General features: G+C 32.2%; 2 protein-coding genes and 1 pseudogene across 4 annotated transcripts; 2 read left to right on the forward strand and 1 right to left on the reverse strand.

Annotated features, from left to right (window-relative positions):
* The first annotated feature begins 7,574 nt into the window (after positions 1-7,574).
* LOC132937992 (uncharacterized) lies at positions 7,575-8,360 on the forward strand (annotated as a pseudogene).
* Positions 8,361-15,862: 7,502 nt separating this feature from the next.
* LOC132938070 (uncharacterized) lies at positions 15,863-21,136 on the forward strand. The gene has a single exon (XM_061004736.1). It carries the CDS (start codon positions 15,863-15,865, stop codon positions 21,134-21,136), a length of 5,274 nt encoding a protein of 1,757 aa, XP_060860719.1.
* Positions 21,137-35,949: 14,813 nt separating this feature from the next.
* Positions 35,950-89,663, reverse strand: LOC132939122 (insulin gene enhancer protein isl-1-like). Of its 3 annotated transcripts, none has more exons than XM_061006144.1 (8): positions 89,361-89,663; positions 83,184-83,432; positions 58,727-58,940; positions 49,814-50,202; positions 41,510-41,826; positions 39,026-39,232; positions 36,943-37,132; positions 35,950-36,671 (listed from the first exon to the last, which is right to left on the reverse strand). In XM_061006144.1, exons 1-7 carry the CDS (start codon positions 89,392-89,394, stop codon positions 36,977-36,979), a joined length of 1,566 nt encoding a protein of 521 aa, XP_060862127.1. In that variant the 5' UTR covers positions 89,395-89,663; the 3' UTR covers positions 35,950-36,671; positions 36,943-36,976. The 3 variants fall into 3 exon arrangements, with proteins under 3 accessions (XP_060862127.1, XP_060862128.1, XP_060862129.1); XM_061006145.1 differs by having other exon boundaries at positions 58,727-58,916; positions 89,361-89,662; XM_061006146.1 differs by lacking the exon at positions 89,361-89,663 and adding an exon at positions 83,606-83,925.
* Positions 89,664-144,179: the final 54,516 nt, after the last annotated feature.

Below are 144,179 nucleotides of genomic sequence, written 5' to 3' on the forward strand. Positions count from 1 at the left end.
CAATAAAATTTATAAATATTATTTAATATATAAATACGTGAAAATTATTTTCATTGTTCCTTACTCAGTACTCACTATATAAGCGAAACCTGCAATTTCGTAAGTTTGATTAAATATACCTAAATGCACCTACCGAACATATAGTAATATTTAAAGTTGGATTTGATGTCGTTACTCGACTTTTTCTCAACCCACACCCACCCCCATTTTGTATAAAATAATTTGTCAGGCGTTATTTTTTGGCTAAAAGAACATTACTTTTTTCAGCCACATTTATTTTTAAAAAGAGAGAGTAGGTTTTTGGTCTGTAACATTTTTCATTCAAATAGGTGGGTAGGTATACCTATCAATAAATAAATAGCTATGAGCCATTTAACCATCTGACTTTAAGAAACTAATGTGAATAACTAAATAATTAATTTTAGAGTATACTTACTGTGATTTTTTGCATTTCTATAAAATATTTAAATTTTATATGTATTTAATTCTAAATTTTATACGTAAACAAATATTTTCAATAATTATTATTACACATTACTTAATTTAGTTGAAATAAGACTGAAAATAACTTAAATTTGAAATTAATCTAAAATAATTATTTAACTTTAAAGTAACAGAAATAAAATTATTTTTAACTATAAACAGGGTAAAATTTGATTTATTTTTTCGATTGTGAAATATTATAAACAAGGCCAGTCGCCAGTGGTTGTTAATTCCACATTAATTTGGACATATCTAAATCCGGCTCAGGTCCGCTGTTATTGCATGTTTATGCTCTTAAAAGCTAAAATCAAAAACACTATACAAATATTTATATTAACTGTTGATTTTACTTTAAAAATATAATATGTGAATAATGGTATATGCATATTTAGACGTTATTGATAAACCTGTTCTTAAAATACCAAACCAAACATGTCTGTGCAAGATTATAAAAACAACAAACAAATCACCTACTCATGTATGTTTTTCTCTATATATTAGTTATTGTGTTTTATATAAAACGAAACTAAAACAAATTATTACGTTTAGTTTTTTTACAGATTTAACATTAAACTATACTATATATATTGGAGTTCAAGTAATATACGATTTTTATCATTATCGACTATTGTAGTATTAGTATAGCTTGTATAAAATTCAAACTGTTACTCCTGAAACATTGTTTTTTTGGTATACATCGAGGCGGCCAGAATCACAACTCTTCTCATTCTAGTTATTCTTATTCTCTTATAAAGCATTTTTCACTATTGTCGTGAAATCCCGGAGATTTCCTGATGCACAATTAATACACAATGGACAGATAACTAGGACAAATACACATGGAGTCGGGTTCTTTGTAAAATAATTGATTAAACTTTACTTATTCTACAAATACAAAGTAATAGATTACTTATATGACTATACTTAACAGTGATGAGATAGCTGCAATGATACAATGCATGTAGCAGTAGCAGTAATCCTCTCTTAAATATTTTAAAATATTTTATTTTTATTGTGTAACTTTTTACTGAACAATAGTATTAAGTATTAATTACTTGTATTTTTAAATAATCGCCTAAAATATTTCCTTATCCACCTATAATAGGCACCTGTGAATATAGTTGTATGCAAATGAAATATTTTTTGACAATAGTAATTTACCCACAGTAATAATAGTTTGAACTATTTAATTTACATTTTAGATTCTGAGCGGAGCGATATGAATGTATTGATTTTACAATGATGTGTTTTTTTGTGTCTGTCATCACCTTTTAGGACAGTAAAAATGCATAGATTTTCTTCAACAGTATCTTTTCTGATAGAAAAGTGAATCTAGTTGATGCATTCAGGAGGTCAAAATTTAAAATTTAAAAACAAAGAAAAATTAAGGAAAACGGGAATTTTTACGCAAAATCAATTTTGGTTTTTGGTGTAACTTTAAAAAATGACCGTATATTCATGAAATTTTCACTGGTAGTTTATATTTTCATTTTCTATACACAATAACATGTTCAAAATATTTTGATGTGTTTTACTGTTAAAGATCATTTTTAGTTTCCAATTTTTTTTATTTTTTTTTCCTATAAATATCAATAAAATTTTATTTGTTGGGTAAAAAAGCGTGAAAATTTAATGCAAGGCTCCTAATGTATTGTTACAATAGCAGTTGAAAAATACTAAAAATACATAGTTACGTTTTTTTATAAGCATTCAAAATTAGAATTTTGACAACATTTTTCAAATTTCAAATTTCAAAATGATTTTGTAGTTAAAAATTGATAAAATGTTTAAGAGCTGAGGATTGAAAATTTAAAACAAGGTACCACATAAGTAGTTTATTCTGTAACCAAAAAATCTTTAAAAATATAAACACACAGTTTTTTTTTCATAGTTATTTTATGTTCAAGTTCAGATATTACTAGCTGTTATCAAATAATCGGTACCTAAACAACAATCGAACGTCGATCAATGTTTCAATATTGATATCCTTCAGCTCTACTTTCCTCTGAGGCTTTTGATAGGTAATGTTTTTTTTTATAACATTTGAGCTTTGCGTGTTGGATTGTTATAGCCCAACAACAACGTTCATTAATGGAAGGCCCAACAAATAGGAGGAAGTGGTGCTTCTGCAGTGACACGATCTTAGTACCTACCTATTCAATTGCCTGAGACGGTAATAATACCTTCAGGTTATATTTCCTCCTTAAGACTATATAGTCTATATAGGCTATAGCCACTATAGTGTCCGCCATTACACCTATTATCCAAAGAAGGGTAGACACACCATGCGGTGAAATCAAAATGTATAAATTCTACTTTATACTACTTTTATCCTATACATTTTTTAATTAATTTTTATACAACGTTAAGTAGGTCAGTTATAAACTATTGAAGAGTATATTATTATGATTTATAACTGATAATAATTTTATTGATTTTATGCTAATATTCTTCACTTATAAGAAAAAAATTCAGAACGTTTATATATAATATCATACATCAGTGATCACTGATCGCTGACAAATTCCGATATAATAATTTAATCTTATATTTAAATATTATGATGATTATACGAATATACAATTAATATTTGGTATTTGAAGGCCGGATTGATAATATCTATTTTAATTAAAATTTTTAAAATAATAAATATAAGCAGTGGATATCTATGGTGCCTGGTAATACAAATGGTAATGGTAATCATAAAATCAATCACATTGTTATAATATCTGAACATACATTTAAAGTAGTTTGTAATTTATTTACCCAAGTGTTCTTTTGGTAGTTATAAACTGTTGTCCTCTTTAGATCGTTATTCATTATACACCGTACAATTTTCTAATATTAAAAAAATATTATTGTAGTAAAGTATTTCGTAAATAAATACTATAAGAAAATATATAGGTAGGTACTCATTATATACTAATTAAATATAGTAAAATAATTAATTAATTTTTACAAACATTTTATCGAAAATGTTGATTAACCCTACACTGTAGGACGTATAGGTACTAACATTCATGGTAATTGATTTAATTTTACTACTGACTTTAACACTTGATAGCTCCATAATTTCCTTTAATATCAATTGTAATGTTCTAATTTAATTAAATATATATATAGAAAGTATAGACGTGTAGTAGACATTTTAAATTCTATAGGTAGTGATAATAGTAAATCATCACACGGAATCATTAGTCACGGGTGTTGTTAATAATAACAATTAATTTAAAATTATTTTAATTAGTATATTAATGTTTATACTTCAAGTTATATCATAACTAGCTGATCCCGTGCACTTCGTTACCCGTTAAATTTACAACTGTATATGACTCAAACTTTGTTCAATGCGTTATTTAATATTCGGTGTATGATGTTCTAGATTTTTCTTAACTTTTCTATTGCCCGGAATAAAAATTCTGATTCGCAGCAGTATATTATCGGGCGGGTTACCAAAAACGTACCCTTCCCTTTTCGGCCGATTCACTTTTCGACCAAATTTAAAAAACGTCGATTCCCTTTTCGACCAAAATCGTACCCTTCCCTTTTCGGCCGATTCACTTTTCGACCAAAACAAAAAGTTTTGTAATATGATATGTAGAATAAATAATTGATATATAATTTTTGTAAAATAGAATACCCATATATTAACATTTTTTTTTTTATTACGATTATTACAATTTATTATATACGATCGGTGATCGTTGACTGTGATGGTTACTACCATAATATAGGTATAGTTATATCAGTATAATATGTAGTATGTACCTGCAAGACTGATCGTTACACGTATTGTAGAGAGTCACTATCTTTTATTTTACAAACTGAAATTTATATAAAACTTAGAAGTGTTCACTTGCCAAACCTTACTCAAGATCGATCAATCCGAGAGAGAAAATCCAAAAATGAAAAATATATATCAGATTATCAAAACGGACAACTAGACAGGTACCTACAGTAAATAATTTATTAAAATAGCTAGGCGTTTTTATTACTTAATAGTAAATATATCACTAAAATATTTTTTGGTATGATTTTGTTAAGTTGGTTTCAAACAATTATTTCAAACAAATGTAATGAAAAGCGCTAACAAAACTCAGACGACGACAGAACACAATTATATTGACCTTATATCATTTTTTTTTATATAATATATCTTATATTTTTAATAATATTTGCCATTATTTTACAACAATTAAATACCTATTAGTTTATTTCTTAATATTATATTATACACATTACTATTAGACTTAATAGTTATTGACAAAAATTGTATATTATTATGTTATTCTTTTTATAAAATATTATACACAGTGTGCACAGGTCTAATCTACACACAAACACTCATTTATATATATATATTATATTATATATTATATATATATATTGACAAAAAATAATAATACAAATTAACAAACATGCCCGATTAACTAATAGCAACCAATATATATATATATAATACACTATTATTATTTTTATTTTTATTTTCTTCTGGACAACCCTTATAACTTAGGGGTATGAAAAATAGATAGTTTATAGATAGATAGATTATCTATAGATAGATTCTCGGACCTATTGAATATGCATATAAAATTCCATAAAAATCGGTCAAGCCATTTCAGAGAAGTATGGTAACTAACATTGTGACACGAGAATTTTATATATTAGATATATAGCTGTACTAGTATAGCTAGTGGATACTGGGTTTTTATTTTTTATTAGTTGCTGATATAAGATTTGGTTCTACATTTTTATTTTTATAAAAAATTATTTAATTTTAAAATTTTAAAAATATATGTAAAAACGTAAATTGAACTACTAAGAACTATTATTATTTGTTACACCATGTATATATATATATATATATATATATAGGTACACGTACAGTACATACTTCAATATAATATTCTTAAATAACTTACGGTAACTATAATTACAAATTTGCATTTTCGATTATTGACTTATTTCTATTTTAGTTTATATTTCTACATTCTATTCCGATTTATTGTAGGTATACTAGGTACCCTATTTTTCTATTGGTGTTATTGAATTACTGATACTAGGGAAGTAGAGAATATTTCATGTAGTGGTTTGCCGTTGACTTCCATAAAGTGTTGGATATAGCGGTTTTCCTGCACATATTACAATTTAAGGAGACAAAAATAAATCATGATGCTCGTTATTTTAAAATTATTTTACCAATTCGATAAAATATACAAAAAGATCAATCCCATACTATATTTACCTACAACAGCTATACTAACTATTTAAAATACTTATAAATTATAACACCATACATCTATCATAGCAGTACAATTAGGTTTAATAACCGGACGTAATTTACAGTGGTCGATAATATCCTGTACAAGAATAACTGCAGCGTAAAAAGTGCTAAACACAGTTGACCTTATATTATAACAGTTTGAAAATATTTTATTAATTTTATAGACTTTTTAATTTTTCGAATTTATTTTGACCGTATATTTAGCATATACGGCCGTCGCGTGTATTGTGATATTATATTATAATATTATTATATTATGTGTGCGCGTGTAATAATAATTATTTTCTCGTCATACACAATATATATATATATGCGTACATGTATAGAACCTTTATATTATTATATAATAATATAAAGACGGAACGATGATTTTTGTACACGAACACCAAACCATAAAAAGAAAAAAAACCATATAATATAATATATTATACAAGTATATGTATTATATTTGTTTATTATTTCTTCCGCCGTGACGCGTTTGGTTGTTAGTTTTCGCTGTACACACATAATATTATACTCTGTGAATTTCAACTTAGGTATAAGCTACTGCCGATGCCGCTGCCGGTTCATGAGCATTGTAGAATAGTATTTTTTATATGGAACCGCCGCCCGCGGTATAATAGGTATAGGTACGCGTTGCGTTCGACTTTTATTGGTATATTATTATTATTATTATCATTACTATTACGATTTTGTTTTTTTTTTCTCGGCCGCTACACACACACACACATCTTTATACAATGCTAGGTCGTACTACTACTATTACTACTGCGTGTGTGTGTAGACAAGTATTCGTAATTTGAGAAACCATAAAATGTAATAATATAGGTAATATAGTAGCCGCGGCAATATTATATACATATAGACGTATATTATTATTTAAATGAAATCTGAAACGGAAGGGAAAATGGAAGGGTATTATTTTATTTTATTTTATTGTTTAATTGTGTGCGGAGCGCGCGTTCATTACGGACTGGCGTGCTACAGGTCGCAATTTTTACGATTTTATTATATACGACGACTTACATGTAGAGAGGCGTAAATATACACTGTATACGTATATTAACTATAGTAGTATAGTGTATACATGAGAGTATATTATATTAGCATTATGTTTGTCTTCTGTAAAACTATTCGTGCGTGTCTTGTCTTCCCCGTGAGTACTTTTAGTGCGGTTCATCGCGTTCTTTGCACTGCGACGATGTGAACTTGGTTATTATTTAAAAAAGTGTACAATATGGAGAGAGGTTTGAAATTTCTAGGGGTATCTACGGCTTCGACATAAATACAATTTTTTATTGTTCTTTAGTTTAGAAGATTAAAAAAAGGTGGAGAACTGCAATGGATGGTGTTTATTTTAATTTAATTTAATGTTATAATATCATTTTATACGAAAAACGATTCTAAGCGAAGACGGCCAGTCGGCCTATGATATATTACAAATTTACAAAGTATATTTTATGATACTATTGTGAATGAAGTAATTTATTTACCTATATATAGGTACGTATGGAACCTTGTTTTAAATTTTCAATCCTTAGCTATAAAAGTTGAACACTTTATACATTTATAAAATCATTTTTAAATTTTAAATTTGATAGATATTGTCAAAATTGGAACTTTAAATGCTCAAAAAAAGTGTGCAAATGTATTTTTAATATTTTATTTTTCAACTGCTATTGTAACAATATATCAGGAACATCATTAGTCAATAACAAGAAAAAAAGTATACAACATCAACTTCCTATAAACAACTATTTTATGAACTAATTGAAGAACTTCTCAATTTTAAAGATATTTATATTGATGCGTCAAAAACTGAAAATGGTACTAGTATAGCCATTATCACTCCTAGTTTTCAAAAAAAAAAAAACAATAATTGCAGCACATTTTCTGCTGAAATGTTAGCAATATACTCTGCTATAGAATACATAAAAAACTCCCAACTACCCAATAACTATGTCATATTCATCGGCTCATTAAGCTATGTAAATTGCTTAAGTAGTCATGAAAACAACAACAGTCTTAAATCCAAAATAACAGAAGCAGCAAATAACTACGAAAACGAAATAACCATTGTCTGGATACCTGGACACAGTAACATAGAAGAAAATGAAAGAGCAGATTGCCTAGCAAAAGAAGCAGCTAATAATGAGATTGCAAAAATAAACGAAAAACTCTGCATTTATGAAGACACGCTAAGATGCATTAATACAGCAATTGGAAAAAAAAATGGTCATTCAAATGGAGAAAAAAAGTAACTAAACTCAGTGAAATAAAGCGTACAACAGAACGTTGGAAAAACACAACAAATCTTAATTGAAAAGACAAAGTAATATTAACAAGACTAAGAATAGGCCACACTTAAGTGTGCAGTCGCTACACACACGGCTACCTAATGAACCGAGAAGAACAAACAGTATGCACATCATGTGGAGTACACCTGCAGACAATCAAGCACATATTCGTCGAATGTAGACAAACTGAAGCCGCCAGAAGTAAACATCTATACCAATCACTAGGTCCGAACGTAGAAACCATCATGAAGACTCTAAGCTCCATCAAAGATATACAAATCGAAAATTTATTGTAAACAATTTATCATAATATGTCACGTAAAAACAAAATCATTGTAATAACTAATCTTAAGTAAATCATTGTCAATTATCAAATGGCAGCCAGTGGCCATCGCTGCCGAGGCTTATTTCTAATAATAAAATAAAAAAAAAATATAGGTAAGAGCCTTGTATTTCACGCTTTTTGACCCAGCAAATAAAAATGAATTAAGATTTATATAAAAAAAAAAATTAAAAATTGGAAACTGAAAATATTCGTAAACAGTTCAAAACAAATAAAAATATTTTGAAAATGTTATCGAGTGTTGAAAATGCTAATATAAACAACCAGTAAAAATTGCATGTGTTCACGGTAATTTTTTTTAGAGTTACCAAAAACACCAAAAACCAAAATCGATATTGCGTACAAATTATCGTTTTTACTTATTTGGTATTTTGTTATTTCCTGCGCTGTTTAAAACTATTGGGAACTTTGAATTTTGACCTCCTCAATACACACCAACCATAGATTGTCTTTCTCACCAAACAAGATACTGAAGTTGAAAATCGAAGCATTATTTCGACTACTTACCGTGTGCACAGATACAAAAAAAAACCACACATCATTGTAAAATCAATTTATTCATCGCTCCGCTAAGAATTTAAAACAACATTATGGTAAGATGATTTAAATTTATCTGGGCTACCATTTGAGGCTTTAGAATTTTTTTCGGATCCGTGTACCTGAATTTATTTCGTTGTAACCATATTTCGATAAGATAATAATTTTAAAGTATCATTATAGTGAAATTGAAAATAATTTAACTGTTTTATAGACACATATAGTGACCGTTAACTATTTATAGAGTGTCCACTTTATAATAGTAACAGGTTTTAATGTATTTTCCACATAACACTCGATAGAACCGATTACAATGACTGTTACATAGAGGTTACCGATAGCAGAAGTTTTACTGTATTTATATTTATATATATTATACAGTAGGTATATTATTATTTATTGCATTATGCATATATACGGTTAACGTGTATATGTCTATCCCGTCAGTATTATATATTGTATAATAAACGGAAGACAGACAATTTTGTTTGTTTATATGTATCGTGTATGTGTACACTTGCAAACAAAACTTATCCACTATAGAGCGTTTAAACATCGTCTGTAGACCGTAACCAATATAATAAGCAATAAAATATAATTTAGAATATATTTTATTTTTGTTTAGTAAATAGTAATAGGTACAACGTATGCAATAGGAATGCGCTATACTGATATTGAAAATATATAGATAAAATAGAGATAGTATATATATACATATGTGCTAAAAATAAAAGTATTCTATATTGTTATTAAAAATAATAATTTTAAGTGTCTGCTAAAAATGTGTCTTGATCTGAACGAGGCCGACAGTACCTCGAGTTCGAATAATATATTCTGAATGTTTTTGTTTTTTTACCAAACAAACTTTTGTATGTACAAAATAAACTTTTGAAATAAATTCCTTGCGATAGTGACATATTAAAATATTATGTTAATATATTTTAGTACCAGAAACGACGTGTTAGAAATTCTGATCTGTATCTACGAATAATTCTATTTTTAAAAATAATTGAGTGACTTCCGTCCCCGACTAATATCCACTTTAATACCCCACATTCCTCCATAGCTGCAATATACAAAAAAAAACAAACAACTAATATAGGTATATACTTAAATCACAATTTTTGTTTTCCTCTACTCAGAGGAATAATATGGAATTTTCGGTTCGGTGACGAATTTCAAACAAATCAGTCTGGTCAGTGGTGAGGAAATTCCAACGAGTTGGTACGACATCTGCTCCTATAATATTTTCAAAATGATGTTATTTGTCTTTGTATAAATCATATCGTTAAACATTATTCATAAATCATTACTATGACGGATGATTGACACCTGTCAGATTCTCATCATAATATTATTGGTATCAAACCTTTAATGACACGATTCAATTGCAGGATTATGGTTTATAAAGATTAGTCCCGTCCACCTCAGAATCTATTTTAATACGTATAGTTCATGTATTTACGACAGTTGGTTCAAGTTTAAACGTTCACAAGATTGTATACTTAAACAAAAAATAACGATATTTGTTTTTTTTTTGTAATTCAACAAATCGTTATTCTTAGGGCTTTAAATGTTTATTTCCACTACGTACCTATATTATTATTTACTATACGTAATAACATCTAAAAAAAAAATTTATAAATATTAAGGTATTTATGCCCTGAACCTATATTCACACCATTAAACTGTATAATATTGAACGCATATTGGGAAAACCACCTAATAGGCTTCCATTTTGAGTCTTCTCATTCAATAAACTTATCTTCACGATATGCGATTTGTTATCATAAAAAGTAATGATACCACAATCGGTTAAAATATATTATCCATGGATATCAATGACATATTACTGATATTTGGTAAAAGGCACGATTTAAGATATACCTACAGGTTACTCAACGCTGTATAGAAACTAATCTCCAGAGTGATGTTCGCAGTTTATCCTCATATGTAATACATGCAGATAAAAAAACCACCAGAAGAAGGAGGCAGGTAAAATGCACCAACGGTAAATTAGTGATCTTATTATTAGTAGATCAGCAGTTTGATGGATGAGATATTATCCTCGAAAACCGAAGTAATTCACTTCACCATATCAGTGAATGACGCCCTGTAGTGTTCATTAATGTTTTGTTGGGGGGGGGGGGATGATGGATACAAATCTCATATAAATTCTGTTGATCATGTTCTTAATCTTACCCTAATTATATGTACATATTTTGTGGTGATTACAACTTACCTGGAGTTTTATGGGATAATGATGACTCTGGTTTAACCTTATCATCGTTCTCCCATTGTCGTGCTCCGTGCACCAACGAGTTTTTTGCCTCTAATTTTTTGCAGGGCATGGTACGAGCCCAAAAAACTATCCTGGGTATGTTGATCGAACTGAGCTATCAGTTTTTGGAAATGTATAAAGAAGCAACGCTCTAATTCTGGTATTCTAAAAACACTAACGCTTAATGGTGCTTTCTGGTCAAACGAAGGGTGAAGCTGACATGTTCGCCTCATACTTCAAGTCTGTCTACTCATATGAAGTCATTAATGATCATGTGAGTAATTTAATGATTCCATTTTTCAACCTACATAATAATGTATACTTCACTGTTGATGACGTTTTTCAAGGTCTTACTACTTTGTAGTTTGTGTGGTGTTAAAATCAGGGCTTAAAACCGTTTTCAAAACCGAAACCGGAAAAAATTGGATACCGGTATTATAATTTAAAACCGAAACCGAAAAAATGTTCTTGTATTAAAAAAATGTGCAGTTATACTCTCAATGTTCTAATTCTTGTTTACCGGTATTAAATTCAAAATCAAAACCGTAAAAAATTGGAAACCGGTATTAAATTCAAAACCGAAATTTGAAAAAAATTGGAAATCGTTATTTTTTTTTTTAATTGACGTATTTTTAAATACGTAAATTCCATTAATACGCATAATTAATACTCATAATAAAATTGAGATCATGATTAAAATGTTGATAACCATTTCATTATTCGCAAAAGAAAATTGGAAACCGGTATACAAAACCGAAACCGAAATTTCTTAATACCGGTATTGCTATGTTGAAACCGAAATCGTAAAATTTCAAAACCGGTATAATAAATCGAAACCAAAACTGAAATTTCCTATTTCAGTATTGAAAATTGAAACCAAAATCGAAATATTAAAAACCGGTATACAAAATCGAAACTGAATCCGAAATTATTTCAATCGGTTTCAAGCCCTGGTTAAAACTATAGGTTCTGTCGGCTCTGATAGTCTTCCGCCGTTTTCTTTTATCAATTGTGTTCCATTAAAGCTTATCCATTTTTTTTTTGCTTTTCAGACGTTATTTAGATGAGGGTAATTTCCCTTCAGTTTTAAGACTCAGTTGTGTCACTCCCAACCATAAATCTGGTAATAATATATCATATATTACTAATTATGGACCTATCTCCGTTCAAACTGTTTGAATATTTAGTTTTAAGCAGTATTAAACCATTATTATTTTTTTTTTTTTAGTAAATAATATTCTTATTGAAGAACAACACGGGTTTCAACTGGATAGATCAACAATTACCTGCAACGTTTTTTTTTTCCAATTTTTTGTTTGTGTCTTTAAAAATAACGGTCACAAGCTTATGTTGTTAACGTAACCTCACTTTGTGACAGACCAAGACTGACTAATATTGTCCTGATGAGGTACGCCATACGTTTAGTCCGCTTCAATAGCCTGGCTATCGTGTTAGTGTATCCACGTTCCATATATTTGTAAACACCTATTTATCCAACAAAGAAATAAACACGCAACTGATACTGAAAACTTGGAGTGATAGTTTCACAAGGTGGGAAACCTTAAACGCGAGGCTACCATTTCAATATCTGAAAAGTACGAGCTGAGCACGAATTCTCGAGTGTTTAAGTGATTTGCAGCTTCAACATGTAACTTTGGGCAAGTCTCTCTTCCCGCGGATATCCAATGATTTTGCCGGTGGCTTGGTTGGTTCCCCTGTTACCGGTTGATGATTCACAGTCGAATTCGGTTAATTTGTTTAATTTGTCATTCGAAACCGCGGTCGAAACCGAATATTACGCATTTACTCGCACTATTTATGGTATCGCATGCACGTAAATCAGACAAAAGTTTGTTCTCGCTCAAGTGGTCAAGTGCCAATAAATAATTACAAAGATCACGGGAATACAGACCTTCGACAATCTGACATTTCTCTTCACGAAACAATAATCCGATGTCACTACAAAAATATTCATTTTTTATTCAAACACAATTAAACATGATATGAACTATTGATAAACAGCGTCAAGCGCGTATGCCCAATAAAAGTATTCTTAAATTGGTCGACAAAACTACTCCAAGACGTAAAGTTGTAAACGTACAGCTGATATACCAATTACGTGACGGGCCAACCAGTTTAGTCCGAACAATTTCCAATTTGAAACTTTTCGGCTACTCATGTAACTTGGCAAAACTTTCATTACAATTTATTCAAAACTGAGCTTTTTAACTAAGTTCTCGCCCAGAAAATTGTAAATCGATGATGCAGTTATCACAAAACAAAAATTAAGGGAAAACGGTAATTTTTAAATTTAAAAATCGGTTTTCAACAAAATTGATTTTGGTTTTTAGTATAACTATAAAGCAAATAACCATAGATACATGAAGTGTTCACTTAATGTTTATATTAACATTTGCTATACATGATACCTACAATATTCAAAATATTTTGACTGGTTTTGAGTGGTTATTACGGACATTTTCAGTTTCAAATTTTTTTTAGTTTTGTTCCTGTAAATGTCAATAAAATTTGTTGGGCCAAAACGCGTGAAAAATTTTATACATGGTTCCTGATATATTGTTACAATAGTAGTTGAAAAATAGTTAAGAAGATAATTCGCGGAATGAAAAATAATTTTTTTAATCAAAGTCTCCTTAATAAAACGTTTAAGTGCCTATTACAAATAGAATTTGTATGGCTGGGAACTGGAATATATTTGCATAGGTATAATGAAATAAATAAAAAAAAAACTAATGTAACACAATTGTTTTAATTTATTATATTGTGCAATGTGCATTATTATAAATAACAATGTTGATGTATGGATTGTTCAATATTATCGTCTTAAGTGTAAAATGTAAAACAACTAAATAAATATTACAGCACAATTGACTACTTAAGAGTTTGAATAGAATAAAATCAAGTTTAGAAGTTGTTGTTAATTCATTGCTGTTTTACAGATTGGTGGACGACCAATTTGCAGGATAACTCTATGGCTCTATGCTACTTAACAACTAGTTGTAGGCACCTAAGTTTTAAATACGTATAACTAATTAACTTGTTCAAAATTGGATTTTTATACATTGACATGGAAAATGATAAATAGAATGTAGTTGTTTTGAATGAATTTAAATTATGGAGAAAAATATTTCGAGAAACATAAATACTTGTCGAGATAATAATTATATTATCTGTTAGTGTTGGGTACACAATCGGCGGTTCGTATTTCCGCGCGGTTGTATGCGATATGACTAGGTCATAATGTTGTCACCCTGCCGCCCAGCCGCCGAAAAGTGTGCGAGCGAACTTTGCACCTCCAGAGTGGGGACGGTCTCGCCACAGTCGTGCCTCCAGCGATCCGCACCCGCCGCCATGCAAAAGTCGTCGTCGCTTCTAAGCCGTCTAGGCAACATGTTGTTTTTCCGCCGTCTTGGCACTTTTATTGGTAAAACCACATTTTTAATCAACGCGATCCGGTGAGCCTTCGCTGCTCACGAACTCATCGTGTATGTACGTTTTGTTGTTTTCTTCGCGTTGCGAGTTCTGGCCGTCCGCGCCGACACCGCGACTTGATTTATTGTCCGCCGCCCGTCCGAGCTTCGCAGTGGGACCCCGGGCCGTGGTTGCCCACGTGTTTGCAGATTGAGCCGCCCGTGTTCTTCTCATGTCGCGCCGTGCGTAGTGCCGACAACGTGTATCGCTCGACCGCCTGTGTCGTGATACAACACCGTTTATTAGTTTTTCCGTCGCTCGCCCGACTCGCTGTGCGTTTCGAGCCCTGCTCGCTTCGCACCCACGTGTTCCGCCCGCCCGTCCTACGCAGTGCGAACCGTGGTCAAGCCATTTTTTTGTTGTCGTTTGTGCCGCGTCCCTACGCCGCGACAATTAATGTTTTCGCGTGACCGTTTCGCGATCTCCCTCTAACGGAAATACGAGTTCGTGTCCGCGTCGTCCAACACCTCGTCTTTACGTTTTGTACGCAGTGTCGTCGACCCATTCGTCGAAAGCGACGGGAGTGCAAGTGACGCCAGCCCCGATTGCCGCCCGCAGCTGTTGCAACGCTCCACTGGGTCAACTGCCGCGCCATCGTCGTGGTATCATCTTCCGTCCTTATCAGGTCGTACACACGCGATTTATTTGTCAACAAACACTATTTTCTTTTGCATTTGTATTATTTTTTTTGTTTCTTGATTTATTGATTCACGCGATCGTATGTGATCGCGCTTATAATACTAACCCTAGTCAGTAAGAGAGTCTTTTGCAGAACACCACAATAAATTGTTCTGCACCATATTTATCAACCCATTGTTGTTATTGTAATTAGGTACCTCTCATTCATCACCTTAGCACTCATACATCCTAAAGATTTGAACCTAGCTTTAATACAGTCCACTTTCGATCTCTCACTCTCCCCTCCTTACAGGGCTATCGACAGGTACCTACGACTTAAGTAACTACACGCCCGACACATAACATGTTGGTCGCCGTCCGTGCGCGCACGTATCCGTCACCGGCTTTACAGGTGCAGCCGTCATCCGCACATTGTTTGGTCCTTCGAGCCGGATTTATTTTCGTGTAATTACTTCGTCACAATCGTACCTCATCACGTAATCATTTAATTTCGTATTCGTATCGTCATGGCACCACTAAAGAAAGAAGAGGATCCGGTAAAGGTTCTACTGCGAGGTCGCGTCAAACGCGATAACATATTAAATTCGGTTAAAAATATTCACGCCACAGCATTAGAGGCACGCGCTGATATTGGGAAAATACCGTCGTTAATTATTCACGCTGAAGAACTAAATAAGTTCGTCGAACAATTTCAACATCAACAAGACATCATTATTAACGCATTAATCGACGCCGACCGTATTGCTGAGTTTGAACAGGTTGATCGTCCGTTGATTACTTCCATGGAATCCATGCGTCTTGAAATAAAAACAATTGTCGCGAGTGCCGTTCCTGTGTCTACTTCCGAAAGTAAATCGTCGTCTTCGTCGTTCACCAATTCCGTGCCACAACAACAATTCGTCGCGTTACCTAAAATTAAATTACCTATGTTCGACGGCAACTTACTATCGTGGCGATCGTTTCGCGATATATATATATCACTCGTACATGATAACCAACACATAGATGACGCACAGCGTTTTCATCACTTACTGTCGTGTCTATCTGGTTCAGCGTTGGCTATTATTAAATCTATACCGTTGTCCGCGGCTAACTACCCGATCGCGTGGGACGCGTTGTCCGAGCGTTACAACAATAAACGTTTGTTAGCTTCCGCTCACATGGACAAATTATTCGCCTTTAAACCAATCGCTCATGAATCACTACCAGCTTTAATTGAGTTCGTCAATACATTTAAGGAAAATGTATCAATAATTAAATCGCTGGGGGTCGATGACCTTTCGAGTTTTTTGCTGTTCCATATGTGCTCTCGCGTTCTCGACCCGACCACGTTACAACTGTTCGAATCTAGTACGTCACAGTCAACTATTCCGACTTTTGACGAATTAGTAAATTTTGTGCAACATCGATGTAAGATTTTGGAAAATCTTACAAAATCTAATAAAGTCGGTCGCAACGAAAAACCGTTCGAAAAACCGGATGTTCGCGGTAAACATACCAAATCGACTAAATCAGTGTTCGCTGCTACTACGTCCGCTTCGACTAAATTTAAGACTAGGAATTGTTTATATTGTGATAAGCCCGATCATAGAATATATCAATGTCCGAAACTCACCGGAATGACTGTTGATAAACGACGAGACGTTGTATTAGCTCGTAAATTGTGTTTCGCGTGTTTGAGTTCGAGTCATATGGTCAATACGTGTCCGTCGACCAAGGGTTGTTTTTCGTGCAACAGTAAGCGTCATCACACCCTACTACATCGTGAACAAAATCAAACGTCAACTGTAGATAATACGACTTCGAATAGTACCCCGGTACCCCAACCCACCACGTCGAGTGGTAATTCTAGCTCGTTTGTCGGTGCCGCCTGCACCAATTCTACCGTCGTACTAGGTACAGCGATTGTTCACATTAAAGATGCGTGGGAACAAGTACATTGCGTACGCGTACTGCTCGATAGTGGCTCGCAGATTTCCGCCATGACTAGTGATTGTGCAGCGCGGCTTGGACTTTCGAAACGTCGTTACAAGTCTGACATCGTAGGTTTCGCACAAAGTCCTGTGTCCCACGTTCAAGGTATAACCCGCTGTCAATTTTCGTCACACGTTAAACCAGATTATTTATTCCCGTCTGTTGACTTAGTTGTTCTAAAACAAATTACCACTGCCATGCCAGCTACTCGGTTACCAGCGACCGTGCGTCAACAATATCAACACCTTCGACTCGCCGATGACAAATTCGACACTCCGTCTCGCATCGACGTTTTATTCGGTGCGGATATCCTACCAAGTCTGATCCGCCCACACGCGGGTGTGGAACATCATTCGGGTTTACCATCGGCCCTTGACACTCAGCTTGGCTGGATAATTTTCGGTTCATTTTCTACTCCGAACAAGTCACCTCCAGTCACGCTGACCACCGCAGTCGCTCCGCCCTCAATCGAAGATTTAATTAAAAAATTCTGGTTGATCGAAGAACCCGCCGCACCGTCGTCACCTACCACGGAAGACCAGTGGTGTGAAGAGTATTTTACTAAGTCTACCTCGCGTGATACGACAGGTCGATTTTGTGTCGCCCTACCATTTCGCCATTTGTTCACCGGCCCAACTCAACAGCATGGTACATCGCATCACGGTCTCGGTGATTCGCGTTCTATAGCGCTGAAAAGATTCTATAATCTAGAAAAGCGATTAGCCAAGGATCCCGTGCTGTATGCGGCGTATCGTCAGTTCATGTCCACCTACCGTTCGCTGGGACACATGGTGCCAGCCCCGTCACCGGGCATCTATTTTATTCCGCATCATGCCGTATTCAAAGCCGACGGTGACATGTCCAAAATACGTGTCGTGTTCGACGCATCATCCGCCTCGTCATCCGGTCGCTCCTTGAACGATATATTGTGCACCGGACCGAAGCTGCAAGTCGATCTACGCGATATTCTACTCCGCTGCCGTATGCATCGATATATTCTGTCCGCCGACATTGTCAAAATGTACCGACAAATGTTAATTCGTCCAGAAGACAGGGCATTTCAACATATTTTTTGGCGTGACGCGCCTAGCGACGACGTCGTTGAATTTCAATTGTGTACCATCACGTACGGCCTCAACTGTGCGCCGTATCTAGCCATACGTTGTCTACACGAGCTCGACAGCCAAGACGGTAATCGGTTTCCGTTAGCCAAAGACGTTCTCACCAGAACCGCCTACGTCGATGATATCGTCATCGGCGCCGACACTGAAGAGCTATTGTTACGTCGAAAAACGGACATCGTCGGTCTACTGCGCAGCTGTGCCTGCGAGTTGAGTAAGTGGACCAGCAATAGCACCGCCGTACTCGAGTCTGTTCCTTCCGGGGACCGAGTACAGGCCATATCATTCGACCCTCAAGAAGAACACGCCGTGAAAGTTCTCGGCCTGCACTGGGACACGAACACCGACAAATTTGTTTATCATACCAGCCTTCAACAGACTTCGTCTACGAAACGAGAAGTGTTGTCCGTCATTGCCCGCCTATTCGACCCCATCGGCGCCCTGGGACCAATGCTACTGTGGGCAAAGTGTTTTATGCAGCTTTTGTGGAGCAAGAAACTCGGGTGGGACGATCCGATGCCTGACGAGTTGCAATCCATGTGGCAACAGTTCTGCACAGAATTACCACTTGTGTTCGATTTAAGCCTACCACGTCACATCGAAGCCACTTGTCAACAGGACATCCAGCTGCTAGGCTTCGCAGACGCGTCGATCAAAGGATATGCGGCTACCATTTACCTTCGTCTCGTCGATGCCGCCGGCAATATTTCTGTAAAATTCATTACCTGTAAAACTAAGGTTGCGCCTTTGAAGAGCTCGACCGCCGACGAGTCGCTATCGATACCACGCCTAGAACTGTGCGGTGCTCTGTTATTGGCCCGTACCCTTCACCATGTGCATTCTGTTCTGTCCAGCGAAGTTCCCGTATCTCGTTTGCGAGCATGGTCAGACTCATCGGTCGTCTTGTCATGGTTGACGTCGGACCAAAAACATTTCAAGATCTTTGTAACAAATCGAGTTGCAAAAATAAGTCAATTGCTACCTGGTTGTATGTGGAGTTACGTCTCGACCAACGACAACCCCGCGGATCCAGCTTCTCGTGGACTGTTGCCGAAATCAATGTTGTCCTCGTCCATCTATTGGAACGGTCCTGACTTTCTACGACTTCCCGAAGACCAGTGGCCCCAATCGAGATTTATTCCGCTCACACCAGACCAGCTGCCGGAGACCCGACCGAATGTCATCACGACGTTGGCCGTCAATGTTCATCCGCCTTCACTCGAATTTATTGACCGATTTTCGTCGCTCGGTAAAATGCTGCGTGTATTGTCATACATATTGCGCTACCTGTGTCACCGTCTACGTCGACAACCTGTCCGCGTCGGTCCAATCACGTTTACCGAACGGGAAAGATCGTTATCGATCGCCGTGCAACGCACACAACAAGTTTATTTTTCAGACTTGAGAAAAATGTTAAAAAATGAATCCATGATTTCGCCGCCGTCCCTGGCACAACTAGCACCTTACGTCGACGAAAAGGGTATCATTCGAGTCGGAGGCCGTCTTCGCTTCGCTAGTGCCAGTCAGGACGCGAAGCACCCGATTTTGCTGCCGCGATCCTCACACCTCACCGAGCTGATTATTCGCCACTACCACCTGTCATTTCTGCACGGCGGCTCAAAATTAGTACTGTCAATGTTAAGCCAAAAATTTTGGATTTTGTCGGGTCGCGCTGCGGTTCGACGTGTCATATTTTCGTGCGTTCCGTGCACCCGTCACAAGGCTGTCCGCCCTCAGCCGATGATGGCAGATTTACCGTCCTACCGGGTCCAACCGCATCGACCTTTTTCGCACGTCGGGATGGATTACGGAGGCCCGTTCTTCGTGAAAGAACATCGCCGTCGGAATGCGCAATCAGTCAAGGTCTACTTAGCATTATTCATCTGTATGTCCGTTAAGGCAGTCCACCTCGAAATCGTGTCGGATTTGAGCACGGAGGCCTTCCTTGCAGCCTTAGACCGTTTCGTCGCCCGTCGCGGCATCCCGTCCAACATTTATTCGGACTGTGGGACAAATTACGTCGGCGCCGCGCGCCAGCTGAAAACGTTGTTCCGTGATGCCAAAGTTCAAGATCGTCTGTCATCACATCTGACCTGTGCGTGGCACTTCAATCCGCCCGCCGCCCCACATTTCGGTGGAATTTGGGAGGCTGGCATCAAAAGCACCAAATATCATTTCAAGCACGCCATCGGTCAACAGGTGTTGACATATGAGGAGTTCCTCACCTTGACCACCCGCATTGAGGGTATTTTAAACTCGAGACCAATCACGCCAACATCATCCGATCCGCACGACTTGAGTGCGCTAACGCCCGGGCACTTTCTGATAGGACAGCCGCTTCAAGCTTTACCCGAACCTGACCTCACCGACGTCCAAATCAACAGGCTGAATCGTTGGCAACTCATTCGACAGTGTCATCAATCCTACTGGAAACGGTGGTCACGTGAATATTTATCTACACTACAAGGACGACACAAATGGTTCAAGTCATCTCCGAATTTGACGATCGGTGACATGGTCATCGTTGAGGCCCCCTCTCGACCACCAACTGAGTGGCGTCTCGGTCGTGTCACCGAGGTCCACCCGGGATCAGACGAGGTTGTTCGCGTCGTGTCCGTGCGCACGCAGGACGGTGTCTACAAACGTCCGGTAGTGAAACTTGTGCGTTTACCAGTCGAACCCTGATCTTATCCTCATCTCCCAAGGTCCTCATTGTTTATTATTCTTTATTTTTTTTGTGTGTGCAACAGTCACATTCTCGTTCATGTTATTTATTTATTTGTTTATTGATGAGTGTCAGGTACAATGTAATTTTTTTTAATTATTATTTATTTCCATGTTATCATGTATTTTTTTTTTTTTTCGCACCGTATTTGTTGTAATGTGTATGATCTGAACTTCAACGTCCATATTCATGTTTGATGATCTCTTGAAAGACGCCCTGGTCTTTCAACGCGGGGAGGAAATGTTGGGTACACAATCGGCGGTTCGTATTTCCGCGCGGTTGTATGCGATATGACTAGGTCATAATGTTGTCACCCTGCCGCCCAGCCGCCGAAAAGTGTGCGAGCGAACTTTGCACCTCCAGAGTGGGGACGGTCTCGCCACAGTCGTGCCTCCAGCGATCCGCACCCGCCGCCATGCAAAAGTCGTCGTCGCTTCTAAGCCGTCTAGGCAACATGTTGTTTTTCCGCCGTCTTGGCACTTTTATTGGTAAAACCACATTTTTAATCAACGCGATCCGGTGAGCCTTCGCTGCTCACGAACTCATCGTGTATGTACGTTTTGTTGTTTTCTTCGCGTTGCGAGTTCTGGCCGTCCGCGCCGACACCGCGACTTGATTTATTGTCCGCCGCCCGTCCGAGCTTCGCAGTGGGACCCCGGGCCGTGGTTGCCCACGTGTTTGCAGATTGAGCCGCCCGTGTTCTTCTCATGTCGCGCCGTGCGTAGTGCCGACAACGTGTATCGCTCGACCGCCTGTGTCGTGATACAACACCGTTTATTAGTTTTTCCGTCGCTCGCCCGACTCGCTGTGCGTTTCGAGCCCTGCTCGCTTCGCACCCACGTGTTCCGCCCGCCCGTCCTACGCAGTGCGAACCGTGGTCAAGCCATTTTTTTGTTGTCGTTTGTGCCGCGTCCCTACGCCGCGACAATTAATGTTTTCGCGTGACCGTTTCGCGATCTCCCTCTAACGGAAATACGAGTTCGTGTCCGCGTCGTCCAACACCTCGTCTTTACGTTTTGTACGCAGTGTCGTCGACCCATTCGTCGAAAGCGACGGGAGTGCAAGTGACGCCAGCCCCGATTGCCGCCCGCAGCTGTTGCAACGCTCCACTGGGTCAACTGCCGCGCCATCGTCGTGGTATCATCTTCCGTCCTTATCAGGTCGTACACACGCGATTTATTTGTCAACAAACACTATTTTCTTTTGCATTTGTATTATTTTTTTTGTTTCTTGATTTATTGATTCACGCGATCGTATGTGATCGCGCTTATAATACTAACCCTAGTCAGTAAGAGAGTCTTTTGCAGAACACCACAATAAATTGTTCTGCACCATATTTATCAACCCATTGTTGTTATTGTAATTAGGTACCTCTCATTCATCACCTTAGCACTCATACATCCTAAAGATTTGAACCTAGCTTTAATACAGTCCACTTTCGATCTCTCACTCTCCCCTCCTTACAGGGCTATCGACAGGTACCTACGACTTAAGTAACTACACGCCCGACACATAACATGTTGGTCGCCGTCCGTGCGCGCACGTATCCGTCACCGGCTTTACAGGTGCAGCCGTCATCCGCACAGTTAGGTTAGGTTAGTATTCAGTGCTCCTATAGGTATACCGGAATTCCGTACACTCATTAGGTCACGCATTAAAAGTTATTATACTATACATTCAAATGCTCAGCCAAAATTAATAAACTCTCTTCAATAATAAACGACCTATATTCTGTATGAAAAACGTCAAAGTAAAATATCAATACATGTTAATATTATATGTGTGCCTTGTGCGATAAACAATGAAAAGCGCAAAAAAAATAATGTTAATTATATTTAATTAAAATAGATTTTTATAGGTTTTATTATTTTGTGTTTGGAAAATGTTGTTTAAATTAATATTATTATGTAACTTATGTGTTTTGTTGACATTTGCATGCGATTGTACGATAATAAATTATGTAGGTAAAGTCCACGCGAGCCTGATGTATTTAGCGTCGGGCAAAAAACCATTATTTTTCATAATATTATTATATCAACATTTAAGGAACAAACAACGTTTACAAAACAATACACGTTGATCGACGGTAGTGTTATTATAATATATTATAAACAATTCAAATCATTTATTTTACAATTATACACCCAATAATGGTCCATGCTGCCACAGGTTTTTTAATAAAAAAAAAAATTGAAAAAATATTATTTATGGTTATCCTTGTTTGATAGTTGAAGGTTAGGTATATGTGACTAAACCATTTTTCTAAGTACATTATTATAATGGTTACGAGTTATAACGTAGATATCGCTGAATCGTCAAAGACGTCGACCAAAATATATACTATATAATATTATATATACCGTATACCAGGTATAATATAGGAAGACTTGGCAAAATTAAAAGATGCTATTTAAACGTATATGTAAAAAATTGTGAACATGCGATATGGTTAATAAATAATTTAAGAAATATACTCAAGTCAGGAAATTCCCAAAGTTAATATTTTCATAAAAATGATTATATCCAAAATAAATTTACTCAAAAAATATTAATATTTATATTTTACAAAATTCTAAAAAATAAAGTGCTTGACTTAGATAAATGTTTTTACCATCAAAATTATTCTTGAATTTTTCCAAAAAAATATAAATAAAATTTAAAATTTAAAATTGTCAGTATTAAAAAGTGGGTAAGTGGATATCGCTCTGCTGTACAGTAGGTTACAAATGGGTCACTGTAATGAATGGTTTTCAATTTGAATTCAATGATATAATATCATTGCATACGAAAAACGATTCTGAGCAAGTCAGCCTATGTCAGCCTAATATATTCCTAAATATATTTGATGATATCATTGTGAATATAGTTATTCATTTACGCGGAAGCTTGTTTTAAATTTTCAATCCTTAGTTATAAAAGTTGAATATTTTATAAATTTTTAACTACAAAATCATTTTTAAATTTTAAATTTGATAAATATTATCAAAATTCGAACTTTAAATGCTTATAAAAATATTGTGAATATGTATTTTTTATATTTTTCAATTACTATTGTAACAATATATCAGGAACCTTGTATACAATTTTTCACGCGTTTTGGCCCAACAAATAAAATTTTATTAACATTTATAGAAAAAAAAAACTAAAAAAAATTTGAAACTGAAAATGTTCGTAAATCACTCTAAACAAGTCAAAATATTTTGAATATTGTATCATGTATAGCAAATGCTAATATAAACATTAAGTAAACACTTCATGTATCTATGGTTATTTGTTTTATAGTTATGCTAAAAACCAAAATCAATTTTGTTGAAAAGCGATTTTTAAATTTAAAAATTACTGTTTTTCCTTAATTTTTGTTTTGTGATAACTGCATCATTGATTTACAATTTTCTGGGCGAGAACCTAGTTAAAAAGCTCAGTTTTGAAAAAATTGTGAATATGTATTTTTTATATTTTACAACTACTATTGTAACAATATATCAGGAGCCTTGCATTAAATTTTCACGCTTTTTTACTCAACAAATAAAATTTTATTGATACTTATAGAAAAAAAAAAATTGAAAACTGACAATGTACGTAAACAGCTCAAAAAGAGTCACACTATTTTCAACATTTTATGGTGTATAGAAAATGAAAATATAAACACGCAGTAAAAGTTCATGTATCTACAGTTATTCGTTTTTGAATAACAATAAAATAACAAAACCGCTATATGAGAAATCGAGTGAATATCCAATATTGTAAAAATATAAACTTCAAACGCTCATAAACATTTAATTTGAAATGATTGTAGACGTTTTTTTTTTGATAAAGGTAGACAAACTTATAAGGAATCTTGTATTACATTTTCAAAACTTAAATTTAAAATGAAAAATTTTTATGAATTTTCAACTCAAAATAATTTGCTAATTTTCGTGATTTTTCAGTATTTTGTCAAGATTAGAACTTTAAATGCTTATAAATTAAAACTGTGTCTAAGGATTTTTAATATTTTTCAAATGTTAATTTTTAAGTGAGACATGAGCATCATTAATTTACACAATATATTATATACGCATAACTTACTAAAAAATTAAACTATCATAAAAAAACCACATACAAACACAGATATTGTACTTACCATAAAGTTTCATAATAGATCGATTCGATTTAATTTTTAAACTAACGGAGCTAAACGCGCTTTCCTGAGCGTAAATTTGATGTTACTTACTTGTAAGACGAAGACAACAAATGGCCGTGTAGCGTCCTCTTAAAAACAATATGTGGACCCGTATGTATCCAATTGCTGGCAAAGAAGGAATAATTTAGAGATAAGGTAAATTACAAAAATATCCGTAATAACAAGTTACCTATATGAAAGGTCAATAAAGGCTTAAATGGTAAGGAAATGTTAAACGGAGAGTGGCAACATACAAAACTAGACCAATATTATGGAATGGCAACCTGCAGAAGCGGTGTTTGGGAAGTTCCTTATAAAAAGGAATTCGTTCCGTTTCTTGTTCTTTTTTTAAAAAAAAGAAATTCGTTTCGTTTCTTGTTCTTTTTTAAAAAAAAAGAAATTCGTTCCTATAATATGTAGGTACAAGTAATAGATACATATTTTTTAATTCTATTTTGAGATTTTCTTCAAAATTAAATTGTTGGCCAACGGTATGTCGACTGTCTTTATCGGTTATTCTTATATATAATTATATTTTATATAGGTACTCATTTCTATATACATTATAAATGTATAACTTTTAACTTATGAGAAATATTAATAAAATGACTAATGACTAATGAACGATTAACGTCGATACTCTATAACAATGACTCGTTTACAATATACATTATAAGTATACACATTAAAAAAAATATATATTAAGTTCAATTATTTACATATCTGTATTTTTCCTTGAAAAAAAGAACTCATTAATTTACTCGTTTTTTTATATATATAATAAGGAATTCGTTCCAGGAATCCATTCTTTTTGGAATTCGTTTCTTCCGAGGACTGGCCAGAAGGGAAGAAACCTAGAGGGAGACCAAAAAAACGTTGGATAGATGGCATAAAACGAGACCTATAGAGATTGGATAAAGCAAACTGGGATGAATTGGTCCAAGATCATGGAAGTTTAAGAGAAGTAATGACAGTGGCGACGAAAACTCTTACAGAGCCATGGCCCATAAAACCATAAGATGATGATGACATAGGTGCCATGTATTATGGTATACAGATACAACATTTATAATGACATTTAATAGTATTAATATAGTTTTCGAATTATTCTGTTACGTTATTAATTATTCGTTTTGCGAATATTAGATTCTATTCGTATAACCACCTGCAAGCTAAGATTATGTGCTGGCATTTTCGTCTATAATAATACATACTTATCATTAATTTATTTTTGTTGCGTATTGTACTTTTATGGGTCGTAAATCGCTTGTAAATAACAGGTCACAGGATATAATATTATGTTTATGCCAATATTTATATACTTATGTAAGTAAGTAGTAACTATATGGCTATTTGTACCTATATGTACTCAAGGATAAAATGATTTGTTTAACACAGTAGGTATTCATTTATATTTTATAGCTGATTTGTTGGACACGTATATATATATATATATATAATTATATTATTTTGAAAATAATTCAAGCTGAACAAATATACTTTCATTTAGTTCAACCTAACCCAATCTAAGTTTATGATTTTGTATATTACATTATATTTTAGATTACAATCACTTCTCAAGAATGATAAAATCTTTAATATTTAATTCAACTGTTTCAAAAATAATGTTACATCCGTTTGTTGGTCCACGGAGTGTACGAAATATCGTATACATCCTAATATCCTATACACTTTTAAATATAGGCCGTGATCGTTTAATAAAATATGTACGTACAATATCATTTCATTTGAAACTGAACTTAATATAGATGTATACATTCTTTAATCTACGGTGTGTGACTGTGGACAAATAAGTTAAACATCGTAAAGTAGTCACATTTGAAACTTAGTGGATAACAAGTCTTTAAAATGCAGTCGCGTATACATTATTTATGGCCAATTCAATTTTCTGTTTAACCACGAACAACTCACTTTATAACGTATCCAAACTCTTAAGTGTAGCCATATGTTTTGGATCACTGCCATTTGTGGAACCACTATGTATTGTATAATATTATAATATACAACCCAAAAACGGCAACTGGCCCTTTTGTCGCAATGATTACTCTAATTAGTACATTGCGTTCAGTTAAGTAATCGTACAACAATCGGAGAGAATATAATATTGTGGAATGCGAGATATTAGTATTGAACGATTTACGAGTTGTCGGTACCTCACGCGATGACTGCGCAGTGACATCGACCGCGGTAGTAGCTGACATGCCTACCGCGGGGTATATAGTATTAGAGGTATAAGCTAACTGCTAAGCCAATAATAAGTTGGCAATTGGCGTAATAATATAATATTATGACAAGTCGGTCGGTAAGGTCGCGCGACTTCGAGTGTGTCCTAGAAATACTGGTTTTGAACGTAGTTACGTAGGTAAGTAATCGTGTGGTGCAATGAGTAATATATGACAAATGTGGACAAACAGTGTCGAACGCGATGGAAGAAATAAATGGAAAGAAAACATGGGAAATAACTCATTAGTATATTACATGAGCGCACTGTATAGGGTATATTTTCTCGGACAAATCGTCCTGTACTAAATTATAATATTTAATATTATTAATTATAATACTGACGCATCGGTTGTTCTTGTTCGACTGCATCTTAAATCGCCCGGAAATTCTTGGGTGACACGTCATAATATATGACGATATTGTATGCTGTACCTACCTACATCACACATCGACTAGGTAAATAATAGTATTATAATATTGAATATCAATATTATAATAGTATTATAATATTGAATATCAATATGATAGGTATAATGATTGTAGGAATAGCTCGACAGTGCGCCGTACTATATTTTTATAATTTTGAAATTGTAGGTACCTATATATTCGACATTAACGCAAGGCAATAACGTATTAATAAATAGGTTATTATAAGCGACATCGACCGGACGAAATAATAATTATAACTTACTTATACGTGTCTATGTAAATACGAATCGAATGTAAACATTAACAAATCACCAAAAATAAACGATTGGTGTATTTATGCGGACGAATATATTATATAGTATATAATATTACTATTTACTTAATATTTATATTTATACTATGATTTTATTGATAATTAGATTTAGATCCGAATACATCATGTCATCTATATTCCATAATATACATCCTACCCATATATTTTATGGACACTGATCTGTATACATTCACATCGAACACGTATAATATATTTTATAATTATATATTTAAATACACTCTGATCTTGCAGTATACCGTATTTTGGCGAACTTCTGAGGGGTATAACCAATTTTTATATTAAAATATATTTTAATTTTTAATCATCAATAGAAATCCTATATAATATATATATATATATAGGTCGAGCGGTCTAACGCGGCGGATTCGGCACAGCCGGTCCGAGTTCGATCCTCGACCACCGGGCGGCATTTTTTTCCGTGCAAGTCACGGTACCCGGAGAACAAGTGCCGCCATCCCCCACCCGGGCATGGCAGATACCTACGTGTGCCCAAATTAAAAATTCTGCCTAAACAAATCACGAGTAAACAAATATACAGTACCCCCCCCCCCCCCTACAGTACCACAGGCTAATGACCTGAGTAGTCGAAGCCTTAACCCAAATAAAAAAAAAACATATATAGGTACTACAGTACGGAAACAAATAATTAAGCTGTGTGGAGTTTTAAAGTAAAAAAACAAAAAATTCTAAAAATTCACAAATTTAAAAACTTTATTATAAACTATCATTAGGTAGTACAATAATTTTAACAATGTTATCATACACTGCAGTCTTCGTGAACAAGGTTAATGGGGTTCATTCATAATCTCGCATGCGTCGTGTTTTTTTTATTTAGGTAGGTATATTATATTTCCGCGTAAGACCCAATTTTATATTTTAATTGTCTGCATTTTTTTTTTCGTTTTTATAAACGTCTGCAGTTATTGCATTTTTGGTGACAAAAATCCACGTATGTGAATTGACGAAATCGTATACCTATATAATTTAGGTATTATAATAATCGAACGTCATGAAAATGTGTCGTAACTTTTTCCGTAATCATTGCATTAAGCATGCAGTGCATGCATGCTAAGACAATAACGACAATTGAACGTTTGCAAATATTTAGGTACAATGGATGATGTTACGTACTTAATGTTAACATTCTGTTACCATCAATAATATTGCCATTTACCTACACAATACGCCCAATGGTCTTAATTATACGCGTCAAAATATCGAATTTTGGTTCTATGTATTGATACATACCTTTAGATAATGCGTGTTATATAGATACAGCCTGCTGGGTGCAGAGTGCAACTGGTGTCTATATACCTCTATAATCAGGTTACTATTACCACGAGTCTCCGATCACGTCCACACAATAATCCTCTATAGTAATCCGTCCGAGACAAGTCTCTGTCCACATGGTTATATAATGTTATAATTTAAAATAATTAATAATAATTGTTATTAGATAGTCACTATCGGGAGTTGGGAGGTGATAGAATTATGTAAATACTAAATAAGTCGAAACACGACCGAACAGTGCCGGATTAAACATTTGTGGTCCCCTATAAAAGCAGTGAAACAATCGAGCCTCCCTAGTAAATGATTTCCAAAATAAAAGAATTTTACCGTCCAATAATTTATTAAATAACCGATATTGATTATAACCAACTAATAAAAAAAAAACAGTTATTTAATTATTTTAAAAGAGACTTAGTTTTTCAATAAAATTATGGAAAGTGAATTACGCACAATGTTCTACCATACTCACTAAAATGAATCGTGTTGTGAAATCGAACCTAATATATGCACTAAATATTGATACTTAATAAATATAATTTACTACATTTTTTCACTTCAAATATTAATTCTTCTTAATTTTTTATGAAAAATTCGTTAAGAATATATTTGAATATCTATTTTTTTTTCAATTTATCAGTAGGAAACAAGCTGTAAACAGTAAAAGAAATATTTAATATATAATATATATTTATTTTAACTTTCCTACCTATAAAAACTTAAAACTAAATAGAAACCACAAGAGTTGACATACATACAATAAATGACAAAAAAAAAAACGACGAAGACGTCACTGAAAGTGGTGAATGTTAAATATCGGAATATTTCAAATTAAAATCAGCTCTAAAGAGTCTAAGAATAGATGAAAACATAAAGGTATTTGTTTCGGTTTTAGATAAAAAAAAAAGTATTATTGATATACATATAGCATGATAGACAGTCCCTTCTAAGAACCGAATGTTTAAGCCTTTAAGGGAAATTTATAGATCACTATTATATTAATTTGCAAAATAATGCTTAGTGATTGGCGATTGTTTATGCAACCAGGCATTATAGTACTATATTCTACTTGTATAGTTGTATCGTATATAATATGCATACTATATTATAGGTTTGATGTCGATGAAGTTTATTTATTATTTTTATGTTAACGTTCAATGCGATGATTTTCCTTCTATACTCAAGTCGCGTTTGTTCCAGTATTGTGTTTGATAAAAATTCCATGGTAGAGGCCTTAGATCATAAACAATGATATACATATTATTATCTGGTATATGATCAAAGAGACAAATAAAAAAAATGTTTTCATCTTCTCGTCAAAAACTTCCACATTAATATCTACGCTGTTGATAATGATTACCATAATTATTATTTTGAATATGTTTAAAATTATTATAAAAAATAATCAACGAATTCCATAGAGTTGGGGGAGCACCCATCGCTCTTTCTAATCCACTAGTATTAGTCGATTTTATTGCACACAAGAATCATACAATAAATTGTTTTGTATCTATAGATAGTTAACTTTAGATAACTTTGGATTGTAACTGTATAAAGTTTTTCAAAATTTTAGTTTCCATTGCCATCCATTATAATAATATATTATTACATTATTATATTATTGGTACATGCATTTTCTTGCTGATTTTATAGGGTTCACAGTTTTTCGATTCACGAGTGGAAGGTCGCTTATCATTTTTTTATCATACCATACTATTATTGCATTTCTGTTTCGGACTCATATACGCATATTCCCTGTTTTATGTATTTTCATTGTATAATACCTACCTATTTCGTTACATATTATTTTTATTATCTCTATAGTGATCATCGTGACATACATTCTGGATAAGAACTTGAATATATTTTATTTTGTATGGTTATCATTTATCCTTCCAGGGGCGTTTGTATTATTATGAATAAAAAAATAAATACTTATTCGCGTGTTAATATACAATTGTTTTTCGACGAGCGTATTCGTTTCCGGATACAACGGAACTTGGTCAAAAAGCATAATATACCCTATACACAACCTCGCGCAGCGTATAAATAAAAGTGTACACTAGAGTACATTTACAAATACACAGCAAGGCGGTCGCTTATCGATCGGGAGGAAGTGTTGTGGATGTCGGTCGCGGGTGAGTTGCAGTGTGGTGTGTGCGGGGTGTATGAGGCCGCGGAACTACGCCTAAACCACCTACACTAAACGACTTGACGCGCGCGAAACTTTTGACTTGCGGTTTCGACGCCTTTATATAAATATATACAAATATACAAACTGAGAGTTGGCAGTGCCGGTGTGCACTACAGTACCGCTCGACAGATATAATATAATGTTTACCTACACATTTTATAATGTATTATATTTTATAAAATTATATACATATTATACATTTTGTCCGAGTAGGTGCCTAGAAAACGTGCTTGAAAATGTGAGATATATTATATTTTAATGTAAACACGCAATACTAATTTTCTCAATACATTTTTTTGTTTTCACCAAGTTTAAGTATATATACCTTTATGTATACCTTAGGTATTATTATACCGTTCGATTCTATAAAGATCTAAAAAGTCACCGCGTTATAAAAACAAATCCAACCTAACCTTTAGCCCGCCATCGTACAAATAACGACGTATAAACACAGATAAAATATTATACTGTAACGCACTAGCGTTGTTGCAGTATAAAACTTTCTGGATTGCATTCTGCTGCAGTACACGTGTGTATATATATATATTATACATTCGGTTTTGTCAGGCATACACAATACATTATAATATATTGAACATACACGTACCCATATATGTATATATAAAGTCGTATACTGTGTGTGTGTGTGTGTGTATGTGGGTGTGTGTGTGTGTGTGAATAGGTATAGTCGGTACCATCGAGGGGCGCGAGTGAACGGGGGAAAACCCAAGCGATGTCCATCAATCATATAATATACCGGGCGGCGTCCCCAGCCGGAGGGTGAGGAGCGCAGTGGTCGTGGGCGGACGCGGTGGGGTGGAGTTTTTCCGAGTACGCCCTCGGAAAATACATTTTTCATGACCCTTTTAGGGGGTAATCGGGCGCGGTACCACACCACACCACACGCACACTGTATACGTCATATACATCCGAGTATAAATACTCACTCACACACGCACATCACGTGCGTGTTATATATATACACACACACACACACAAACGCGTATATTATTCGTTCGCATTTGGACCCTCTATATTACCACGGTGTATATATATATACCGCGTACGGCGAAATCAAGACCCATAACCGCTATAGAGCAGCAGCAGCAGCAGCAGCAGGAGAGGGCGTCGGCGTTTTAAAAACTTTTCTTGCCCACCGTATACATATTATATACCGTACATCGTCCGCCGCACAGCCACGGTCCTCTCTCGCCGACACTATTTCCTCATACACGTTTTACGACGCACTATATAGGTACTCTATCCGGGTCGTTTATTTCTTCAAGGTATATATACACATAAAATATACAACTATATTATGTACGCTGCTGCAGTATTATATACTCACCGTACGCGCTTCACACACACCCTCTCGGATAGATGTCCGGAATGTGCGCCGCACACGTCCCGCCGCACCCAACCCGGGAGGAACGACCGAGTGAGATATTATTATATTATTATTATTATTATTATTATTATGATATCGTCGGGTGGAAAAACGAGAGTGTCTAAAAAAAGAGTCGTGACCGTTCGCCGCCACGGCGTGGCAGTGCCGTCTTCGCGACGACAAATTTTATTTCTGGTCTGCAGCATCGTATACCTACACCAAAACGAATTTATTTATGACAGTAATTATACCTACGTCTCGATAGTGATAATGACGTCATGTGTGAAAGTCGTTCGTACGACTATTTATCACGTGGAGCCAATTTTCTCGGTGACGACAATAACACTTTGCGTGCTGTCACCAACTCACAACGAGCGATTTCAATTTTCATTCTAAGAACACACACATTGCGCAGGTACGGCGTTAATTTAGTCATATTATATACGCGACACGCGTTTGTACGAGTTTTGACACGATTCGAGCAGTGTGTGGAAAACGATAAAATGTCTGTAATTTATTTACTTTATTAATTATTTCAGTTTACCTATATACTTATACTACCTACGTAATATGGGTACCGAAAAAGAATTACAGAAATCCGTGTGCCCAGCGTATTATAGTGTGTATTGTTTTATTACTGCTGATGCTTGTCGTTGTATACCATGTTCGGATCATCGACCGACCGTCAATCGTGAGCGCCTTGGAGCCTATAGGAACATATTAATATTATTTTGAAATATTATTATTATTGCATTTCGCAAGATCGCCAAAAACTATACGTACACCGATAATCGTAGCTATATATAGGCAATATATTAATATTGATCGCCCGAGGACAAAGTACGACGATGCCGCGGTGTAGTTATTTGCATTCTGTACACGACGTCGAAATTATAAGCGTAGGCACATAATATTATTATAGTCAAATAAAGGAATTGTCGGGAAATCTGCTAAATTTTTTTTTGCGACCGAGTTATAAGAAACCGTGCGAAATTCACATTTTAACTATTGCTATTAATGTGAAATCGACGCCAAGCTCTCCTACCGGCTTAAAATCCACACTCAACAGTAAACTGTGCATGTTGACACCAACGCGCGTATAGAATAACTACAGATTTCTAACTGTGTGTAGTTGTGGGTCATCATCGTACATTGCGGTGGCCATCATCATTATGGCGGGGGGAGGTCCCGAGTGTGTCCCGTTTTTAATTTGCACCTTTTTCATAGCCCGAGTTCGTAACATAACCTTTAGTCTTATCCACAAATTATATTGAATAGCCCGGAGTCCTCCGGTCCGGAGCCAAAGACTGAACTGACGATCGACTATAATAATATTATATAAATGTGCAATTATAATTGTATCACCACTACCTTGGCCTAAATGTATTATTACTATTACTACCTATATTATTAAATACAACGACTATGATCGAAATAGTGAGGAAATGGAATTTTATTTTAACTCCGAATAATAACAGAGCACGACTACGGCCCATTTAGGTCAGTAGGTGTAAGTAGTGAACTGATGCGCAAATTAGTGCCGTAATGGACAGGTATAAATAGTTACGCGTGTTTTTAGTTTTCAATATTTTCAAATAATGTATAGGTAATTAAATTATAGAAACATAAAAATTAGTAGGTACATCCAACCAAACTTAAAATGTGCAAAAGAATGTGGGTATAGACCAAAATAATAATAACCATTTTGTGGGATACCTCGGGCAACTCAAGCGAACAGGGGCGCTTCCGGGCTTCGTCAAAAATATGATATTATTTTCTAGGGGCGTCTTGTGCCGATGGTCACACTGATGATATTCGTCTCGGTTGGCCCACAAATTTCGTTCGCGGTGAGTTTAGACTTTAGATAGAATTTATACGGGCACGTCCTATCCATTTGACGTGTCGTCGGCAACGTTATCATTCGGCGTGTCCCACATATTCTGTGGTCTGACTGCGAACAAACCGACTGTTTACCTGTCCGCCGAATAATACGACCCACAATCGAGGAAAATATAATACGTGTGTGTGTGGACGCGCACGCTGGTTGAAACGTTGGTACATGTCTTGGTTTATTACTATAATATGTGCAATAAAACGTGTTTACACCTACAAAACGATGAACCAAACTACTATAATATTATAATAACGTTGGCCGTATTTTTTTTTATCGATATAGTAAACGGTTTGATTGAGTTAGAGGTACTCGGCCGGCGGGCGTATAATGCGAATAATACGAACGTTATGATGATCGAAAATTAATACGTTACATAATAATATGACAATTATTATTTAAAGGTCAATCGCCGGCAATAATACCATAAATACCGTAACATAATATTATATAATGTGTACCGATGACAAAATATGTTAAACGCACGTGACGTGTAATGAACTTACTGTAACAACACATAGTTTTTTGATATATGATATTAATATTATTATTATGTACATAATATTATATCATATCATTATGTCGGTAACGGTCAACGGGTAATTACTTAATATTATTATTATTGCTTGCGCACCTATTCAAATAAAACGAATTTGTCCAACAAATATGAGAACGATCGTGCGATTGTTATAATATATGTATTGTACCTAAATGTGCATGTGCCGCATTTGTCAGGCGAGTCGACAGTTCTCGTTCGTTTCATATAAGTTTTCTGATGGTGTTAATAATATTAATGAATAATAGCGTTTATTTGGCGGGTAAAAAATTACTAACAACGCAATGGATTTATGCATGATATATATATATATATATATATACGAACATATATAATTATATACGAATACTGAATCGACACCAAAGGAAAATAATTCATGTTCATAATATGTTTTTAATCGGTTTAAGTATAAACAAATTAGCCAATCGCACTAACAAGATTAGTGACATTAAAAAAAAACGAACAAAAACAAAAAAAAAACAAATAAACATTTTGATTAATAAAAATCTAATGAATTTCTTTCATTATAATATTATATTTACACGAAACGTACAACAAATATTACACACAATAATGAAGCGCGCGACAGCAACACAGACAGCCCTCCCGCAACGACCGCTGCTGATATCCGGAGATTTCTCGGCTGCTCGTCGTTTTCTTAGATTATTTGGTTTACAAAGATATATAATACAATATATAATATATAAATATATATATATATATATACACTCCATTCTTATATTTTTATAATATAATATATATTATAATTACAATATTATAATTATCATTATTATTATTATTGTTCATTAATCATTATATCATTATTATTATAATTATTATGACGGTGAAGGGTTCACCACGCGTTTATACATAACGTCGTTATTGGGGAGCGGGGTAGGTAAACATGACAAGAGGATGAAGAAAATACGTATAACAAATATAGAAACAAATTAAAGATAATAATATATAATAGGTGTGCCAAGAAAAGTAGGTACGGGTAGTCATGCGGACCTGAAACACAAAATGAAACGAGACAACATTAGTAAAACAATGGTTATAGGTTATATGAAATACGCATTCGTGGTTTTATTGCCATGGCGCGAAGGCAAACGCCGTCGAAATTATACAAGCGCAAAAGTGCAACTTTAAATAGGATTTTCCAGGAAAAATCGTAAGTCGAAATATTTTACTGTAGATATTATGCACTACAAATGTGTGTGCGGTATAAGGATTAAAAATATAACAAATTATTTTAATATTATACGATATATATTGCACTCACCCGTGACAGTGGCGAAGACGTGTCGGCGATGGCATTAGGGACTCGACGTGTCATTGTGAAGGCTGTCGTCGCTCTCTAGGTACGTGACGAACGAGTCGGTTGAATCCGGATGCATCATGTCCACGGGACCCGGGTCTATGTCCAACCTGGTCATGGGTGGCGGAGGACCGTGAATGTCGTAACCGTGCATCTGCAAACACAACCGCGGTAATGGTCAAGTAAATATAATGCAGGTAGAGGCATAATGGTGTAACCAAGTCGTATTAATGATATTTCAATCGTAAAAAATGTTTATAGGCGTGAAACTAAAATATAAAAAAACGTGTTTACACGACGTATATTACAATATTGGTTTTATATTCGTCATGATATCGTAATAGACGGATATCCGCACGCGCTATTATGAAAAATCGAACGTGTGTTATAATATATCTATAGGTAGGTATTATAGGTGCATACCTAATATTATCATCCCATGTGTAATTAATTATATTAGAATATTTTAATACAGTTGCGTATATTGATGAGCGTGCACATGTTGTTTAAAGGACCAAATTGAATTTAAATAATAATCATCGATAAGAAATGCACGAATTATTACGTTCGGTCGAATAAAATATGTACGTCGCACTACTCCTGTACATATACGTAGGTACATATATATACATATATACATACACACATGACACCTGTAAATATTTAGGTGCGTATTATACACATAACTATTTATTATGCGTGTACGATAGAAAAAAATATAATATTATACGACGGGACAAGGTTGTCTGTACGCGCGCGCACACACACACGACAACAACACACGAGTCGTATATATATATAGGTACGGATGGCGGCGGTGACCGGGCCGGACCACTCGCTATATTTTATTTTATTATTACTTATATTATATAGGTACAACTGCACCGGTGCTGCGGACACATCACGCCCGGTAATTACACATTCAGGGGCAGTGTAATCCCGTGGCTAAGTCGACAGCGCAGTCGTGTGTGTACCTACACACACGCTGCTGCTATATATGTTACTTTCCAATAATATCACCGGGATTATCCTTGTCAAGGCATCACGCATACAGCCGTAGTAGTATTACTACCAATACAACGTGCACGCGTGTGTGGGTACCTACGCTACAGCAATTATGGTAAAATTATAAAAATTTAATAAACACACGATTCCTTGACAGCGGCGGGTCTCGGCCGAAAAAAAACCTTCGACTGACGCGCGGTCGTAAAATAATAATGACAATAATTATTTTAAAACACGGTTGCTATAATATGCAGTGTGCGTGGCGGCTACACTGCAGCTATATACGATCAAATAGTTTAGGTATTGTGGTGACTGGTGGCCGCGGGTCGATTGTTGGTTAATGGAGATGATGAATACATATTTATAAACATTGATAACCGTAGTGGCGTATAAATACATTTCGAGTTTTGTGAGAATGAGTGGAAAAAATCTGACTTTTGTCCAAAAAGTAGGCATTTTAAAGTTTTTATCCCCGGAAATAAGGTCATAAATATGTGAAAAAGCTAATATTAAGCGAGGCACGATCTCCCCTAATTCAAAGGCTTATACATGTCCAACGCCTATATGTTTATACAATATATTATACTATCACGATTGAAAGCTAACGTCGAAAATACGTTTTTAAAGGATATGTTTCACAAAAACGAAAAGATATTGAAAATGAGTTATCGAGTAAAAACATTTATTGTGAAATTCATAGAGAATAATATTTAGTGACAACCTCAACCGAGTATCAACAGAGTATCTCTAGCGTATCCCACACTCCCATCCTTCTTATACACGCCACTGGGCCCGGGCTATAATATTATATTATAGCATATTATTACGCGTTAGTCTACCTAAACTCCTGCAATACCCCAGAATAAGACAATACCTAGGCATTGTTTATTACCCCCGCGTTTTGAAAAAAAATTTGTCACAAAAATATAATATAAAATGTTTTAAATATAATATTATATACTGCTCTTTTATGTATGGCGTTAAATTTAGTTATCAACTGGATTTAAACCGACAATGATTATATAATATAATACGTATATACCTGATTGACGAGCTGCTGGAAATGAGGTTGACTTGTGTCCACCCGGTCGAGGTCCGAATGTAACGCAAACTCGGACAGCGCCTTCCATGGTGGCTGGAAACTCTGCACATCGATCTGGTTCATGCCCAGCGGACTGTCGTGCCGCACCGGGCTCGACGCTACCATTGGTATACCCTGCATGCTACCGTAGCCCATTTTTCTACCATCCTGAAACAACATGCATCAATCCCGAAGTGTTAGTAACGATCGACAATAATATAATTTGTGACACGCAGATGTATGAATAATAATTAATAATATAGGTATAGTATAAGATGAATGGTTGATACCTGTCTTCACACACGTTTAAATTTAACCTATTGTTTTCGTGCCTATATATAAAAATGTGTCTATCGTCTCTAAAAGTTCCCTGCACAATCGTCTCAAGCGAATCAAACATTAATTTATCGCCTACAAAAAAAATATTTTGTAACCAACAAAACTCGATTCGGTTAAAAAATATTGAGAAAAAACCATTGGTATATTATTGTGCAGTGTGTGTGTTTTGGCTTTCTTGCATGTATATATTGACGTTTATTTAGGAGTCCGGAGGCGGTGTCGTCGACGTTTTTTGAACCACAGGCCGCAAGAGATGGGGAGGGGGAAAGAAAAAAGTTATAATAACACGACAGCCGAGCGGCAATGATTGAAGAGAAAAAACCACCGCCCAAGTCGTTGGCAGTCCGTCAACAAACCGACTATCCAAATTTGACGGTTCGAAAAATAATACTCGGTTCGATCTGACTGAGCGCGCACGCGCTTGTGTGTAGGTATTTTAAGAAATATCCGTCAATGTCGATTTGAAGTGTGCACGGATTTAATATTAATGCGCGTGCGGTGTGTAAAAATACCCATTTGGATTTTGAACGAAGGCTTTGCAAAAACGAATAGGTTTAATTTTTATACAGCTGCATATCATTATATTGGTATACGAGAAAACGCATAATATTGTATACTAAATATATTTAGCATATTATTATATAGACAGTGAGTACCGGGGACTATAGATTTATCGATTAAATTATAAAGAAGGATCTCGATAATTGTGATAATGCATACACTTTGAAGTTTGAATACAATAGTACCTGCAATGTACGCGCTAGGGTCCAGAACACCAATATAGTATGTGACTCTATTATACACCACTTTATTATACACGATTGGAAAATGCATTGGGCGTCATCGTTGAAAACGAGCGTGTCACTGCGTCTAATATAAAAGTGCTTTTTTGTCGCTCTATATTGTTTGTAATACGAAATCGTTTCAAGCCATTGGTGGTCGTTCTGTAGGCTAACGTAGTCACAGTCGCTTACAATGGGTTGTAGATAAAATATTATAATGTATATGACCGTGTAAATATATATTGGTTATTGAATATATTATAATATAGGTTTACGTGTTTGTGTCTAATGGTCTTGCGTTCCATAATAACCGTATTTAATTAACCCTGTCGCGTTCTCTTCTGCGGTGTAGGTATACCCGCACATAACCACTTCTAGCCAGACTGTATTATTATAATAATGTACAGCGACTGCAGTGTCGGGATCCGGAGAAGTGACGATCGGGGAGGTATATTATCGTTCGCGTCGTATGGAGATAACGGAAAAAAAGAAATAATATTATGTAAAAAAACAACAACACACGACTCCGGACCAAAGGCGGCGTCGTCGTCACCGTCTATGGGAAATACCGTCACGTCGAGCGTGGAAACACACATTTATCTATCGACTTCGGCGATATCTTCCGCGGCGGCTGATGCGGCTGCGGTGGCGGCGCCAAACGGGCGACACGACGGCGACATTGTAATCGGAAGGCAGCCGTCACGGAACGCACATAACCGGTTTTAAGCCCGCTAAATGGAAACTCGAGAATATTATATTATGTGTGTGTATACGTATTATAATATATTATTATTCTCTTTTTATTATACACACACACACACGTTTATTTGTGTTCACAATAGTCTTAAAATTTTAATAAACCCTTAAATACGGTCACCGATTTTGTCCATTCGAAGTTTAATCCGCTCAAAAATAGAAAGCTTATAACACTCGTGTATAAAATATATTATTGTCAAACGACCATTCGGGTCTTTTTACGCGCTCGGCTCTGATCGCCGCATAATATAATATAATACATCTACATACATCGACTACGAAATGTACGTCGTCGAGGGGCGATTCATTATTATGCGCGCGAAAATACGATTAATTCTACCTAGATTATGTTTAATATTACTTTAAATAAACACACACTGTACGATTTTCCTTATTAGTTATTATATTATATACGTTTTAATTTCACATTTTTATTAGTCCTCGAATAATAATAATGTAATATAATATTTGTGATAAAAAATAATCATCTTCAAACATTATTATAGTTATTATTAAACGCAGAGAACAGCACCAATCACGAAATACGTAAAATTGTATGTATACGTACTTTGTCTTGTTGTATTTGCTGTTTGAGTGCGATGGCGCGTTTCTTGTCCTTGCACCGTTTATTTTGGAACCACACACGTATGACCCGCGGGCTAAGTCCGGTCATCTCGACCAGTTGTTCCTTCATGAGGGCGTCCGGTCGCGGGTTGGCCGAGTAGCACGTCCGCAACGTGTGCAGCTGCTTCTCGTTGAGCACCGTCCGGACGCGGGTCGGTTTGCCATCCGAAGAGCCTTTGCCCGCCGACCCCAGCCGGCTGTTGCCCGGACCATCCGATCCGGTCCGGCCCGAACACTTGTTCGAACCCGATTCTGACGAGTCTGAAACCAATAAACGGCCGTTATAATCGAGTTTACAGCAAACGGTGGTGTAGTAGCGTACGTCTATAATATTATTTCATACACGATCGATTAAAATAAGGCGCGTTCCCGATCCGTCGCTGTAATGTTATATTGCAGTGTTTAGATTAGGCTATATTATAGTAAACGCGCGGTACCTAAGATATTCTCTCTATGTTACCATTGACACGGGTTGTTCGATGCAACTAAACGTGCCGCTGGTCAAAATCAAACACTATATTTTATAGTATATATACCTACACCTAATAATTATTAAAATAAATAATAATATTATATAGTATGATATAGCGTATATGGTGTAGACTGTAGATGGCAATGCTGTTAATGGATGGTTTTTTTGCAGCCGGCCTTACGTATATATCATTATTCATTATGTATACACGACGACGGGCGCCGAGATTTCGGTTAGCGGGATTTTCGGGAGTGAATAAAAATCCTGCAGGGTGCTGCCGAAGAGTAAACACAGCTCGGGGTAGACCACACAAGTGGTCCAGTTCCCATGGCCCCTTGCTTTCAGTGCATTTATTATATATATACATATGTGTGTCCTGCCTGCTCCTTATATATGATAACCCTATCCGTTCCCCGCCGCCGCTGCCGTCGTCGTTATCGTTGTAGAGCCTATTCAGGACTCCGGTGTTGGAAAAAAAATCGCCCACGACAGCTGCGAAAATAATATTCGTTTTGGATTTCCACCGCTTCGCCGTCGTACATACACCACTCTACAGCAGTCGTACGTGTACACTCACTATGTATATAATATATATAGGTGTATATCGTTTACAGTATACGTCATATTATGTCGCAACACGCGTACGACTGCGTGAACCGTCGACGAAGAGGGAATAACGGTGCGTGTGTATATAATATTATGCGGCGTTAGCATATACGCAAATAAAAAAAAACTATTTGTTCGACGAAATTTGAATATAAGGGTTTTGATTTGAATATTTATCACACTGCGAAATTCAATTGTAATCTGAAACGGTCATTGCACCGAACATACTTGATGTGTTATTGTTTCTCATAACTAGGACAATTGAGTTATAACGTCATATACGTGTTAAAATTGACGTAACATGCACAAAAAACTTATAATATGTACGAAAAACTATAGATGATTTTACAAAAACGAAAAAATTCAGTGTACATATTTGATTTGTTGGTACTTACAATAATAGGCACTACAAAACATATTTTAAAGTAACAAAAAAATATGTTATTACTGCTTATTAGTGACATATTTAATAATTACAGTTTATATTTTAGATGAATTATAATATTTATAAACCTTTCATTTAAATAACTTGAAAATGTGGAAAAATATGCATTGAAAAATATTGTAGGTGTACCTGCTTAAATTCGTTGGATCATGATAATGATACTGATATAATATTATATATTACATAAATAATAATATACCTTTTGGTTCTATCTTCAATATATTCTGATTCTCCCATGTATTTTTCAGCAAAAACTTATAGTAGGTACAGAAGAGTTCTTAAAAGCTTCCCTTCCTATTGTTTGTTCACGCACATCCTTAAAATGTCGAAGATAAAAAAATCCAAAGGATTAGCCTACGGGGAGAAAAAGTGTATAGGTATACACGCACGCGAATATGTGTATATGAATATATTTATAAAGGTTTACCTGAAACATGTAGGTATGTACGCATATACAACACGCACTTGTCGCAAAGGCGTAGGTATTATTCTTTAAGAGACTGCGTTCTGCGGGAACTTTTGTTTTTTAAACCTTCAAATGTATGGGTACGCGGCTTAATGTTTCCTATATCATTATTTTTTCGTTTTTTTGGCACGTCAAGTAAAATAAATATCTTACACACAATCCCCTCGCCCGGTGTTTTATCTTAATATTTTATGGCTTATTTATATACTTATTTGAAGACGCAACGACACGACGGCAACGCTGCAGCGTCTAGACGATCTCCGGGGACTTAAAATTTTTTTCCCGCGTTTTAGAACTTTCTCTATAAAAAAAAAAAAAAAACATGTACATATTATATACCTGCGGACGATTTTCCCGCGTTTTCTTATGAGCTACGCGTAGTTTACCTGTACGGCCATATATATCCTATACTTCTATACGTCACATACGACTTTTCAATATTTGATGTTTGCTCGCAAACATAATATTTGTTCGGAGCGGTAAGATAAAAAAACAGTGCGGGCCCACCGCTACCTGAAGCACTGGCAGGTGTGTTTGTGGCGTAACTCAAATAATAATATGTACCTATATAATGATATATAAGTACCTATATACTACTGACGAAAAACCGATTGTCTCGATGATGCACGAGTGAGCGTGCACTAACGCGACCTCGATATTAACGTAAACCGCTTATAATGTGCCTAGCTATATACTACTGTAATATACATGTGAGTGTGCGCTTTCGAAATGTATTGGATATTATTTAAATCTATGTACACACGGGCGTCTTCGTGCGCATATTCAGGATTCGGTTTCATGGTCGTGGAACTCAAATCAGACGAATCAATAAATAATAAATATTTATAATAATACTATACATTATCATACGACGAATTAGTAATTGTAATAATATTATACTGCGACGACTGACGACAGAGTGATATGTATATATTATATACAGTTGCCCACTCTCGCACTTAAACCTGCAGCGATATGTGCTCCGAAAAAATGTAGAATAGAATTTCGCTGTGTACGCGCAGTCGCTGTTTGCGTGCAGGAGTCGATGACCGCTACCGCGATATTATTATTATAATATTATATAATAATATTACTACCTACATAATGTAGTAAAGTCAATGTAATACAATATAACGATGACGATGAAGATATACGATACGGCCAGCGCCGTCGGTAGCACGTGTTGCAGGCAGGGATGATTGAAACGTCAACCGACCGCGCCCTGTATATAGTATACACCGCATATGTATAAATATTACATGTATTGTCGTCGGCGCAAACTGAAAATTATCGCGTTTTAACCACATTATAAGCCACGCGCGTGCTACGGTGCGTCGGAGACGTTAATTTTTTGTATCGCGTCCCCAGAGACGGCGTCGGTGGAGGTTCGTTCCCCACTACCCTCCACCACCGCCGTTATGCGCGGGAGTGAAAAAAATTCTTCCCCGGGGACTCGCCCGAGTAATATATTATTATTATTATTATTATTATACGTGTATCTATATAATACGGTTGTGGTGCGTTTTTCAATTTCTTCCGTGGGTCCGAGTGCGGTTTTCGAGCCGCGTGTGAGGACGTGGCGGCGGGGGTCGGACATAACGGAGGAAGAAAAAAAAAAAAGGCAAATTGAGGGTTGTATCGAGTGTGCGCGGTGTGCCGGGTCCGGAACCGTTTGTGTTCGAAAACCGACGTTCCGGGACCGTTGGCATCGGCGGACACGTGACGGTTTTATTATTGTTATTATTGCCTTGCGTGCGTTCACCCCCTACCGCCACTGCCGCCACCGCACACTACTAGATACGTGCATTATATAATAATGATATGGTATGAAAACGACGAACGTGTTCGGGTCTTAAATATTACGACCGAGTATAAGTAGGCAAAATCGAGAAAACAAACTGCAAAAAAAAATAAAATCAACATCCGAATCATCCCACTCGCTCATAATACATATATACTTATAGATACAGATAAAGTTTTGGAATGAAATCAAGAGCGTCGTCGTATACTTTTATACCTGCCTCGAAAAAACAACAATTAAACGGTGAGGGGGAAGTGGGCGAAAAAAGTTTCAGAATGTAGTTGTGCAAAATCAATAGTGGCACGGGCCGTGTTCAGCCCCCCCCCCCCCTCTTTCGCATTTAGTTTCTCTCGTAAACAACCCTGTAATTAACATTATTCTAATGGCTTCGCCGCCGTTAATGGGCCGGACTTTAATGAGCACACCAGCAAAAGGGGCCTAATATTCTTTCTCGTTAATTCTGATGCTCGCCTCTCGGCTTTGAATACATCTACCTATACTATGAACAGTGGTATATTATTATTATTATGTATTATGTATAACGTATATTATATTTACAACGTTTCGTGTACTTAAAGTCACCCACCTCCGAGCTTACAAGAAAAATAATTAACTGCCAAGATTTATTACGATGGCTACAAGAATAGTTTGAACTATAATAAACCACAATCAAAATGCTTAAAATGATGTAGAGTGTGTTTTTATAATATAAAATACATTTGGTGTCTAAAAGAAATCAGAATACCTTCGATTTTATTTTATATACTTATACCTACGGCTTTACTTTTTTTACGGAAGCGTTAATAAATATTTAATGAGGATTACCGAATTCACAATAAATAATAATCTATACAGGTACTGCAATAGGTAGGTACCTACATATTTATAATATGTTAACGTCGTATTTGACGTTTTTTTTTCTATTTAACTGTGCGTTGTCGATTTTTTACAGTGAACGGGTATAGTATATTATGTCATAAGCAGCGATTATCATATCAAATTGCATTAAGTGTCATAAGAGATTAAATAAACATGCAAGCGCACTCGAATCTAACCCAGTTTCGTTGCTTTTGCTTATTAATAAATATGAACATATTATACAGGATGGATTGTCATTCGTCGCGTCATAAAAACAGAGAAAAACGTAAAACACCGCGGACCGCACTGTATATATTATATATTATCATTATGCACCTATATAATATTATCACAATATTGTTGTCGAAGGTTCACGCGTTTACACTTCACGGTCGTTTATATCAGATAAACAGTATTTATACATATATAATAATATATTGGTATGTTCTGGGAAATTGTAATGGTTATAAGAAATCTACGCACTTCATCGGGTATGTTTGGGGATATTGTTGCAGTAACAGTGATAACGTAAATAATAATATCGTAAATATAATATAATGCGAATGTATGTTGTATAGACATCGCTGGTTGCGGAGTATTATAATAATCGGTCTTAAAACGTCCCAAAACGTATAAATGTATTAGTTGATTACGGTGCACAGGTATGATTTATGTAGTATACTGCAGAAGGTGGTATATCAAACGCATTTTTATTATTATTATTATGTAGGGTTTAATTTTTCGATGAAAGAGATTAAACGACAGTATAATGCAATATTTTAAACGAACACAATTGTAATATATTTTTTTTGTGTATTTATACAACAAAATTCGTAAGCGGAAATTACACGAAAACGATTCAAATAATTCAAATATTACTGCCGTGTTATAAATATATTGCAGTGATTATATTACGGTCCCATCAGATATTTCATAAATCGATCGATTATCGACGCGCCACGCAGTGGTAATAATGCTGCAGTAGCATGATGTACACCCGAACATTTATATAATACAATAATATACGGACGCTGCATCTAGCGCGTCGTTCCGAAAGTGATTTTAATAACATTTTTTTTCCGCGTTTGATCGTTTATCTTTGCACCCCGTTGCGCGTCCAAGTCACAACCCGAAAACGCTTATTACCAAGCTCGAAAAATACTATACACGCCGCGTCGACGTTAACTCGATTTACCAAACTGTGTATGTAGTATATATAATAATATAGTGTATATATATATATATATATAATTTCATTACATGCAGCACACATCGGAACCTATACACCATCGAGTCTCGCACTAGTGTGTGTGTGTGTGTGTGTGTGCGTGCTTGTGTGGCGTAGAAAAGCGAAGTTAACGGCCATAAACGCATCGTGGTGAATATTGTCCCGGACACGGAGTTGAATAGGGTTTGTTTGGCGTAAATAGGGTTCGTTTAGCGGGCCTACGCGTGTGTTGGCCGACACAGGACCGGAGAAACATACGGGGATCATGGGGATGGGTGTGAGGGAGGTTGTTGGCGTGGCGGTAGATACAAAAACGACTTCTGTCCGCCACCCCTTAAGAACCATCCGAAAACGCTTTTAACGTGATTAAACTTACCTCCCCCGCGAGCAGCTCGACGTATTTCCCCCCGCTTTCTACAGAGCGCATATATGTATACACTATATAGTGTTTGTTTTTTTCGTCAAGTTCTCGTTGACGCGTAATCGATAGTGCTGTACATGTATACTTGAATGTGCACCCGTACATAAAAAATACATACGAATACTACTAATATTGTAATATTATTACTATGCCACAACGACTGATCTCCCATATAAACCGTCGCAATACCTATACCTAAGGCTATAAATTTCAGTTGCAGTACATTGTGCTAAAGTCAGAACCTATATGTATGGTTATCCCACCATCTAAGTATGAAAGCTTAGACCATATATCTTTGGTAGGATGGGAAAATTTGAAAATACCAATATTAAAACTAAAATTAATAAATATACCCAAAAGTTACAACAAATTACATGATATATCATATTATGCTATCCTACTACAGATATACGGTGTATATAACGTGTTACAATAAAAAGACTAAGTGAAATAAGTAAGTTCTTATGTACGTCTAATAGGTCATCCTATAAAGACTACAGCCTATATGTATGTATACTCAATACTGTTGCCTTAGGTACATATTATATGTATAAATATATAATCATAATGTGATGTACCTATATATAATTAAATTATTATTATTATTATGTAGTGGTATATAGTCAACTTAAAAACTGTCAAGGACGAGCACTATATATTGTCTATAGTCTGACGCGTCTACTCAATTAAAAATTAAAAATTGCTAAAATAGAATTTAGCGAATTATTCCATATTTTTAAGACCTCTGCAAAGGAACGAATGCCTCACAAGTCACAAAATAATACCTTCTCTGTATATAACCGTTACAGTGTATACTACATTAATATACCTCAAGATACATATTATGAACAGTATCCATGCGCGGATTCGTCTCTCTATCTACAAATAAAATACAGTATAATATTTTACTGTGTGCATGGCGTTCACTTATTTCGAATAAACATGCTAAAAAAGTACGGTGCGTATTCGGGTCTGCTGCAGTTTGCGTGGTTCCGACGAGAGTGAAAAGAAAGACATTTCGATCGTTGGACTGTACGCACGTTGTATAAAAATAATATCGTATACATAAAAGTGTAGACCGATACGGAAGGAGCTGCAGGGAACGAGGCGGATATGTGTTTATTGCGCCAACGGCACATGAAACGGTATATTATATACATTCATATAAAAGCGCTGTGATTGGGGTGGACGATGTCCTGCAGTGACGCACGTATACGGTGTTTCCATTAGGCTAATGACTCGTCATAGCATATACATTTATATACATTTATATACATTTATATACATTTATATATATATATGTATACACACTGTCCCCGCGATCAACACTCGCCACCGCTCGTCGGTATTCCACCCTTTACACTTTCGCCAAAGTATATATATTATGTTTGCGCCACGTAGGTTACCGGTATACATCCATATACCTATATATACATTTAGCCGAGCAGCACATATACATGTGTATAGTGTATTACATAGTGTGTTAGATAAATTTATATATATATATATATTATGACACAATATAAAACACAAGGGCGTCGTTTCATAAAGACGTAACTCTGATGCCTCGGCGTTGAGCGCACACGCTTGCGGCGTCATGTAATTGAAAATACATATACGTACGCGTAACGCGGTTTTAATGTGTATATGTGTTATTGAACTATATTGTTTTTAGACGGAACGAGAACGGAACAGCCTTGTGGAAAATCAAGTTTAGGATTTCGATTTGGATACATATATATCCGATACCGCTAGTACCCATATATGTATATTATGTCCTATTACAGTTTACGTCTTTCCGCAAAATACCTATAGATCTCTCCTCTTTCCGACACTCCATTGAAATGTTTCACGATTTCGAACTCCTCGAAAATATAACTTAAATATTGCGGCGATGCGAAGTGGCGAAGTCGCGGTACGGACGCGCGTGCAAATATAGGTAGGTACTTACCGGAATTCGACCCTTCGTTGTGGTGCAACGAGTTGGTGCTGCTAGTGTTGTGGTCGGCCAGCGCAGTGTTGTTGTTGTTATTCTCGTTACTCTGCTGTAGCTGAGCGGCTATTTTACTCTTGGCGCCACCACCGCCGCCGCCGCCGCCGCCGCCACCGCCGCCACCGCCGCCTCCGCCTCCGCCACCGTTCACGCCCGGATGATGGTCGTGGTCCTGTTTGCACAGCAGCGTGTCGTCGCGCAACGCGAACTCGTCGCCGGGTATGAGCTGCCTGCTGCACGCGTTGCACCTGAAGCACTCCATGTGATAAACTTTAGTCTTGGCCCTCATTACGAGTTCGGTTCGGTCGAAGCTCAGGTTGCACTTATCACATTTGGTGCCAAATAATCTGAAACAACAAAACCGTTATTACGGCGATGAGACGAGAGAAATTCAATAAGAATTTAATTTTAACCGTCTGCAAAAGGTACATAAAAATACGGGCATATAATATCCATGTATGGCAGTATACATGCAATAAATTATATGCACGCTCGTCCTGTCGCGTAACATTATTATGTATTTGTTTCGACAAAGTTCGCACTCGCCGAAACTTTTCCCAGTGCAGAATAATAATTACCATGCCAGCCGATCGTGATTGACGAATTTGAAATTAACTCGATTAACGAACAAACCGGCATCTTGAAACATCCGTCGTCAAACCAAGTCAGAAAATCGTCAAAAGAGTTCCGTGACTAGTTATATAATTGAACATGGTAAGACATGATCGATACCGCCAAAAACATCAAATTTTTAGAAACCCGATATAACTGTGTATACTATTAAATCTTATACGTATAACACGAGGCTTATAATATCATATTATAACCGGGTTTATTATAAAACAAATATCGCTGTTCATTGACTGCAGCAGCGTTGTATACTCTATTTCTACAATCTACACTGCCATGTGCAATATTATAATATATGTTTTAGATATTTATTAAAATTATTGCACTGTACCACTACACCCACCCACGAATCTAAAATTTGACATTTCGATTCAATGTTGTACAACACCTGCAGAAATGAAAACATATAGGTATACTGCAAAATTTAACTAAGTGTAGGTATGCGCTGCGACATTGCAATAAACATGAATATTAATCTTCTTGTTTAACATTGTTGTCTGTGACGAGTTCTCTGCAAGATCTCCTGCAGCGAGTTATTATAATTTAGTTGATGTAAACGTTTGACAACTAAATACGACCTAAAGATATAGCGCGCGTATTTCAGACGGACTTATTATAATAATCTTTTGCACGACTTGCCAGTTGCCGTCGTCGCTTCGTGCGAGAGAGATATTTTTTTCGAAAAATAGCTGACAGGTTTGATAAAAAAAAAAATTTTAAAAAGGTTTAACCGCTGTCGCGCTGCGCTCGTTGTATTGACAAGTGCGACGAGCATACGTACGACAAGAAACACGCGGAAGCCGAGACACATCGGATCTCTTTTCGGCCACCCAACGAGATTTATATAATATTTTTAAAATATTACATAAACAACATGTCAATCCACAATTAGCGTTTTCGAATTATACACGTGCATATATAGATCGTCGAGGACAAAAAAAACTACAAACACTAAACGTACATATTTTAATAAGTACCGTTTCGGAAACCGAAAACACGTGTGCCACACTGCCACTGCCGCAGTCGGGTTTAAGTAAAACCAACGCGATCCGGATCATCTAAAGGTGTGTTGTATTGAGTATTATACGTATACCGTGATCGCGACTACTGTATTCACGGTCGACTTGGTAAACAAACACGCGCGTACGAGTGCGAAAAAAATAAATCGTTTTACACGATCCTATATATTATACACTTACTATGTCAGGATTAATGGATTCCTTATTATACTGTACACAAATACACAGTATAATAATGCACTCCGTCACATAATATACATAATCTGATAAAGTGTAACACAGAAGCGCAGTTCGGTTTTGTTCGTATAAAAATATTTAATTACCTATGCACAGTGTACACTGCGTATTATACACGTACACACAAAGACCTAGAAAAAATAAACACCGAGACGGACCGCAGTATACCTAAGTTTCGTTAACGTGCATCTTTTTAGCGCCGCATAGTCGTCATCACTTGTCTTTAATTATATAAAATACCCATGCATACTAATAATATCGGTCAAATATTTAGTAATTAGTAATATAGTAATGTATACCTAGATACAATTATTTGCAGTGACCAGATCAGAAAAAGAAATTCGAAAACCACGTTTGCGTCGCAATATGATGCACCTGCAGTGCTGCAATTATTTATATACGAAACGGGTTATTCAAAGATCTATCAACGGAACGGTGAGACGCCGAATGCCGAGCACCAACATTTATAATTGTGGCAAAAAATGTGTTGCATTCAATAATTTATTTTAGTGTCTAACGCGTCTCATTGAAATTATAAAGGTACTGTAGCAGGTGTAGAATAATTTTCATCCAGGCGGCGCAGAAAATAACAAAATATACTGTACCAGCGTTAGAAAATTGTAACCTCGCGTTCCGTAATATAAACGGTTAGTAGCTCACAACGAATACGTGTTTAAGGACCTTTGTTATATGTATAAACAGTTCATAGAAATCCCTTAAATGTGATTATTTATTATACGTCAATATATTCTATATAAAAATATATAGAAATATAGAATTCATATTATGATATATTCTGTGTCCTGTACAATCAGTTTTGGTACAAAAAACTATAGTATTCGGTGTGTCAATTATGATATAATATAATTGATACCCATGTTTATACAAAGTTAACTATATGTTTACTTTATATTAAGAAATAAATACTATAACCTATGATATAATAATTGTGTATTACTTGTTTACTTACTGTACGCAATTAATGGCGGCTATTGGCTATAATCATTATTCTTGATTATTTCTGACGTAATAAATGATTTAATTTTCAGAAATTTTTATGACAAAGTTATTATGTAATATTGTAATATTGTAATAATGAATTATAATAATATTGATTATTGTTAAATTATAAACAGCACAAGGAACAATTAAAATTTAAAAAATACCTAACCTAACCAATTTATAGTGATACCATACTAATAATAAGCTGAAGCAGGCATATAATATAAGTATTCCCTTAAATCAGAAAAGGTTGTTCTATTAGTATATGTTGTATTTGTATACCTAGTGTATGATGGAAAAAAAATAATTTATACAATCACCCCCCTACCCTAAACACATTTTTCTAACCATGCCAAAAATTCTATTAGACCAATATATTTTTATTTACCCATAAATTTATAAATTAAAATATTTTAGGATCACACTGAATAAACGTCATTATTACAAATAAATTAAAAAATAGATATACTGTTGTGGTATATCAAGTTATATAACCGTGCTTTAATGCTTATAATTTAGAGATGTGTATCGTTTTCATGTATTGTAGGTATCTAATTGCAGCCGACTTTATTGAGATTAGTGGATGTCCTAAAAATTTACTACAAACTGAGGTTCTATGGGGAAAATGACTTTTTAGTCCCGCTCTTAAAACGGCCCCCTGCAGTTAAATATTGATAGAGATTTCATAGCGTTTAATGTGAGTCGGTTAATCATTAAAATCTATATCTTAAAAATTTCTAAATACTAACTTTTAACACTATATAAAATACATTAAGAGGACGTGTTGATAAAAGACTTAAATTATTAGGAATATTTATATATTATATAACTTGAATTTTTGAAGTATGCTGTGTACAATGTACAATGCAGTATGCCTATATTAATATAATAAACTTATATATTATATATAATATGTTTAGTATTTTATGCTGTTTAAGAGGACGTCACACACCCGCAAGTGTGCTAAACAGTTTTGTGCTGGACAATTTTATTTTACTCCCTCTGTATTTATAGTAGAATTACCAAACACCTTATCTGTGTCGTACCGTTTTTATTATTTGGATAACATAAATATATTTAAAGTTATTAGTTTGAGAACATCAGTTTTTTTTTTGTTTTTTTAATTTAATTATTAAAAACTATTGGTTGGTGCTATACTGCTATTCAAAAAAATTAAAACACTACGACACAGATAAAGTTCTTCCCTATGCGTTGTGGAATTTTGGTTATTCTACTATATAAATACAGAGGGAGTACAATTGTCCCGTGCAAAACTTTTTTTGCTATTTTGTTCATTTATAAGACGGAGACAACACGCATGCGAGTGTGACGTTCTCTTGAACAGCATAAAATACTAAACATACTATGATATAATATAATATTATTATATTATAGGTATGTGCATTGTACATTGTACCTACACATCATACTGAAAGTTATATAATATATAAATATTCCTAATTATTGAAGTTTTATATCAATAGTAATCTAGATTTACAATGAAATAAATGGTAACTATACTATAGAAGTACAAAGTTATATTTTTAACTTAAATCAAATAATTACATAACTACATAATTTATAACTAATCACTGTTTTCAAATGATAAACGTAAAGACAATATTGGGATATAAATGATATAATATAATAATATTTTTTATATTATGATATTGTATGTAAATACTGGATAGTCAGATATAGGTTTAACAGGCTGTCAAGTATTAGCCACGTCCTGTACTCTGTACCTACTATGTACTTATTATAACAATGAATTTACGGTATCTTGCAAAATGCTTTATAAATAATTTCGATAAGTACTTTATTTTGTTTTTATGTGAGAAATCAGTCAGCAAACTGCGTACAAACGGTCGTTAACAATTAAAATTAAATCGTTACATATAGAGTAGACAAATTAGTTTTTTTATTATGATGAAAAAAAAGATTATATATTACCCGAGTGAAAAAAATCGACATAATATAAAATTAAAAAAATTCACTGATCATTATAGTGGTATTTCAATTTGATTATTACAAGCCAATTATACAATTCATAGATCACAATTTAGTAATGTAGAGAAATAGAAATACCTAAGTATAATTTTATTAGTATGCAAAGTTTGAAAATAAAATAAAAACTACAGTTGTAGGTACCTTTTTTTTTTTTTTTGTGGTATCGAGAGCCAGAGGGGGAACCGCGTTAGCATTACTTCCCCTCTGGCCCCATACTTCCCCTCTGGCCCCATACTTCCCCTCTGGCCCCAAAAGTTGTAGGTACCTATATAAATGTATCATTTCCACTATTTCAACAAATTTTTATATAATATTAATAAGAACATACCTCCTATAAAATTATGTACCTAAATTATATTATTATATTATACTCCTCGTTAGTAGTGATTACTGTTTCAAACATAAAATACGACTGCTTGCTGATGACTGGTGATGGGATAAACACAATATTTTAGATTTGAATATGTGGGTACCTACATTATATTATTACGCGTAAAATTATAATAGTGCAACTTTACACTGTAAAGCGTAATGATCGATATTAAGCAGATTATTTAAAATGATTTATCGATATATAAATATGAGCAGGACTATAGCGGAATATGTCTGTATGAGGTTTTTCGATTGTCGTATATTATATTATTATTATTATTATTATTATTATTATTACCATTATGTCGAGTGTCGACGTTACCCTATATACGGCTCTATACACATCATACGTATAAAAAAAACATGCACCGCATATATACACATAACTTTGGCGGCATTCGTATGACCCTAGCTGCAGGAAATAATAGAATGTGTGTGCCTATATTGACACAATGTCATCTGTCATGGAAGGCCCCAGAGCCGATTTATTTACTCAAAGGGAGAATTGGGTATGAGTACCGTGTAAACATCGGCAGACATTCGAAAACAAGAGGCGTGCAGATGCATTTGACGTCCGTCACAAAATGCACATAAAGTAATCATTAAAAAAAATATGACACATATATATATAAATATATTATTATATATGTCATATTATATCAAAAATATCAAATGACTATGTTCACAGAAATTAGCAAAAAAATATGCGGGCTTGTTTTATATATAACGGACTATACGTATTCGGTTTGTCGTAAGATAAAACATGCACCGCTGTCCAGCTATATATATACACCTACATATTATTATATATCATATTTGTAAGATGTTTAGCCGTATAGGTAAAAATAGTGCTTCACGCCTGTACGTAAGTGTTATAGGTATATGTTTTTTATGTTTTTTTTATACTGTAACGTTTCAATATCTAATATACATTAACAAAACCAGACTTTATGTTATCGATTGAAATTTAACAATTTCTGAAAACTTTGATTGTAATACGTTCACGAATGTTAGCTATATAATTTACGCTAATATCGGTGTATTTTGGTTTTAGCGTACCTCAGCTCACGGACAGATCGCCATCGGTGTACCTATATCGATTTGTGAACTAATCTGACTGTGGTGGTGAGATGGGCAATACGCCTGTAATATATGGAAGTATTATTGGTATATTTTCAAACGTGGTTCGAATTACTCTCTAAATTTTCCTACCTCTAAGAACAATCACTGATACTTTCGTAAAAACTGGCCTAGTAGTTTTTGAGTCTATATGCTACACATAAAACAATGCTTTTTGTTGTGCCTTTGCACAAATAATTAATTTAATATAATTTAAATTAATTTAAAAAAAATTCCTATAGCAACGCATGGCAGGTCAGCTATATGTTTTATTTCTATAACTAACGACAACCCTTTATAATTAGGTATATACCTAAATGAAAAAAAATTCTATTGTTGCTAGCCAAAACGTAATACCTGTGTGAGCCACCCCTTAGCAACCTATATAGGCTAGTTCAAATAAAATATAATATAGGGGTTGAAAAACGAAGCAAAGAACACTCCCAGCGAGTCCTAAGGAAATTTGTGCATATTTTTTAATTACATTTAAAATCTCGTACATGGTCTATGTATCTGTGTATAAGATATAAGGTGATTCATTGTGTTATCTATAGTACTTAATAAATTCAATACAATATTATTACGAAATTCTAATATATTAATATTATAGGGACCTACCTAAGTAATTATTTTAATTTTAAAATTATCATACAGTTCCCATATAGTTTAAGCCTCTAATCATGGACAATAGTCATTAGTACTTATGCCTATATACATTTTCAAAAATCTGCCATCTAACTACTCGTTAAAATGTATCTGTTTAACAATTAAAAGTAAAAAGTGAGTGCACGGGTCATTTATTAATTGTTACAAAAATCAAAGTAGGTTTTTGAAATTAGGATATATAGAAGGAGGTTCTTTAAATTTTTAAAAATCAGAATTTAATTAAATGCATATTTATAGAAAAACACGAGAGTAGAGACTAAGAGGATGAGTAACATTGGTAAATCATCCTGTATATATTATATTTACAGTATTAATTTACCTATTACAACAAATAACATTATAATATAGTTGTTATAGTAGGCTAAAAAATTAAATATGTATCGACGTTGACCTATACAGCTATACACATTATATTATAGTCTGCAGTCATCGTGACGACTGATTGTTATTGACAACTGACAAGTTATTGGGTTATATAAATTATAAACCAACCAAAAAATATTAAATACAATACGGACGTTGTCATAGAACATGGTTTACTAGTTTGTATATAACGAGTGACGCACACATAATTTATTATTATTATAATACTTTTGTTTATTTTTCGAACCAAAATATAAAAATTCTTTCGTTTTCATACTGTCTGCACCGCATACTAACGACGAGTTTACGCGCTATAAACATTCTGCCAAAAGAGGCACGTGATATACGAAAAATATTAAAATTTATGTTTCCGAAAGCAAATATAATATAAACTCGTGATACAAAATAACTCCCAGCATTAGATGTAAAAATAATAGTCATAATAAAATAATAATAATATAAAAAAATACAACAGTTGAAAATTTAACTGCGTGCGTAATGCGTTTTATACTCCGTAAAAATAGTATCCGAAACGCGTTTAATATAATATATATATAATCAACGGATAAAGGCGATATAATATATTACCATGACGCAAATATATATATTATAATATAGTATGCTAGTTACAAACGTCATACGAACAAGCAGTATATACTAAAATGTATTAGGTACCTATAAATATAATAAAGCATATTTCATCCGGGAATGGATCCAAGGAAAAGCTGAGGATCCCAGTACACCTCACCCTCCCAGACAAGATTTATTTTTAAACGATTTTTCAGCATTAGATATACATCAAACGTAATATACCTACGTGATAATCGTTAATTTATATATATATATATATATAGTTATGTGTTTTAACTTTTATTAATATATTATTATTCATATATACCTACTCGTCAATTATTTTAAGTATACCTATATATAAGTCAACCAACTTATGAGTTACTAAATTAATGGGAATCGCATACAATTTTAATGTAATCGCTTATGTCCACCAGATATGTAAAGATTCCGCGTATTATAATATATTGCACGCCAGTCACCATTCATGTATATACCTTTAATCTACTCGTATATATATTAAATGTATGATGTGTTGGTCATTTAATCGATATTTATAACCACCGCAGTAATAATATAATATAATTTATAGGTATGTAATAACACAATATATAAGATAATATATTTTGGACACAGCCGTTAACTCTTTTATAGGCTTTTAGCAAACTTGTGATTCAACCTAACATTGAATTGATTGTGTATATATTATATACAGCTCATATTCTCGTATAATACATTCGCTTTATTTGAAAAACTTACTAATTACTATTATTTATCATTTGTAAATTAAAATATGATGTGTGCATGGTAAATGGTAATAGTATACGTATAATATATTATATAAGCATATAACTATAATATTATATATTGAGATTATTATTACCTGACATAATCTAATTTACAATAGGTTTTCCCGTCCCTCACGAAACAGGTACAATGTTCATCCAAAAATTGATGGCACTCGGCACACTTGAGGCAAGCCGCGTGCCACTCCAAGTCCGGAGCGACCTTCAGTATGTATTGGTCGTTGATCGCACCGCCGCAGCCCACGCACAGACTCAGCCGCCGCCGTTCTGAAAAATTTAACAACAAGACACCTGATTTTAAATAAAATCTATACGCGGCTTATGTCAATTTGCGCAATCAAATATATATATATAAATACGGTATAGGTATAATGAGACTCGCGAGCGTGTATAATATATTATGTATATCCGCCACATTGCAGTGCAATTCCAAATAAATCGGCTCCTGTCGTCGGCCATAAAATGCATATTATTATATATAGACGCGTATTATACATGTATATAGGAAGTATTATATAGGTATGCAGCCTGCGATATTTCGTGTATTTTTTTACTGTTTTCAACATAATATAGGTATTCACGATTGCCAAAAAACGTTAACATATAATAAGACCGGGTAGACTTTATGTAGGTACATATTATATATAATTTGTACCAATATAATCTATATATACATTATAATCTGTACTATTATAATCTGTACTAATATAATCTATACCTATAATTTATTTGGTAGACATATATATATACAGTATAATTGCACGTGCTATACCTATATTATTAGGTACATAATATATAGTTACTTACAATTTATTTTAAGTTTATAATAATATGCTGTGTTATATCAATACGTCTATGTACAAATGTTGGAAATGTATATTTAGCTGGTGATTCTTTTAACAAAAATTTACACGTATCTTAAATTTTCCAAAAATAAAATGTTGACAAAAAATTAATGATTTTGAATTTTTGAGTTAACTAAAGTGAGCACGCTGTTAAAAGAATCACATTGCATCAATTAAATATAAATGTATATATATAGGAACATATAATATTTCTATCAATGACCTAAACGATCGTGAGACATGATGGGCATGTATTCGTAATTCTTAGATAAACTAGTAACAACTATAGTTTTATAATATAATATATTATATTATACATAGTATTAAGTACAATAATACGAATGCAGAACGAGGTATTCGCTGCTGTTACGTCGATGAATCCAGATCCGTTTATTATGTTTATATATATTATATCGTATTATATGATAGCTCGTTCCAGCTGTCTACAGCATAATATATTGTACTTAATATATTATGTACATTTTCGCATGGTGCAGGAAATTCAAAGATTAATAGCTGGTAATTAATATTAAAGCTTAACATTGTATAGAATTATTTAATTATACATAGATATTATATAGGTATTATCTGATATTTAAATATTTTTAAATAAATATTATTTACATTTTACTTTTATAGTTATAGGTATACCTATATAAGATACTAAGATAGGTTAAATGATACGTATTGGCGTGTGTGTCTATATTAGTTTATCAGTAATATATCACGTACATACTATATAATATACAAATGCGTTGACCGTGTTGTCTTTTACGCGCAAACACGACGCGTAGAGTAATGGGGGGAAACTAGGATTCTGAGTTCTGACTCAATGTTTTATTGTTTTAAAAAAAAAAAGTTAATACAGACTTACACCTACATATTTTATAGGAACCTATGTGAAAACGAAAACGTATTGTTATCACAATATTGGTCTATATTCCAATAAACAGCCTACATATAATATGTATATAGATGATCATATCCGTGAACACATACATTCCTATAATGATTAAGTACATTTTTATGTATATTATAATACCTACCTATAGAACATACATTACAATATTATTGAACACTAGCAGTTATATAATATAGGTAGGTACTCATATTCCTATATATAGTACCTATATAGAAATAAATGATAGATCTATATAATATACCTATAATTTAACATTTACATTTGATAACCGCTGCATTTCTATAATAAAATATGTAGGTATTATGTATTCTGTGCAGAGGTATTTCAATAGGTTGTTTAACCTGTAGTGACGTAGAAAGGATGACTCGGGGGCCAAGTTAGTTAGAGGCCATTAGTTGAGGTATTTGCTTTTTCTGGCATAAGCCTACAGTGAACTAAAAATATTAAGAATATATAGCGATATTCAAACTACATTTTTTATACGCCTTATTGTTCAAAAAGAAACAAAATTCAATTTATTCATTGTTATAAAAAAATCCGGGTACTCACATTTAATACATGTTGAAGTAAAAAATAAACCAATCGATTAAAATTATATATTATACTGAAATTGGGTATAGGTATAATATTATATTGACATCCAATGATTGTTAATTAATTCATACAATGGTTATTATATTTTTAAATTTAATTCTACGATAGTATAATAAATGATCGACATCTTATTCGTCTTTGTATGCAAATGGTATGAACCAATTTAAAAAGATTTAGTCGTTTAGATATAGGACAATTAAATAAGGAAAAATCACACACGCGTCAATCCTCCAAAAAATAATCATTTCAAACCAGTTATATATTTCGTATGTTCAAAATATACTGTTGTATTTTTATTTAAAAATAATAAATAAATGATCCAAAAAAGTGGTGAACTATTTTGCAGTTTACATTGACACTATTGAAGATTATATTATATAGTATACAGCGGCACCTACCTATTACACTACACTTTGTGTGTACATACAGATTTGAATGCACGGAAATCGTGTATAATTTATTTTACATTCAATCGAACTTTTTGTAAAATCGCTTTTTTAACCTGATAAAGTCGATATGCCGAGCCCATATATTATTATTATAATGCGTGCCTATAACGCCTATACGCAGTGCACCTATATCGGTGGTTATGACTTAATAATATCATGTATATACATTTATTTAACACTATATATTATTTTTTTCGGCCTATATCAGAGATGAATGTAGACACTATAGCAAGTATATCAAAATAATATATACTCTCTTATAATAATACAGTCTCGTCGTCATTGTCCTCGCTACGCAAAATATAACCACACTGCGCGGTACACGTCACGTTATTAAATATAACACACGTGCACTACATTATACGCCGTACACTGTCGCACACACAAACGTATATGTATGTATAGTGCGCTGCGGTTGTCGTTCTATTGGTTGCGTATTGGTACAGCCCTCCGGGGCGGAGTCGAAACGTTGTACGTCCGTTCGGAACCCGTTCGGTAACAGATAACGTCTCTTTGATGTGCCGCCGCCATGTTTGTACTTACACGAGATCGACGTGTTTCCAACAGAATAATAATAATAATAATAAAAAAAAGTATAGGTACACACGTATAATAGGTATACGGGTATATAGCCCCCCCCCCCCCCACTGATGATGATGATGATGATAATAATAAATATATATGTATATCGGTATACCTAGGTATATGTAGGTATATTATGTAGATGCATGTAGGTAATCACGGCCCGGACGGACGGACGCCGAGACATATTATAATATTATTCGATAAAAATAATAATAATTATGATAATGTATGGCCAATAGGCGTAATGTGTAGTAAATGGTAATTTATTAGACGTATACAAATGCATTCAATCCGATAAAATTCCACGTACAAAATGTGTATATACTAAATATATTCCTGTATTTACGTATTATGTAATACACCTAAATAAGCTTTACCTATAGATAGGTACACAACGACTTAACGTATAGGCGTATACCTAATGTTACCTAATTATAAAATTCATTTTTTTTTTTCATTTATATATATTGTGGTATAAATAAGGGCCTGCAGGGTCTAGAGTTGCGCAGATGTTACGCTGATGCAGACCACGACGCGCACGGTCATCTTTCGTTCGATTCGTGGACCAGAGCAAAAATAATATGCAGCGGTTCCACGGCCACCACCATTCCCTAGCTAGCTGTGCTGTCATGCGAATGCGTCATCTGGTTTTCAAATTTACGAATATATATAGGACCCTCTTCTGGTTGTGTAGTCCACTCATATGTCTCCTTTTGGAGAAGTGGGGTAATATCGCATGCATATATTGCAATATATAAACATATATAGATCACATAATATCTTTATACTACTAATATCCACTTGTGATAATCATTGACAAAGATACCATCTTGAGGACGCACTTTTGATGAACAAATTGGAGGTGCTGAAGGACACTACTTATTTTATTCGCAGTATTTATATAGCTATATAGATAGTCTTTTGATCATGATGGATAACACAATTATCAACTTCATCCTCCCACACTTAACCCATTCAAAAATATCACATATTTAAAAATGGCTTTGTAAACCTACTGTAGGTATTACTGATACTTGTAAATATAAAATATAAAATAATGATAAATTATTACAACCATAATCCACTCATATTATACCTGAATGTAATATATATATATACAGCCATATAGGTATTAAATACTGTATAAAATATACGTATTATGTACCTATATACTATTATATCATATAAAGGTCAATTAATTTATATGTTATCGGTTTATTTAAAAAAACTCTAAAGAATTAGAATATATTAAATGCTAAATAATTTTGTGTTGTGGGAAACAAACAATCTGGATAAATGGGATATTTATAATTATAATATTATATACCTATTACCTTTATTAAAACTGCGTATTTGAAATTATAATTTTTTCTTTTTGAAGGCACATGTAGGCACATATACCCGCTATAGACTATTAGGACTACTTTAGGTCTTATATATTTATATGTCAGTGGAATTCAGCGTATAAAGACATACCGTCTTTGATCCTATAAGTAATGTACTATACCATCACGGCTGGTTTGAGAAAATTGGATGTGAGTACGAGGCTTATCGAGGGTGGTGGATTCCGGTCGGCTCGCGAAGCTCCCAGTCCCTATTGTCTCGTCTACCATCACCCGACCTTCAAATGTATCTAATAATAGTAGTTACTATGTGTAAATAATATATGTATATGATTCGTAAATTTGTAATTACAGTAGGTACGGTTATAAACGTTGCGGACGAGGTGGAAGCAAGCTAACGCAGTCCCCTGCACCTCTCTGTGGCGATAATACTGGGGAAAAAAGGTACCTTATACTGTACACCCCCTATACAACCAGCTATCTATAATCTAAATAAATATAACATTACATATAGTATTATAGTATAATACATATTAAATAATATATTATTATATTACATTTATAGTAATAATTTACGTTACTGTACATTATAATTTATAATATTTATTTATATACTTATACTTGCATAATACTAAATTGTTTGCGTACGGACACCGGACACATCACATATATAGGCAAATAATAATATCCATGCGCCAGCGTAATAAAATATGTTAAAATTAATTATATGCAATAGGTACGTGCTTCAAGTAAAGTCATGATATGCGTACTATAAGGAAACGAAGTTTGTATATTATTATGTACCTACACCTATATAGGTACTAGTCAATAATACATATAATAGTATAATATAAAAATAAACTATAAAATCTACACGTATTATCATGTGCATCATTAGGTAGGTACATGCTTCAGTGTTCAGTGAACGTATTTCGTCAAATGTATAACTTAGTTATGTACTAAAATGTTATTTTTGTATGAAAGTTTCTGCAAAAGTTTAAAACGTTATATAATATTACACACAGTGTCAGCATACTAAACCTATGATAGAGATCATACAAAGAATAATAAATTATACCAGTGTCCCGAAGAAATCTTGGCTATACACTATAGTACTATTATACCTACTGCATTACAAAATATTATAATTTATTGTATTCACTTTTAATTAAAAACGAATAATTAATTGTTTTCCAAACAACTGTTTATACCAACCATCGGACGACTTGGCTTTATAGGTACACAATGTGTGATTTAGCAATCGCTATGATAATAATACATAATATATTAACAAAAATTAATGTAACATAATTTCCATTTCTATATAATATAATAATATACCTTATAGTACTATTATATTATATCTTATTTTTAATTATGGGTATTCGTTTATTATTATTATTACTTTGACATAATAAACATATTATTATACGATATTTTTTTAATGTTTAATATGCCGGAATCCTGAAAGGTCTCGTTGTACAGCTGGGTCATAAACAGCCTATGCGTGATGATATCTATGAATGATAATACTGCACTACTGCAGTACCTATCTATAATATTAATTATAATAAAAGGCAATGTTTGTGTACCTACGTGTGTGAAACTGTAAAAGCGTTTCACAGAACACAGCCAAGTCGATCGCGCTTGTGGTTCTGAAATTTGGCACCACTAAATTCTAAGAAGCCCTATACCCAAAGATGTGTACATCGAAGCCAATTATTTTAATTTTGCATTTTAAAAGGAGGCTCATATAATATAGGGGATTTGTTGGATCTCGAAAAATGAATTATTTTTTGTTTGTTCCTACGGAGTTGCCATTGTTTAAAGAAAATAAAGTGGTTAATACGATTGGATATAATTTTAAACCTATATTTTAAATTTGGTATAAACTACCCAAATAACAGTGCTAAAAATCTGTGGATATAGGTTATATTTAACGGAGTTTAAGGCGTAGATCTACGGGCAACTAGCATAAAATATTATTGTCATCGTTCGAAAATAAAATGTGTATTATAGGTAATTACATAACAACGATAAGTTCTGTCAACAGTAGTATGCGGTTACCAAAACAATATACCTATTATATATTCCTATATTATACGTATAGTTTATACATAGGTATGATAAAATATATTGGCACGTACATTACCTATATTAAAATATATAGGTATTAGGTGGGTTATACATTAAATATGTCCGTAATTTTTCCGCAGATAGAAAATAAATAGTATTAGTTTGATTTCATGTGTAAACTTTTCGTCGTCATAGTAGCCCGTTATAAATGATCCGAGAAAGTTTGTTCCGAGTTTTATTGATTAGGTAGCATGTATTTATAAACTGTTTTTGTTGGAATTTTGACGTTTCCGCCACCTCGATCACAATATAACGTGATAATATATTATATACTACATATTATATTAGGTATTTATAAAGGTATACCTATTATAACATATTTTTTTTTTATTTGCATGAAATATTATAGGCGGAAGTGACGCTTGCGTTGTGTATAAAAAGTGATTATTATAGGGTAAATGCAAAAATATATGACAATACACTATACATTTCGTTACGCGTATGCATGTAATATTTATTAGTTGTTATAATACCATTTTATGCTTTTTTAAGCCCTCAGTGAAACAAGAAATTCTGTTCGACGTTTTTTTTTTTCAGTATACTTCCTAACTATGTTACTTATTATAATATACCGCAGTATAAGTATATTATTTTGTGTGACGGCAATGCTGTACAATATTATTGATAAAACCCATTAAATATAATTATTATTGAGAATAATAAGATACCTAGGTAAATATCATAGGCAATTATTTTTAAACCAATGTGTTTCATTTATACGCATAAATGAGTGACGCCGCGCTTATACAAACATTTTACGTTTTTCTCATAGTTTTCCGTCTGCCAGCAATAGCGGTGTATTATGTTTCTTAAAAATAATTCGTGCTACTGCTACATATTATGTACCTATGACTGTGTAATTGTATAAAGTGATACAGATATTATAAAACTCATGCAGAAAAAAAAATAACAGTAGCCGACCATCGAGACGAATCGCACGATTTGCTTGCACCTAATAGGTACATATGACTATTATAGTATCACCTTAGCGACTTTATACTTATTTTATGATACTATGCTAATATTAGGTATACATATGCCTCCGAATTTATTATAGTAAACTAATTACTTGTAATATTGTAATATTGTATATAATATATAGATACGTGATACATACATATAGTTATATAGTTTTCAATCGTAGGTATTAAGAATAAAAGTATTTTGCACATATAGGTATAAGTTACAGTACTTATAATATTATAATATTATTTGTACGTAGAATACACAATATTAATTGTTAAAACATTTATAAGCTAAGTACTACTCAAGCTATAGAAAATAGAAATTATAACAATATCTATACAGTAAAAACTTCAAGAGGTATTATTTTAGTGTATAATATAATACTATATTGGATTGACAAAAAATAATAATATGATGAATCGCAGTCAAACTCTAGGAATTTTATAGGTATAAACCTATAATAGTATATATATGAAATATAGTATAATATGGAACCTTTTAAAAAATATTCATAATAATTATAAAATTTAATTTTTAATTAATAAAACCTACATGTGTAATGTGTATACAATTTGCGTATACGTACCTATATATTTATAAACATAGAATTTAACATAAGTTTGATAAATTGGTAAGTAGGTATATAATGTTGTATGTTCTACGTAATTTTAGAATTAAATGTAAAATAATAGGTATTATAGGTAGGTACTATTCGGAATACGCGGCAAATAAAAATATTTTTACGCATTTTCACACGTTAGCGACCTATATAAAATATAAGTACAAAAAATAATAATATAAATTTATGAAAATTAATAGATAAATATCTATAGCCGATTCAAAGAACCGACCTATGTATTGATACTATATTATTGTCTATGCATTCAATAAAAAATATAAACAGCAAACTATCTCATGCACATAAAAACATAATGTAGGTACCTATTATTATATACCTATACCTATTACCCAAACTGTATATAGGTAGGTACATATATAATATGTTATATTCTTATATAATCTATATTCTACACCATCACGCAGCATCGTGGCTTATCATCGCTATTCGCTGCAACATGGTAAAAGTATAGGTGCCTACACCGGAAGTATACAGTTCATAATTTATTTAGTGTATTTATATGTACGATAGTATATTTTATATAATATTATACCTATATATTACAGGCATATATAATCAAACGTCACTGACGTACCTACGATATTGTGTACATCGCGGTGAGTCGCGGTGGATATTTGTCATCGTGTAGGTACCCGTATTAAGTACCTATTTCGTGTATAAAGTATAAAATATGTTTAGGATATAGTGTAAGGTGTATATGAGTATAGACAATCGTGAAACAGAAAAAAAACTGTATGAAATAAATAGGGGCGGCAAATCACGAAACGGACCGGAATAGTATTATTACACTATATGTTACGGGTACATATATCGTATATCAAATACATATTATAATAACGCGTACCGGTACACAGGTATACATTTATATACACGAGTATAGGTTAACCATACTTCCTAAACCAGACCGACGTACGTATAAAATATTATCGTTTTATATGCGTATATGCGCACGACCACGAGACGACCACAAGACCCGTTTCCTATCTCGAATATAATATATTATACCTATATAGTGTATAATGTATATGCATACTCACACACACAATGGACACACAGATACACACATATGTATTAGTGCGGGGGACGTAGGTGGACTTGTGGCGCCTGCAGCAGCAGCGTGCCGCGGCGGTGACGACGACACCCGACCAAAAACATTTTTCACCCGATCTGTATAGATATACATATTATTTATTTATATTATTATACGCGCACGCGACACAAAAACCGGGTCTCTTGTCCATTCATAACACTGAGTCGCGCATGTGTTGAGGTGTGCGCGTATAATAATCGTAAAATCGTGACGATCACTGCGGCTATATAGTATATAATATTATAAAATCGGTTTGTGACGCACCTATCGAAATAGATGTAATATAGATTTTCACGCAAATAAAAGCGTACCTTTTATAATTTTATTTTGTTTATATTATGATGTGTAGACTGCAATACTACATGTGTATTGTGTACCTACATTTTTTTCAGGGTGACGATTGCCGCGGGTTTTTGGCCGGCGTACAGAAAAAAATGTATACCTGTATACGCTTGGAGACGATTATTGTAATATAAACGTGATTTCAATAATATACAACGACTGTCGTCGTCGATGGTGTGTGTAATAATATAATATGGGAAGAATACATACACGTACAATGTTTCCTGAGCGCAACCGTCGCCGACAACAGACGAAATATCCAGTTTCCGATAACGCCGGCGCCGGCAATCGAATTAATTCCCACTCCTACCCCCACCGACGCAGCCGCCGCCACAACCACTACCACCACCCCCGTCACCGAAGCAGTGCTTAATTAGACATCGTCGCCGTTGCGTCCTAAACCGCTGTCGCCACCACCGCCGCTGAGACGAGTTCGTCGTTCTTATAACACGTTTAGATCACCAGTTGTACGACGTCGTGTATATAATATGCATATTATGTAGGTACGCGAAACGAAGAGAACAAGAAGGATGATATGTAATAAAAAACAAAATAAAACTTCTAATAATAAAATAAATTAAAATAGGTAAATGTTTGATGGGTAGAGGGGTATAGAGTTTCAGGGGAAAGGGGGGAGATAATAAATATTCGCACTAAAACTCCGGTCGACGATGATAACATCGATTAATATTGTAATTTTTTTTTTTCGATAAGAATCATTCGTCGACGCACACACTTTTTTTTTATACATGCATGCGCGTACACACAACCTATATTATGTACGAACCAACCATAATAATGACTATCAAAAAGTCAACTCGCATGGTACATATAATATATTTTATTGTGCGTTTGTATACACCTATATAACTAATGGTTTGTCCAGGATCAATATTATATTATTCCGGTGAAGCAGGGGGTTTCCGTTTGATGTATGTATACTACAGTAAATCCCTCCCCCTCGAGATTCTGCGTACAACTGCACGGACTGTTCCCCGTGTACATGCAAAGGGTGGCTATTTGGCCAACCCTTTTAGTCCGCGGCTTGGGTGTATATATAAATATATAAATTAAATAATTATTTATTGAGATTTTCTTTATGTAGGTATATAGATATTTGGAGGTACCTATACAGCTTGTACACCGTTATATTCCATCATGTGTGTGTAGGTAGGTACATATATAATAAGATTTATTTTGAAATAGTTAAAGAATAATAATTACCTAATAATCAATACATATTTTCATTATAATTCAAAACATGGTATACGTATGGCCATGCTTTGAATAATACGGATATATTATTATACAAAACATTTTTTATTTTTTAAAGTCTTAATTTCGTCATTGTGTTTATCCTGTTGTATGAGTATACCTAGTATACTAAAGTAAATATTATATAAGCAAATATGAATATAGGTATTATCATTTAGACATTAGAAAATAGAAACTTAATACTATACCTAACTATAATTTTCCTGATAAATGTCAATAAACATCAATATTGTAACTATATTTGTACCTAAGTGTTTAATGTTATACGAAAAAAAAAACCAAAATTATAATATAATCAACATTTTTGAGATATATCTTTTTCCTTTAATATATTACTGTTACTTAATAATAATAATATTTGTATTGTTATTATTAAATAATATTAAAAAAAGAAAAATTTATTTATTTAATGCATTACATTTGAATAAATGGTTTTAAAATTTATATTTTAAACTAAAAAAAAATTAATTTCTAACTTCTAACTTAAGTTACTATTTTATATTAAAGTAACGTAACTTTAACCAGTTGAAAAAAGTGACTTATTTGCCCAGCTTTGAAATCGGATAAAATAAATATAATTTATAATTAATTGTATAATATTTGAATAATTTAACGCTAATAATTCTCTGATTATATTATAACTTTGGTTTTTTTCTTTTGGTTTTTCTTCCTATGGGTTTTTCCCCTTGGTTTTTTTTCCGGGATTTGTGTTTAATGTATTTATACAATAAATAAAAACAAAGACTTTAAGCTTGAATGTCATTTAATCACCTATATAATAAGAAATTAATTGTGCCTATTTGTTAAGAATATGGACGTGTGTACCTCAGCAATGATCCGTGATGGGACAACAATTAATTTTTATGCTTAGTAAAATATAATATACCTAGGCACCCATAATATTTTGTCGAGTTAGCAAAAGTACCCCTCGATACTCCTTAGTGACGACCATTGCCTATGATAGGTATATATAGCGTTATTGCACTTGGTACCTAATTATAAGTACCTATACGAAAACCGGTTGAAAGCGCCCATACTTAACAATAACATAGGTATATTATCATGGCTAAATATTTAGGTATGATCGCATCTTTGTGATACGCAGGTTTCATGGCCGCCACTGGCAGTGAATATTAGCTACACTTCGATTTATTTGATAACAAAACCATACAAATTATTAATTTCTTGGCTAAATAAATCCAAAAATCACTGCCAGCTGAGATTCCTTTCCATGCTAATAAGACATGCAATGTACGTGCGCAGCCCATAACGAAAATGCGTCTCAATGCGATCATACCTATATATTTAGTCATGGGTAAATATGAAATGAGTACTAACACGCGGATGACGACGCGGCAACTCGCTGATTGTCAACACAAACGATAACTGCTACACACATGGCATATTATTCAACGTAGACGTCATGTTCTATACATTATATAGGTATCTGGATGCCTATACTTGTGAGGTATATAACATGTACCTATTCCGTACGCTTTATACGAAGAAACGACGGATAACGCGTGACGTGGTTTTTGCAGCCACCGTCGGTGCTCATAATACTATGATATAAATTATAAACGGATTAATAAAATTGACGTGCCTTTTTAATTCACAAACACCGTCAATATAATATTATTATATTACACCTGCGATGGTGAGCCTATAACAATATTACGATGATCACTATATATATTATATTGATCTATTTTAAAGTGAGGGTGTGAGAGTGTTACCCGACGGTATATAAATGGGCAAACGATAAATTATACAATTATAAAATATGTATAATGTATTGTCGAGCTGCGATCGAGCGCCACGCGCTATATCTATATTCAACGGGCGGCTCATTAACGCCGACACAACACGCGTCCGTCGCGAGAAAATTCATCGCACTGCGCGGCCACCGTGTGCGCGGCACTGCCGCAAAGAACGGCACTTTTTTTTACAACTACACCGTATACATATTATATGCAGTGAGCGCACATGTGCGTTTTACATAGTACCGTGTTTCATTAAATATGCGCTTGAATAATAATTTAACAACAACAAAAAATAAAATAACCAAGAAATTTATACACAATATATTATAATTTATAATATGTATAGGTATACATACTATATAAACTACAAAGTCAAATATAATATGATATGACCTCGATATTTGTTTCCTTCTATTTGTTCCCTATTATATACAATAGGCACATATTAAATTATAAGCTTTTTGAATTATCATCCGAGAAAAATTTGTCCTAAACATAAGCTGTAAAATAGGTATCAACCTGTATGACGTCGTTATGGTTATTTAAAAACAAGGACTTCTCCGATTTTTTTTTCAAATATATTGACTTTGTTCTTATTAACGTTTATTAAAATATTTAAAATTATAATGGAAATTAGGAAAAAGCGGGTAAGTGGATATCATTCTGCTGTACAGTAGGTTACAAGTGGGTCACTGCATAATGGATTTTATTTATTTAAATTCAATGATACAATATCATTGTATACATAAAACGATTCTGAGCGGAGATGGTTTGTCAGTCTGGACGTTTGATATTGTTATTATTTATTTTAGCCTGTAAGCTGAATTAATATTTTTAAATTCGTCACAATTTTTTATTCGTTTCTATGATGATGAACAAGCGTTAGAAATTAAAATCCCGTTCTTAGCGGTTTTTCGTAATTTGTCGGTGGTTTTTCCCGTGGCATTAAATAACTATTGAGAAAATCCAAATATTACCTCTTTAAAGTACCATCTTGATCCAATTTTCTAAAACATAATACACTATATGTTGAAATCAAAGCACTTCTTCTGGTAGAAATTTTGGATACAGGATAAAAAAAAAAAAATAAATAAACATGCCATTGTAAAGCCACTATAGTTTCCTCGCTCCGCACGCAAAATCTAAAATACAGTTGAAGGATTTTATACCTTTTTAGTACTACTTAATATATAGTAGCATAAACATATAAACATTTCAATATCTATAACGTACGAACGGATGTTTTATTTTGATCCAGCTTGCGTCCTTGCTACACAGCCATGCAGGTGAATAGAAATGTATAATATGAATCCCCGTAATGGATACGAATGTTATCCCTATACAATTGGCCGTCGGGAGTTGAGCGAAGTAAAGTGTATAATTATGAATATAATATAATGTCGGACTTGCTTTTGTTTACATAAAACAGTTTGCTGTGCTTGTGTGAAGTATATATAGGTGTAGGTTCTGTACTGCATCACATCTAATGGCTTTCAGTCAAAATAGAGGACGAAAAATAATATCATAAATATATAGATCGGACATTATGTATATATAAGTTGGTAGAGAGTAGGTAATTCTACCTACCGAGTACCTATGGAATCATTCAAAATCAATCATGATGTATTGTTTAAATAATATGTTAATATAAATATGAATGTGCGTTATTACAAACATATAATTACACGATGTATAGTATATGATTTTAGGAAAAAGTTCGGTAAAACCTATAGGATAAATAATATTATATTATACCTATTATGTCAAAGTTATAAATAAAAAAAAGTCCGTCGTTTAAATTGTAAAACTTTCATATTTTTTTAAATCTCAGTCTTGTACTCTGATCTCTAATTTATTTATCCTCAAATTGCTCAGTTCTCGTTTTTAAAAGCCCAAACTACAATATTCCTTCGGAGCAGTTTGCCTTAACCATTTTGTATATCAAAGAATATACCAATTTCAATCAGTAAAAGTGCGAAACTCTGATTCATTTATCGGCAGTAATTTAGGTTTTACCGGTATTCATACTTTAACCGAAAATATAATAATATGTCGTTGAATAATATAAGTACCTATTAATAAAATTATCAGATAACAATATACGCTGATCTAATCGTATCTATCTATCAGCTGATATAATAACTACAGTAATTACAAGGATATATAGGATCTACTACTATATACATTATACATGTTTTATGTTGTGAATAATTTCTTAAAATGAAATGGGAACCAATGTTCAGATCATTGGTGAATGAAAGTAGATGCGACAGCATGGGAACTAATTCAGCATGTAGTGCGAGGTTTAGCTCGGAAACCAATTCGGTATCAGCCGCACATATAAATAAATAGGTACAAGTAACTATATATGACATATGTAAATACTATCATGTACACTACAGTATTGAAAATTGAGAGTGAATAGGCTATAAACATTTAAATTTCAAAACCGAATCGTCATTGATGTTTGCAGGAAGGTATTAGAAGGACGACAACGCAACGAAAGAGTATAATGTAGGATCTGTACGTGGCATCTTTGCCGCCACCGCCGCCGGCAAATGGGTGCAGTCTTATTTTTATGGGTTTTTATTATTTCGGTTTTTTCTTTTTATACTCGGGTATATTATATTATAAAAATACTGCGGGTATATAATATTATGTATAATACCTCTATACCTTGGACGGCAGCGGTGGTGGTGGTGGTGTTGTTGTTTTTTTCTCGAATATATAATAATATAAAACGTGTTGACGGTCCACGCGGCCGACAGACGATAAAACAATGAGACGGTCATTAAAAAAAAAAGACAAGACTACGGCGGCGGCGGCGGCGGCGGCAGTGCATGGCGTAGCAACGACGGCGGCGGCGGCTACGGCTACGATGGTTTTAATGTGTGCCCCGGCGCACATAATTAATCCAATAAACGATCGATGCCGCGCTAATTTCAATATACACAGAGTATTCTGTTGGTGGTGTTGTGTGTGTGCGTGTGTGTGTGTGTGTGTGTGTGTGTGTGTGCGTGCATATGTATAATATATAGGGAAACAGCGAGACGAAAAACAATTTTATACGTACGCAATCTATACCTATATATTATATTATATATTATGTGTAAAGAAGAGGAGACTCGGACAGTTGGTCGTGCTATAGGGAGAGAGAAAAGCCGAGAATAAGAGAGAGTGAGAGATCGACGGAGACTGCAGAAGAATCACAAAGACGGCGCCGAAACTAGTTTTTCTTTATACTTTTTTATTCATCGTATTAAAAAAAAAAAAAAAAAAATAACACCACGCACAGGAGAATACAAGACCATTCGTCCCACACTGTCCTATAATGTGGAGTAATATACATATATATACATACATATAATATACAGGAATTGAAAATAACGCGATGACGTTAAACTTGTAATATTATTTTATTGCCCCTTGTTTTTTTTCTTCGTATTCTTATTTTATGAGACGATTTTATTATTATTATCATTCAATGGGACTTTGACGGAAATGTCAACTGTCAGTCATTATATTTATATTGTTTACGTTCCATAAACGACTACATAAAAGCTTATATTATTCTGTCGTTTAACTATATATACAATCTAATTATTGTATTTTCTTTAGGACCCGCGTAACATTTACATCTATATCTATATCTATAAAATATATGGCTATAACGCTATGTACCTGCGTCCAATACAGTATATTATATAAAAGGATACATATATTAATTTTAAATCGAAATTATGTATATTATAGGTACAGGTATTATGTATGGACGTATGGTAATCATAAAATATAATAGTACATTAGTACCTATCTAATATATATGTTTATGACAATTCTAACAATTTGTATGCAATAGGTATAGAATAAATAAATGTATGACGTACAGAAAATGTGCGATATGCCAATATCTATATTCATCTACATGGCATAATTATTAAATTTAATGAAAAATGTAAACAGTATATCTAGCTATTTGTTTAGAAAAAGAATAGTTTTTATTCAATATTTGAATATAATATATTACAATGAAAGTAAACAAATTTTAGTGAGGACTTTGTAGTTTGTTTGAATTAAAATAACTAATGAGAAAAAATTTGAAAAATAGTTTTAAATGATGCAAAAAACGTACCAGAAATATATCCTTTACTCACAGTTCACCAATGTGATATTGTAGACTATGAATAATAATGAGTATATTTGGTATATTTAGTTACAATATTTCATTCATTATATAATGTATAGGTACATTCAATTGAGAAAACAATTATAGGAAAAGTTATAATTATAGTAGGTTTATAAGCATATATTTTGTCTGCTATTAACACGAAATATATAAAATAGAAAATATTATTGCCTAAATAGTTTATTTGATATATATGTATGCTACATGATATTATAAAGTAATAAATAATGAGAAAAACAAGTTAATTTATGTTTTTAGAGGTTTTTTTCACAAAACAGATTTTAAATACATATTATATTTATCTTTTTAAAGAATCTATATTATATGGACCACTTAATGATGGTTCATATAGATTGTACAAGTTAAATGTAATATGCAGTGTATATTAAATTATATCGCAGTCAACATTAAAGTTAACGATATTATATAGCTGACAAATTAAATATAAACCTAATGTTAGCTATCTTGTATATTACATATCCATAATACCTATATAATGTACAGTTTAAATTATAATTATAAACGCCATTTACAATTCAATTAAATGTAATTATAGGTACGTTTAAAATCTATCAATATCATTATCCCTGATAAATGAAGTAGGTACTTAATTGTCAATCTAAATAATTAAACACTTTTACCACTGAACTATACTATATGCCATATTGCCATGTAATCCATGTATGGGATTACTTATTAATTATTTAAGTAGGTACAAGGGACATTTTTACATATTTATAATTTGATATACATTTCATTATCACTCCTATTTGCATATTTGGTATTTGCGTATTTGGTGGACACTGTTTATAGGTAGCTGATAGATAGAGCTGCCATAGAGTTCTAATGTTTGTATGATAACAACACGTCACAAAATAATCATAAATTAATATACTGAGATCTTGAATTTTTTCACCGATTTAATATGTTATTAGCCACAGATAAATTTCGTAGCATGTGTTGAAACAAAATAAATTTGGAAATTGCAGTAAAAATACTATTTAGCTTAATATTGGTAAATAATTACCTACCCAACTAATAAAAGTAAAATAGAAGAATTAAATTCTTGGAGCAAACGAGATTGCAAAAAGTTTTAGATTTTTCAGTAGCTGATGTTTATAGTATATATAGGTTCCATAATAGGTATGTATAATATATAAAATATAACTATATAATATTATATAATATACTCGGAGACCAGTTCTAAAACGAAATAAATGATGTATTTTTCCTTATAAGTAAAATAAAAAAAAATATTTTTAAATTTTAAAGATCACAATTAACCGGAATGAACAAAGTGATAATTCAATGTATAGATGTATTGTCGAACAAGTACAATGCGTTCAATGAATTTATGCGCGTGCGTTATAATTTATTTATAACTAATATACCTAGGTATAATAAGTAAACCTCAGTCCACACCTCTGATCTCAAAGAGCGAGTGCTTACATAAAAAATATTATCCGTAGCATAAACATTGAAGTCATCGATAAAGTAAAAATAGTATGCGCAATAAATACAAAATATATAATAATAATTTATTGTAACCGCTGTATATTTTATGAGCATATTTAGAGGTCTGAGTAAGTCAATAAAATCCAGTTGATCATTATCTATCTTAAAATTTCAATGGGTAAGAAAAATATTAAATGTTAAAAATATATATTTTAAGGATTAAATCACTATATAGAAAATGCTGTAAAACTCTCCAAGTATTTTTCTGTTATGTTTATAAAAACATTCCTCATAAAAAAAAAAATAGTCATAAAATTAACTCAAATACCTATATAGTATACCTATATTAGATACAAACATTTAAAACTGATGATAATTAAATAATAATAAATAATAAACAAAAACAATGATTCTGTTGATTATTACATAATTATTATACCGAAACCTAACCAGGTAACTTTTTATAAATTTTTATGCTACAACACGTCAATAAATATTTAATAACTATTAACTATAAGATTATTATCGAATTTAGGGTTGAATTTTTAAATGTGCCTAATATACCTATGTAATATTAATATATTTTATTAAAATTAACCAATTTAACTTAAAATTCATTATTTGAAACATTAATCAATAATCAGAAATCAGAAATAATATAATAAGTAATAAAGTTGTAAAAGTATATTGTCAGCTATTTAAAGCGTTTATAATATAATCTAATACATTCATCATTCATCAACCAAACATTCCTGTAAAGCATGTGTAGTTGAAACATTTTGTATAGGTAGGTATAGGTACGTTTCTATTATGTTAACATTTTTCTATATTTAAACTTTACCTATTATGTCATCAAATTATCTTTAGATGCATTAAAATTTTTTTTTTAGGTGTAGCACGCACTGTAAACATAATATTATATAGTTACTTAATAGTTAATAGTTTTTAATTTCATAACAACCGAAAATACCGAAAATTATATCGAATAAACAATAATAAATATCTACGAATTTTAAATCTCTAAATATTTAATTCTGTGTTTATTATTATAACACCTAAATTCTATATTAATAGAAGTAAATAAAGATAGATACCTACCCACTAAGAATAATAATGTCACAAATTAAACTAATTTTGATTACATTATATCACTATATTACTATATCTATACTCTATGATTTTAATTCTAATAATTTACCGATAGTAATACAACTAGGGACATCAATTTAAATGGGGCTTGTATAAATTATATAAACTTATATATATATATTAATGTTGATTTAAGAGGGTACCTACCTAAATATATATATTATATACCTATGCACAGAACAATGTACCTATACCTATAGGTAGAAATGATACTCGGCCAGTTTATCGGTCGGACCACTCTATAGGTTATGAATTGTGGGACTCCAAAAGATAGATACGTATTTGTAACTTGATAGTATGCTGGCAATGAATATCCCTTTTAGCATTATGAAATAATTAAAACTAAATAGAACTTCATATTGGCGAGTGTCAACAACTAGGAAGTATTATAATCTTGGTTCATATAATTTAATTACAGCAATTACTTACAAGTCATTTATTTTATGCTTCAATATTAAATAATGCATTATTCTATGGTAATATTATTATATTAATAATTTAATTGATAACGTTATCATATATGTAGTAACAATGGCTGCAGGCCTCCTGGATAACGGCTAATTATTCCGTTATCAAGGCCACAATCACGCGATTTTGGCCAAAACACACAATGTTTTTAATATTTACCTACCTACCTACCTACCTAATGTAAAATATATATAATTACATTAAAATTATTTAGTTTACAAGCTGTTATGTATATTATGTGTACCTACATCGTATATACCTATATATAATCATATTATATTTGTATATATATACCTACTAAATATGCGTTAGTTTTAAAATTTAACTTAATACTTCGATATCATTTGAATATTAGAATAAAATAAAGAGTGTAGGTACATATTATTATAATCAGTTATATGAACATAAATTATTTCAATTTGACATTTAAACACATTTTACATTACTTTTGTTTTTAAATTTTAAACAGATTTAAAAAAAAACATTATTATTTATGGTATAACCTTAGAAAAAGCATATTATAATAAAACAGGCGAATGAATAAAGAATATTGTTAAAATAATGTCATGTATTTAGGTGGTAGGTTATAGGTGTTTACGTCCTAAATTAAAACATTATAAATATTTTCAAATAGGTAAACAGTGGTTAATTGATGTTAATAAGGTAGGCCCTAAAACATATAGGTTATGGGTATGTATATAATTATATACATTTGTATACATATATAATAAGTGATTTTTTTTTTAAATTTGAAATTAAAGCTTCGACATCTGAGGGCATTATAGTCTGCTACTGTGAGGGAGGGTACTGTTGGTTTGAACACGTGTGTATATGTGTGGCAAGGATTTGTCACTAAAAATCCCGGGTGGTCACCCATCTGAGAACTAGTGACATCAGCCTGTGCGTACACTCAAAGCATATTCGTGACTGAATGCTAACACCGCACCACACAGTCACACATTTGTGTTTTGTTTGTGTCTATTTTTTGCATTTACACTTTAAAAATATATGTAGTTATGGGTACACTATTCCTGGGTTAGTATAGTAGCTCAGATTTCAATGCGTGTATATGTATATATATATTTCATATTTTCAAATTTTTCTTGGTTTTTGAAGTTTTAGGATAAGTTCTACCGAAATTGTTGGGGCATTTCTCATTTTTATGAGTTTTTTACTTATAGGCTATATAGGTTTAAGGAATATGATAAAAATAAATAAAACTCTCTTTTGATATCGGTAGGTACCTACAAAATATATATTATCTTCATTTTTATACTATGGCATGCATACATTTTATCTGCTTTTAAAATAACACAATAGTCATGGATTTATCGTAATCAATCTGCACGATGAAACGTGGTCATCGATCACAAATTATTCTACGTATACCAACGTCTATAGCTATAATAGTTTTTGTTAAATATTTCACTAATTAGTATCCGTCGTGTAAATGATAATTATTATATAGGTATAACCTACTTGATGTACCTATATATTATGTTCATCATATACAATATACATGGCACATGTATGTTTTTAAACCCAAATTCATGTAAAATATTATTTTGGTTCATAACTGCGGCAAGTTGAAAGTTAAATATAGCGATAATATAGGTATTATAGGTTTATGTAGGTAGGTATACCCTATACTATTATAGTAAATAAACCTAAAATTAAAATCAAATTCTTATTTGATATACATATTTATATTAATATATAAGTATATTCAAGCTACCCTTGTTATATTTAATGAGAATAAGGTAGGTAGGTTAATATAATATATTATTATTAATAAGGATTAAATCCATTAAAATTAAAAAAAAAAAAATTCAGTAAAATGTACCTATTTATTTCAATAAAATTACTCAAAAAACAATTATGTGCAGTTTTGTATATCATCTATAAACCCTCATAGTAAAAATGTACCTACATATATAAAAAAAAATTATAGGTACTTAAAAATATTGCACAATATCGAGGATATTATCGAAACTTTGAAAATTAAACAGGTATATAATAATATATAGTATAACTAGTATAAAGGTACAATAGCCAACTAGCCGGTCGTAAAAGTAATGACTAATTTACCAAAAAATATAATTATGTATACATTAAAATATTTAAAGATGTACCTATATAAAATTAGCAATTTATTTATATGGTTATAGTCTTTGAGTGAATGAATAATAGTATAATATATTTTATTTAGACGTTAAGTATCCAAATATATAAAAAATGTCCTCAAAACATATTTAAAAAAAAAATAATCTAAAAGTAAAAATATTAAAAAATATAAAATAAATGTTTCATATTTAAATCTTTTGATGTACTTACTTATATACATTTTGTGATATTCAGAAAAAACATTTTTTAATTGAAACCTACCCACAATAGTTTTACCAACGAACTCCTAAAAGTTATGCAGTATATATATGTATATTATATATATGCTTCATAAAAATAAATATTGTAACCAAGGTATTACAGTATATATATAGTAAAAACTATAAATGGTAATTTAGGAACATTTATTGAAATATTTTTGTGCAAAACCCACACATGCACGCGCATGCAATTTGTAATTTCTTTTTAAGTTTTAAATGTTTTATACCATTCGTTATACTGTCGTATTACAGTATTTCACATTTCCATACTTTTTGAATTGTGTACTGTAGAATACAAATTAAAATATCTTCATATGGCACAATAACAGTTTATTTTCTTAATTTTTTTAAATTTAAATGGCTGTAACATACCTAATTTTGTGGTTAAAAAGTTAGTTAATAAATACTTAAATTTATAGAAAAACATGACATCAAATATGTGTTTCAGTGTGTGGTAATGTAATTAAATATAACTTATTAATTATAAGATTGATTAAACAGTATAGCATATTTTTTTAGCGCAAACCATGCATAGTTTTGCTTTACATATGGGTCACTATTGTGTTTTTAAACATTAATAATAGGTATGCGCGGTAGACGCATATAGAATAGAATACATATAAAATATTTTTGCATATTATATAAAATATCGTCTACACTTGTGTACTGAAATTTGTTATCAATAATATTACAAATACAAATATTATAATATTCTATGTACCCATTACCGCGAGACTATATATTATTATTGATCAAAACACTTCTTTTTTGAATTGATGTTTAGGTATACAATATATAGACTATATTTGCCATTTTATGCAATGATTTATATAAAAAATTAAAGTATGGATAAATGGATTAATTTGCAATAATATTACTATATAATAATCTATATGTATACATATGTTTATAGATATACTATACATCATAGTTTTTAGTTTTTTTGAGAACAGTATAGACATTTGAGTGCTCAGTTTCTGCCTAGATATAGGTACATATATATTTTAATATATTATTATTTATTAATAACATTTTCTACATGGAATAAATGGATATCTGCATTAATAATATTATTTCTGTGAACCATAAATATAATGCAGTAGATATTTATACCTACATTTTACGTGATATGATTTTGTCTTTTTACTGCTATTAAAATTTAGTAAACGAGCAGTAGAGTTGCAGCCCAAAGCTCATATTATATAAATATGATAATAAAATTCCTTTGTGTTACTAACTAAAATATATAATTGTATTTTATACATTATGTAGGAATATATATTATTATATATAGGTAATACTGTATACCTAAGATATTATACCATATATAAAACCGCAAAGTTTAAGTACACACAACTTTTCATCAAAATACTTATTAGTATATATTATATAATATATATAATATATTATACATCTATAGATGTAGGTACTAAGGTATTATCTATATTCTATATATAGTATAATATAGTATAAGTACCTATATATATGGGTATGCGAGCCTATATAATATTGCCTATATACATGTTTCTCATTGTTAATATTTGTCTGCTGAATCGCACCTAATTATATGTATATAATAATATATACCTACCTATATATACTATACCTATACGAACATAAATATAAAACAAATATATATATATATATATAGGTATATAATATATGTACATCATTTCAGTTTATTTATTACGCATTTATAAATACAATTTTTCGCGCCGTATCTAATAATATCTAAATGGGATATCCATATCTATAACCTATTTGGGATTTTTATACCATACTAAAATGTAACGTGCATATATCTACGCTATACACGTAACTATATGACGTATATATGAATTACCTACGTAGTATAGTTACGAATAAATTTCTAAATGTATATATGCGCGCGTGTATAGCTATAATATATAAAAAATAATTATGAAATGCATTTTTGACTTACTTATAGACGGCGGTATGTCGGCGGCCATGTCGTACGGCTCAGACTTGACGGGCGATATTCGCAGGGGGCCCCTGTGCAGGGCGGACGGCATCAGGGCGGCCAGCGTGGAACCAGCAGACGGGCCGCAATACTGGGACCACGCGTGTCCCGGCGCCCACGCGCTCGACGTTGTCGAACTCACGGTGGTGGATGCTCGTTCAACCATAAAACAATCGCCGCCGTCGGCAACGAACTTGGGCCGTGTGCAAACTACAAACGAATTTTAAATTTTTTTTTTATCGGTGAAACAATACATGTTTTATCTATAACAGATATCGTATTATAATGCTGCAGATGGTCGCGCGTACTGCAGTATAAGAAGCAGCTAGTATGTTGTATTGTACATTTAGATAGTATATATATTTATCATGTATTATATATACCTATGGTTGAGTATTCGTGTAATGATTACTGCAGCTATAAACTGCTGCAGCGGTATTGACTAGGTATATTTCATAATGACGCGTATTACGAAACGGAAAAATATTATACAGCCAGTCAAATCGGTGAGCGGCACTATACACACGATGTGCTATTATACACGCGGGTAGTATTCGCAATTCGAAAAATTCAAATTGTTCGTCGTTTTAATAGGCACAATGATTTATTTAATTTATAATTTATGTTTTACGTTAACTCGGGGACGGACGCGCGTCCCGGCGGCACCGCACTACACACTGTACTGTCGGACTGACCGGTGTCGCCGGCCGCCTCCGTCTGGCCGCCGGTCGAGGCCGCGCCCACCGACGCCGACTATTGGTGACGAGCGCCGTAAAATGGCCGGTCTGGCTCCGGTCTTTGGCGGCGGTGGTGGTGGTGCGTGCGTGTGCGCGCGCGCACCTCCGTCCATCCGTCCGTGTGCAGTTATCGATTCGACCGTCGCCGTCGCTGTGCGTCGGCCGTCGTACGCGGCGTCGCTGTCGTATCAGGTACACCACGGCGGTGGTAGCACCCGAATGAAATTTCGCCATCGAGTCACGACACGCTCGTGTTACCGACAAAATATTAATATGATATAATTGATATTATATTACACTTAACTATCTACCGTTGTTTCTTGTGTGAAATAATTTTTAGTGGAAAACATAACAACAAAAATTGCCAACGAATATATATAATAGTTGAATAAAAATAATAATATTAATAAAACGTTTTATTGGATAAAACAGTTTTACGGTGGATGCACCAAATAAGAACGAGAGCTGCGCTCAAAATCCTTTAAATTTATATATGAAAATCTTGCCAAATAATACATAAAATTACACGTTTCAGATAATATTTTGGATTTTTTTAACAATATAGGTACCTACCATATATTATACGATATACCTAATGTTTCATCATTATGATGTATAATAAATAATAATGCAATATACTAATATGTAGGTATATTATAAAAATGTATGAAAACTATATAATATGGACTATCAATATAGTTCCTTATTATGTATGTCATGCTTACCTATAAGTATATGTGTATATAGGTACCTAAGCACCTATTAAATGTACAATCAGCAATAATTTTACTTTATTTTTATTTTATATAATATATAGTCAGGTATATTTTTCTTCCAAATAATTACCGCATCCCTTTAATTTTACTAAGTATAGATACATCCTAGAAAATTCCTCAAACTAAAATATATAAATATGCTCGATACATGTAAACCAATTGAAATACGCATGCATCTATTTAGCTTTCTCTATAATATATTATATATTATATACTTTTTAAAAATATTCGAAATGATAAGTTTTGTACACGCGTGTGAAGTTGGCCCACCCCTATATTGAAAACATCGAAACGTAGCGATTGTAATAGTTAAAGATCTTCTTTTGTAAATATTTATAAGTTGGTTTTCAGCATTTTTAAGTAGGCCCTAACTGAAATATCTGCAGCCCAATAGATATTAATCATCATCCCTCTTATATATCGACGGAATCGAACCGGACCGATTGTAATTTAAAGATCTTCATCGCTTCGCTGCTATATAGTATTCATACCAAACCGACTAAACTATTTATAAACCTATACATTTCACATTATACCACAGAAAACTAACCAACTGTATAGGCAATAACAACATATAATATATAATAGAGTTAATCCTACTTTTAAATTCTCCCCATATAAAATATGAGTTGCACTTTTATATCTAATAGAATATCATTAAAATTGTTAATAAATTGTAAATACCTATTATACTGTAATTTGTATTAATATGCTTATTTATAATTTGTTATCACTTATCATATAAATTAATTAGATTTACCAATCAAAAATTGTATTTGTCTTTTTCAAAAAAGTGTTTGGGGTTATTGAAAATAAATATTTCTATAGGAAATGTACAAATATTGTGTATATACTGCAATATACCAATATAAGGTATAATTATACAGATCATATTGTTTCACATTTCATATAGATATATATATTATGTATCGTATTTGTTTAATAGCACGCAATATGTTCTGTAGGTACATATTGTATACGTATATATATATCTGCGTAGGTAATAGGTATATAGGTATTCTTATACATATATCCTATATTACCTACTATATAGTATTCTGTTATATACCTATATATATATTCGTTTGTTTGAGTGCTGTACAAAATAGCTTGGTGTAAAGGACAGAAAAACAAGTAAACCTACTCCTTCGAAAGTGTAATCAAAGAAAGGGATTCTACAGCAGTGAGTCCCACGAGTGACTTTTCTGTGTTATTACTTTTTTTTCAGCACGGCACGCACTATATATATAGTGGTATACCTGTATAGGTACATATAGTACGTATATAACTCCATCTGGGTTTGCAGTATTTAGGGTAGTCATTTTAAAATAATAAACTACAACGTCAGAACCCGCGCAGAAAAGACGTGAGGTATAAAAATAGAAAGGTATGCGTTTTAAAAAATGTATGGTTCGCGTTTCATATATGAGAATATGTGCGATTATATTATGTGAGGGAAGAAAAAACGGGTTTTCGTAAAACTTGTAGGTACCCGGTACATATCTAAATACGAATACCGGAATATAGGTACATGATATGAACTCAACAACATTTTTTCGGATGGCTCGCGCGTGCTTGACTATATATATACGAATATATATAATATATGTCTATAGGTAGGTACATAATATAATATACGTTTTACATCGTAAATTTGCACACTGCACAGCTACCGTGTGCCTGCGTGTATAATACGCACCTATATACATACAACAGTAAAACTTTACATTTGAGCTTAAAAAAAATAAACTTTTTCTAAAGAATAGCTATGCAACTTTTATACGAGGCCTTAAAAGTATATAGCTATACCAAGTACCTATACATATTTAAAGAATACTTAAACATGGTTATAAAATATATTACGAGTTCGTGAATAAATTAATTGCGATGAAAACGTATAATAATTCTTCGAAACTGACTTCGATGATTCCACTCATCTTGCACTGTATATGCTTATGTCAATAAATCAATTTATAACTATCTCTACAATATAGGTTTACTTATATTATATACCTATATTTACCTGTTAAAGTAATAAACGATAAGTAGTATCGAGATACGAAAAGACACATGATATAATATAATGTATTCATATATTATTATAATCCAAATTGGATTGTTATAAAAATATTGCAGATTTTTGAAAAATATAAAATAGCATAGGTATATATGCGTATCTACTTATTTAGATACTGCAGTCGTATAACTATAATTTTCTGAAGAAAGTTCATTCATATTATACATAATAATATATTACCTCTATATACCTTTAAATATATAATATTATATTGAGTATATGATGATATATCAATAAACCTGTTGGTATAAATAAATTAAATTTACATTATATTTAAAAAAAAAAATAATATGTAAATTTTGATCAATTATGTTGAAATTTGTTGTTAACATCATGCATACTATTATTTTTTATATAGTGCCTAGAAAAAAAATTAATAAAAAAATGCATGTAAATAATATAGGTACACATGTACCTATATACCTCAATATGAATATAACATTATATATTATACAGACTATACAGAGACATGATGAATTACAATTGGATTAAACTTATAGATATGTGTGAACGGTAAAAACCATAGGTAAGGGAAGACCGCAATTGGAATGTAAACTGCACTACACTATAAACCGAGATTTAACAAAGATGTAATTCGTACGAAGAAATTAAGAGGATCACAAGATACAGAGAATATAGGGTAGATCATTTCGGAAAACTAATCTTAGGGTTGAAAACAGAATTGAGAGAATATTATATATGTATTTAAATATAATTTTGATAGACTATATCTATATAATAAAGGAACCTGCCTATATCATAATATTATATTTCATAAAATAAGTTTGACATCATATTGTATTATCTACACAAACACTGAATAAAATAACTGAAAACGTTTATTGCGCCTATATGGTGTGTGTATATAAGTATAGGTAGGTACTAAAGTTTTAAGACATAAGTTTTAATAGATTTTATACGTATATTATCATTTATAACAATTATGCGTTTATTATAACACTATAGATGTTTGTAAGCGTTTCACAAAGGAACATTATTTTAAGGGTATATAATATAGTGCAGCTAAAATTATCTTATAAAGAGTTTGTCCGAAAAATACATTACCGCTCAATAGATAGTTTAAGTATACATGTATATATAATATGTAGATATATGGCATGTAAGGTATCATGTTAGTAAAATAAATTAATTGCAACTGTTATTTAATCGTTCAAATTAAAAACGATTACTAGTTTACCATCATAGTTTAATGAATAATCTATCAATAATATACATATATATATTATATTGTAGACATGCAATTTCGTGTGAGTATAATGTATGTGAAATTTGAAGAATATCGCTAGTTTCATATATCACCACTATATTACACTATATATTTAAACTACATAACATTGAAGATAACATACAATTAGTTAGAACTAATAATAAACCCTATTAACTCATACATGCAGCTGTAGCAGTAGGTATATCTATATATATTATATATATACATACCTACCTATAACAAAAATTGAGTACACCTAATACCTACACAATAATTGATTAAGTTATTGCGGAATTTGTTAAGAATTGTATAAATATTACAAAACATTTGCCAACTCAGATTATTTTGAGTTTAATAGTAATAGGTACAATATGCGCATAAGCGTATTATGGCCAAAGTTGATGTATTGGAGGTATATATATAGCTCTCACACCCTTTAGAGAAAAAAAAGAAAACATTGAAACATGCATACGATTCAAGGTTATAAATATAATATATATTATACTATTATGTATATACGACCATTATACATGGAGTTGTCCCTGGCAAGGGCATATAATATTATGGCGCCTCGTGGACGCCTGCTTAAGACTAAGACGCCGCCACCGCCACCACCGCCTGTCAAGCCGTATATAATAAAAACGAAAATTCCCTCTGATGCACACTAGGACACCAACATTTATTGCATTTACTATATAGGCAATTATAATATATTAACAATGTATACATTAAAAATAATATGTGTACGATTTTTGACGTAGGTGCTTGCCTAAGCCTATATGATAGTATTACATTGTATTATTTATTTCAATTTTTTGAATGAGATTTTACTATTTATTAGCCTGAAATTTTAAAGCCTATATTAAAATAAATAATTTTTTTAGTGTCGCATTTTAGAATATATTTAACGAAAACATTCAATATTGATAAAACAAGATTTATTATACATATAGTTTATTAATTTACATTAGTCAGCTATTTCTGTACCACTCTGTATAAAGTAACGCGCGGTGACGATTTGCGTGAAAAACCATTTTTTATGTAATATCTATATTCTATAATATATGCGTTGATCATAATAAAATAGTCAATAATGCCCGAGGACTAAGAATTAATCTTAGAATTAATTTTACACCCTAGCGCCTCCCCAAAATAACAGGCCAGCGTTGTATATTGTACAAAGTACACGTTCACAAATCCACCGCGATGATAATATAATATGATATGTATGATAAATGTATAAATAAAAATGTGTAATAAGATAAAAATATAAGTGTGCGTAATATTATACAAATATAATAATTTATAATTGGTACTCACTATCATCGTCCGACGTACAGAAGTACGGAGGCATAGCCAAACTTGCAGACGTTGTTCAATGTGGTTAAAGTCGATGATAATTTGTGTGTGAATATAGGCGTATACTTTGTATTATATATTTATATATATTAATTGGTGCGTGAAGTATATAATTATACTGCTGCGAATGAATCTGTATAGTAAAGTTAGATTACACACTGTTTATGTTTAATAATATTATGAGATGTATAATTTGTATAATATTATTATTCTTTTTTTCACTTGTATCGCGCAACGTACCCCACGACCGACTGAACTCGACACACCACGCTGCTCGGTTATTGCAGCTTAGGTACTATGTTACACGCGCGTAACATTTTCTTCTCCGTCTTATTTTATTTCTTTTGCGTCTCCTATACCTCATTCACTCTCTCCTTCTATGTATGTATTTCTCTCACCACGCGTCGTTGTCCGCACGTATCGGTACACACACACACATATATATATATATATTATATATATAGCATGTTGTACGTGTGTCCAGACTGGCGCCAAAAATGGGTAAGAACCGTCTGCGTGAATCAGGTAAATAAAATACGCGACACGAAATTCGGTGCCTGCCCGGTCGGGGACATAAAAATCGTCGACGACGTGTGACAAGATCGAGGCGCCGCCGCCACCACCACCACCACCACCATCACCACCTCCACTACTATACCACCTTCACTGCTAACACCGGCGAGAAAGGATACTATATATGTATGTTGTATTTATATTATATATATTATATATATATATATACACACCTCTACCTATATAAATGTAATAATATTAATACGTGACGTGGACAATCGAAACTTCCGGCAATGAAAACACCTGGTCAACCCTTTTTTCCCTTTATTCTTGACAATGTACGTAAATCCGTTTTCATTCTGCTTCTTGTGCAACTATAAGCGGCCACCGCATTCATAATTTATACCTATATATTAATGAAGTATACCTACGTGCAGGTATAGTATGATATTCAGGTCGTACACATACGAGTCATATTATTTGATATATATCGCATAAAATATAGGTATATGAGTTTTAGCCCTTATGGCATGTGCATATAGGTATATAATATGATATGTATAAAAGGCTGCTCAAATGTTTATAGTTTTATACCTATATTCTGTATTGACACGTTTAGGGTGTTTCGACTGCACACGAGACCGACCGCGGCGTCCAAATCACCATAAACTGCAGTTTGTGATGTGGTTATAATAATATTACGGGAATTTGATTTTTGTTTGTCTTCACAATTTGATTGACGACACTTGTATAGAAGAAACAATTTTTCAGCATAAAACTTCGAGGAAGGTTTCTGGTTGAAAAATTTAATTTAGTTTATACTTTGAGATATCAAAGTAGTGAAAATAATTTTTTTTTTTTTTATTTAATAGGAAAAACTAAAAAATAACTAAAAAAACCGGGAATGTTTACACAACACCAATTTGCGATGAAATCGATGTTGTAATTTTTGTAATTTAAAAACTTATAACGTATAAATATTTGAAATTTTCACTAAATATATCTATATTGTTAGTATTTTCTAGACATATTATAATATTCAAAATATTTAGAATCATTTTGAGCTATTGCCTATTATATAGTACCTATCTAAATATGTGACATTTTTTACTTTTATTGTTTCTATAAATGTTGATAAAAGTTATTATGCTCAGACAAAAAGCTTAAAATTGAATTCAAGGTTCATCATAGTCCTTAGACCGTAATAGACACTCTAGTAATTTTTACTAAAGTTAAAAAAAAATTGAGCGTAAAGCTACATTAACTTTTTACGAATGATTGAATAGCTTAAATTATGGAAACATTGAACACGTGCTATAACAATAAATTGTAGAAACTTGAAAATTTGAAGCATCATGACTTAAATTATTTAAACTTTTTTCAAATATAGGGAAATGTTCAATCATTAAGATTAATTTTAGCTATTTATAATATAGTGAGTACATTTTAGTATCGTACCTAATATAACTCTGTAAAATAAAAAAAGATCTTTTTCGCATTGCTACGGATAATAAATAACAATTATATACTAATACAAATTATCTACAGAGGAGTTATAGTTATTAATATTATTATTTATTATTGAGTAACTTATCACCCCCTCCTATGGTTTATCCATCAAAACTTGTTGGTATTTATAATCTTATTTATTTATTTTGTTGTTACTTAAGACATGAGCGTATACTTCTTAAAAGTTCAAACAATAAAACTAAAAACTGTTTTCTTACTGTAAATACAAAATAGCAGACGGGAAATAAAGACCAGCCGTTCAATACTCGCGTCTCGCTTCGCTCCCTTCAACGCAATGTATACTATAGTATAGTGGTAAGTAGTATGTTGTGATATTAAATTTTAAAGTAATGATAAATCTGCACCGCATTTAAAAAACTATTAAGAGCAGAGAATAACCAGATATCAGTAAATAAATCGGAATATTGCTAACATTTCTTTATTGATTACTACATGCGAGCATATTATCAAATATTCATATTATATTATTCCTGAACTGAAGTCTGAAATTATCATGTGGACACATTTAAACCAGTAAACACGTGGTGAATACTGGCTAAAATCAGAATTTAACATTTACTATAGTATATAGTTCAATCCTACAACTACCTACTTATATAGTAAATAACATTTATCATAAACCTGAAATAATAATATAATATTAATAGTTAATTATTTATATCAATAATGAACAATTAACATATGTCGCTTCTCGGGGTCTAGATCATAAAATATATTTCATCTTATCAAAAAATATATATTATTGGTTAATATTGTGTAATATAAGTACATATACTTACACAATGTAGGTACATATAGTATATATAAGACGTGTATGTAATACAGGTTGATTCATCAAGCATGCTCGCCCCTATTTTTGCTTTAATAATGAATCTATTCGAATTCTGATTTTTGAATTTTTTATATACCCTAAGGACCATAATATTTTTAAACACTTAAATTTTTTTATGACATGTAAGTGTAAGTGTCTTGCAGTAGGCGCGTGGTTGTGGCAGTGTGACGATGCCAATTCAATTTTTTTAAGTAAAAATCGCCCTTTTTTTCTTGTAAATTATTATGGAGTTGACTGCGGGGTTGTAGGTATCTATCTATATTGAAATTCAAACGGATAATTTTTGTGTTAGGTATTTAAATTTGAGTAGATACTAATTAATAATTATAATAAACAATACAGTCCATGCGCGATAATAGGTTTGAAAAAATCGAGTAAATGATGATTTAAAATTTAAAATTATAATAATTACCTACTATAGTTTATTTTATTTACCTAATCTATTAATACTTCATAATTTGTAACAATCATCGAAGTATATAATCATCATTACATTGAAGATTACATTTTTTTTAAATGTTTGTAAAACTATTTTTAATGATTATTACTTTAGTGGCTCAGTATGTGTTTACTTTTTAACAACTATTTACCTATCTACATTTTGATTTAGATGAGTGGTACGTCAAAATATTGATATATGATCTTAATAATAGGTATTTAAAAATTTCAAAAATCACAATTTGAATAAACTCAATTAAAGGGATAAATGATTGAGGATAGTGAATCATCCTGTATCCAAGCATAAATAATTAAATAATAATAAAAATAATACAATTTATAGAAAATACTATGATATTAATAATTGTATATTACATTTTATAAACAAAATGCACATATTTGTTGTGTCTTATATTAAAAAGTTTTTGAAAAACTTATTATTTTATGATACATTTCGTGAAAGAATATAGGTAATGCGTGTCAAACAATAATTTATAATTTTAAGTTCTTATACACGATTATTATATCAGACAATATAATATAATATATTAGAAATTGAGTAAAAGGTCAATGTTGGACTGCATCAGAGTTTAAAAAACAGCCAGTAAAATAATGTCAAAGAAATTAATATAATATATTATATTATACAGCTATAAAAATAGGTGTATAAATAATGTATACCTATAATGTAGTAGTATTTGGTATGCTTCTACTGTACAGAACACATATTATATATTATAATGAAGATACATAACGTATTGCCATGATCTTAGGTATATATAAGTGTATAATAATACTATATAGGTTTTATTATACTCAGAGAACTATATTTATACACACAATACATAATATTAACTTATATTCGACGTCTAAACGTGCACTTTTTCCAGCATTGCGCAGCAGCTCTCTACTCGCCCCTTCACCTTCATTTTGACGGATTCTTTACACGGCAGTGGCTTGTATATTATAGTGAACACATTTTACAATAATACAACATATTATTATAATGATAATAATAATAATAATACACAACAAAGCTATATATTATGTACCATCGCGTGTATATAAACTTATATATATATATAGACGCGTTTTCCATTGGCCGGCATCATCACACACGGACCGTGAATCGTGATTTTTATTTTTATTTTTTACTCGCCTAAGAAAAAATGGCGGCCGTGGCGTAATGGATTTCTGTATATACCTACATGCACTCTGTGATTATAACGCCGCCACAGTGCAGCACGCATTTGTCTAAAAACCGCTCAACGACTGGTACGAACGCACGGACGTATTTTTTTTTCGTGTGCTGATCCAGGAGGAGGGGGGGGGGGGGCAGGAGGCCTCGTTTATGCAAATGTCGCACCACGCTGCATTATAGTGCCTTATTATAATATATATTATTATTATAATAATATGGTACGATCGCTTTGTTCACTATACTCACATAGGTATGGTTTTGTGCCTATATGGATACGCATTAGTAGCATTATATAATATATATTACCTATATATATGTATCCATATTCCATATATATATATATTATATATATATCAATATGTAATTTACAGGGAATGCATAGACAGCACCGGTGCAGTGGTCAATGTCCGATTTCCTAATTTGCCCGTAATATTTTAAACATTATACATACAGGTATCCATATAATGACCTATATAATATATAGGCTATAATAGACGTAATACCTATGCATATGATGTATACTGGAAAACCTCTTCTGTATATTCACGAGTAAACCAAGCAACACTATTGTGATATTGTATTGTTATTATAATAATGCATAGCTGTACGAATATATATTTTCTATAGTTTCAAACATAAATACCTGTATATTGTTATCACGAACTATGAATACACAATAAAACGAACAACGTCGCGGATAGTTTGTTTCCACGGTAGCCGATCGTTCCGTGGATAACGACGCATAATGCTATACGCGTTTCGCGCGGTGTAGGTACCCATAACTATATATTTTACATATATATATAGCTACTCGTATAATATACATATTCACTTATAAGTAGGTGTGTACAGCCTATTCGGGCAGACGTAAATATGTGCACCATCCGCGGGGGCGGCGCCTTTGACGCGGGACAACTTAACCGGAAACGTGTCAATACACGTCAACGCGATTCGGTGCAGCAGCGGTATATTATCAGCGGAGCAGTCGTATAGATGTTGTATACCTTTCCATCGCTTTCGCGCGATCACTCTCACTCTCTCTCTCTCTCTCTCTGTCTCTCTCTCAGTCTCACTATATATATATATGTATACACCTGTTTATAAATAATATATATATAACTGCAAAGGCGAGCAGCAGCGCGCGAGCGACGGATAGAGATAACAAATAACAATATATATAGCATCTAAAACGCCGTCGTCGTGGTGTCGGTTACGTGCGACAACGAGAACCGCAACGCCGCCATCGAGTATAATATTATTATTATAATAATATATAATGCGCGCGGGTATTGAACAAAAAAGAAAAGGGAAAAAGATAGCATCTCTCCCAGCTTTGGTCTCCGTCCACACAAGCGCGTATATATTATTATATACCGTGACATCTATACCGTATGTACAATGATAATAATATGCAGGTCACCATCACTATATCATATATATATATATAATAATACATTATTATACACAACATGATACCTCAACATAATAGGTATTATAACATACCGTTCTAGGTACAAGGTAGCTATATACTATGTTCTTCTTCGTGCGATACGCGGTACGGTGCTGCTATAATAATACAAGTATACAACCCATCATCATGGTGAACATTTTTCGGCCAACACAAAACAATGCGATTATATACACAAACCAATGATAATTATAATAACATACATGATGTAGGTACGTACTTGAAGGTTGTCTTCTTTCCGAATACTTCGACTACACGTCTACACACTACGAATTTGAACGGCGCAGCTATATTATTATAGGTACATAAAATTAATACACATAGGTAATGAAATAAATTATATTATATAGGTACCATATAATATCGTATTACACACATTTCACACAGTAGTATACATATTGATCATATTATTGGTATAACGCTGGATAATATCTTAGAAAACCGGTTCGAAGTGTAAAATACGCACGTGTATTACCTACTGTATGTGCATAAATAATCTGTCAAATATTATAGGAGACATTGCTATTTTTCTTTTACCCATAGGTGGGTAAATATAGTTTTCCCTGTTTGTATTTATTTCTTATCATGATGATTTTCACGCACGAGCGATTAATTGCGATGTAGGGTACATATGTCTGAAGTATGGGTATAAATTATAATATTATGTAATTTTTTTTTTAATTTAAATTTGTTCAAACTTAATCTATTGAAATAAGTGTTACAACAAATAACGAGAAAATATAAATCGTTTAACATTACGGAATAAAATATAACGACTTATGCATTACAATATACCTCCAATCAATAAGTATAAAATTTAGTTAGGCAGGTATATAATACAACCCATAAATAATAAAAACTATGATAATATACATTATATACAATAAAATTTCTTTTTTTCCCCTATAGGTAGCCTATGGGTAACTACAAATTTAAATTATTTTACAATGATTTCGTTATGCTGCACTGTCAGTATATTAAGAACACAAGTTGAAATAACGTTTTTTCATGAAATACAATTTGAAGTCCGAGAAGTATACAAGCGGGTACCTACGCCTATATAATAATTATAATACCTGTTATTGGCTTATGATTAAATATATTGATATTCATAGTTGTGACTTGTGAATGTGCACAAGAAAAATATGAATTTTCGGAAATACCAATATCTGTAATATAGGTACCTTCCGGCTTCCACCTTCTCATTTTAGATTTACAGCGGAGCGATGATTAGTAGTGTACTGATTTTACACTATATTGTGTGTTTTTTTTTTAGTTTTTAAGTTATTGTGTCTATCATCACCTTTTGAAACAGTAAACAATAAAAACGCTCAATTTTCAACTATTTAATAGTGGTTGCTTCTGGTGTTTTGGATGTAGTTGGTACTTTTAGTGGGTCAAAAGTAAAAAATTCACAATACTTTTTAAAACAACTGGGAAATATATCTCAAATAGCAGTTTTTGGAAAAATTTACTTCGTTTTTTATTGTAATTTCAACAAAAGTATTTTTTTACAATAAATATTTATCATAGAAACTAGAATCATTCCACTATTATACTTAAATTATCATTTTCTAAACACATAATGAAATTAACAAAATATTTAGATTAATATTTTAAAGCTACCTATTTATTTCATGAACCTATTCCTACCATTCTATACGGTACGTTGATATTGACTAATGAATTCTAACTTATAATTTAATAATAATATTAAATATGATAATAATTTATATAGTTATATAATTTATAAATTATAGTAATATATTCTATGATGTGATACTGTTTTTCAAAAATTAGCTAAACCTATCGTAATAATCGTAATACTAAAAGAAAAATAAATCTCTAATAGTACCTACCTACACCTAACAAAAATAAATTATAAAATATCCATAGAAGTGGTTTCTGACGAAAAAAATGTACCTAGTAATTTCTTATTGTATTAAAATTGTACACATCCATTACAATGACCCACCTAAATACGAGATATAGGTACACTCGGAACCTACTATACAGGCAATAACTACAGCGGACCGACTTTCCCGGTTTTAAAGTTTAATCATTGTTTTTTTATTTCACTTGTAAATTAAACTTTATTTGTCTATTGCAATAGCTGAATTATAATTATTTTTGAAGCACAATGCTACTATACCTAGTAAATATATCAATTAAATTGTCATTTTAATTGATTACATTTCCATCTCTATAATTGACTAAATGAGGCGTAAATGGATTTTTAAGATATTTTTATAGCCCTAATGTCCGTATGCATAGTCAATTTATGTGACACATAAATTAATTATGCATACCGGCATTAAAATCATAAATATGTGCTAATAATGTGTAACAAAATCACTGCAAAAAAACATTCGGCTGATGAGTGTTAACACGCGCATTGACTGTTGAGTGTTCACAAAAATACAGAAATAAGAACTTCTTGAATTAAACACATTATCTAATATAAAATAACATGACGTGTTTTGAGTGGTTCTAATGACGGAATATAAGAATAAACGAAAAACAGATTAGCAGAATGTCATTGACAAACACAACAGTGGCTAATATTAAAACAAATTACGTAAATTTCAAAATAAGTTGATTAAGATGAAAATTATAATATATTTTTATAATAGAAAAATAAAACATAAAACCACATAATATAACTACCTAGTATTAAAAAAAAAACTTGTCAACAAATTGTATAAGATATAAAAACATATGTAAGAACACAGCATTAAAAATGTTTTGACTTTTTTATATCACGAAAAAATCTAATGCAGAAATATAATTTTTAGCTTTATGATATTTAAGACTTGAAAAATTAATTTCCTACTTAAACGTGTTATAGCTATTTTTACAATAAGCTAGTGTTTTACTATATGAGGCCTATAATACAGTATTAGAAAGATTACTATGTTTAAAATCCCCTCGTTACACGAGGACTGCGGTAATAAAAACAAAATTTTACATAGGAACCTATTTAATTGATAATTTATGAATTTCCACAAGTTCGGTTCTGAATTTTCGATAAGTACTTCAATTTCAATTGTTCATGATATGTGAGTTAAAAATGTTTTATATTCTTGTGGGTATAACTTTGTGATGCATAGGTAACTAATTATTAAAATTTAAAACACATTATGTGATATAGGTACCAATTGGCAATTTTTATCTATAATACGTTCTCTGGAAAATATACCACTCCCCAACAAGTTGAAAAATGTAAAACTCTTTTTAAAACAATTAAAATACCCCTCTGACACAAAAAGAAGATAGGAAGTAACTATCACCCGTGCCAAAATAGGCCACTCCCACCTAACACGTCATGCATACCTCATCAGGAAGGAACCAGCACCAGTATGCAACACTTGTGAGTTGGTATGCAACTTGAAAAATAGAACAGATAGCCATCAACTGCCCCAAATACGCTGACGCCCGCAAGATCCTCAACAACTTTACTACACTCCACCAGGCCCTCAACGAAGAGAGCATCGTTGAAATCAGAGCTTTTTTCCTCAATATAGACCTTAATCATAAATTGTAAATAACTTGTCAATACTAGCATTAAGTTCTAATGTACATCCATATTTTTGTATTAAAATATTAAGATAATGCAGACTAAAAACCTATGTTGTTGAAGCCTTTACTAATTAATAAAAAATAAATCAAATACATTTTCTAAACATTAAACATTCTGTAAACAATTATTGTTATCAAATTCATTTTTATTTAGCTAAGACTATAAAGGTAGAATAAAAATTATAAATTAAGTTATAATAACTAGGAAGTATAATATTTATGATAATGAATCAATTTTTAACATTGTCTATATAGATGGAGAAATGCATCTATATTAATCTCATATACATATAAAAACCATAATCGTATTAAATATAAAATAAATAAGTATAGGTACAATAGACATTATTTAAAAAAAATTAACAATTATTATAAACTAATATAATATAAATTAATATACCTAGCTATAGCTATCGATACAATTATTGTGTAACATGGTCGGGGGGAACGAACAGTTAAATATAAGATATCCAGGAGGAATCGTAGGATCCTATAGATATCAGTACTGTAGTCAGGAATAGATATGTAGATATCAGAATCTTAAATATATTTAAAAACTAGTATTTCATTTCAATTATTATTAAGTTTTATTGTGTACTAAACAATTCCAAATAATAATACTCACAAATATGTAAACTATGTTCTATTATACTATGTATTCAGTATTTCAGGTCTAAGGTGCACAGTGAACCAACTTACTTATACATGGCCATAGGCGATACAATTATGTGTGTGTTAATATTATTGTATCGGTCAACAGTTGATTGTAAATAATGTAAATAATTTTAATTCTAAAAATTAATTTCACGATATTTTTAATTGTTACAATATTATTGTATTCGTTAATATGAAAATATCGTCAAGATCACCATGTACTTATTCAAAAGTTATCATATTAGGTGCCTATATAATAATATATATATCATAAGTACAATATAACAACAAAAAAAACATGAATTGTTACTACGACGAAGTATGATGTATACCTAAATATGGATGATATAAGAATACAATATAATATATTATATTATGTAGGCACTCACAGTGTATGATAATAATAATAGGTATATATTTTGATAGTATATGTGCTGCGGGGATTTGGTTCGGTTTTTTAAACACGAATTAATACAATAGGCAGCCAACAAAAGACGCGCGGGGTGGACGTGCAGCAAAAGAGCGGTCGTATAACAGCCGAGTTCCTATATAATAATATACATATTACATATATTATTATGTATAAAAATACACTCGCAAATATTATATGACACGCGTAAAACGGGTGAGCGCTAAGCGTGTATAATGCGTGTAAAAACCGGTGTGGTGGACTGTTGGTACGGAGTACAGCGGATGGGGCTGAGGGGGTATGGAAAATGCAAAAAAAAAAAAAGATTGAAAATTCAATGTGCCCTTTATGTTTGATAAATAAACATTTACTGTAGCGGCACACAATATATAATACGGACAGACCGCAGCGCCATTTAAACCGCAATATAGTATACGATAATATAATAGCACGCACGTCTAATAGTTTATAACGTATATATATATATATATATATGCATATGAGTTTTAGGTAGGTAGGTATTATATTATGTGCTTATGTATGTATGTTCGTATATAATATAATAATGTAATGTTATAATAACTTGGAGCAGATGACAAAATGCCGCCGGTTCACGGGCCGTCGGTTCGTCTCGCGCGTAATCCTCGTTGACGATAGAGCTGCTGCAGTAACCCCAAGCCGCGGTCCCATGTATTATATGTGTGATGCACACACATACCGCTTATTATATAATAAGATACCTACACTACCATAGGCGTAATCTGGTGTAAATTCTTGGATGGGGGGAGGGTAAACTGTAGTAAAACTATACATCTATTAGGTAAAATGTCGCTATTGCCCACTCAGTTAAATATCCGAGGGGGCAGTTGCCCCCCTCGCCACCCCCCCCCCCCCCCCCCCCGATTACGACTGTGCCTACTACCTATCGTCAGTACTCGTCTATAATATTTATATATTTACCTACTTTACTATATTATACAAATAGACTGATATCATAGCTAGTGAACGCGTATAGAGGGTGCTATATTTGTATATTTTATATACTGTTGTCCGCAGTGTTAATTATATAGGTATACCTACATAAATATAAGATTTAATATCACAGTGCAGTCGAGATTGGCTTAAATATTATATTTAAACATTTGTACGGTATTGTAGTTAGCGTGCGAAAGTTTACATAAACTTTACTATTCGTAGATGCGTATTATAACCTCTGTGGGCTTTGAATTGTGAACAACATAATATAGATGACGGGTATGTTATTATACTGGTGCCCTACCTTAACGATCCCGTTCGGCGTGTACCTAAACCACGAGAACAAGTGATGCGTTTCTTAGAGCCGGAGGTGATAGTATGTTCGTATAGAGAGGCTAGTCAAGACTTATTTTCGATGACATTTCGTTGTACAGCTACACCGCACTATAATTGCAGACGGCGCGATGAAAGCCATTTGATTGACAACAATCGTCAATCGGGCACGGCGATACAGGCGGCGAAAAAATGAATGGCAACGACTGGTCGTAAACTGGTCTCAGAAAATATAACTTTTAAGCCGGCTTCACAACTACGTGTGGGTGTCGTGTCGATTAAATCGTATATTGTGATTGGACCATATAGGCGCAACTAGGGTTAAAATTCTGTGGGGGCTAAATTCACCTAACAAAACTATATGTTAATAAATAATCCCATAGAACACTTGTGTTTAAATTAAGAAGGAATATTTTTTGGGGGGCTAAATCTTAGTCAGAGGGGGCCATGGGCCCCTAGACCCCCCCTAGTTGCGCCACTGGATTGGACATAACTTTTTTTGGTAGCACGTAATAACCGAGTTGCAACCGAGCATACCAACAATTGACCACAGGCTACACTGCTACAGCTCAACTTTTAAACCAATATAGTTAGTGGTTACTAGTTGTAACCTACATAATAACCACGCACTCGCGCGACACGGTACACGACGTGAATCCGGCTTTATACAATGATTTTATGGATAACGGCCAACGGGCGACTTGGCCGTTATTACCACGGTTGCTGGCGTGTGGTATAACGCAGGCTTACATAGAATCTCACTGGAATTCGTGGACGGACGCGTTCGGAAAGTTTCCGCAAAAATATGTTTGAATAAAATCCAATAAGGTTCTAATTTTACGTTTAGATTTATTATTTACGGACTACGATACTCCGCAAAGCTAGTGGGTAACCGCGATATTTTCCGTCGGCCAATTTAACTGTAATGCGCCAGTTTATAAGGTAGGTACTGCATTATTTGGTTGTAGGTGCTGTTGATACAAACGTTATCTGCACTTGCCAGAATTTTGAAAAACATCAAATGATAGGTATAATTTTCGCACAGGTGTGCCCGTTTCATAGAATAATTTGAAACATATAATATGATTTATTAAAAATTAATAAAAAATACATAAATAATTGTATTTATTAAATTATACTATGTGCATAGATACCTAGCTACAACATATGAATGTAATATGAATCTAACCTGTGTAGTACACACTACCAACCGGAAGCCAGTTATAACAATATTATAGGCACGTACACTTATAATATATTATATTTATTAATAATTAATTTTACAAAATATGAAATATCATTTAGGATTATAACACATACCGTCGAATTATAAATGCCCAATATGGTGTGTACGCACAACTGCACAAGCAATAAGATTTTTTTTACAGGCGGTGGTTCGAAATATTATAATCGTTGCGCTCACGTTCGAGTTCGATTATTTGATGGACATTTCTAACCTATTTGAATGACAATTTTTAGTCTTATGGGTCTCCAAAACTTGTCATCCTTAATATAGATTGTATTTTTTTTAATTTTTTTTTTTGTAACAAATAATACATCGGTTTAAATGGGTCCTGATCATTTGAAATAATATATAAATGAAAAATCTATTTAGGTAATTTTATTACCTATAACAACTAATAACAATATTATATTTTTTTTTTATTAAAGCTGTTATAACATGCTTATATTAGACATCATATAGACATATACCTAGTTTATATGCGTGTGTGTATATTACTTTACTATAAATGACAACAAGTATAGTTGTGATGTACAAGATGCAAAGATCTGTCGACATACTCACATAATATAACATACATATATATAAGCTATAAGTATATACTATATACATTATACAACCGCCTGCTGAACCACAACTCACAGGGTTTATAAATTATAATGTTACGCGAATACCACGGAGACTTGTAAAATATCATTATTAAACCTCTTACCTCGTGCGTCTAATTAGTATATGGCTGTATAGGTAGGTATAATAATAATATTATGTATATCGTTTATTAAATGTGCGTGTGCGTATGTATTGTATTATAAATATAGTGGTCTATAACCTATATAAATATATAATATGTATAAAACTACTCACTACGCCCTTGGCAAATATACTGCACCAGTCATATTATCGCAGCTATACAAAAAATTTTTAATTTTGTTTTACATTTTATTTATTGTTTTATAGATAACGCGATATAATTTTGTACATAAGTATTATACAATTACTTATACCTACAGGTATCATGTACATGTTTATATTTTGTATACATGGCCTCATACCCTCGCGCAACTTATTACTATTAAGTAGAAATATTTCTTATCATTCATAATCATATAATATATAGGAATCTATTATCTACAAATGGCAATGTACTGATTAATATCTGACAAGTTTGGTTCACAAATATATTTTTTCATTTTTCATGTACGCACCTTTTGACTACCTACTGACATATATAGGTCCTGTATAAAAAACTTAAAGCAACAAAAAAAAAAAAACAATATCATGATGAGTGGTTTATAAATATATAATGTTGACGCACCTATAATGATATGTCCTATAATGAAAAAACCCATATAATATAAAATATTATGACCTCGTTTTCTATATTTCGTTATTTCCCCCTACTTTTTTACATTATTTAATGAATACAAACACTTAAGAAAATTAAAATTAAAACTGTTTTTTTTTATATTTATGAAGTAAATCTGAGGAAAATGTGATATGTAAGTACAAACAGATTATTACAGTTTACTAAAACCATTCAAGTCAAAGTTATTATCCAGAGAATCGAAGATAACTTTATACACAAGTTACCTGAGACCACATGGTTGTGAAACGCGGGCTACTACAAAAGGCGATTACTCCAAATTAGGTACAACAGTAAGAAAAATACTCCGTAAAATATTTGGCCCAGTTTATAATATGGAACCGGAAACGTACGAATATAAGGAAGACACAATGAGGACTTACAAAATATCTATGGAAGGCCAAATATCCTATCGTATTGTAGAAGCATGAGGATAGAATGGGCATGTATGGAGAGTGGAAAGAATAACTATTAAGCGTGTCCTAGAAGGAAGAAGTGTAAGGAAAATACCTTCAAATATAGGTGAAGTATAGATGAAAGACTCTGCGAAAAGAGATATAACAATGATCCATGAAAGTCGAAAGTATACAATTAGGAGACGTGAATTACAGAGACCGATGGAGTGAATTAATAATGGCAATGGTGGACCTAAATACAAGGCCCGCTAAGCTGTTGAGGAAAAGAAGGTATACCGTCTATCGATATTAAATAATGTGTATATTATTTGTATCTATAAATATATATGTATAATACTGTATAAATGAACGTATATATATATTTTTTTTTATTAATCAATCCGCGGCAACTTAGATCATTGGGTGGTTTTTAACTGTGGGGAAAGGTACTGAAGGTTAAAACACGCGTGTTTGTTAGTTTGGCAGATTTTTTAGTGGGCACTCGTAGGTATCTGCCATGCCCGGATGAGGGATGGCGGCACTTCTCTCCGGACACTGTGACTTGCCCGAAGAAAAATGCCGCCCGTAGCCGAGGTTTTGTACCGGCGTCGGTGCGGGTCGCAACCGACGCCTTAGTCCGCTCGGCCACTCCGTCCCCCGAACGTACATGTCGTAATGGGTTATGGGCAAAAGTCATGATATTATAAGTAGGTGCCTACTCTCATAATTAATTGTCTAAACCGAACATACGAAAATAAGAAAATCTCTATTACCTACCTGCTATATAATATTATATTGTGTTATATTATAAATATTTTTATGTCGAACGGCATCGACTTCTGAGTGTAAAGCATAATGCAGGTATACCTATATTATTATACAATAATATATATATTATATTGTTGTGCGTGTCACCACCGCCACAAGGAGTCGACGGCGTCTCATCGGTGGGTACTCGAGCGTACATCATAAACAATATGAACACATACACACGTGCCATTATAATAGGTGCGCGAATTGTTAAATATATGAGTATTTATGTAATATACGTGCATAATATAATATATGATAATATTATGGTGTGCTGGCGGTGCGCGATCGGAGCTAAAAGAGACAGTCTATATATGCACGTAATATACTTATATACACGTCATAATGCGACACGCAGAGTGGGAGGTGGAGGACGTGTGTTTTTGTCACGACGCTCGAACACACGCACACACACACACACACACACACAGAGACGCAAACAAGTCGACGACGCGGCGTACGCTACGCGTATGTTGACGAGTGTTGTCAGTCGCATGGTGACGAACCACGACTGCGGCACAAAAATGAGAGAGACACGCGGACGACGCGGCACACAAGCATAATAATATGTGGCAGCGCAGTGATGCCGCGCGGCTGGCGTCAAAGGCACCGCCGACGACAAGTGGCCACTCGAAAACCGGCGGTGGACGACAGGGAAGAGGGCTGTGTGGTGCACACGCACACACATAGTGTACGTCGCGCGCGCGTCGTCGTCCCTCTATATTATGTCGGACATCGAGTGTTCGATCAACAAAACGCGGCGACGTCGTCGCGTACACGCCCGCGTGACGACTAAATATTAAAAATAATAATGTTATTATACGTATATATATATACCTACACCGTGTCACCGTGTACGCTGTATATACACACTGTTATGTACATAGTACGACTGTACGTCGGCGTGACATTTTTCTTGAAAAGAACCCGTCGATAATTATATAAATGTATGTCTCTATATATATATATAAATTATATTATATTGTAGGTATAGGTATACCTACAATATTATTCAGTTGGCGTTTGGGAAAGAAGAAAACAATTTTAACTGTCAGAGAGATTTCTGATTTTGTCACGGACTTCGCGCAGCTCTGCATATAGTCTTCGGTATACGTGAATACATTCCTTAGTATAATATAGTACCCATGGTGCCTACTCGTATATTTTCAATATTATTTTTTCACTGTTTTTCGAGAAAACATCAATCAACAATATTGAACCATAAGGTGTAAAACGGAAAATTTTTTTTGACTCAAGTTGAAGTACCGTCTATATCCTAACAATTATGCATAGGTAAGGTACTACGCAGTACGCACACCGACAATAGAAGTTAATATTTTTGTTGCTCTTGTGTACATAATATAAATTCCCTACTCTGACCGGCGTCGACAACGTCGTGTTGTAACACACAATTGAATAAGTTTAAACAGTGCCGCGTTTGGGGAGGTGGAGCTACGATCGTAGCCCTCGAGTGGCTAAGTCTCACTATTGAGAATCTAGCCTACCCCAGATTGAAAAAAAATTCAATAGCATTTTTGTGAATCCATAATAACAAATAATCATTTTCTGCATTTCGTAGAATTAAAACTTGGTTACGTACATGTTGCAATATAAAAGTACCTACCTACTCAAATCTGATAATTTTAAGACGACGTCACACCCGCCGTGTTGTCTCAGTCATACACACGTGGATGACAAAACAAATTTTCGTTTGCCAGTTTCAATAGTGTGCTGTTAGTTTTTATATTAGAGTGAGTTAACCTATCATCAAACTTTTAGGTAACATTATCTGTGTTCTCTCGTTGGTTATTCACGATATTTTCATTTGCAAATATTCATGCTATACATACTCTAATAAAACTTACTTAAAAATTAAAATATCATAAAAAACCAAAGAATTAACACAAATAATGTTGTTACTTAAAAGTTTAATAATATTTCAATGGACTCTAATATCAAAACTGACAGCACACTATTCAAACTAGCGAACGAAAATCTGCTATGTTGTACGTGTGTAAAACGGAGACTTCACATGTGAAAACGACGTCCTCTTAAGTATAGAAAAATATACTACAAATAATATTAACTCAGATGAAACTTACAAATATTGAAAAAAAAATATAGCTCTAAAACTATAATTTGATAATTATTTATATTTTGTTGTAAAATTATATTATAATACTGTATTACTACGTAATTGTAATATGAAACTAATGTACACACTTTATAATTGCCTATTATTAATTTGTTGTGTTGTGAATATTGTGACCTTAACAAGCTAAAAATGCTTAGATTTTCTTCAACAGTATCTTTTCTGATAGGAAAGTGAATCTAGTTGGTACTTTGATGGGAGCAAAAGTAAAATTTTTCCAGTAGTTTTCAAAAGCGCCGTGAAAAACAAAAATCCTGTTATCATAATTATACCAAATAAATTCTATTGTAACTAATATGAACTACTACCATCATCACAAGTTACGATTAAAGAAGGTAGGTAAAAATATATAATATACCTTAGGCCAATACCTCAGGGCCTACCTAACATATTTATATATTTTTATTTATTATATTATGTAAAATGTATCTTGGATTTAATTATATTAAAAAAAATATCACTATAAAATACAAATTACAAATATCATATATTTCGTTTAAATACAAATGCCCCCCTGCGTTTTTGAAGATCGACGCTTTTGCCCAAATCCTCCAAAGCCAATTTTCGAACATCAAAAGCACATTTTGTCTTAGTTAAAATAAATAATGTCAACAGATATGTCAAATAAATATAATAACAATACAATTAAATATAATTATAATAAGTCTTCATATCCATCATTGCATAATATAATTAAATAACTGTTTTGTTAATTACCTCACATACAAATGATTTTATAAGAACTTTTCTGTACAAAACATTTATTATTTCTTTTGTCCCATGTCATTATCTTATATAATCTTAGTCAATAAATTGAATTACCTAACAAAAAAAAAAAAAAGATTAACAAACAGTTTAATTTCAAGTATTTATCAGATTTAAATTTTAGTTGGGGTGAACGATATGGGCGTTTATCGAAGTAGCCAAAAATCAGGTCAGGTGAACCGCACCTTATGTGTATAAGGCAAGTATGTATCCAGTCTACACTCATGAATGCCCGAATGAAAAGATGTTTAACCTGATATCGGTTTGGAGCCATATGATATGTACCTACATCCGTTTTAAACCGATTCATTGACTTTTATCGGACCCACAAATCAATGTATACGCCCGAACGTCGTCGCTGTTGTGTCATTTGGGTAATTGCACCAAACAACAGAAAATACAATTTTTTTTTTTATTTTATTGCCCATATTTATCGTCTTTTTTATGTGCGACATTTTATTATTGTATTATTGCCGGTGTGCGTATATATAATAATATAATACAAAAGGTGGTCGTAGTAAATAACGTACAAAAGTCGAATTTTCCGAGCTGTTTGATACGAAATGTTGTTTTTGGTTTTTGGGGGCATAAAAAAGAAAAGAAATAATTTCCAATATTAAATTTCCAGTCGATTGGGCAGGGACAGCGGCACGGCGAGGAAGAGGTCGCACGTGGATCGTTAGTGTTCAAGTGTTGAGTTCCCAATATATATATAAATATATAATATACGTGTGTGTTTGTGTGTGTGCATGCTATATACACCCTCTGAATCGGCAGCTGCAACCACACTCGGACACATATCATCATAATGTAGGATTGTGTGATTATAAAAATTATGCAATTCTTTTTTTTTCATTTATGTATTATTGCCGAGTCAGTTAGTTTGTCAATCGGCGTAAACTAAATAATTGTTTTTTTATGCATTCATGTCTGTTATTCGTTTTACACGATTCACAAACATCTGTTGAAAATAGACAATAATAGCCAAAAAGAGGATTCTTGCAATATAAACGTTTTTAATACAAATGATCCATGCAACTATACCTGCTACCAAAAACATTTATTCAAAAACCAACAAATATAATCAGCCATTAGGACACATGTTATGTTTAGTGCGATCGGTGAAGAATGTATTTAACTAAACTGTACTTGTTGTGACTTATTTTCAATTTCATAATAAACATTGTTAAATGAATGCGCTGCATGTTGTCTATAATAATTTGAATTAAACAGTATACCTATACATTTAGCTCATATAGCCTTAAGGCTGGTACATGTAACTATGTTAGTACATATACGCACTATGAAGGTACACATTATTGAATTATACGTAATACGTTTATACTTTATACTTTATATAGAGTTTATGGTGAGGGCATAATAAATATACATTTTCAGAAAAACATTTTAGTAAAATTATCCTGAAAATCAATTGATTAAAAACATTTTTATAAATCAATATATAGATACATCATGTATAAGTATACTTATCTTGAATATTTAATTAATTTTGAAACTTCACATTATATTAATGATATCAAACCACTTGATTAATATTGAAGGTAATAATTAAGTTGTATTATTGAATTCGGATATCGTGATTTGGAAAAGAGTCGAATTTGTATTAGTATGGATCAGTATAATATATTATTATTATGTATTATATATGCATACGAACAGCGCATATACCTAATATAATACATACACAAACATGTTCAGGATAACTCATTTACTTGAAGAATAAATTTAAAAAAATTAAGAGACTATATTATATACATGCGCAAAAACGAGATTTTTTTTTTGGGGGGGGGGGTTATTTTGAGGGGGTCACATCTTGGGGAGGGGGTTCTCCCAACTCATAAGCAATATTAGACTTTTGGTCAGCACTCGGCACTCGATAAAATTTGTTTGGCATTTAAAAATATGGCAATTCAGAATTTAGTCAGCAATTTAAAAGATTACACCCTGCAAGAAGGGGCCATGCATTTATTTTAAAATCATCCATCTACATGCGTATAGAGGCATTTTAATGATTAGGAGATGGTAAGGCGTAGTTATGACCTTATGAATATCTGCATTCTGCATATTATGTAAAAATAAAAGTTATTCAATAATAATGTATAAACAAGTGTATAGGCCTACCACTTACCATCCGGATGGTATATAACTGGGGTGGCCAGCGATAAGTGACTCGCTCAAGCCGCACAATTTAATGACAAATAATATGACGAGTAAGAAAAGAAATCATACCTTAAATTTTATAAAAATAAATTTCATACTAAGAATGTTAAGACGCGTGAGCCGCGGTTTGCAGGCCAACCATAGTATATAATACATAGGTGTCATTAGGATTTTAAAATATTACGTGATAGTTATGAAAAAACAAAACTTACCACTAATTATCCTCTTTTTACAAAAAAAAATATAGATATAGAAAGTTTTGTTCATATTTAATTTCTCAAAGGGAGGCCAACAAATAGTAATATTAGTAAATTACATTAATAGATAATTTAGTCTAATCCTTTATACAAGCAGTATATTATGTATACATTTGTGATTTTCGAGACTGATATTTTGGGATTATCCTGTATGTAATTGGATCGACTGACGGTTGGGTAATTTGTTTATAACTGTGGTATAACAGGAGATTGTCCTGGCGAAGAGTGCCTAGAGGAATATTCAACGCCCACCCTTACCATCCCTTCACTAATAATCCACTTATTGCTTAAACCCTTTCAGCATTCCACTTCAACCCCACAAGAATCTACCAGTCGGCGGTATACGTTTCTGAAATTATATAAATATATAATGCTAGTCAAAATTACAATCTATTTAAAAATACTATTTAGAGATACAACAGAGTACAGATAATGAGATAAGTACACGGTATAAATGTGCAGTCAATGTAGTATATATTTAATATTTATAAATTACTAAAAATATAATATTATAATATATCCTTATCAATCATCTATATAAATATTATTTTTTATTTTATTTTTGATCTCGAATTTATACAATCTATACATACCAAAAAAAGTATAATTAATAATGGATGTTTTTTTAAAATAATATTAATGTAGCAACTTGAGTGGCTTGAGGGAAGAACCATCAACCAACTATAATGAAGGCACTTTGGCTATATGTATAAATAGAATAGTATTATAGTTAATAATAAATTAATAAATATTAATAATACGATGCGTACCTAGTTTAACGAAAAATTGTAACAAAATTTAAAGTTGTAAAAATATATTATTAATCAATTGGCGATAAAAAAGAACCATACACATTTTTATTTCAACAATATTTTAGAGGCCCTTTATATGGTACGATGGAAACAGGACGTTTATTTATTCCAGTTCAATGATACGGGGATTTATACAAAACCATAATTGAAGAAGGGTTAAAACCGTGATCGTACCGATTGAAAGGGTTAACACTAAGCAACATATTTTGTTGTGTATAGTAATAACTAATAAATAATACATTTGATGGCGTATATAATTGAACAACTATAAATAAAAAATATAATATATAATAATAGCACAGTCATAAATAGATGATGAGGCACATGGAATTACATAAATATGTGCAGAAAAATTGAAAAATGTTATTTGAAGGTATGTTAACAATTATTCTTTTTTTTTACGTTACAAAGTAATAATGGATTAAGTTTTTATTCCTGCCAGAATCATTTTTTCGCATACAAAAAGTCAAAATTGTTTTATTGCCAAGACTCACTCAAGAGCACCATCAACACTTAATTAACACAGTTATTGCATTTAAAAACTGATTCTAGTCAGAACTTGTTGTTTTAATCAAAAATAGCATATCGAGTAGAGACTAGATTTTCAACGTTTTAAAATAATTGTAGAAGTGAAATTTATTTTACCATTTTGGGTACTTTATTTCTAATATACCGCTTATGAGTTTTTTTTCGAAAAAAAATTCACTGTAGAAACAATACCTAATTCTTTTAGTCTGTAACAATAAAATTAATTTGATATGTTATAGACGATTTACTATATATGTGTTTGCAAAAACAATTACAATTATAATTTTATTTATAAATTAAAAACTAATTCTTAGTTAAAATTCTATTTTTCAGGTCGGGTTAATATAGGACGATGATTTTTTATTTGTACACTCGTTGTCCTAGTATCCTTTCAATGCGTTGACATGCCTCATATTATTATAAATATATTTATTTTGATTTCATATGACTGAAGCTTAAGCAACAGCGCATTGTTTAATATCGATTTCATAATTTCAGTAACCCACGGGCTACGTCATATCTTGTCGGCGTACAGTGGTCTCAAACATCTTAAAGTTTAAAACAAAATATGATAAAAACTCATTGTCAAGTGTCAACAATATCTATGATATTCATTTACACCCAACGCCCAATGGAAATAAAATGTATTACAATTTAAAACGGTTATCAATCAGTGTTACTATATACAAATATACAATGTAAATACATTTCCTATAAACGTGTCACAGCTAAGTTAATTTTTGATGCAGTATAGTTGATGATTATATAGTATACAGTACTGCACTACTGCATGGCTTGTATCCAAACGATTTTTGTCAATTTATAATGCAGATATAAACTATGAAAATCTGAAAAATATGTTTTTGGCTTTTATATACATTATTATAGTATAGGTACCTATGTTTAAATCCTCAAATATTTGAAAATATTAAAATCTTCGATATGTACGTATATTTGTTAATATTACTGTGATCAATATATTCAAGGAATTAACAATATTTTGGTTCCTGTCTAAAATTTAGCGTGTATTTTAGTAAATAAGAGTTTAATTGTTATACCTTCTAATGCATCTTAAGAAACTATGAATATAAATTAAAATTTTAGTTTATAGTTATAAAAGTTATATAGGTAAACAACATAATCAAAGTTAATCGAAATAAATTAGAGGTAATATTAAGGTTTATCGTTACCATGATCGCAGTCAATAAAACGTGTTTATATCCACAATAAAATAACAAATGGTATTAATAAAAAAATAGTTCTTGTTAGTTGTCAGATACGACTATTTTATTCATTAATTATTTATTAAAATGTCAACGTATGAACTTTAGCATTAAACTGTCAAACAAATCTTATTTTAAACAATGTCTGGATATAGTATATTATGGTAAAATATAATATTTACTACTTTTAATTTTGTTACTTAAATCAATGTTTATTCAAAAAATACTAGCATATTAATAGTGGTGTATAATAAAGGATGTTTTCACCTATAAACGCTTCCCAATTCACCGCCTTTGTCACCTATTTAACATATAAAATACATAAAATTAATATAAAATATTTTATATTGTCATCTATAAAAAAAGAAATACTAATTATATAGTATTGGTCAAAAGCAGAGGAACAAAAACAAATAAAAGCGTTACCTAGATAGTCAAGCAACAATTTGAAACCCCCAAAATATTTCAGCTCTAAGCACGTTCCAAATGCACAATGTACATACAATAATTCATGCCATATTATATTATTATCAACGTTTTTAGCAAAAAATAATTTATTAACAGATTAGTAAACTTCTTCAAATTTAACGAGTCATTTATAATGTTATTTTGTAAGGATTTTTGTCGATGGAAAATAAAAATTGATTTCCTTGTGACATAACAAACGATTTATACTTTGTAATATGATATTTTAACTATTATTATAAGAAAAACAAAAATAATTATTTATTAACATATATTAATTGTATATTCAAAATAAGTTCAAATTTTTAAATACCAATGCGTAAAATAAAGTTTATTAGTTGAAAGTTCATGACATAACTTTCCATTCTCCATTGTGTATAATAGGTATTATGATACCTATCCAGTACATACATATAGTTTTAGATTGTATGAATTTTTAATTGCATTATTGTAGTTCCTAATAGGTAATATCTGTAATAGGCATTACCTATCGGAATATTTTAAACTCAACCCATTATAAAATTGTGTTGGTTATACTTTTGTTTCTGAGCATATAATATTATGCAATATTGATTTAAGAGTGCAGAATTGTATACGGTATAATATATAATGATAATATACTCAAAATAAAATAATATATGAGGAAGAACGCAACAGTAATGCAACGGTATAATAGCCAATTCTCCAATAAGTAACAATAAGTACTTCAGCATGCAGATATATATTATCATGAAACTCACTAATAAATAGGTAGGTACCTACCTACTTTGAATGGTGACCAAGTAATATTGAGAAGACATGCATGCCCACTATGACGTAATAATTGCAAAAAAATTATCACAGTAATAAAACCAGAGAAGTCACTCTGCTGTATAGTAGGTGTCAAGTGTACTTCGAAATTAAGTACCTATATAGGTCACGGTAATGGATACATTCAATTTAAATTCAATGATAAATCATTGCATAAGAAAAACGATTATGAGTGGAGATAACTATATTCTGTCGACCTAAGGATACTACATTTTATTATATTATATTTATACTGATATGAGTAATTTATTTTTCTTTTAGTATAATAACGTAGATTAAACTAATTTTTTCCAAAAACAAATATCAAATTATATTATGTTATTTCATAAAATATTACTAGTTATTAGGTAGGTTAACTTAATTTAATACTAACGCGTAACACAACACAGAACGCGGTTTGAATAGGTTCATTGTACATTTGTACAAATAGCTTAAAATTAATCTAAATATTTTGAAAAATTAATTATATATAATGAATAATAATATTATAAGAAATGGTGAAAATTTAATAATAAGAATAATATTTTTTGATTTCCAATAAAATTATTTTTGTTACTTACCTTTTCAAGCTTTAGGTATAAAATTTAAATGTTTATAAAATAATTTATACGATTTCACAATTTTGACCATTTTTGTAAAAATGTGAGAGCGTTTATAAAAAAAAATGTTGACAATGTATTTTTGATATATTTTTATTGAGGTAAGAACCACTTGTGAGGAGACTTATCGAATTAAATTGTCGAGGTATTTACTCACAAACAAAGATTAATAAGTTTAAAAATGCAAAGTCTTTAAATAGCACAAAAACAGTCAACGTATTTAGTAAACCAATAATATGTGTACTATATATAACATGTAATATACATATTATATTAGACTTTAGAATATATTATATTCCCTTGAGAGTATAACCGTAAGAACTAAATAGCACGTGTGTGTAAATTATAGCAAATAAAAATAACATTGAAAAGAGTCGTATGTCATACCCGGAACTGTGGTTTAGAGAAACCCACGTAATATATAGCTATATTTGGATAATATAACATGTACTACTTATGCGCATAGGTATACACGCTATACAGTACCATACGCATCTATAATACCTATTAGAATAATATATCATCCGTTAGCGAGCGTCTATTGCCTCGTACTATTATATACCCGACGTGTACATGTTTTCACCCGGGTTGTTTTCGGGATGTTCGGTCGTATATGAATATAATACATCTATAAAATAACATTATACGTGTATATAATATATTACAGACTAGGTATATAGGTACCGTTTTGAACGCGCGCCCGCGGACGACCGACATGGCGTGTTGTAACCCAGCTATACGCCGCTCCTGCTGCTGCTGCTGCTGCTGCACTGGTGAACCGTAACTCTGCGACGGGTTCACAGGCCATCTGTTCTCGTATATAATAATATTATTATGTATCGTTTTCCGGGGGCTCTGCGCGTCTCGTATAAAACAGCCACTATTTTGACGTCACGACGCGTCAAAAAATTTACCATTGTTTCCCGGTGCTGCACGGAGTCATCTGACTGTGCGAATATCTTTGTCTCCCGCCCCCAGCGCGGTTGTCAATCACCGTGCCCGTTGTGCGTAAATTATTAACGTTTTTACCCTATATATATATACTGGTCCAGGAGACCCAGTCACAGAGATAATAATATATATATATATATATATATTATATATACTATATGCTTTAAATACGAACGCGTGGAGTGAAATAATCGGATTTACATGAAAAATTAATTCATCGAATCAACAACCATCGGACCACATCGACTTTTCGAAAAATCTGTTGTATATTTTGTAACAACAGCGTTCATTTATTTTTTCCGTTTTTGTGAAATAAGTTATAATTTGATATTATATCACTTTGCTTACCAAATATTCAGCCATATAATACATACATTTTTCCTAATCGATTTTCCTTGTGGACTAAGACCGAATCTGCGTCGATAATACACATTATTCTATACGCATTGTACAATAAATGTGTATACGTTCATAATAATTCCCTTCTATTTTTTGTTATAAACTAGTAACAATAGTAGTACCTAACCTAACCTAACTAACTACTAACTATATACTATTTGTATAGGTACTTCTATAAATAAAATATAAAATTTTACTAATAAGACTTAAATTGAAATTTGTACCTATATTATATATTTTAATATATTGTTATTATTTATTATCAATATAATACAAAAATCCAAGATTAATGTTAAATTAAAAACTTACAGAGAATAAGCTACTTCGATTTTATTATAATAAACTTATTCTAAAATCAATTATGATGTAGGTATATAGTTGATTTATTTATAATATTATGTTAAATAGTTTATTTATTGATGCCTTTTTGTCAACGATATTAATATATAGGTATAACTATATATAATATATATATATTACATATTTTATTCAAATATTAACAAATTTCATTATTTCACTAAATTACCTTATCATCGCCTTTTTAAAAATTATTGTTTTTAAATTTAATCAAATAAATAAGGAAAATTAGAAAATAAATATACTGAACAAACCATACGCTTATTGTAATATTACTTTTAAGCTGTAGCTATTATTAAAATCTATTACGTATACTGACGTAGGGGTTGTACATATTAAAATCGTATACTATTGAATAATTTTATTTCTAATTATAAATATTATAAACCATAGAATAAAAGAAGAAAAGGGGGATTACAAAGATATGGCGATATTATTCTAATGCTTTAGTAGTTATTACGCTCAATTTATTGTCCCCTAACGTCTATAATGCACAGTAGATTGAACAAAATGGCTTTATTCAATAACACTTCAGTTATTAAATCAAACCAATAGAAAACCCACAATCACCCATAAACAAAATACGATAGTAAAATAAATAATAATACTGATTTTTTTTCGTCAGTATAAAGTGGTATTCGAAACCTAAAATAATGAATAGGTATATCTGTTCAAAATATACCATAATACCTTTTATATATCATTCATTAGGTACCTAATCCGATTTTGGTTTTTAAAAATTTTTAGGTTATAATAGTTCATGAATGTTTTTTTCTATACACAATACAAACATGAGAATATAACTGTCGGAAGTTAAATATTTTACTCATCATAGTATAGCACTATATAATTTTAAACATTGTTATTAAAATATTATTATGAGCATGTCTTATATCAAATTAAATTAACCATATAGATTTAACGATCAAATCTAAAAGTCGTTTTTTTACACATCTGGTTTGAAAAGTATAATACTATATAATACAGTATATACGTATGAATATCGTTTATATATATATATATTGTTATTTTTTTTTTTTTTTTGGTATAAAAGTGATCCACGGCGGATGCTACGTCATGCGAAACAAAATTAGCCGGTCGAAAAGGAAGGATCCACTTGTGAAATGGTAAATCCGTCACAACGAAAACACAGGATATTATATTATATAGTGGGAACCGTATACTGCGTGCGCATATATATACGTATATTATACATAAAGCTGGCGCTTTGTGTCTATATGCGTATACGTATATACACAGTCGGCGCGGCTGCTATTGCCGGTGGTGGCGGTGGAGGTGACTGCTGGTGGAGGCGGTGGTGGTACGCGTTTAATTTGGACTGTCGGGTTCTGTTTGTCTGCAAACAAAATCTGGTTACCAAGTGTTTGGATAACGAGGAATTTTGAATTAATCCGCGATACTTCAATTATCATTGGCCCATACAACCCTTTTTGAACCCCACTATATTCTACGCTACTCATCATCCGCAACGCGTAACGATTTTCGTTATTTCCATATATACTTTATCCAACAGTACATATTATTATATACCACTAGAGTTGCATTATATATATATTTTTTTTTCGGTAATAATACATAATATAATATACTTATATGGCTATATTGTGTATGAATAAAAATATACGTGATGTGCACCTGAAACTTTCTTAGATTTTTTTCGCGTTAAACGTTCGCGGTATATAAATTCATAGGGAATTCACGTCACAAATCGTAGTATAAAACAGTACAGAAGCATTCCTAAATATTGATATCAAAGTACCATTATATAATATATGTATATGTCCGCCACTCTCTCCGGACGTTCGGTATTTTTCGACATTTTTATTTCTCCTCTCCCTATCTGTAGGTCTCTGGTGGCTTTGAATTTAGACAACCGATTCCCATGAGGTGGACAACAACGGGCCACATGCTTTGCATGGAAATACGATATACTTCCCCCTGCATCAATGCACCCCACAAACGGTAGTTCATCGTATACAGATATTATTTTATGGACAAAAAAAAAACAGGAGCATCATCATTATCATTATGACGTGTACGTATGTCTGGGTTTAAACAATGCATTTAGTACCCAGTTCGGTGACATGTGTGTGTTCCCGCCGATCTGACCCCATTATTCCCGTCTCTGGATTAAGATATTTGCAAAGTATACTTATCTCTTACACGCAAAAAAAAATTGTAAAAATTGTTCCTTAATTGATGGTAGTATTATACTAGTTAGTAATTACTAAATACCTACTATGAATATATAATAATAAACCACCGAAAGGTTGAAACGTAAGAAAATTTAATTCCAATTTCACGAAAATGTTAATAGCTTAGAATATAAATGGAATTAAAATACAAAAATTTACAATTTATATTATAAATTTATAAAATAAACATGTGTTGTACAGCAGTTGTAGTAAGTGCCATTACCGCATTAGAGAGCGTCTAGTTCTACAACAAAAATCCCCAATCACTAGTAAAGGTATCATTTTTATTTTATTATTACATGAAAAGAAGGTTTCATGTCCAATTTTTTTGAAAACGACAAATAGGTTTGTCTGATAATGTATCAACGTATTAAAAACAAGATTAGAAATAAGAGGATTTGAGTGATTTTTTTATGGAATTTCATATATGTATACCTAAGGGTAGTACCTAGATATATATTTATTTAAAAATAAGTTTATTTTTAACTTACTGAAAGTTGCACGTTGTCATATATTATTACTTACTGTAATAATCAGATTTTTCTTAAATTTTCTTAAATCAATAATGCTCATATAATATATTAGAAGTTAAAATTATTATTAATTAACCCCGGAAAATCTATTAGTTTTAGTGTAGTAGGTAATTACAATATACATATTACCAAGTAACGAAGTATAAAAAATTATTAATATTACGTGTACCTATATCTATTATTTGTTTAGAATAATACAAACAAAACTTTAAATAATGAATAACAGTATAGATTTATTAAAATATTTTTTTGAAAATTCATTGAAATATGAAATATTTGCAATGCATATTACACAATATATAGCTTCATCTATTTGTTTCTCAAAATTATTGCCCTATATATAGTTGGGGGAATGGTGTAGTTTATTTGAAATTTTACGAGTTGCAACTCGCTGAACAATAGGCTAACGGTGTTCGGCACGGAAGAAAAACGGCTAGTTGTCACGGCTACGTTGACCGGAAGCTGTTTGTCTGGACTGTAGCTGACCGGAAACGACGGACTTTGCTCACGAGCCGTTTCCGGCCGGTGCGCTGCCGAAACGTCCGCGAAAACGACTTGGTCGGAGGATTTTCAGTGGGGCGATTTTCTGGGAATGTTTTAATTGAACTGCAGCCCCACGAAAAAGAGTCAATAAATTAAGCTACTGAAATGCCGCATCAATGAAAACACAAACAGGGTTATACTGTCCCTTGAGACCGTGCGGTTAATTATCGAGCCTCGAGAGCTCAGCAAATACCGGGACGGAATACCGTGTGGCGATGAAATGAAAAATTAAATCCAATCTCTGTGATTTGTTTTGTTTTTTTGTTGTTTTTTGTTTGTCTAGTGCGAGCATCGAAAGTTATTTTTTCATTACTCCGAATGAAATTCATTATCAGAGGGTCATCGTTGTGCATATATTATACAGTTGTGTATTATATTATTATCTAATGTGTAATCATACGAGATTATAACAGTGTCAACAAAGGGTGGCATCATAATATATTGGCAGTGCTGTGGTTACTAATTCATATTTAACGTTCATAATATATTCTAACACATATCGTACAGAAACATGGTAACTAATAATCATGTGATTGATAATGAAAGCAAATATTTTCATATACCTATCACGAAAAAATAATTTCGCAAGGAATCGATGACCGATGTTGTCATATTATAGTTATTACAATGCATTAAAAACTTGGTTCGAGTGGAATGCTCAAAATGTCTACGGCTTTAGGTGAGGCAATTGTTTGTTACACTAGCTATCGACCCATAAGGTACGATAAGTTCAAATCAGGAAAAGTTTTTCGCAAAAATTAGGTAAATGTTCTTTCCATTTTAACCTAAATCAAATTTAACGTTATAATATCATACAAAATACATGAAACGATGATAGCTATACAAAATTATAAGCAAAATATTTTATAAACACATTTAAACTTTTTGTATAAATCCCAAATTTTTATGCGACAATATTTATAATTTTATACGTTATACTAGTTATACGAGTACTCGACATTTGGAGATCGGAATGATGAGTAGGTATATGTATATCATTTTGGTAAATATTTTTTTTAAAACAGTTTTAACCAGTTTTTTTCTTTGTGTTAAAAGTTAAAACTACTTATAATGTAAAATACTATGCACGATATTATAATGTTTATTCAATTCAATATATGCTATCGGTTAAATTGTTTAAGTGTACCTATAACTACCATAGCTATGTTAAATATGCATACAATTTTGCATTTGAATTTGGCAAAATATTATAGTATAATATTAATTAATGAAACAATTATTGTTTCTTATTCGAATTTATGTGATTAATAAACTAGTTTGGTATTACTTTTTATATGCAAGTTAGCATTTTAAAAAGTAGAAACAAAAAACGTGTGTATGAATAAAACCATTAAATAAATATATATATTTTGTTCTGGGCAATAAAAACGGAAATTGGGTACATAAATAATACTATACCTAGTCATCACGCCTTGGACGAACACGAGCTACGGTTTTTATAATTCCTGCAAATTACCCGTTTTACATGTCATACGTACTTCTATCGAATAAATAGCAATAATAATAGCTGTGGTTTGTGGTACTTAAAAATCGTAGGGCGACGGTCAGCTGTGCGAGCTTAACATATTACGACTTATCGATGAACTTTGTGGGAGCGTTGGACGTATTTATGCATATACCTACTAAAACACGTGACATGTCACATTGTCACCGTGTCAGAATCGTCGCTCATCGGCGACGCGATATAATATAATATTATTATATAATTTTCGTTGTCCCGAAAAACCGAAGTCCCCGCGGGTCGTTGGGTTATGATGCGTTGTTTTCGAAAAACACGCCCTCGCGTTGTCGGAGGCGCGCGTGTCATTGTGCGCGCGTACGCATAATAATAGTAATAACGCACGAATTACGGAAAACCGGCGGCGGCGGCCTTACGGAAGGAAATAATATCGCAAACCGCGGTGCGCGTTCAGTCGGCGGGACAAAATAAAAATAATACAAAAGTGCTGTGCGTACCATAAAACGTACAATACCGCACGAGGCCCGCCGCGCCCCATTGTGCGACGCCCGCGCGAAATTGATATCCGCCGGCTTGGAGGACCCGCGTGCGCCGCGTGCGGCGGCGACGTGGACGATGACGGGCCCCGTCGCGTACCTGCAGCGGAACGACCGCGACGACGGCAGCCCGGTAGCCGCCGCGTGCGTACAACAACAACAACAACAACAATAATACGCAGTGCGATATAATATACGCGATGACTATAATAATAACCGCACGCCCGCCGGGGACCGCCCGCCGTTGTTTTATACGCCGATAATAATAATTAGTCCATCGTAGTCATAATCACAGCTCACCGCCGCGATATTAATATTATAGTAATACGCGTTCGACTTTTCGGGCGAGATTTTGCGGTTTAGAATCGCGTCGTCGACGACGATATTATAATACAATGACGACTATATAATATAATAATCACGACAACATTGACAATAAAGCGAGGGGGGCATAAGGAGAAAGGGCCATGTTCAGATATTCTTATGTGACATACGACTGAGGGTCGAGGGAGGCCTGTTCACAAGAGGAAAATTTTACGAAATTACGGCTTGGGGGAAGGGGGAGAGGATCATGCTTGTTACAACACCTAATCTGCAGGTACTAGTGGTAGCCGTTCGCATGGCTAGTAATTATTAATTCCAACAAAATGACTTTTAAACCTTTACAAACTAAACAATTTTTGGGGGACGGAGTGGCCGAGCGGACTAAGGCGTCGGCTGCGACGCAGCCGGCCCGAGTTCGATACCTTGGCCGCGGGCGGCATTTGTCTTCGGGCAAGTCACGGTGTCCGGAGAACAAGTGCTGCCATCCCCCACCCGGGCATGGCAGATACCTACGGGTGCCCAATCAAAAATTCTGCCAAACTAAACACATACGTGTTTCTCCCCCTACCAACTTAATAATCTACAGTAAAAACCAAAAATAGCTAATGACCTCAGCTGCCGGGCTCAAGATCAATAAAAAAAAAAAAAAAAACAACTAAGCAATTAACTACTTGAATTACTTACATATAGATATTACCGGATACTGTTTGGTAATTTACGATAAAAAGGTGCCTACTAGCTACACATGACAATTTTTTAAGTATTCTAAACAGAAACTAATAAAAGTGATTAAGTTAATTGTTTTAGTATCTATTTAGTATTTAATATTTACTCAAACCAAAAAAGTCAAGTTAATTCACATACTAATAATATAATAATTCAAAAATAACTTCTTTATACCAAACATAATATTTTATTTATTATATTTTCTTAAAATATATATTTAAGCTAAGAACTCTGGCGTCTACTTAAAAATTTTAGGGCATTTATCTCATCAAGCTCCCGATCCCTAATTCCTCCCATGAACCTCTGGGATCGAAATGGTATCCAGGTGAATTATTATCAATACGACTCTATAACCACTTTACTTGTATGACTTGTGATTTACTTGAACCATAGACTGGAAGTTGTTAATTAGTAATTTACCACGCAATAGATACTTCTATAGAATATTAAAATATTATCCGATATATTTTAGATTGCACTCGCAGTTTACACATTATATAATTATAGCTGTAAGAAGATAGTAGGCATATAATAAAAAACGCGTAGGCTGCATCCATGTGGGGATATTCATGGAGTCTGGTCTTCAATGACCAGATTTTAATGAATATTTATTACACATTTGTAGTATGACTATTGTGATACCTATATACTTTTTGGACTTCCCCCATAATAAAAACTATAGATAGGTATACGTCATCATATTATATTTTGGCATAAAATAACCTTGAATAGACATATAGTATGAGTTGGCACGGGGTCGATACCAAATGGGTATTGCAATTATAATCTAAATAGCATGATAATATTAAAAAAAAATATATAAATACTAATGAATAGAATAATTTATATACACAATTTTATGTCTCCTATTTTCTAACATAATTTTGACTTTGTATTCATATTTCGTGGTAAATAAATAATTGTATTCTTATTAGCTAATCAAACCAAACACTTTGTGAAGAACAATGAAAGCCACTCCGCTCTATCCTCTGGTCAATTTCAAATGGCATTCACAATATTTACGTATTGTATTATGTATCGTGTTTTTTTACCACGCACAGTTTGCAGGGATGAGCCAACAACAGTTATAACAGTATTCGTTTGCCCCTGTTATGGGTATATGTATACTTCTCGTTTTATCTGCACGTATTATATAATAATAATATATACAGCTCCTGTAGTACAACTTATCTACATTATAATATGGGTAGTAGGTACCTACCTATACTTTCGGCGAGCGCCTAAATATATTAATATAAAAGATGTGAAAAAAAAAAAAAAAAATTAAAAATCCGTATGAACGTTATGTACACGATATATACAGTGTTTGTGTTATATATATATATTATTATGCAGCTATACACACACACACACACACACACACACACACACGCACACATACACACGCACACAGTTGTTTATAATATACGCAGCCCGTGTCGTCGTGTAACGTCGTCGGGGAGTCGCGCGCGCGGGACCGATATGCATATATATATATATATACGAGCACGTGGCCCGGGGTACATTACACAGATATGCTTTTAACTCCCGGGGACGACTATCCGCTATTTTCGTTGTTGTTCGCCCGCCGCAGCCGCTCTCGTTCTTCCGCCGCTCGCCGACCCTTGCGGAACGCGCGCGGTATATTGCGGCGTTACCCGTCGCCGCCGCCGCCGCCGCCGCCGTTATAAACACCCCGCGCTCCGCAGTATAATATAGTGTGTTCCACGCGGTCCCGCACGAAAGAGACGCACGAAACGGGAGCGGCGGCGAACCCCTTTTTTTTTTCCTTCCACTGCAACGGCGCTGCAGTACATATATATATATTTATGTGTGTTATATATTTTATGCGCCACGGCTCTCGTATTTATCTATATATTGTTATTATATTATTTTGTATTAGGTGCGCGTACTACGTACGTATTTATGATATGATCAGTGGCCGGGAGTAGCAACGCTATGGTATACGCTACAATATCTTACTATCGTAACGATTGACGTAGCATCTCTGTATACGGCTAGTATAATGTATTATTACATCGTACACACAACTGCAGTGTACATTGATGCGGCGAAATCCTACAACGTGCTAGAAATTTACGGGTGGCGAAAATAAAATTGTCGGCTGGCTATCTGGGCGTGTGAGCTCTGCCGCAGATCGCGATCTACTAGACGGATTACGGGATGCTCGTCGTAAGCGCTCTATGTACCACGCGATTACAATGATGGAATTTAATGCACACGCTCAAAGGATAAAAAGAGTCTGAGGCTAAAAATTAAAAAAAATATTATATGTGGTTCAACTCCTGATATTATGCTTTCAATGTATAATGCTATACTATAAAAATAGAATTTGAACAGTAGTTAGTAGTATTTGAATGGTAGCTCAGTTCAAAAATCTAACTAATTTAAATCGAATTCATGCTAAATTTGATGATAAAATATAAAAATAAAATTTATGCATTGGGTATTTTTCACCATCATTTTATTGATATAATATAGTTTTTATGTTTTTAGAATGATTAAAGTTTGGTAAAATGGTTTGAGTTTAAATAAAAACTACCAGTCCAATTAGGTTCGAGCCTGTTAAAATTCAAAAAGTATAAATTGTTTTCAAAAGTCGTAATTCTTAACATCATCATTAAAAAAAAATGTGTTTAATTATTATCGTTTTAAACATCGTTATATGTGTTATTACTGTATACCTACCTAGTATGCATCTACTATAGTTTAACTTGACTTTGAAACTTACATGATCAATAATTAATAGCTAATATAATATAATATAATATACTAGACCAAATTATTGAAACAAATTTAGTGATACTTTCAATGTTAGAAGTAAAACTATATAACCATATATGAATAATATGCTAATTCAAAAATAAAGGTATACACCCTACCATTAAGGAACCGCGTATATATAGGTACTTACCTACTTACAATTAAAATTATTTAAACGGGTTAAACATAATATGGTAAAAAATATTTAAAAAAAAGTTAGTTATACAACAAATAGACCATTATTGTCACAGGAAGTTTTGAGACGCTTTACATGTAGGTATAGTGCGTATACCTATTGTAATATTAGTTGGTTCAAAAAACAATGGAGACGAGGCATTATATAATAGTTTAGTATAAAGTGAAGGTTACTTTGCGAATCGCAGCCTAAATACTTAACAATAATAAGCTGTAAAACGTGCGCAACAGTCGTCAACAATCAGGAAGGACATTGTTCTTGGCAAACCAATTACACGAAATTTCGACCAGGTGTACACGTAATTGGTCTTATACTCTGTAAACTTATAACACACTTACTTGTCGGAAAACGAGAGACAGCGGCGGCAGTACAAGGCGGCGGCGGCGGCGGCGGCGGCGGCGTCGGTTGATTACCATCGAATATTAGATTAGGGCACGCTGCAGGGTCGGTGCGGTTGTCAGATATCAGTCTTCGGGTGTCACACGTATTCCGTCCAGTCATCGTACATAGTCCGTCCGACGATGATACCCTTTTTTTCGTAGCCGTATATTATTTTGACGGCCGGCTACTTTACACGCGGCCATCACGAATACATTATCTCGTCAAAGAGGAAAATGGACTTTCCATTAACGTTAATGCACGACCTCTGAAAAGAAACGTTAAAAAAAAGATGCCGGCGTATAATTTTGGACTGTACTTATTATTATATACCACTGCGCGCGAAGGGTAATGCGACCAACCAATCTCGGTAAAGACCTGGGCGGATAATATTAATATTGTTTTTTTTTTTTCCAGCAGATCCCGTGGGGAGATTGTCCGAGGTTTTTATTAGTGACTTGCTGTATACGTAAAAATGCTGTCAGTTGTCACAGACGCATAGTGCCACGGACATCGGCAGTGACGTCGCAGGGATGAAAAGGAATAACATAACATTATGAATATAGGCGGAATACTTTGCACATCAAAAACGACGCACGGAGATATTTAATCGATTTACATCTATATGCATTGAAATTCACTTGTCACTATCGGGTGTAAATTTGAAATCGCTTTTTTAATACAAAAAGTCTATATGTATATAATATATATACACACACATGACCTACACAATATTAAATGTATGTGTAGGTGTAGTTCGCTATTCTCACGTTCGGGCAAACGGCTGTTCACTATAAACCGACGCCGGCACTTGAAAATGTATACGAAAACCACTTAGATAAAAATTACTGCGTTCAAGCTGAATTATAGGAGCGTTTCAAAATCAAATTATTGTGTTCCAAGTATAAATTATTTTTATTACAACATTTTTGAATAACATATGAAAAATTGAAATTATGAATTTCTTTGTAAGTATAAACCGAAATTAAACCTCATATCTTTGTGAAAATGATTGAAGGAACCTGAAATCCTATAAGCATGAGTTATTTTTATTAATGTTAAAAACAACACATTTTTGGTTTTCTAATTTCTTTGGGAATTTGAACCGTAATAATAATAGTCTACAAATTATTGTATCGACTCATATGTTTGTTTATTAAATAGGTATAATAATGTAATTACTGTAACAAATATAAAATTAAATTAAAAAACAATATTAACTAATAAGTATAAATAATAATGAATGAAATAGATATATATTAAAATAAATAATTAAGTATACATAAAAAAAATAAATCTTTAACACTTATACAAATTATATGAATAATAACAATAGTATTTATATAATATTATTATGTAGGTACTATTAATAGTTGTTTTTTCTTAGAACTCAGCGTCTAGAGGGTATTTATAATATGCTGGAATTTGAGTAGTCATATATTATGTGTAATAAATAAAAAAACAAAATTGTAACAACATATTATTGTTTTTAGTTTTGTATTCGATTGTAATCTGTAGAAAAACAGCAGTAACATTTGAAATCATTTCGATGTATATTATATTATAAAAATACCTTGTCCCTAACAGCTAACACGCAAATACGATGTTATTTTTTCAGACTAAGATTGGTATCCGTTCTATGACGCCAGTGGGTGGTCGGGGGTCTCGTTAAAAAATAGGTATAAGATATTACTTGCTTTTCGTTCATAAATATTTACCCAGATTTTGTAAGAATTTAATTATACTCATATCGTCAACTGAGTAATTTCATTTAAGTTTATCGAAAAATACTATGGAAAAACTATTATTGCTAATTAAAGTACTTAGTATTATAATACTAGAACTCAGAAGTAGGTACCTACTATTTATTAAAATTGATGTAATAAAACACACACTGTATTTAATAATATACAATGTAAAATTAATCCGTATGGTCACGAATGCTAAATCGGTAAGTAATATTGTCATAGTAAATTTGCATTTATACTTTAAAAGTTTAAACACATTAGGTACCTTTTATCTCGAGTAAATACGAGTAACTTCTTAGTAGGTATATAAATCACGTTATTTCAATAACATTATGAAGGGCGTAGGCGATCGTTTAGACTCGTATTTTTAGAGAAGCTTTTTTCATGAATGAATGGACCATATGGACACATAGTTTCTGCACGGCTGACTGCCGACAAAGGTCTTTTTTTAGTCGGCCAAAATGAGAGGGTTCTACATTGTTCACCCCTTCCGGTTTAAGTAAATTATATAAAATTCGCGAATTAACTACCAGACACAGTTTCCAATCGAATGGGCTCCCCTGTAAAACATTGAGGATACTAATTCCAAAGGCATTCACCGTGATTAGATCCACCCCATATGCAATAAACGTATGACTTCGTTATTCACATAACTAGCTAAACTAATTTAAAACAAACAATTTACTTTATAAAAATTTTTTTAGAAATTATACTCTATATTAACAAATTCAAAATTAACCTGCTCATAATATTATAAAACTAATTTTTAACATGTTTTCACCATAATTTTAAAATTTATTTTATAATCATATTAATTCTAAAACTTTAAATGTATTATATAAACTATATTATGTATCGTATTAAATTTGCCAGTTATACGTAATTTATTAGAGTAATTGATCAGAATTTAATTATAGTGCCTAAATTATGGTACCTACATTTAATTTACATTAATATATATTTTTTTAATAATGGGTACAGTAAGAAAAGTTTAACTAGCTATGATGTACCTTTATTTCTCTCAGTGTATTTTTGATAGCATACTTTAATCAGTTTAATCTCTGTAAATAAGAAAATAATTGATATAATTAAAGAATTTTTTATTTTAGAACAATGTAAATTAATGATTGTATCAATAATTATTTTCAAATTCACGTTGAAAACCAATTATCATTCTGAATATTAAAACTTACCAATATTAGAGCTATAATACCTATAGTTTATAAATATTGGAACAAAAAATAAATATTTTTTGCTGAATCCATGCATAATTAATCAACTGTTAAGTAAAAATAATGCAATATAAATAAACAAGAAATGACGATGCAAATAACTCTAAGGCGTTAAGTAAATTTATAATATATAATATAGTTTCGGACATGCTAATTAAATGAATTTAATCAATGTTAAATGCGTATAATATAAAAACTACATATCAAGCAAAAGTAAAATACCCTTGAATATCAAATTTTAAAAAACTCTTCAATATTTAGTTGTTGTTTTTTTTGTGAAATGCTTATGCCATTAATAATAGTTTATTACTGTTTAGTATTTATACCTATATAGGATGTATATTTTGATGATACTATTTTTTTTTTCGTTGTACTCAATTTGTCAAAAAATTTACCAACGAAATATAAAACGCAGTCTTTCATTCCGAAATGTGATCCCCGAAAATCTTTCTCGTTCAAGGCGGATAATGTCAAAAAGTTAATGTACCGTAATCGAATACGTCAATGACCGACTGTCCATTAGTGCCCATACGTATACATATTATATGTATGTGTACATACAGTGTGTTCCGTGACTGGGGCTTTTTAGGGGTCCGCGTGACTGATTAGAAGGATGACCCTATATATTATAATATACTCTTGTGTGTGTGTGTGTGTGTGTGTGTGTGAGGATGGCATAAGTCGTCGTGACCAGCACACGCAAAAGCCTTGCGCCCTACAACTTGTTTGTTGCGTGCAAACATTCGATCCTCCTGGTCTACTCCCTGTTGACTTCACCACTCGGTTGCCCCTACTCCATACCAATGCGACCACCAATCTCTCAGTGTTCATAAACTAAAACAATATATACTTTATTGATGATCGTATGAAATAAATGTAAATAATACCGGATCTTTAAAAAAATAAAATGAGTTAAAACAACGAACTTTTTTCGTATTTGAGAATGTTTTTATGATTTCAGTCTTTAATATAGAATTAATAAATATAGAATGGCAAGTAATATTCATAATGGTTAATATTTTCATAGTTCAGACTTTTGACATTGATATCTAATTAAAGAATTAATTTGTATAATCTCAAAAAAAAAGAAAGATTAATTTTAAAAAGTGTCTAGGAAGGAGTTGGATAACCAAAACATAACTCGGTTAAAACTACACTTTCTTAAATGACTTCAACACTCTTCTATAGATTTATCATTTTTTCTTACCTTTAGCCGCTTAGGAATGGAATTCCTGAGAAGATCTCAAGTTTCAAAATACTAATCACATAAATTTGTATCAAAGCTCCAAATCGTAATCTATCAATCACGAAATTGAGTTTTTACATTACTAAATATGTGTTACGCTTTAATATTCGAATAAAAACATCAACAGACTTCTTTAAATATACCTTTACGTTTACATAAGTTCACTCGTATATCCATATGTTGCTAAACTCAAAGTCCCTATACTCAAAATTAAATCATAATAATATTATATTCTTCAACATAATATAATATCAAGTATATGAGATTTAAAAATAAGGTATAATGTATATGAACTTATGAAAACAAATAAATCACAAAGAAGTCTTAATTCAAGACTTGCGTGGCGTGCAAAGGTGTACACAGTGGGTGGTTTGGCACATAATATGACTCATATCAACCCCTCCGATGAATCGACAGATGCTGCTGCCCCGGCGCCCAATGTTTCATAGCCATTAGTTATGGTTAATCAGACAGCCGGTTGTCTATTCTAGGCGTGATAATGTCGGATTATTCATAACACTACAAATATTATTGTCATTTAAAATTTAATTTTTCCACCCTCTCACACCCACTATTTAGTAATATGTTAAAGATAAAAAAATAAATCATAATATATCAAAAATATAGTATAGGTAAGCGCACAAAAAGTTTTTAGGTAAGTACAATGTATTTAATCATAAAATTCTGAGTGTATTACAGATAATGTTGGAAAATATAATAACATAGAAATATGAATTAATGCATGATTATATAATGCTATGTTAACTGTTCAATATATTATAATAGATATGTGTAACCGTGTAGGTATAACATATGAGTAAATAAAAAAGATCTAACTTATGCATAGAATTTTAGTTCCTATTAGGTAGTAACTAAGGACTAATATTTTTTAATAATTAAATTATTATAATACGATATTTGTAAATTTATTGAATTTATAATCTATTACAACTGTTACAAACTATTCAATGTTTTCAAAATAAAATTTAGGTTAATTATTAATAAATACAATAAGTTTTCTAAGGTACAAAATTAGAACAAAACCTAAACAATTTGGTACCTAATGTAATAGGTATTTTATAATTACAGTTAACATTTTTATCTGAGCCACGTAGAATTTTGTTACACAACTGAAGCCCTAAGTGTAAATAAAAATAATAAATTAACAAAGTCTTATGATTGGTTGATTAGTGTTTACTATAAATTACGAAGAATATCATACAATTGTGTCCATACAACTATACAAGAGAATAAAATAAAACTACTCTAATATCAGTTAAAATTTAAATAAATATCTTATTAAAGTTCTAAAAAATATAAATATCAAAAACATAGCTCCAGCCTCCAATAACAAATAATTTTTCTATTAACAATTTAAAAATTCAATATAACATTAATGTTATAATGGGTTCTAGCCTCTAAATGACTAGGTATAGTGCGACTTGTACGGTTTATCGAAAAGTCTTGTCAATATGTTCCTAGCTTAACTACACGTAGGTAAGTATCGTGATTGATTTATTAAATTATTCTAACGATCAAAACATACGATTGACAGTGAATAAATATTAAATACTGCGGGTCAGTTAAACACTGTGTATAATATAGTCTACACTAATTCGTCGAGATAAAATAAAATAATAGTTTGTAGTGGTCTACGAAGGGGGATCGTATTGTATCGTATTATATATATATATATAGTGACTTATTCGTTCGTTATTGGGTCGGAAAAAGGGCGTCGAAATGTCATTTCCGGGAGTGACGTTAAAATTTTAAAAAAAATCGTATAAAGGTACATAGTGTATATTATAAATATAGGTGAAATCGACGGAAACATTTCGTGTGAAACGTTTGCTGTCTGATTGTTTATCCCTCAGTTCCCATTAAATCGACTCGGTATACGATGAATAGGATACAGGTGAATATTACGCGGCGTCGAAAAATAATACATATTATATTATATAGATATTGTATCCTATTAACGCGCGTCGTCATCAAGTGTGTGTGTGTGTGTGTGTTATCATTTGTTTACGGTGGCGCCACGTGACGCGCGGTACGCACAGACACAATACGGCGTTAATTATTATTATTATTATTATTATTATTGGTGTCTACGCGTTGCGTCGCGACACGTGTCGCAGGCGCTCGCGTACGTCCACATCGACTACCGTATAATGGTAAAATATTATGCACAGTCCCCGGACTATCAATTTTTTTTCTCTTTCGCCCACGTCCGGTCTCTATTATACGCACACGCGCGCATACACACACACACACACACACACACTCATAATACTATATAACAGTCATGGCCGATAATATAGTCTCCGCAACGTCGACGACGTTTTATTCGATTCCGTTGTTGTTGTTGTTGTTATTATTATTATATTTTTATTGTCGCAGCACGCGCCCATCATGAAGTATATAATACTCGGAGAGGGTCGATGACGGCAGCGGCAGTGGAGCTGGTGACGGTGGCAGTGGCGACGGGGTCGTGTGAAATCGTGGCCGCCGCCGCAGCCGTGACATCGAGAGGTTCTCGATGATTAATATCGGACACGGTGATGGTAATCGGAGACCGGAAGGGTTCGGGCACGTCGCCGACGACGAGCATTACTATTCTCTGGGAAGGTCGTGACGAAGAGCCGTGGGGACATTTTTTTGCGTGTTTATATAAATTATCGTCGAGAAATAAACCTGACATGAAATAAGTGAAATCAATTTATAAAATGATTTCCTAATTACATTTCGAGGCTAGGGTCACATAATATACCTATATTCTATAACCTATATTTTTTAAATTTGTTTTTATATAGGCTTAATATGTATATTATAAACCAATTTCGACGAAAATATTGAATTTAATGTATCGTTATGGTTAAACGGCCAACGGCTGTAACCCACGAAAACATAATTTTACAGGGATACTTAAAATATGGTATTTACCAACATAATCTTTTTAATTTAATAAGTACTTACCTACCGAGTATTTTTTTATTCTGTGATAATATCGATGAATCAATAATCCTAAGAATTTAGTTGAAAATTATTATTTATATCACAAAATCATCTTTATTTATGACCTAGATTAAGGTTACCCTATTTTAATGTAACAACAGTTATTGATGCAATTAATTAGGTACCTTATACCTATACTAATTTGTATAAGGATTACTATATATTTTACATAATAGTATAATTATATAATCATTATATCAAACATATTTGTTAGATGAAACGTTTGGTTTTGTTATGAACGGATATAGATAGGTACGATGGGCTATAAAATCAAAGAAAGTTATATAGACGAATGACAAAAACGGAAAGGTAAAATATAGGAAAATAATATGAGCTAGGGAACAATAATTCGTAGTATAATAAAAATCAGGAAAATATATTATGTTCGGAAATAATTAACAGCAACATTAATTTGTAAGAAAACTACTCGTAAAAGTATTCTTTGATGAAAGTGACAAGAAGAAGAATTTGTATCATAAAATGCCAACATTTGCCACATAGGTTTATCGTTGGCTTATGAGTTATGACGTTCATATAAAAGAAAAATATAAAAATTAGTTAGTAAAAACCGTATTGTGGGTTACTAGACTTGGTTAAAACTTAAGAAAATTATATGAGGCCATTTACATTATTCAAACTTTTAATTTACATAGCAACACACACGTAAACTTGAAATTTCTTTAAACAGAAGTATTTTATGAATTGTATAGACATAATTTTTATCATACTGATTTAAATATTTTATACTTGTCACCTAAAATTGATGATTAAGATTAAAGGCAGAGAAAATATTATAGGATATTATAAGTATCTTTTCTGGGATTTCAATTTTTTCGCAAACTAAGGTATAAGACACACATTTAAGCAGGGAAAATACACATTATTATTGAATATTTTGATGATTTTCCAAAAATACTGTAATGTATATAGGTAATGATTGTGCATATTTTATTACTTTTAGCACACTTTACAATTTTTTTAGTATTTTTATACACATAACACAATTATATTTATACAGATGTTAGCTTCAATAGATGAACAATATTGTAATTTTTTACAACGTATCTATAACATATCATTATGTATTATATAGGTCATCAGTTCCCGCATTGTCCCATTAGGTTGCTGTTATTAAACACGACTATGTGTGTTATAAACTTTTATGTTATTAGTTAACTAAATTGTGTGCCTTTGTTGTCATATTAATTGTTCCATTGCTTATTAAGTTAGTACTTCATAATATACTTATAGTGTTGTCTAATAACTTATACTTTTGTCTTTTGTCATTCGTTGATAATATATTTTGCATTTTTCAAATTGTATTTAAGTTATCAAATTGATCGTAATACGAATTCATTAGGTATGCCAAAAATAGATAATAACATTTTTATAAGTATGTAAATTTATTTAATGAGGCTACTATTTCCCTTTTTCTTTTTTGCATATTTTTTTATATTTGTGCATTTTCGTTTGTACCTATATTTTGTCAATTTAAGCTCCTATATTGATAATATTTTCGTGAATAAATAATATATACAATTGTATATACTATATGAATAAATATAAAATAACACTTGAAGTCAAATGAAAAATATTAACTATATAGTTTGAATAATGTGTTTGTATTGAACGGCTTAAACAGTTTCTTTTGGATAAGAGCGTTACAAAATGTGTCTTCTTTGTTTTCGATTACAATATGTCAATCGGAGGGCGCAAATTTAACGATGTCCAAATAAATAAATAAAATAATAAAAAAAAGGTTAAATATCACCGTGTCGTCTCCAAACCACACGCGAAACGTCTGCGATGGTGCAGCCGATAACGACGGCGCGGCGACGATCGGACGGGGGTCGTCGAAAAAAAAAAATAAAAATAAAATAATAATATACTTTAATATGACCCGTACAATGTAATACTACAATATAATAAAATACCGACACGTCCATGTTGTGACGTTTAATTGGGGTGTCCACCTACATAAACGCGTACGCTTATATACATATATGTATATTATATAATATATGTATATACCTTATACCGACTATATATATATATATATGATACGGTGTACGAGCGAGTGTCTCGGAAAATAAACACCGAGACATAAAGAGGTAGAGAGAAAAAAGAGAAAGAGAGAGAGAGAGAGAGAGATCTCGACAGACGAGTTCTTACGTGATAGATGGCGTCAGATTAGGGCAAAACAGGAAACGCCCAGGGTCAGCCCGGCGCTATGTTATTTGCCCTGCTGACGCCGCCGCCGCCGTCGCCGCGGTTTTTGACGATCGGCAGGACACCACAACGGCTGTGGCGACACCGCGACAGCAGCAGCAAGCAGCAGCGGCAGATATAATATATCGTACTCAATATAATATAATATTATACCCACGTCACATGGCATGTTTTTATGTACTGATGTCTACGACCATCATATACACACGAACTATACACGCGCGTAAAATATAATATGTGTGCGTGTGTGTGTGTGTGTGTGTGTGTGTGTGTGCGTGTGTTTGTAAGTGTGTGTTGTATGTATCGGACCTCCGCCGATAATTTATTATCGCGTCCGTTGTCTCCGAAACAAAAAAAAAACGGACACGAATGTTGATGCAGTATATATATGCCTCGCGCGATGTTCCAACCCTCTGCAGCGTGCGTCGTGCGTGTACCATATATAGTATATTATATATATATAAACGCGTACCTATATGCATATAATGTATATCTCACATAATGTATATAAATATATCGTCGTGAGTATGCGCGCGCTATGCTACTGCTCACGCCTTTGCTGATCGACGATGGCGATTTTCGAGGTTTTTTTTTTATAACAATATTATTAGCCCATCTAATGTTATAAACGTTGAAAGGCTATAAATATAATAATATAACACGTAAACGTTACAAATCGTCCGATACGCTCACCAGCGCGGTGTCATGATATATCATTACAATTAAGTACATTGTAATAAGCCGTAGGTACTTAAATATAATTTTCCCTCACCAAAAAGAAACGCCGTTGTGTTCGATCTTTACATCATAATAATACAGTCGACTTTATATTAGGGATATCCATAGTAAATATACGGTAAGTAGTATATATACACACATATATATATATATATATATATATATACTATATATATATAACAATCTAACTATATATAGTTACTATATTATAAGCAAAAACAATGTTTTCGTTTAAAAATCGTTGCAATAACTGTGGAACCTTTTATTAGTCGTCTACAGTATTCGTGTCACATTTAAAAATTTTAATTTTCTGTAAATAGCTCGATAACAACCAATATATTTTGATAAAAATATTTCATGACTAGAAAATGTTAATATATATTATTTGGTAACAATGTCAAGTAGGTTATTTGTTTTTGAATTACACCAAAGTATAAGTAAAATTAATTTTGTCAAAAATTGGTGTTCCGTGAATATTCCTGTTTCCATTTGCTTGATTTTCAAAATTATTAAGCAAAGTACGTGAAGTATTGTACTTTTCACCCCCATCCCGCTATTATATTCATTATTTTACCATAGCCACACAAAATTTGAGAACAAATGAACAGTACGTTCATGCAAAAGGTAAGTTTTGTTTGTTGTATGTCAACGCACCATTTAAAATAAAATACATTCATCGCTCCACTAAAAAACTAAAGAAATTCCTATAGATAAGATGTATATTAAAAATGTTGTTATAATATAATATATTGTGTGACAAATATGGGAAGAAAAAGTTTGAAATTTCAAAAATATAATAACTTTAAGAGGCTGATATTTTTTTTCAATCGCTTATGAATTAAAGTTATTATACAAAATAATTATTTAATAGTAAATACTCATTAAAATGTTTAATTACTTTTTATTCCATATTCAAAAGCAAAATACAATATTTCTGAGAATTTTAAACGAGTAGGTACTAGGTAGTGAATTACTCGGAAGTATATAATGTTTTAATAATTGTGGTGGAGCGGTACCTCGGTTCCCCAACACCTCCCCCCATCGCCACCTAAAAAAATGTTTGGTCCACTACTCTGCTCGACTTAATGTTCAATAATAAATAGGTACATATACCAATTAACTAAACAAAACTCAATTTTTCTAATTAGATTGAAAATGTTCAGAAAAATATTATGCTTTGGATTATGAAATTAAAATGTAGGATATGCTTCCTTCAACAAAGTAAAACTTAAAAATAATAATAATGACAAAAATAGTAAATTTTATACGCAATATTACTATCAAAATTGCTATTTTTTTTTAAAATTAGGTATGTAAAATAAATATTTTCAAAAATGTTAGTACGTTTTGGTAAATGAGTATTTACTATGTATGAGGTATTTTATACCTATTTGATAAGTATTAAATACATATATTTATATTGGGTATTATAGGTAGAAATGGTAGAATACATGTTTTTTTTCAGATCAATTTCGCACATGAATATTTTGAATTGTTATTTTTATAAAGATAATAATTTATTAATGTATGTTTCATACACAATTGCAAGGTTTTATAGTAATAAGTTACACATTAAATAATGTATTTTGTTTTACATAATATATAAATGTCTCTTACGTTTTGGCCACCACACAAAATTAAGTAACTTTCAAAGCAGATGACGTACACCCAAACCATGTACACACAAATAGTGTTAAAGTTATAAATGATGGCTGAAGAAGGTTTTTCACAAAATCAGTTGGCATATGCTGACTGCGATAAAAGTGTTGTTTGACTCTTTGGAATCGTTCCAAGAAAGGTTGAAAATTGTAAATTTGTAATACGTGTATTTTGAACGTTAAGAGTAAAATTTAAACAAAAATAATAATTGAGAGGAATGTTAATAAAACTTGATTTAATAGCTATGCTGAATTAATTTAAATTTTGGAATAGTACTCGTATCACCTAATTACTAATTTTTAATTTAAAATCAATATGCACATTATTATTATATAGGTACAACCGGTAGGTACAGGTGAACCATATGAACCCTATAACATATTTTACTCTTATCAACCATAGAACATACGAATATCGGACAATGCCAAGCAGGATGAGCTAATTAATTTATATAAGTCAATAAATAAAAATTCTTATTAAGTAATAAAAAGTATTAACGTATTCAAGTTAAATATTGATATTGTATCTATATGCCATAAAAATTTCAAAAACCCTTAATTATTCTTCAAATACTATTTAAAAATATGTAAGGGCATAATATCTAAGTTAGTATGTATGAACTGTATGTATTACATAATTTGTTGGATTGTAAATTATCAAAATGGAATTTGTAAATATGCAATTATGTTAAAAATGTGATAATAATTTTTTACTATTGATACAAACTTTACCAAGTACGGCCATTTGTTACACAATACTATTACTTAACTAAATAGTATTACAAATTATATTTCATGTACAAAGGTCTAGACTTTATATTATACACTTTCTTAGGAATTTATATTATTTTTTGATTCGATTAATGATGATGTTAGATGAAAATATGCATGTATTTTATTGTATAATTCTTAGAATATAACTGTAAAATATTATGAGCACAAGTTGTTGATGGAGAAATGTATTAAAAATAAATTATATTTGTGAAAACGAATTAGACAGTATATATATAATAACATAGTGTGTGTGTGTGGTCGAATTTCATTTCATATTTCATGTCAAACTCACATTGCGAGAATCTCAGGGTCCTCATGTCAGGTGGCCAACTCATCAATTTCACTCAAAAATCTTATGCTTGTGCTTTTCTATACGAGATCATATATGCACATCATTTGTTATTATGCCCAACGAAATTATTCCTCTTATACACACGTGGGATTAACTTTCGGAACATAAATATATAAATCTATTATAGTAAAAATTAATACCTAGTTACCTAATCTTTAATTTTGACCACAAGATTAAAAATAAAAATAAATCCACAACAATATAAATCTTTTGTAATATGAATTAAATATGTAAAAAACATTAATTTAGACTGTTTGTAACTAGTTTCTTCAAAATTAAGCTACAAAAAATATTTGCCAATTCTAAATATATAATGATAATGCTAAACTAAACAATGCATTTGATGATTATCTTTCAATACTAACATATTAGGTACCTACATTTAATAATGGTACGTAGATTTTTATGATGAAATAAGAAAACCATAAAACATAACCGAAGATAGTATTTCTCAAGCTATATACTTTGAACTAAATCTATTTATATTTAAATTATAACTTGTTTATGTTATAGTGTACAATCGTAAGTAAAATATTATAATGTACAACAAAAATAAATGCATATTTTTAATTTTAATTCGAGCCGGTAGGTAGGTACTCATAAAAAAAATCATTATTAATTATTAAAATATATTCTAAATTCTTACATACAGTTTTACAAATTCTAATACAACCCATGTTTGAAACGGGTCTTCAAATATTTTAGTCTTGAAACTGAACAATTATCATCACACCATGTTATTTTAAGTTGTATAATATAATATATTTAAAGTAATTTTAAGTTATTTGTTTACTGACAATAGCTGGTAGTTAAATTAATTTTAACGATTTATAATATAATATTATCTAACCTAAACTAATCATTCCTTAAGTATATTAACAAGTAGCAGGTATACTAATATGTATTATAACATTTCATCATTTTATTCTACACTACCTACTTAAAAATTAAACTTTATAATAATTGCTGAAAATTATATTATTATTTATAACGATTAAGTTATTTTTATACAAAATGTATTTATTGATTTTTTTGGTTTTTTAAAAAAATAATATATGTTATGAATGTTGTGATGATTTAATTAAACGAACGTAAAAACTATTAGCATTTAAAATCAATAAATACGTAATTAAAATATTTTTTAAGCTAAAAGTATTTAATGCTATTAGAATTTGCTTAAAAATAAACAAAGGATGCTTTTTTACTATATGTAACACACGTGTTAATAAACAGTCAAGTCAATTTTATTGTATAAGGGAGTTATTATGGTTATTTTTTTGCCTGGTGAATTACCGGGCAATATGTGATTAGTAATTTTTTTCAACCTAATTTGATCACTATCCGATATGGTATCATCTGCCGAGTCACGCGAATCAACCCCGGGGGCCCAATAATTACCCCCACACCTGGTCAATGACGTCACAGAGAAATGGTATAATATGCATGGACAAAAAATAAAAATCATTAATCATCCCACAGTAAAAAAAAAAAATAATGATACTTAACTGTGCACGCTGCAGTGTAGGTCCTGAAACTAAAAAAACAACCGAACAAGAGAAATAGAAGAATATATAGGTAGTACAGTATTTAAAACGAGATATATCCTTCCCCGTGAATATTGTTTGGATGTCTCTTGAATGTATTTTCAAAGGAACGATGGAGCTGGAGCAATTAGAGAAAATGGATTTCCGGCACTCGGGGAAAAACGGCGAAACGATGGTTTCCGCTTTCCTCCCTATACACATAAAAAGAATTTCCAAAGATACACGAATACTTTTTTCTTTCTCTAACCGGCCACCCCTTTTTCTTTTTCACGTCCAGAGGCTTTTTTTGTACCTTACACGAAAACACAAAACAAAAAAAAAATAAACCGTTTCACTCTGCCAGTCGCTGCCGAATCGATTATTCGATCGGGACTCTTTACTACCACTCATATAGGATTCAATAAAAAAAAAACCTGTAAGTGTATATGTAAAAAAATTTACAATTGTACAATTGAAACATAGCAATCACAATTACTCGCGTACACCCTCTCGTTTGTTTCTGTCCCCATTCGTCTAAACCGTATATAATTCACCATAAAGAACAATTGATTTTTAATGGACCACATTTCAATAAATGGTTGAGTGAAATTGTTATTATTTTATTTTTTACCCCGAATCTATACCTCATCTATTGTGATCTACCCTATTTCGAAGTTACTTCAGTCATCTGTCTAATTTTCGTTATATTGTTTCAGACTACAAATCACCGTTATAGGCTTTTATATAGCTTGATTATTGTAATTTTGAGTGGTTGTGACTTGAAGTATGTCAGAAATTAAAAAATGAAACCTTTAGATGGTATTGAACAAGCATAATTCTAAACTAAATTTAATTTCTAATAATATACCTATGTAATATGCATTATACATGTATAAAAATTAGAAGTAAGACTGTCTTGCGGTTTTTCGCTTTACCGGAAACATTGTGGCTGTCGTATGAGCTCTACCGTTTTTTCCACTCTACAGCAATATTTAGATTTTAGAAAATATTATATTCTTGTAAGAATTAGATGCTATTAGATGATAAATAGGTTGTATGTTATTAAAAATAAGTACTTAATATAACTATTATTAACAATTATTATATAATCAACGGCGCTATCATAACCGTCGTCGTCTCGATATTTATCACTTATCACACAGTTTTCCATCACTTTTAAAAAACCATATTCTATTAACACCAACTTAGTGAACATATAAGGCACACCCAATTGATGCTTGACTTCCATACCAAATTACGAAGACATATTAATTTTTAATGAGCGTTTAAAGTTTAAATTTTGATATAATGGATATACTAACGTATAACAATGTTTTTTTTTATCAAACGATTTATGTAATTTTGCTGAAATTCATAAAATATTAATCGTAAGGACTCAAGACTTGTCGTTATTATGTATATTATACTTTTCTATAGATGCTTACACAATCAAATGTTCAAAATATTTAAGCTAATTTTAAACTGTTTACACCACGAAAATATTCACACCATTTTATTACGGTGTCTGGTAACCTACCTGCCTTTGTCAGAATTGACTTAAAACTTTAAAGTTATTATTCAAATAACACTGGTAGTATGCTATGATAAATTATTATACAATACATGTATATCCGAAGTTTTTGAAAAAATTAGTTTATAAGTTATAACTAATAGAAAATTAAGTTAAGCGAACCTATTAATAGTAGGAAATATAAAATAATTTAAAAATATTCTTAGAAATAGAGACAGGAACATTCTCTACGTTTTTATTTATCTTTAAATTCAAATTTAATACAACCATTACAGTGATACTACACAATAAGCATAAATAATATTCTCAAAACCTTCTTTACAGCAAATCGATTAACCCGGTTTTAATTTTCCTGTTATATGTTGCGTTTTAATTAATTTTTATTTCTTACCATTAATTGTAATACCTACCTAATTCATACTTAATAATAAAAAACGACTGAACAGAAAAAAAAAGGATGTAGCTATACCTAATGTGTAGCCAGGTGCAGTTAACTTGTTTAAATTGCCTGTACGGCTGTACTGAAATATTATGATATTTTTAACTAATAATTTAATGACTATAGTCTTAAAAAAATAGTATAGTCTTAGGATTTTTAAAAACTCATTGCAAATTAATGGAATTAAAAAATATAACAGTACTTAACTTCCAAATTAAACTTTAACGTTTTTTAAAAATATTTTGAGCTCTACTATATGAGCTATATTCAAGGTAATTTGTGAGTTTTGCTTGTAAAACGCTATACCTAATTTTATTTTTTAAATGGTACGTTTTATCGAAATTTTCTTTACCTTGATTTTTCATATTTTCTTATTTTACTTAGATTTGTAAATACATGTAAAATAAGTAATGACAAATACAATTCAAATATATTTTTATTTTTAAATAATTTATAATAATTTCATGTTGTTTAGGAAAATAACGATTGCTCATGACAGGAAGAAGGTATATAGAGCGACGTCGCTGCAGTATATCGGCTTCTTTTTCAGACGCTCTAGATACATATGACGATATTATGATGCATGTTATTCATACCTCAGGTGATGATAGTGGCACATCGAAGACGGAAGACTACTTAACGAAGAAAATACCGTTGGCCTTACGATCGCTGTCTAAGGGCCGATTTCACCAACACAGTTAATCACGGTTAAAGTTAACCGGAGTTTTAATCGGCCGAATTTGGCTGGTTAAATATCTGTTATCAGCCGATTAAGCGTTAACCGTGATTAACTGTGTTGGTGAAATCGGGCCTAAGTGTAAGACAACAGTGCCCAAGGTGTCCAACAATCTCAAGGCGGTGTGCTAACCCGATTACAGCGTGACACAAATCCTACATATCACCGGTACGGGTCTTGTTGTATGTGCCAGGCACTGCCAGCGCCATGTAATAATTACTCGATTGGACTTTGATGGCGATCGGTATTTCGACAACGAGAACAAAATGTTCAGTTTCAACGCACCCGATATGGTACATATTACATACATTATATATATACCTATTATGAATTATGATAATAACTATACATCTGTTATTATAATAGGGGTAGGCTGATCGTCTTAAAGCCAGGGGTGCGTAATTTGGGTGACTGTAAATTCCACCAATGTGCACGTTAATATTCAAACCCGGCCTATTGTTATTGTATTTTATGTCGTTTTTATCATAGTTTACATCAAGGGGGATTCAATCCACCTTGGTTTACATATTTTTATAAATCATAAGCCATATACCTGCCTAACCTGCAGGTTATATTACACGTTGTTCAAAACAAACATAGA

This window comes from Metopolophium dirhodum, chromosome 2, assembly GCF_019925205.1.
Source record: "Metopolophium dirhodum isolate CAU chromosome 2, ASM1992520v1, whole genome shotgun sequence".
Classification (NCBI taxonomy): domain Eukaryota; kingdom Metazoa; phylum Arthropoda; class Insecta; order Hemiptera; family Aphididae; genus Metopolophium; species Metopolophium dirhodum.

Coding starts and splice junctions, on each gene's coding strand:
- LOC132938070 (XM_061004736.1), top strand. CDS start 15,863: ATGGCACCACTAAAGAAAGAAGAGGATCCGGTAAAGGTTCTACTGCGA.
- LOC132939122 (XM_061006144.1), bottom strand. CDS start 89,394: ATGCCTCCGTACTTCTGTACGTCGGACGATGATA. Junction 58,941..83,183: donor CGACATACCGCCGTCTATAA/GTAAGTCAAAAA, acceptor ATTTAAAATCAG/GTGTCTTGTTGTTAAATTTT. Junction 41,827..49,813: donor CAACGAAGGGTCGAATTCCG/GTAAGTACCTAC, acceptor TATTGGTTTCAG/ACTCGTCAGAATCGGGTTCG.